Raw genomic sequence first — 144,179 nt, forward strand, 5'->3', positions numbered from 1 at the left:
TTGCAGAGTTGTCTATTAAGGATCGAAGATACCAGCTCCACCGTGATTGACTTAAAAACATGGTTCAACTGTAAATAGCAACAGAAAGCGAAGAAAATTTTCAAAGTTCATTAATTAAATACTTAACGATAAGACCTGTAAGTCACTAATAACTTCTGTCGATATCAGCTTGTGTCAATATTTTCTACAAATTACAATTGTTAACGATTTACTGTGAGTAAGGTAGAAATGGAATGAAACACATAATTTCGTATTGAATTTCCCGGAATCCAGGTGATTATGACAAAGTGTCATTTGCTAGCTTCTAGCGATCTTCTGAATCGCTGCATAATGTTTTTCTGCCTTGTTCTACAGTCTACTATTAATTTCCTAAAAGTTTACCTTATTCGTTATGGTTGACCGTCCATACTAATATTATAAATGCGGAAGTAACTCTGTCTGTCTGTTACTTAATCACGCCTAAACTACTGAACCAATTTTCATTAAATTTGGTATGGAGATATGTTGACATAGGCTACTTTTTATCCCGGGAAAATGACGCAATCCCGGCAATCCCACGGGAACGGGAACTATGCGGGTTTTTATTTTACTGCGCGGGCGAAGCCGCGGGCGGAAACCTAGTTCTCGATAACTGGCCCTCTTTTTACCCCCTGAAATCTCAGATCATCATTATCATCATCTAGTTTATTTCCACTAAAAGATATACGATAAGTTTTTATGTTTTTGATTGATGTTCCGACTATTTATTAATTTTATAGAAGCGATACCTACTACTTAGTTAGGTGGTTTCAAAGCTAACTTCTAAAAACCAAAAGCCTGTATATTATCGGTTTAGTTGCTTATTCCTATTTCCCATACCTTTGATTTATACGTAAATCGCATGTCCATGTAATAAAAGATCAGTTTGTTAACAAAGGTGTGTTTTGTTTACTAACGTGAGGGTGTGACGTCATAAGGGGAGAATAATTTCAGCTGTTATATAAATGGCCTGTGATTTGTATAATTTGGTGATATTTTGTTGTGCCTTTGTGATATTATAATGTTGGAGTTACGCGCGAATTCGTCATTTGTAGGGTAGCGTAATTCAATTGTTATTATGTATTTGTATTTATTCAATTGTTATTACGTATTTATATTTTTTTATTTATTTATTCCGTTGTGATTTTACTTAGACATCCTTTCATTCTTCGTAAGGTCAGGTTATATATCTGATCGTCCCATTTTCATACAGATCCAATTAGTTGATTCGTCGCGAAAGCGAAACATCCATTCATCCACAAAATCTTACAAGTTTTCAAGTTTAAAAGACCCGTAGGATCGTAGGATTTATCCTAAAGTATCAACAATTTATGTGTTAACCTAATGTTGTGCATCCTTTAAAAAGTACTTCCGTAAATCATAAAATCAACATCACCATCGTCATACATGATCATCATTCCCCACTCGTCCCGATTTATTTGCCACGCACTGTACCAATTAGTCGTTAAGTGCACAAACTGCACCATTATTTCGCCATGAAGTGTAAACTACAGCTTTTAACGAATAGTTTATACGTAAACTTGAAAGTTCAAGTATTGTAATAAGTTCCGTACTTATTATAATGTAATTTGGAGCACTTTAAAGTTTATGAATGACGACGTGTTGACAAAATTGTTTTGGTGCGAGATTATTTAGTATTGTGCGATTTATATGTACTTTGGTTTTAATTGTTTTTGGGAAGATGTCTTTGGTTGATTAGAACGACATGTGTACACTACTGTAAGTTTGAGATATAGAATTAGTTCATATTATTAAGTTTGAGTTATAATTTCAGAACAATTTTTTTATTTATAAGCTTTATTGCACACAGACAGAAAATACAAATTTTACTTAATAGGACATAATTAGTCAAAAGGCGGCTTTCCGCTTTATTGCTACAAGCAATTTCTTCCAAGCAACCCATTCGATCAGTGACATAGTTAAAAGTACTAGGGATGATTATGTACACAATAAAATAGAAAAAAAAATGATATCACATAAAATATTACGTAAAAACATAATTCTAAAAAAAAATAAAATAAAAAGAAACTAACCAAAAACAAACCGAAAAAAAAGAAGTTGAACAATGAACATTTGAATGTATCCATTTATTTCACAGCTATAATAACAATTAGACTGCATTTGTATTTTTATAACATTTATATATATTATGTATTATGTATTTACATATAGACGATGTGTCTTAGTGTCTAAATATTATCAATAATACTATAACAGTAAACTAAAAGATAACAAACATTGTGCACTTCTCGCTTCGTGAAATTGCATTTTCCAAACTCCCTAATTGTTAACAATAATGAAAACAAAGCTCAACCCGTTAGTGCACTATATAATATGCAATTCCTAGAAAGTGCTTTTAACTGTGAAAACGTCAAAAGTTAGCAATTGTTCTGTATGCGGCGGTAATGGGAGTTTCTTATAGACGTTACAAGTTAAAGCTTACTTTTGCTTTTACGGTAATGGGCATGAAAATTTGTAGGGTAGGTACCGGTAGGAGTGGGATGAATGTTGGTATGGGAAATACTTACGATTTTGATTTTAAAGATTTTTTGTTTTGAGGATGTTACTGAATGTGAATGTTATGTTAAAAAAACATAGTATAAAGCAAAGTCACTTTCCAAGTCTGTTTGTATATACCTATTTACTTTTTTTTTTTTTTTTTTTTTGTAAGGTGTTTCTCAATGTTAGCCAGAAGGGCTTCTACATTTTAACGCGGACGCGGGGGTGAACTGAAGGTTCACCCTGGTAGCGACATGCACAAGGGCGTCCCCCCTTGACGGGGACCACGAACCTCGGCTTGAGCTGTCGCTTGAGTGGAGGAGGCCAGAAGGGCCCTAATCGGACGGGATACCTATTTACGATTAAATCTTTATAACTACACAACGGATCTTGATAAGTTTTTTTTAATAGATAGAGTGATTAAAGAGGAAGGTTTTAGTATATAATTTATTAGATTTTAGACATAGCGGGCGAATCTGCGAGCGGATCGCTAGTAAATTGTAAAAAAAGACCATGTACCTGTCTCTCTATGTATATTAAGAGTAATTAATATACACTTCATGTAAATGGCTGCCCTCTGACCAAGTATATTTTTATTGTTTATTGATTTATTGTCATAGATATCTTTATATAATATATACCTATCCAACAAAAGATATATTTATGTATTTTATACCTACAAAAGAGACTGAACTATCAAATAGATGAAAACTGTGTGTAATCTCGCCATAAATGTCTTAATCAGACTACGATATTCAAGTTAAAATATATCATTCTCCATCGCACCTAGCGATTATTCAAATATATGCAAATAGTCTCAAACTGTACATTATTTTTAAAACAAATATATATTGAATATATTTGCATATTTCGATTTAAAATACGTTCAAAAAATACAGCGTGCGCGTGTCGCGACTGGAAATAATTCTGCAATTTGTCGTTTACATTTTTTGCTAGTTTTAATTAAAATTGTACGGCGATTTTCTCGAATCTTCTAGAGGTTTTTAAGTTTTATTTTGAAACTAGCTGTGGCCCGCGATTTCACCCGCATTGCTCTGTCCTGCTCTGTCCTGTCCTTAGGGTGATGATATATATAGCATCGAAAGAATGTTTCAAATCGGACCAGTAGTTCGTGAGATTAGCGAGTTCAAACAAACAAACAAACTCTTCAGCTTTATAATATTAATAATTATTTTAAATATGGACTTATTGATATTCACGGCGTATTTACGTAAATATTTATATTGACATCGCGTGACCGGAATAATTTCCGTAATTGTGTTTAATGAAACATGCTTTATTGGTATTTATTATTGCAATATTATACGACAATTTTATGTATAAATTTTTATCCAATTTCATCAGAAGAAGGGTTATGTTTTTGGAATTATTATTACCGAAGTATGTTTTTTTAGCAATGTGTTGGACGAATATTTTTTATTTTTTAGGGCTTGATTAAGTTTTTTGTTTGGTTGTGTTTTTATGTTAAACAGTTAAGTTATGTCTTTATAAATATCGAACAATCAGTTGTTGGTTTTTAGCCAGCAGAAGTTGTTAAAATCTATACTAATATTATAAAGCTGAAGAGTTTGTTTGTTTGTTGAACACGCTTATTTCAGGAACTACTGGTCCGATTTGAAAAATTGGACCAGTAGTTCCTGAAATTTAGATTTCATCAATCGGACCGGAGTGTTAACAATCATGGAGCATTGAGAGAAATCTCTAAGCTCCTAAACCAATGCCTTTGTTACCAACAATGGACTTCCACTTGAAGTGGGGTTATACTTGTACAATAGTGCAATTAATTTCGAGTTTCATATTCGATTTGTCGTTGGATAATTAAATAGTTCCTGGAATGGTATCGTGTTGTGTATGTGAGATGAGTCAACGAAAAATTATAAATTTTGAATTGAGAAACGACTTACTTATAATATTTAGTTATTTACCTATTACTAACTGTGCTCCGCTCCTGTTGGTCTTAGCGTGATGATATTATTTATTATAGTCTATAGCCTTCCTTGATAAATGGGCTATCTAACACCGAAATAATTTTTCAAATCAGACCAGTAATTCCTGAGATTAGCGCGTTCAAACGAACAAACAAACTCTTCAACTTTATGATATTTTCTACCTATTGTCACGATTTATATTTTTTTGTGATTGATAACACATCTAGATATGAATAAAAAATACAAACTCAAACCTATAATATTGGCATAGTTTCTAAGTAAAGTGTACCATAAAAATGCATTTGTTATGACATAAGTAGTATAAACTATAAAGGGAAAAATATCTGATTTTAAACCTTCATATTTTTAAGCGTCCGTTCCCTTGTAAAAATATAATATTATATAGGATATAAAAGCTGTCGATAATCTAGACCGTGCAAGTGAAGTTTATTATGTACTATATTGCAATTTTGCACTTTTCGATACTTTTCGATAATAAATATCACGTCTACGCCAATGTAGACACGACATAAAAACTTGATATTTCAGTTAAAAATTGTACATAAAAATGCATATGCCATCAAACGTGGAGGCTATAATATAATGTTGTAGGGAATCACTTAAATTTACAGTAAAAATATCTCTATATTTTACTGTAAATATCTCTATATTTTTTTCACTGTAAATACTCAAAATAATCCTTTTGCAGGACAATATAAAAATACAGTACATACATTTAAAAGTAAGCTACAAAACAAGAAGCTGTCTACGAATCTTGTTATTATCACGCATGATCATAGTAGATAGGGAGGCGAAGAGGGGAATTTTCTGCAATACTCGAGCGTGGCAGTTTAAGATATGAGAGATACCTTAGACCTAATAGAACAACCTTGATAACTATTTAGCTCTTTAAGTAGTGACGCGCGCCCAGGATAGACGATCAGATTAGTAAAAAAAAATCGATAGTCTGAAATACTCGAGCGCGTCAGATTAAGATATTGGGGGTTGATTTTAGTGTTTTAAGACTAAATTTAACTAATCTGACGATAAGTCCTTGACGCCGCCAAGTTATAGGGTCGCGAACTTGTAAAAAAAAAACGTTAATCCGGCATTCTCGAGCGCGATTGTTTTTATTTTTATTTTGAAGAATATAATCTAAAACTTACAAAAAATACAAAATCTGCCGGTTTCCGCGTGACCGGAAGTCTGGAGGAGCCATTTCGTCTTCCGAAAAACGCGTTGCAGTATATATGTCGCGAACGATACATTTTACAAAAAAAAAAGTTTGAATAAACAAAAAAGGTAATTTTATTTTACACAAAAAAGGTCTCTTTACATTTTTGTCCAAAGTTAAAACTTTTTGACTTGAAGCATCATAAAAACTCAAACTCCCGGTTTTTTGAGTATATCTCGAAAACTGAGGGTGTTAAGAAAAATTGATATGAAATAACGATGATTAAAAAAAAAGAAACTCTCAAACCTTTTTCGGTCAGATTAAGAGAACCCACCAACATTTTTGTCAGATTAAGAAAATATGCTTTCAGGAGACCGAGATAAACCTCCCCTATGAAAATCTGACGCGCTCGAGTATTTCAAAAGGACTTTTTTTTTCTGCATTTTCAAAAATTCATCGTAACTTATCGTCACGCCGAAATCGTCAGTTTTTTTAAGGGGAGCTTCCTTGGGGCCTACTTAACACCCCTTCCGAAAATCTGACGCGCTGGAGTAAATTTTTTTTTTGTGCATTTTTGACGAATTAATATGCCTAGCCCCACCACGCAAACCGGCAGATTAGTATACCGTTGTTATCAGAGGCACTTGGGGCATACGTAGTATGAATATCTGACGCGCTCGAGAATGCCCAAGTAACTATTTTTTTTTACATTTTTGAAAATCCGTACACGCCAAACCCACCGCTAAAATGGTTTTTACCATAGAAGCTTTTCTTTTCGAAATTATTTTATCTATCGATTTTGATAAGTCTCAACGGCGCCGTTTAATTACGCCATTTAGCTACCTCGCCTCCCTATCTATAGCACAACTTTATTCGTTTTAATACCGCCTGTTGTCAATCAAAGTCGACATAAACATCGCAATATCACAGTCTATAAAGCCTGCATACAACCAATATGCAAGTGTAATATTTCTCAGAGTAAGGCTGCGTTTACACCAGAGATGTGCTATGCTACTTTGCTGTGGACGCGTTTGATATTCACCAATGATGCACATAGCTTAGCATAGGTGGAAACGGATTTAACTAAGATAGGTTTTTTATAAGAATGCGCGCTGTAGATATGTGCTATAGCCCATAGATATGTGCTATGGATGCGTGCTATGAATTAAAATTATGGTTGGTCGCTAGCTGTGTAGCCTACTATCGATACATAACATAGCTCGAGCTGCGCATCTTCCTCGCACAGCTACTTTGCGGCGACCGGCGCATTTTCATAGCTTGCACCGCTACAAAGCTTAGTATTAGCATATAGCTGTCCACACATCTGCTGTTCCACATCTCTGGTGGAAACGCAGCCTAATACAGCGATGTTAAGTTTCTTTACGAGCCAATAAGGCGACATTGTGCGACTGCTGTTTTATAGTACAGGCGTTTGAGTTATGGGGAATAATAGAATAAATATATGGGGTTGTATAGATTTATATACTACTGCGTTTACAATTTGAAAATATATTTGTTTACTGTATTTTAAAGGTGTTAGTTATTCCTATGTGTGTAACTGTTTTGTGTGTATTGAAGTGTTGACTAAATTCTGTTTGCTATTTATTAACCAAATTTTTTAATTTTTAGAGGTGATTACACTGAATAAAATAAAAATTAAAGAGTTAAATTTAGACAGTTGTTAACGCAAACGTCAGTTTAGTCATTTTGTCTTTTCAGTGAGTATTAATTAAAATTATAATATATTCAAACAAGTTCTATTATTACTACCTTCCCTCCTCCAATAAACTTATACATTATTATATAGATACTATTTCCCTTTTTAATTTTGCGTAAACCGTTTCCCCTAATCATTCACAGCTCAGCATAAAGTTACTATGTCTTTCTTCGGCCGAATTTAATTAATCCGTAGCTTGCCTTGGTCTCTTTAGATCTAATTTATTGAATTCATGTTTGTCATAATTACTTTTAACTGGAGCTTCTGAAGTGAGGATTGTGGCTGCGTCAATTCATAAATGCTGTTGATTTGCTAGCGAACTATTTTTGAAGGATAGGCTCAATGGGATAATATATTAATTATTTGTCTTTAAAAATGTAATATTAAATTATTGTGATTTGATGATTTAAGGAAGATTCCATTTTTGTTCGATGGCACGTTCAGAATCAAGAGCCAATAACATAATATTTGAAATGTGTTTTAAAAATTAATATGTAGATTTTCTATGAATTTCTATTTGAAAAGTATTTTTTTATTAATTGAATGAATGGAAGATCGTGATAACTGCCTGAATGCATTTTAGCTAGGCTTTGATAAAACATAGGATATTTGATTCTAACCGATAAAAAATAATTTTAAGAATTCAATCCGATATTAATTATGTTTTATTTATTACATACAAAATAAATCTTTGTAAACTTTATCTATACATATAATAAATCAGTAGAAGGGTCAATTCTGTACATTGAAAATATTAAAAAAATAAATACCAGGGGGTGTTACTGGATCGATACCAAACCCAAATATGTGATTAAATCAATTTTTGTGTGTCTGTCTGTCTGTCTGTCTGTATGTGAAGGCATCACGTAAAAACTAACGGTTCGATTTCGATGAAACTTGGTATAATTATACCTTATTATCCTGGGCATAAAATAGGATACTTTTTATCCCGGAAAAATACGTAGAAGAAAAATCTTAACTTTTCCGCGCGGACGGATCGCGGGCGGAAGCTAGTAAATAATATTTCGAGAAGATCCTATCTGTCTTGAACATCTAAATCCACAATCTATATTCATAAATTACATGACTTTCAAAAAACAGAAAACAAGGCCTAAGCGCTTTGAGTGGCCAGTTCCTATAATATAAATTTTATAATTTAAATTATAATATTCGCTAATTAATTCAATTTTCAATGCAGATACTGAATTATTAAAGCGGAGAAAGAACACTGAAAGTATAAAGTTATTCATAAAGTTTATTATTTCCATTAGAATCTGAATGTCGTATTGAATAACCATTTCCTTTGACCAAGCTTGTATTTTTATTGTATTGTTCAGTTATTTCAATTAGTGTCCGTTCAATGTACTTTAAAATGGTACTATAATAGTGCGATATCAAATTTGTAAAACTTTCTTGTATTTTTATCGCTAATTTGGAGTGAAACTTCTTTAGGCGCGTTGAGAGTAAAATTTCAAGGTCGCGTCATGCCAATACATTCACGTCATCGATTTAGGCGACGATTTTGGTATCTTTGAATCTTGCCCAGAAGTTTCAATTCTGACACGTGTGCTCGGCACACACGCTCTTTTATGTTCCTATGCGATATCCCTGAAATGAGTAAATTCGTAGTGAGTGTTTTTTTTTTCAACAAAATAATTTTCCAGTAGAAACATTGACATCAACAACTCAAAATATCTAGTATGCTTAATATTTAAAATTCTTGTCTTGTCTTGAATTTCCACAAACCATTTCTATCCCATACGTCTCCTGTTCAAGACCATTAACTAGTGTGTACAAAATCTCTGTACAGAGGTCGACTAACCTCTGGGTACAATGTAAATCCAATTACGTTGGCAGTTAGTGCAAATTGTGGTTAGCACCCTGGTCAGCGTCTCGGCTTACTGGCACATCGATCGTTCTACAATTATTGGAGACTTGATGTTTTATGGTGCCTTTTAAGGAAGGTTAAAAAGAAGCAGTAAAAAGAGGTAGGAAACATTGTAAGAAAAAATAGTGTAGTACTAATAGTATACTTCTAGTTCTTTAAAAAGTGAATAGGCACTTATTAGGTCAGCATGCTCGCTTATCGCTTTCCATCAGGCGAAGCGATGGTCAAATGCCTGCCTAATCCCGAATTAAAAAAAAAAATAGTTCTTAAGATACATTTTATGTGATGTGTAAAATAAGAAATTAAAAGATTATTTATTTATCTAGCGAGGCCTATCGACTACAAAATTATATTCATATTATTTAATAAACTGTGTTATGTATCTGATAATTTAAAGTTTGTATGTGTTTATTGTGACTAACAAATAATTAACTTTGTAAATGGTACAACATGGTAAATTCACCTCAAATCATGAACATTACTTCTGTCTTTAAATTGTTAACAAAGCTACATAAATTTGCTTGCCAAAATACGTAACAAGTAATTAGGTACATATTTTACACTTTAAAAGTTGAAAAAATGTCGAAATAACACGTTAAAGCACCTACAGGTGTGCGAACCGTGGCGTGCGGTCAACGAATTATTCACTGAACCCGTACCCTCAAACATGGATTTAATTTACTAGATATGAGTAAAAATTAAAATAATGTCCTAATTATATTTTTTTATTACCCACAACGAAGACTAGACCGACGTTTCCACTTTACAGCTAGCGTGGCAATGGGCAAGATCTCACCGTTGAACTTATTTCTCATAAACCTAATGAAAGCAATATAATATATATAATAAGAATATATGAATAAATCATATTTTAAACACCTGTATGAAGGCTGTAATTTCTATTTACATTTAGAAATACACTGATGAACCAATTGTGTACCACATTTGGATGGTCACACATAAAATCAAAATATAGAAAAAAAACTTGGTAATGTGACGTATCCATACAGCAAAGAAAATAGGAATGATTATAATAAAAAATCCTATCCAGCTCTCTACATCTTCGTGCCTGGTTAAAACACGGCGTAAGCGTGAATAGTCCATATTCAATTAAAAAAAATGAGGAGGGTGTTCTGACAGAATATTTCAAGCCATGGAGAATATAATACTTCGTTATAATTTGTGTGAAGTTAGCTGATTTGATTGTTACCATGAAATGTTTTGAAGTTCAATTTTCCAGATTTTTATACGTAATTTGTTCCAGATATCTAAAACTTCGGTAATCAGAGAATGGAAGTGGCCTACATAGATTTAATTGAGTTGATGACTATCATTATGGGGTCTACCTTCAAAGAAGGTTTAGAGCGTAATCCACGTAATAATATGGCATCGAACTTTTTGATTCTACGGCATGCAGGCGTCTACATGATGTTGTCCTCATCGATTCGGTCTGTAGTAATATAGCTACATAGATTGAAAATTATATTTCCTAACTTCAGCTAGCCTCGAATCCTGAAATTTTATATTGTCAGCACTGCGACATTATTAAAACGAGGACAAATTATATTATCTCACGACTAAGATTTTGCTTAGACTGGGTGTTAAAATCAGAACCGAGTCTTGATTTTTGATCGATTATAAATAGTGAATAATTCACAGTCGATTTAAATAATTATTTAGGCAAATGGTGGTTAAAATATTAATGTATGAATGATATTAAATTTTGTTATAAAAGCAATAGCTAAAATTTTATTTAAATTATAAGTAGGATCTTAATGCAACTGTTCTAAAAAAAATTGGGTGACGCTAAATAATTAATCACTCATTTATAAACATTGATCATTTTTCCCTTTATTCTTCAGTAGTAATTTGCAGAAAATTAACATAATGAGAAAATTGTTGATCAAAGATACAAAAAATGTTAATTTAGCTGCCGAAAACTTGAGCAATTATTTTAGAATTTGTAATGAGTTTTTAAATTTTCCACAAACATCACTGGACCGAAGTTTGGAAGTTTTTATAGAAATGTAACGAAAAAATATGAAAGGGGTGCTGGCGTTAAGGACGCTTGCTTATTTTGTTAGAACTGCCGAAAAACTCGAAGGGAGTAAATTATTACTATTGTGCGTTTTTACAAGAAATCAACAATAACTGATTCAATTTGGATGTTGGAAAGTTTTGTAATATAATCTTAACGATTAAAAAATAGCCTGATTATTATAGTTTTTTTTAATCATCAGTCCATATACGCTTCCACTGCTGGGACACGGGCATCCTATTAATAAGGGTTTATTTTTAATAGAGTAAGTATTTCGGCCAATCTATTTCTTGTCGGTAGAAAATCTCTTATAGGATATGTTTAATTAATTAATAGAACTAGTAACTTTATTCTCAAAGTTGACTAAGAGAATAATATATTAGTTAATCTTTATTCCTCATTTTTAAGTTAAAAACGGAGTTACAATAAATATCATACAGGAAACATAAATCGCATAAAGTTATTTATGAGCCATAATTAACAGCTCACTAAGCACTAAATAATAGCGGTCTTAATAAGCTTTCAGGTCATAATTTACAATCTAGGTATTGATGAAGAGCTAAACGTACCGGGATGACTTGTTTATAGAGCACAGGTGGGTTTAAATTGGGTAATACGAGTTATGTGCGGATTTGATCATGCTGGGTATTTTCTGTTAATTCTTACTTATCTTACTAATTCATATTAAATCACTACATAGTATAAAACAAAGTCGCTTTCTCTGTCCCTATGTCCCTTTGTATGCTTAAATCTTTAAAACTACGCAACGGATTTTGATGCGGTTTTTTTAATAGATAGAGTGAGTCAAGAGGAAGGTTTTAGTATATAATTTATTAGGTTTTAGACAAAGCGGGTGAAGCCGCGGGTGTTAAGCTAGTACTACTATGTACTAAAGCGTGTTTTTTGTGTCGTCCTAATTTCACGTAGCAGATTTGATTCTGATTGTTATAGATAACTTTTTATATACACTTAAACATATCATTCTCATAGGAATTTTATAAAGTACCATAAGGACTTTATAAAATTAGTATAATAAGTTCAGGCCATGAGGCCTGAACTTTCATACGAGGAGGTCAGTTTCTTTGCAAGGGGAACAAATGTAGATTATACTGTGTTTTTGCTGATAATGACTTTTATGCTGCTGCTGCTGATGATGATGATAGTGATTATAATGCTCTAGTAGTTGATGATGATATTGGTGCAGATATTACTGCTGCTTAAGATAGGGATAATGATTTTGCTGCTGCTGGCAGTGCCGTTTTTGCTGCTGCAGGTGGTGCTATTTTTGCTGCTGCTGCTCATAGTGCTAGTGTTAATGCTGCTCAATATAGTATATAATAATGATTTTTTTGCGATTGCTGATGATGATATATGGATGATAATTATATAGTACTATAATCTATACTTAATATTATGTATAAAGCTAAAGGAGTTTGTTTGTATGTTTGAACGTGCTAACCTCAGGAACTACTGGTCCGATTTGAAAAATTATTTTGGTGTTAGATAGGCCATTTATCGAGGAAGGCTATAGGCTATATATCATTACGCTTTGACCAATCTGATATATTTTGTTTCAATATTTAAAGTGCAGATCATTACAGTAATTTTAAATGATAAAGAATTAACATACTCTCACATGTTTGCATTATAAATAGAGATCGTTAAACATAACTGTAGGTAAATTGCTAATTACATAAAGCAATGTTTAAATGAAACATTTAAAATGGGTTTTAAAACGGGATTAATTCATTGTTTATCTCGACGTTTCGAATATTTTACAGCAGGCTTTGGCTGGTAGAAGCCGAGTAATCAGGGTTAATAAATTATATATGATCACAATGTTTGCCTATAACTACATAGTGTAAGTACATTGATAGTTCAAAACCTCGGTTTCTTTTATTATACTGTTACATAGATTCCAGTGTATTAAAGATAAAAATGTGTAAGTGACAATGGATATACAAATATCCCCTATATAACTTCACTAGCTGTTGCCCGCAGCTTCGCTTGCGTGGAAAAGATAAATTTTCATGGTATAAGTTTTCATCCCCTATTTTACCCCTTTAGGGGATGAATTTTTTAAAATCCTTTCTTAGGGGACGCCTACGTTATGACATCTACCTGCATGCCAAATTTCAGCCCGATACGTCCAGTGGTTTGGGCTGTGCGTTGATAGATCACTATATCAGTCACCTTTGAGTTTTATATATATAGATTTTGGATTCAGATTGTTAGAAAAACCTAAGTTGTTTATGACCGTGGATTATCAAGTATTTCCATGAAAAATTATATAACGATTTGTTAAGCGGTTTAATCAAAGCCAACCAAAAACAGAAAAAGGAACGTAATATCAACATAATAAATTGATAGTATCTTATAAATTTATAAAGAATAGAAAAAATTCGATCACGAGGCGGGACTTGAACCCGCATCCTTCGCGCCATTCCGGGGCGGATGCCTAACCAACTCAGCCACTCGTGATAGTGATAGTATCTTCTTTTTCTCGAGAACAACATCTTTTCTTTTTTCGTATAAGTTATTTGTTTAATGGAGTAAAGAATATACGCACTCAGTCGTCAACGTCTCCATACGTTTTACTTAGTTGCAAATAAAAAACATAGTCCATAGGTCCAACACGCACCTGCCATTTAGAGATTTTTAACGTGTTATGGGATAGCCCGACCCTGTACGTGCTTGTACTATAAACTTTGTTTTAAACTGCTATTGGTGTAAGTGTATTGCAAAAAACATATGTAACACGATGTTAAAGAATAACTAAATTACTAGCTGCGCTTCGCGGTTTCACCCGCGTGGCTCCGCTCCTGTTGGTCTTAGCGTGATGATACATAGCCTTCCTCGATAAATGGACTATCAAACACCGAAACAATTTTTCAAATCGGACATGTAGTTCTTGAAATTAGCGCTTTCAAACAAACAAACTCTTCAGCTTTATAATCTTATCTTTCTTAATATATAAATCTCGTGTCACAATGTTTGTCCTCAATGGACTCCTAAACCACTTAACCGATTATAATAAAATTCGCACACCATGTGCAGTTCAATCCAACTTGAGAGATAGGATAGTTTAAATCTCAAATCGTTTTAGAGAAAGCAGGCGAAGCCGCGGGCGGTAAGCTAGTATTATATAGTATAGATAAAACATTTCAGAATTAATATTCTATTCTCTATTCGGAAACCGACAGCCTCCTTGGAAAAAAGGTGCATTATGCGGCTGGACACAGAAGGCTGATCACTCAATTGTCCCTAAAAGAAAATCGATCAGTGAAACAGATGTATGAATTATGCATCTGCCCCATACCTAACTAGGGGACACGGCAATTTTTATTCGGAGACTAGAATCATATTCAAGTTTCAAGTAAAGCATGACAAACAACTTGATCCAATTTAATCTATACTAATATTATAAAACTGAAGAGTTTGTTTGTTTGAACGCGCTAATCTCGGGAAATCCTCATCTAATCTCTAATCTCGGTCCGATTTGAAAAATTCTTTCGGTGTTAGATAGCCCATTTATCGAGGAAGATTATACATATCATCATGCTACGACCAACAGGAGTGGAGCCACGAGGGGTGAAACCGCGCGGAGCAGCTAGTTGACAAATAAAACGAATTATTGTCGAAGGGGCGTTCAACACGATATATTTAGGGAAAATAATATAATAGACACGCGAATTAAACGCTCGTAAACAAAAACATATTTCACAGAGCCCCTTTTCCTCGTCTTTTTGTTATTAGGGAGATATATTTTCGTTTTATTTTCGGAATGTTTGAAAGGAAGTAAGGTTATAATATGAATAAACAGAATAAGTTGTTTTGAAGTGAAACTTACCTTACTTAACTTACGCCTAACGAGGCGCGTTGAGAGTAAAATTTCAAGGTTGCGTCATGGCAATACCGCCACGTCAAGGAGTAAGGCGACGACGTATATTTGAATCTTGCCAAAGAAGTTTCACTTTTGACACGTGTGCTCGGCACAAACGCTCTATTATTTATTGGTTAATAAGAAATTAGAGACAGAATTCATTCAATTTATTGTAACGATGTTTCAAAGATTTTATAGCGAGTGATAACGGACAGACACGACATCTTTATTATGAAACTTGGCTTAAATTAGATAAAATATTGATAAACTTAGAACGTAATTTTATAAATTTAATGTTCAAAGATTGGTTTAATATTAATCATACATCAGCGCCAACCAAGATAATATAATGTAAAATCTCAAAGTTAACAAATAGGTAATTAAAATATATTGTTGGTTCATTGATTGATTAGATGCCTAATCCTTGTACAGAAAATATTAATTTGAAATATGGAACAAATTGGGATTATAAAGTTATTGTAATTAACATTCATAATATATGAAATAGGTAATTGCTATAACAATATTGATAAACTTATGTTTATATGTATGTGTATGTGTATTATTACGAAGACAGGTGTATACTTACGATTGCCTAAAAAATATTACTGTAAACATTCATAGATTAGATCATTAGCTACGTGTATAAGAATGCAAATAAAACTACTAACTACTCAGAATTTTATTCAGAATAATATTATTATTTTAAATTAGATAAATTTCATTTTCATAAGAAGCATTCAACGAACAAAATAATGAATCCGTTTTAGAACTATAATGCTTCAAACAAACACATAAAAATTTATAACACTCCCCTATAAGGGGCCGTCCATTAATCACGTGATGTTTTTTTTTGGCATTTTTTGACCCCCCTCCCCCTTGGTGATACGTGGTGAGGTTTAAGACTACCCCTCCCCCCTCCCCCCTATATCACGTGTATTTTTTCGTACCTGCAAAGAATCTATTTTTTTATTTATAAAAAAAATACTGGTATAAGTATCATCTAATTTTATTATAGAAAATTAAAGGCTACTTATAATAAACGTTCAGAGGTAGACAGAAAGATTGCAGTTTGTTTTTGAATGACATAAAAATAATGAAAGAAATGCGAAAAAGTTGTACGCGTTTGACTAAAAATAATTACATGTAACGCCGCTTTTCGGTTGAGTATCGCGCGCTTGCCGAAAAAATAAATACACGTGATATATTACTTTACCCCCCCTCCCCCTGGTGATACTTCGTGATTTTTTGATGGACCCCCTCCCCCCCTTTTGAGCCTCACGTGATTAATGGACAGCCCCTAAGAAGTGTATAAGTTAGATAAAATAAGAACTAATTATTATTTATTAAACCTATCCATGACCTAGTTAGTTACAAAATATGAACTAATTATTATTTAACTAATCTATATCCATGACTTAGTTTCATTAAAGATTCCAGTAACTGCAAAGATATCCTATAATCTATACTGGATATATTTCAAGTGTACTTGCTCAGGATTTCACGCCAGGGAAAGCTGTCAAGTCAAGCCATTTGCACGATATATAAGCCACTCTTACGAAGTGTCTTGGCTTTGAAGTTAGTATCGGCTTGATCGCTGTATACTGTATAGTATTTAGAATACTGAATATTTAATAGAGGAGAATTCTATAAGAAATGTCGTGTGGAGATATTTTTGCACTTGTTTATTAAAAATAAAGGAAATTTATCGTATGTGGTGTGTAGATAGTTTATTTGAAATAAGATAGAGACGAGTTTTTGTACTTTCCATAATAAGGCAGCGAATTATATTATGTTATAGAGTTTATACAAACGTAATAATTCTTGAAGATTACATACAGACTACTCAATCTTTTTACTGATTATTCAATTTATATCGTTTAGTTTGTAATCCACAAGTTTTTATGCAGTAAATTATGAAGAATAATATATATACAATATTATTCATTGACGAATAATATTGTAATGAATAATATTGTATTCATTATATTAGATAATATATCCTCCCCGCAAATTCACTCTATGATTTACAATCAAAATTTGAAATAAAAACGAATTGCAACCATCGGCTAATGGAAGGCAACAAATGCTGGTATAGAAATTTTGTGTCGTTACAAAGATATTAAAGTTTGTACGTTAAACTAGAACACTCATAAAGTGGAGATTTGTCTCACAGGATGTATAAAACTGTAGAAGCGAAGCCAAGTGATATCTAGCGGGACGTGTTTCACAGCTTATAGTTTCGAGTCGAATCTAGTTTTGGAGATGGTGACTACCAATCAATGCTTTAATGAAATCATTATGTGCTATGCTCATACATCTATACTAATATTATAAACCTGAAGAGTTTGTTTGTTTGTTTGAACGCACTAATCTCAGGAACTGCTGGTCCGATTCGAAAATTATTTCGGTGTTAGATAGCCCATTTATCGAGGAAGGCTATAGGTTATATATCATCGCTCTAAGACCAACAGGAGCGGATCCACGCGGGTGAAACCGCGGGGCGCAGCTAGTCAACTTACATACTTATATTAAAATCGTTTAGTACTGTTTTGTTTACGCCTCAAAAACTCAGAAAGTTCTACATAGTCAATTTTGACACTATATACCTTCAATGATATGCCACAGCGGGCTATCTCGTGTCACAATGTTTGTCCTCAATGGACTCCTAAACCACTCAACCGATTATAATAAAATTCGCACACCATGTGCAGTTCGATCCAACTTGAGAGATAGGATAGGTTTTATCCCGGAAATCCCACGGGAAAGGGAACTATGCGGGGTTTTCTCTGAAAACGCGGGCGAAGCCGCGGGCGGAAAGCTAGTTTCTTTATATATTCACTGGCTTAGTATTCCGCTCTTAATTACTGTACCAAAGGTTAAGGTTAAGTAAAGTATAAATATCAAGTATATCTATCTTTTCTCCCTATTAAATTTCTTTATATCTGGCTTTTTGAAATCACAATCAATCAACACACTTTGGAAGTTGTGTTTTGTATGATGCCTTTAAACGTTTTTCTATGAATTAATGCAATTGAGGATTCATTCAATACCGTTACTAGTGTTGTTGGAATAAGTTTCGGATTAATTATATCGAATGCTTAATAAGAACATTTTCATTATGCCACTGAATTGAAGCATTTACTATAATTACGACTACATTGGAAACCATTCTGGCGATTTTAAAATGGCTGCGAAAGTAAGTACTTTATTGATACATAAACAGTTTATTTGAATGGATATCTCCCTGATATTGAAAGAGAACGTTTAATAATTTTAATAGTTTTGATTGTATATAAACAAATATAATTATTAAAAAACAAAGAGCGTGTGTGTCGAGCACATGTGTCGCAAGATTCAAAGATGCCAAAATAGTCGCCTTACTCTATGACGTGATGATATTGCCATGACGCAACCTTGAAATGTTACTCTCAACGCGCCTAAAGAAGAAATTTACTTTAACATAATTTAACACTTTAACAAATGTATAAAAAAACATGTTTTTTCAGTGTTTACTAACGGTATTGAACGTGGTCCACCTGCTTTGCTTTCTCTGTCATAATAATTTAAGATATTATACGACAATGTGTGTGTAAGTATGTATGTACCGATAACCGACCTCAACATCTATATTTTATAATTAATATGGCTGAACAAATATCGATAAAAATGTTAACGTAAATTATTATAATCCAGCTTTTATTTGAAAAATGAAACGTTCTAGTTGAAGGAATTTATTGAAGAAATATAAGCTGGTATAAAGTTTAAAATTTATGTTTTAATAGTTTTATATCAAAGAACAGAGCAAATTGCTTCTTTCGACGGAATGCTTTAAAGAATTTCTTGATTTTTTTAAAACTAGCTTTCCACTCGCGGCTTCGCCCGCGTTTTGAAAGAAAAACCCGCATAGTTCCCGTTCCCGTGGGGTTTCCGGGATTGCGTCATTTTCCCGGGATAAAAAGTAGCCTTTGTCCTTTCTTGGGTATCAAAATGTCTCCATACCAAATTTCATGAAAATTGGTTCAGTAGTTTAGGCGTGATTGAGTAACAGATAGACAGAGTTACTTTCGCATTTTCTTTATAATAACAAAATTTTCCTTTATATTGTTGGTGTCACAAATCTTTGATTTCTTATTAACAAGTATATAAATAGAAAATTCTTATGAAAATACTTACCTGAATTCTGATAAAGAGAGTAAAAGTTAATTGTTCTTAGAAAATTACTTTTTCGTAGCACTGTCTACGGCGTAGACGCCTCTATAATAATAGTGTATTTCATATCACATTTCGCATTTATTTTTGGCTTATTGTTTTTAAATTACTTATTTGAATTATTTTTGTTCGCAATATTATAATGCTAGATAATATTGCGTCTAAAATTATTTGAAATTTCTTAAATTATTTGCGTCGATAAATTCCTAGAATATTTTTCATAAAAATCCTAACTAAATTTATACTAAACCATGTCAAAACTACACAAAAGCTAAAAATCAATAAACACAACGTTTACCAAATCGTATCGTACAACGTCACGATAATCGGACAATATCGTGTCGTATGACGATTTTCGGCACCGCTATTTCATAATATTAATATATCCAATAAATCGCTAAACGTACTGCACGGGGGTATAATGTCCATATTTGCATATTGGCTTCAATATGACGTCATTCTCGTATCGTGAACGCTGTCATAATTTATTGACTTTCTCACTGGAAACTTTATTTTATCGTGATGTGATGCGATTATAAATTTTGCATTTTGAGCAGTTTGCGGATATTCAGTGTATGCTTTATGTGTTAAATATAATCCTCTTGATAATATTTCGACCAGAAATTTGCTTAACGATATTAATTTTTGAGTGAATTTTTTAGTGCTATTTAAACATTTAACAGATGCAATTGTACAGTCGTTAACGTAAATACGTTACAATTATGGGTTCCATATTCAGTAAAAAAATAAAACCGGCCAAGTGGGAGTCGCACTCGCGCACCGAGAGCTCCGAACAAACCCATTTTTTGACCCTCATCATCATCATCATCATCATCAGCCCATATACGTTCCCACTGCTGGGACACGGGCCTCCTATGAGGGTACAGGCCATAATCCACCACGCTGGCCAAGTGCGGGTTGGCGGATGACACATGTCGTCGAACTTTTTAATTCTTCGACATGTCGGTTTCCTCACGATGTTTTCCTTCACCGTTCGAGCAGTGGTGATGTTACAACATGCGCAGATAAATTGAAAAATCAATTTATTTCCTGCGCGCTCGCCTGGTCTCGAACCACGGACTTATCGATTCGACATCCGAGGTCTCACCATTGAGCCACCACTGCTCTAACCCTTTAACTTTAACAGCTCTGTTAATGAAAGCAATAGAACATTTAAATAATATAATCAATAATCCAAATACATTACGATATTTCTACACGCTATTTCGACATAAAAATTCGAAAAATTCGAAAAGAAACCTCTTCAGCTCTTCAAACTTATGAAAAATTATAAATAATTACTCTTTTAAACTTTGAATGTAAAGTTACAAAGTAATTATATTTTTCTTCTTTTGTAAGAATTTTTTATCATTTAAAATGTACCTGTATATAATTTCGATCGTTTATTGGTTATAAAATATTCTGAAAAAAAAAAATGTTATTATTTTTTGCTTTAATAAAAAAAAACTACATTGAAATAGTCCTAATCTTTTTGGTACCCTGACGTACGTAATCTCTCTTTGAATGTGTGCTTGTTTGAAAACTACTGCAACGATTCGAAAACTTCACCAGCAGAGCCAGGACGCGATGCTAGTACATTTATAAGACATAATTATGGGTATATGTCGAAAATTAATCTAAATATTCAAAATTAAAGAATAACTAAGCAGTTTTATAAAAAACATTCTAGTTCTAACCGAAAACGATCAAAACCTACTTTTATATTTTGTATTATATAAAACAATAGACTGTCTTCATATTTTATGAATTCTATTCTCGTATTGAAGTAAATGTCTTATACAGAAGATTTTAAAATGGAGAAAAATAAGAACAGAATTTGTACTGAAAAAGTATTTTCTGAGCGAGAAAATGCAAAAGAAGGAAAATTCTTTACGACGTATTCCTGTTATAATAAAGTATTATTATTAAGTCTTTCATCTATCTGTTTGTGATAAACAATACTACTGATTTGATTTTAATGTAGTTTTCATACATATATTAAATAGGGGTGCATTCTAATATTGTTAAAGTTTTGTATTAATAATTACTGAAGGAATTATGTTATTGTTACAGATATTGCAAAATTGAAGCCTTCGTATTCAGTGTTGTTCAGTATTAGAACATTGCATAGAATCTTTCAAACGCAGTATGAACAACGAAAGAATTGTCCACGCTTGTTTACACTAAAATAATTTGCCATAGTGGGCTTAGCGTGAGCATTCGCTCGTTTGATGTAAATGCACCGTTAAAGTATTGTTAAATAGTGGACACTGGCAACTATAAAATTACTTATGTAAATTTTTATGCACTCTTTTATAGTGTCACTTTCGAAATGTAAATTGCAGCTGAGTTCTTTAATTATTGAAGTAGTAGGAGAAATGTTAATGTGGAATAAAATTAACATCTGTAAGGAAAGTTTATACCAAACGAAAGGTGAAGGAATTATTTTCAGTAATCTTCTAAAGTTTCAAAGTTGCGTAGCCTAAATATTGTATTAGCTAAAGAATGAGTTCTTGATGAATTATTGAAGGTAGAAATGCGATGTTCACTTTTTTGGAAGTTTTATCCTTGTGTATTATGAAAGTTGATGTAAATGCTTTATCATAATATACGCATTATAAAATATTCAATGTGCCCGTTTGTGTAATGTGTGTTTATGTATGATGATATATGAAATAAGTTTCTAAAAAATAAAGGTATCATCAATTTTGTCTGTATTATTTTATTTTCATATTTTTCTCGGCACAAACCTTTTCTTCAAATTTCTATTTCCTGTGTGAATATCTAATAATGAACACATAACTAACCCTAACTACTCAATAAATTGTGTGTATTTGATGCTAATGGTTTACTATCCCTTTAAAATACAGAAATAATCAAACATAAAACATGTATTGGTACAATTATTGTATTGACGTCTAATTGACGCACAGTTTTATTTCTAACTAGCTTTCCACCCGCAGCTTCGCCCGCGCAGTCAATAGTTCCCGTTCCCTAGGGATTTCCGGGATAAAACCTATCCTTTTTCCCGGGGTGAAAAGTAGCCTATGTCCTTTCTCGGGTATCAAAATATCTCTATACCAAATTTCATGCAAATTGGTTCAGTAGTTTAGGCGTGATTGAGTAACAGACAGACAGACAGAGTTACTTTCGCATTTATAACATTAGTATTGATTAAAATCGATAATAAACTAGCTGATGCTTTATATTATTGGTAATCAGAAATAAATTGAGATATTTTAACGAAACATTAATAGCCTTGATAACTCTCTTTCATCTTTATTTCTAAAGATTCTTTAAAAGTTTTCTATTCATTTTATCACAAATTCAGATCAGACGAATTCGCACCTGCGTTCCTTTATCCCCTTAAGTACTAAAAAATTACAAGTAAAATATCTTGGAAGAATTTATTCAAATGCGATTTCAATATGAGCGGCATACAGGAATGCAATAAAAGTCGGTTGCGTGATATAATTTGAATATTTATTTCGTAATGTCACTGGAACAACGTAAGGGTCACACGCCACCGATGCGGCGACAGCGGCTGACAAACAAAATAAACGACTGTATCAGAAAATCAAGGTATTTTCGCGTCATTTCCTCTGCCCAGCATTGGTGGACGGCGGCCCTTAGAGCGAGCGGCGATGTCGCTTTGGACTCGGAACGACACCGTCGCGGCTAGCATAAACTATAAAAACAATTCTCAACATTCTATATCGTATTATGTATATCTTTATTTACAATTATCTAACTTATATTTACACTAACTACAAACGGGTATGTATAACATACAAGCCGAAATATACAATGATGATGATAAATAGTCCTCTCTATAAATACATAGCGATATATTTTAGTATTTCTTATTGCGACCGCGGCGATGCGTGCCGAAGAGAATGCGCGCGAACGCTTGGCGGAAATCTGGGCTGAATATCGTGTAAATCACAGGGTTGAGAGTAGAATTGAAATAACCGAGCCATAAGAAGAAGCTCGCTAGATAGTCGCTTATCACACACGTTTGGCATATTGGCATCACTAGCGCCATTATAAAAAAAGGCAACCAGCAGAACACGAACGCTCCAGTAATAATAGCAAGAGTTTTTGCTGCTTTTCTTTCACGTTTTGCTTCTAAAGATTCTTTCTTTTCTTTTTGCGAGGGACCCGGAACGATCGATCGTTCAGGTTTAGAACCGTTTGTAACGGTTGAGGAAGACTTTTCTGGAGACACAGCAGCTGGTAATTTCTCGTTTATCGTGAACGCAGTGGTACGAGGTTCTTCGTCTAGCGTGTCCACTGTTGATGTGCTCTGACCTTCAGTTAGTAACAACGCAGCGGCAATCGTCTCTGCTCTTGTGCGCTGGTTGCATTTCTTGAGATTTAGGAATCGTTTCTTTACGAACCTTCGGTCTCTTGCTGATTGTACTGGCCTCCCTGAAGGCGGAGCTCCGTCAGCTGATGTAGGGCGAGCGGGTGGCGGCTCTCGACGTCTTCTTATTCGTCTCCGAGCTGTTTGGAATATCTTCCAGTATAAGATAAGGATTACAGTGAGGGGGACATAGAACGTTGAACACGTTGCAAAGATTTGATACGCGAGATCTTGACTAACGAGGCACTTTTGTTGTTGTGTTATCCTTGCGAGGTAATCGGGGTCTTTCCAGCCTAACTGGGGTGCGAGAGAGACGACTAGCGCTGCTCCCCACACGAGAAAGATCATTGTGAAGATCCGTTTCTCATTTCTTATGTGGATATAGTCGACGTTTGTGACAGCCCAGTACCTAGAAAAAAAAAAACAAACCATAAGCGTCGAATAAATCAGGAATATTTGAAGGAAAATACGTATTATGCTATAATTATGTATTATTGTACTATTTCTTTATTTATTTTAATTATTGTATGGTCATTTGTCGCATATCATCACGTTAAGTTAGATATTAACGTTAAACAATATCTAATGCGACATAGTTTCAATAACAAATGACCATCGCGTTAACGCTCGAGGACAGTAGCTAGGATAAATGCCAATACACATTATCTGCGTCACTTATTCGCGTCTGTGGCTACTTTATGATGCGAATGGAATGCGGAATGCAAGGATTGGCGTCGAAGCATTCTGTGGAAACTGGGGATATAACTAAATAGTGTTACAATGCGCTCGGATTCTTAGGATTGTTAGATAATAATTGACGAGATTAAAATGTATTAGATTTTTATGTGGTTGGTATTAAACTTTTTTTATTGAAATCATCTTTGGAAATTGGATTGGTTACTTCAGGTGGACTATAAAAAATACATTTCAACTATCGTCTAATTAATTACTTGTATATTACAACTAAACAATATAAGACTTAGTTATGTGTATATTGGTATCTTAAAGTAATACATCTTAAAGTTATTTTCGTTAGTACCTAGTACTTACAAATACATCAGTTCTGTAGGGATATAAAAGCAGTTTCAACCCACGCACCCACAGTTTCAATCTAAACTTTATATCGGGTGCATCCTCCGATCGATATTCTCATACTAGCATACACGACTACGTACAGTTCATGAATAGGTAGGTCCACGCAGAGCGAGCAGCCTAGCAAAGCAAATGCTGCAAGATGCAGCACTATATATGTGGAAATGGTACGGCTGAAGAAAACATTGGAACACGCAATTTCCTCGACCAAGCCTACATACCTACACCGTTGCTCGCTCCGTGTGGGGCCGCCTATTCATATTTTTCTTTTTAATATGATTATATTAGCATAAGCTGTATCACGCTGTATGTTTATAACTGACTGCCTTAAACATGCTTTTGACACTCTATATTTCAAACTTTGAACACTTCTCAAGGACCAGTTACCATAATGTAATCCTATTAAAGCCTGTTTCTTGTTTTTACTGTATTTATTGCTATTACCTGTCAGTGGCGATGGCAACTAGATGAAGTATGGATGCCGAGCTGCAAAGCACGTCGCTGGACGTCCACATGTCACAGAGTTCGGGTCCCAATATCCAGCCTTGGCTGACCTGTGAGTGATATTGATTGAGTTTTTGCACTATTGCGGTTTCAAGGGATGACGGATGCTTTTGTGTTGTCGCTTTTATAGATTGAATTGAAACGTTCGACTTGTTGTAATTTATGTTTGGGACTAAATTGTTTCACTAGTTTGATTTAATGTTATTCGTTATACAACGCGATATCAGTGAAAAGACTGATGTAAATGTAACAATACAATTATGTTTTGAAAAAAATAATGTATTATTCAATTTAAATTGCATTGTATTTAAGGAGTACCGCAAGGAAGGAGACATGGGCCAGCCTTATTTATAATATACGTTAATGACTTATTCAAATTGCGTTCAACATTTTTAAGTAAAATAGACTTGATAAATTAAATGATACAGATATTTTAGTTAAATACATTACCTCATACACAGCTCCTAATGGCATGACTAGACACGCCACCATCAAGTCAGCCACCGCCAGCGACGCAACGAGGTAGTTCGCGACATTCTGAAGATTCCTCTCTATTATTATTGCAGCTATAACGAACACGTTACCTGGGAACAAAATAATCGATTAATGACCTATTTGTTATAAGTTTTATTTTAACAGTGTGATCATTTTAAGTGAAACGGAGTTTTTAAAATCGGAAGATAAAGACAAAGAATATATGTATGTATTTTAAAAAAAAAGTTAATTTGAAGTGTTTTGATTGACACTATTGTCCCTATTTTTTTGTACCCTTTGTTAATTTACACTCACATAACATTCTCCATACTATGAATAGGCTATACAAACCCTCAGAACTACCTCTCTCCTGCTCGTTATCGATACCGTAAAAAAGAAATATTCTGCCAACATCGAAATTCAGTAACAACTATGTATCATAGAGCCTTCCATTAGACTTAGCACCCCATATCAACACTAGTGAAAGAGAATTTCATTCAGTACAGACAGCTATATAACAAAATCCCGTACCTTTCAGATAGCGCCCTCCTAAATGACCTTAAGGGTGTTATACAGTGACTGAGAGTTTTTGGTACTTGATCGAGTGTTGGTAATTTTTGATGAAAATTATGGTTGGTCGTGTATTTTTTTCGGTTGTATACACTGGATTATTTTAACTTATGTAAATTCGTTGTCAAGTTTAATTAAATGATTATTTATGTGACCCAAAATTGTTTTTATTAAGTATAAAAGAAAAATACATATTTCAGATAAATTAACATACCAAAAACCACAGAGATTTTTCCGGCAGAATGATGCATTTGTTGTTTATACATAGTTAATTGTTGACTTATTGATAGCCTTAAAAAATATAATAGAAATATGTACATTGTACATATTATGTCATCATCACCTGCCTTATTTTCCTACATTTATAGTTCAACATAGAAAACAAAAAAGTTTTAACAAAATCGCTTCCATAGTTTATGAGGGCAGTAAGTGTACTTATATTAAAATGTACATTTATAAGCCTGTTTACATTCATCTACCTTTTATACTTTATTAAAGTTATGACTACGACCATTTTAAATATTCGCAGCTAAACTAGTTTGCGCAAATACTACGCACTTTATGTCCACACCCTTACCCGACCTCCATACAAAATTCAAACTGACTGCAAACTTTTTCCAACTCGCGACCCTTGACCCATGGGAGAATAATATATAGAGAATATTTACACAGTATAAAGAGAGAAGTAAGTTATCTTCGAACAAAGGTACATCGCGCCGTTTGTATGTACAAGTAGCGCTTGGCCCGCCCGCTTCGTGTACGTACGCAAGCTTGACGCACGCACACAACGCCGCTCGGTTCCTTCTCATGAACCGGTCTCGTGAGGGCCGTGCCATTGCTGTGAGCGGTCGGTATTTGTTTATACAATTATTAAAAGTATCAATGTGACAAGTGACAACCCTGCGCCTCGCGAGTTTAGGTATCGTGCGCTCATAAACGCCGGGAGTCGGCCTACTTTTATCTTTATACTATGATATTTACTTGTATACTGCTATGTCGCTTCCAATAACAACTATTTCGTTATCTTCATTGTCGAAGTCTGTTCTAGATGAGGAGACACTTCCTTTGTTTTACTGAATGAATATTGTGTTAAGTTCCAAGATAATATGAGACGTCTTTAGTGTTAATAGTAAAGGTCATTTTGCTTTTGTATTACTTTTCTATAGATTGATGTCGGTAATTCTTGGAATTTATTATAAAAATGCTTTGAGATAGGAGGTACTTACTACCTTTGTCGTAATTTAGAAAATTTGGAAAGCTAAAATGTAATATAAACTGTACTAAACCCACTAGCGTGTCAAATTATAAAGTTTAAACATTTTTATCCTTAGTTTTTATCTATTCAATTTTCAGTACAAACTTGTTATTGAATTCGCAATTCGAATAATAATAGTTAAAAAACATAAAATTTATAATTTCCAGATGGATGGAATCAATCTAAGAACAAACCAAACACAGCTATCAACATATAAATTATCCATTTACAGTACGAAGAACGAAATAATGTACTCAAGACACACAACTCCAGCACAGTCGGTTAAAACAAACAGTTTATCCATTTAACAATGCACTCGAAGCCTTTGAAACGTTTTTACAAGAGTATCGTTGAAAAGTATAGCTACTACGTGCTTAATAGCCCAACCGAATCTCTTGACCTAGCACTCTGCCACTGATTCCGTTCTGATGAGTCCCAGTTGTTTTTATTGCTGTCTACTAAGCGGTATAGTTGTAAAGCGCTTTATTTCGCTGTGTTTGTATGAAATGACACTAATGTTAATAATGAGATGGTCTTATGAAAAACGAACTCATTTTATTGAAAGCTTGTAATCCATACTAATATTATAAATGCGAAAGTAACTCTGTCTGTCTGTCTGTTACTCAGTCACGCCTTAACTATTTAACCAATTTACATGAAATTTGGTATAGAGATATTTAGATCCCTGAGAAAGGACATAGGCTACTTTTTACCCCGGGACATAGGATAGGTTTTATCTCGGAAATCCCACAGGAACGGGAACTATGCGGGTTTTTCTTTGACTGCGCGGGCGAAGCCGCGGGTGGAAAGCTAGTTTAATATACGAATGGATTGTTCATGGTCGTAAAGGTAGACTTTTATCCTTGATCGAGTGTGGGTGTTGCTTGTATTTTCTCATCTTCCCGATTAAAAAATCTGGGATAAAATAATTTTATTGTAATATACTTATTTTTTGAACAGCGGTTTCATAATCTTATCAAAAATGTAGCTACAAAAGAAAGAATAATGTTAGTGAATGTTGATTTATAAAGGTCGAATTATATACGATTTAGGTGATAATTCGTTTCTTTGAAGATCCTTAAATCAAAGCTCATGTCGTGTTCCAGTGGTATAAAAAGCCTTCAGAAAGAAGATAAAAAAAATATTGGTATTCTCTTACTATAATACTATTTTTGTTTAAGAAAATATCGTCAAAATCCTTTTCATTTTCTCTAACATCGACTTAATAAAGTATCAATTTTATAGTTATATATATATGCTAGAGGGGTGAATACTTTCAAAATATTATTAAACATACTTTCAAAATATTATTAAATAGTTTTGAAACAGTTATAAATGTTATTTTAAGAGAAAGGGGTCGTCTAGACAATACATACAGATAATCTAGCCCGCATGACGTCAGAGCCAGTACACGAACAAATGAGTGAAATACAATTAACCAAAATTAATAATCTGTTAATGACAAAATTGGCGTTTACCATAATAAGCAATTTAGTAATCTGTGCAATTTAGCAAAACATGTGAATTCCGCTCGCACAAAATTGCGTCGGCGAAATTAAAAAAGTCCCGTCGCTTATCATAAAATGTGCCAGAGAGATTAACGTTTGTTGTTTTCAATTTTCTTTTTAATAGATTTCTTTAAGAGCAAAGCCAAGGCGTGTCGGGATTTTAATTAGGTCCCGTGGAACAATTTTTCATTTGGCGTTATTTAATTTTTGGCGCCGAATCGCCTTTGATGTCACGTCAACGTCTTGTCAGTGTGACGTTTGATTTCTTTTGCGCAAATGAAAAAGTTATTTTTTTTAATTAAAGTACGCAAGGCTTACTATGGCAGGATATTGAAATCGATTGCGCTATAATTAAATATAATTAATATTAACAGTGTTTGTTTTGATTGCGGTGGCTATTTTAAATCTGTGATACATACTCATTTTAAAATAAATATTTCTCTTGACCGAATTTTTACAGTGGCGATTTTTTTATGACTATAGCTTACTGCGCAATAAAAGATATATCACAGAGCACAAGTATAAGCGCAAACCCAGTTTCTTTTATTACTAAATTTTGAGTTTCAATTTGATCACATTGATAGATGTAATACAAATCACTTGAACACATGAACATGAACAAGTATTGATTGATTTTTCATGTATGCAAATGCTATTTATCCATATTAACAAAAATAATAGCGCAATTCTAGCGCAATAGCTTCATCAGTTAGTAAACCACTAAATTGTGGCAACATCATCATAATAAAACTAAATATAAAATTAATAAGGACCAATGATCATCATAACAATCATCTCACTTCTAATTCCATGAAATCCATCGTATATACTAGCATAGCAAATAACCACTATGAACGAAATACGCTTATCATATGTATAAATGATTTCATTACATCAAGATTGGGCTCATAACTTCCCGAACCAAATCTGTAATCATTATAGTTTGGAATATCATTTAGGCACTTTCCCCCGTTAATATAACCGAGTTGGAACAGTTCCAACAAAGTCTGCCAAGTCCGTCCATGGCTGTGATTACAAAGAAATTGTGGATTATGTACTATTATTGTCATTGGCAATAATTAATAAGCGGAAAACATTTCGTTATTATGTTACTATGTAACCGGTGCACGGAATGATGAAATCATAGTACCTATAAAACAAAGTCGCTTTCTCTGTCCCTATGTCCCTTTGTATGCTTAAATCTTTTAAACTACGCAACGGAATTTGATGCGGTTTTTTTAATAGATAGAGTGATTTAAGAGGAAGGTTTTAGTATATAATTTATTAGGTTTAAGACAAAGCGGGCGAAGCCGCGGGCGGTAAGCTAGTTATTGATATAAATGAACATGAAAATGACTGTTATGTACTGTGGATAAATCGATTAGGGCTGTTCGAATATGTACCAAATAAAATAGGTAGAAAAATAACTATTGCAACTGTTATTGTTAAGTTTTTCAATACCTACTAAACAACAATTAGGTAATGATGAAATTTCACAAGTTAAAAAGTTCATATTCAAACTCAAACATTTATTTATTCAATTAGGCTTCTTATAAAATCACTTTGCATTTACACATACCCCGCCCCGCCATTATCAAGAACAACGTCAAAGGAGTGGAAAATGCATTTATTGAAGCCATTTGTCTGTAGCTAGCAAACTATTTATGATCTCTATAATGTCACGATCTCAGAAGACGGGATCTTGTTGGAAATGTCAGCAAAACTGAACTGGTTATAGTAAGTCTGAACATAGGCTCTATGTGTAACTTGGAACAAAACAGTTCTTATTTGTTTGGTTCAAGTAAAGGAGGTTTGTTGTAATGTGTAACAAAATACGTGTAACGGTTCTAGTTATTACTATGGGTCTAAATTCTAATACTTTATGAAGTTTGTAGTAGTAAAAATGGTTTCTGCGCTATTGTTTTTAACTAACGAACTCGCGAAGTAATACAATAAACTAAATATAGTAATAATAATAAGGTAGGTTAGGTGAGTCTATAATACGTATTACCTAATAAGTTTTATAGACGATATTTTATACATCATATTTTGTAAAATTCTTATACTAAGTCTTTGTTCACATAGGTACGTACACATATTATTTCACTACCTATTGGTGTACCTTTTAATTGGCGTAGCTTAGAATTTATTAATCTCAAAAATTGTATCACTAGCTGTAAGGTATCTTATTATAAATAAATAAATAAATATTTAAGGTATATACTATATATGTGAAGTAAGTCATAGGTATTTTAAACGATCTATAAGGAAGGTTTTAATTGGTATTTGCTGGGTCCTTGGACGAAATGCTGTCATTATAATAATGCTCACCTAAGTTCTACTGCATGTATGTATTGTTATGAAGAATACATTAGAAATTCGGTATTGTAGTACTAAGATAATAGTATATGTTACAGAGGAATGCGTTGAGGAAGCAATTTGAAATACGTAGGAGACAATCATCCGTTGCGTATTTACATAATATTATAATGTAGTTATTTATGATACTGTATTACTGGCTGATAAACAGTGATTAACAAGTTTATGAATTCCTTTTTGTGCATAATTGGATTTGTAGGTGATCTCACTGATTTTTTTATGGTTATTATGGTATTAACACAAGTAAATTTCACTACAAGCTAACGTCATCTAATTTACAATTTTTTGGCAAATATTTCCATTCTTTATTAATTAATTGTAATTTTAATGAAAAAAAATAGCTTAACATAATTATAAGTACAACCAACTATAGATACGTTTTATTTCGTTACTTTTAAAAATATATTTTGAGAAAATCTCGACGATTTCGGAAGCAATTAAGGTTATTTTTAAAATTTTCGTCACAACACCCTTTCGCGATGATAAGAGGCGTTTCAAACGGTTATAAGTGCGTTCAAGGGAGATGAAATGATCCAAATTCAGTGGAAAACACGCTAAAAGCTTTTTAACTCTTTCTATGGAGGTTTTTCAAATTTTATTTATATGAGGAAGTTAAAATCGCTAAATCATTGTTATTAGCTTATTTATTGAAAATGTTTGGTAATTTTATTTCAATAGGTATGGAGAAATTATTCATAATTATTAACTAATAACTTAGATAGTAATATTATAATATGATGATCAGCTTTTCTCGTTTATCGAACACGATTATTATCATGAACAATGGTGAGGATAAGTCCATGAGGACGACTGTTGCTAAAATATTTTCGACTCCAGTGAATGGACATAAGGACTCATCAATAACAGTAGCGACAATGATTAGAGCGAGGATGACGGACGTGACCGCCATGAGGACGAGCGACGTAACGTTAGTGCTGGTCACATTTTTGACAATTTTATAGACTCTAGTGTTAGTGGTTACACTACTTATTGTAGACTCTAGTGGGTAGACATAAGGACTCACCAATAATAGTAGCGAGGATGATAAGAGCGAGGATGACGGACGTGACCGCCATGAGGACGAGCGACGTGACGTCAGTGCTGGTCGCGTTGCCGGTGACGTTGAGTGTGACGTTGCAGCCCCACGACACCGCGTCCACCCATGAACAGTTGGGATCGTACCACTCGGTTGTCGAGTCATCTAGAACAAATAGGTTAAATGTTAACTGTATAATTACTTAATCACTTACCGCCTTATTACAAAACATGTTTTAGCGTTAAACTTCACAGAATAATTTATAAGGACAAGTTTAAACCTCTGTATTAAACTTAAAGCATGTGAAACCAGTCTGCGTTTAGACCAGGTCTATTTAAGATTTTGTAAAAAGACGGTTTGTAGCAAGCGTGGTAACAACTAGACTTAAACGTTACAATATAATATACAAGCTGCGCTGCGGGGTTTAACCCGCATGTCTCCGCTCCTGTTGGTCTATATAGCCTTTCTCGATAAATGGGCTATCTAACACCGAAAGAATTTTGCAAATCGGACCAATAGTTCCTGAGATCGCGTCCAAACAAACAAACAAACTCTTCAGCTTTATAATATTAGTATTTCTATACTATTCTACAGTATAGATTTATGTGAGTATTATATTTTATAAGCAGGATTGGAATGCTTCTAATAATATGGAAGATGTTAGAGAGCTTCAAACCATTTCAAAGTCGAATTAACTCTACGAAACATTACTATTTAGAAGGGAAAGAAAATATTTACCAATACCTCTTCTATAAAGAAAATGGACCAGTGAATAAGGGAACTATGGATGACATACATCTGCCATACGTTCATAGAAGGAATCAGGATGACACTTTGTACATAAAGTACATACAGATTGAGATCTCCTATTCTCCCTTAGTTATAGTACAAGGGGCTTAATTTACAACAGTATTATTTATGTTTAGATTAATATATTGTGTAGCGGTAAATATGTCTTGACTGAGGGTAGATATTTCGAGTCAAAAACCAAAATATGTCATGACGATTCAAAAGTGCTTCTAGAAAAAGAGTGATTGAATAAATTAATGTTTGAATTTGTGTTTGAGGAATGAAATGTCTTGATAATTTTAGGCTATAAGACCATTTTAATATATGTTTATTTTATAGTTAATTAAACTGAAACTTCCTAGTACTTAAACTGAGCAACTATTCTCTAAGTCCATTAGATGCAATTAATTTATAGCTTAAATAAAACAACTTTATTCTACAAAACAAAGCTTTTAAATTAGTTTAAAACATCTATTTAATAATGAAAAAAAATCATGTTTTAATAATAAATAACTAACTTTCGAATTACGGAATCGCTTGCTTTTGTTAATTCATCTATAGTAATCTTATGCTTGACCCAATATTTATCAAAACAAGGTTTATATGAACATATGAATAGAACTTTGATTTGCAGAGTATACTGAATTCTCTACCATTTATAGACAATTGCCAACATGTATTGATGGTCCACAATGGTCTACTGGCCTTTGACATAAGCAATACGGTAATTGTTTCGTTGAAGTTTAGTCAACTGTAGGGTATCTTCATGGTTGCGTTCATGTGCAATATACTACAAATATTATATACTCAATGTAAGGAACTGTTAGTGAAAATGTAGTTGTTTGTATGGAATTTATTGGCATAGAAACGGAATGTCCTTAGTTAAAATAGAATAATTGTTAGAATTTTTAAAGAAATATCATTAAAACGTCAGGAAAATGTAATTATTGAGCTGCTTACAGACATGAAAACTTTCATTAAAAGTTCTCATATACAGCTACGTGTAAAAGTACTCGAGACTGGTCTGCTAGATAATTTAATTAGTAAACAATCGCTTAGATATAGAGTACAGGGAAAACAGATAACTAAAGTTTTACTCAGTATCAAATATAGCTCTTATTATCTAGACAATAAAACTCAATAATCCCTGAGCTCTTGCACTGTCAATTTGTCTTATTAACAATTAAGATACCAGTGATACTAAAATTAATTAATCTTTTAATGTACCGTAAACTTCATTTATAAAAGCTACCTAATTTATATTTATCCGAAATCCGGCTAAATTATAATGGCTGTAATCGCAGTTTACAGCTAATTAAGTTCGCACAAACGCTTTAACTCGGCTTCGTTAATGGAATGTCTACAATAAGCGGGTCTACATAGAGCGAGCAGCCTCGCGAAGCTACACGACGCTATGATCAGTGTGGACGTAGCCTCGAGGAAAGTGACGTCACACGCGCTTTCAAAGCGGGCACATAGGTACACACAGATCTTAGCATCGCACAGCAATTGCTTCGCGAGTATGCTCGCTCTGTGTGGATCAGGCCGCCCTGGAAAGTGACGTCACACGTGCTTTTCTTGTCCGAGCTGCCTACATATTATAGATAAAGTTGCTTCGCGCAGCAATACTTCGCCAGGCTGCTCGCTCTGTGTGAACCAATTTAATGAAAAATTAAAGTACTATCTTTATCTGCGCTTAAGATGTTGTTATGTTAGATAAAATTTAGGAACACGCGCTTTCCTCGGCTGAGTTACGTCCACATTATTCGAGGTTCGCGTAGCAATTGCTTCACGAGGCTGCTCGCTCTGTAGGGATATTCCTAATGACAAATGAAAGGACTATCTTCTTTTGTTCTAAAGATGGCATTATGTTAGTCAAAAAGGAACACGCGCCATCGACCGAGCCACGTTCACAATGATCGAGCTTTACGCAGGAATTGCTTCGCGAGGCTGCTCGCTCTATAGTTACCAGTCTAATGACAAATGAAGGACTATTTTCTTCCGGGCTTAAGATGGCGTTATGTTAGTCAAATCCGTATTTATTCAGGCTTCATTGCGAATTGGTTCACGCTCATATTGGCTAGATTAATGTATGCGTGGTAGCGTGTTTATACAAATAAATTGAAGGATGTTTGGTATGTTGAAATAACAGCTATCTATTTATTTTGATGAAACTTAGCGGTGTTGATTCTTACGTACAAGAATAATATACCAGCTTCCCGTACTTTTATCTGCGTGGTACTTGTACATAATAATATCAAAATTAAATAGTTTAGAACTTTCCTAATCACACAAACAATTATAACAATTAAATGAATCCCCTAATGATATATGCGACGTCATTCTAATTAAATCTACTCACTAAAATGACTGAGCCTCCTACAGTTAAATTATGTTTTTTGTCATACATTTTAAATAATAATGTAAGTGGAATAATAGTAAATAAGTGGTATCATTTGTGGAAAAGTTTACATAACTAGCTTGGTTAGGTACTTGTTCCATTGTGAAGCATTGTTAACTCAAAAGTATAACAAATAACGATCGTCAAGTTGTAAACTCAAATTCAAATTGTGTGTATAGCGTAGAATGTAGTTGTTATTCGTTATTGTAGTAAAAAAAAGCAATCTAACATTGAGAATATTATATACTAGCTGCTCCGCGCGGTTTCACCCCCGTGGCTCCACTCCTGTTGGTCATAGCATAATATAGCCTATAACCTTCCTCGATAAATGGGCTACCTAACAACGAAAGAATTTTTCAAATAGGACCAGTAGTTTCCGAGATAAGCGCGTACAAACAAACAAACTCTTCAGCTTTATAATATTAGTATAGATTTAATATTATATGTATTGGCAATGGAAAAAATTATTTTCAAAAAAGTGGTTCTATCGAATAAGTTACAAAAACGGTAGAAATAAAATTAAACCATTTATATAGATTATAGACTCTCTGTTTGGCAATATCTTACTTTTAATGACTCGTATAACCAAATTTGATTGAATATTTCTGGTAAAATGCAAACAATAATAGAAATACGCAAATGCAGCTGTCGATCTAAAATGCTTATTGAGTATCTTATTTTAACGTTTTTTTTTTGATCGTGTTATTTCTTAATGAGTGGGAAAACATTTTCTAACAATACAAATCGGTCCATTAAAGTAATAAGTCAGCTGAGAAGAATACCGTATCATTGTTAGATCTTTATTTGTTTTTACTGTGAATAAAATATAGTAGCTGTTAGGGCAATTTCTTTTTCACTAGAAATTTAAATTATCTCGTTTGTAATTTATCAGCTATGACTTTGGAGTTTTGGCATGAAAAGTTAATGTGTGAATAATAAATAAATATATTTCAGGACAATTTTCACACACGGCACGATCTGATCCCATACTAAGCTTTCGCTTGTGTTATGGAAACCAGGTGGCTGATAAACATACATATATAATTTTAAATAAATACTTATATAGATAACTAGCGGTCCGCCCCCTAGTAGGACATATTATATAATGATTATATTGAATTTTGAATTAGAAATTCATAGTTGCTTGGAAGAGCTACACGGACTAAAACTGAAGCAGAAAAGGTTTAATAAATGTTTCAAATTCGTAGCTATAATGGAAACTTGTTTAAGGAATCTAAATTTATAGGTAGATTTATTATTTAGATATTAGAAGATTTCGCTCACGTCTAGATCTTAATGTATTTTCATTAGCAATAAGCTATGATACCTAAATTTAATATATTGCTACAGTAAATCTTTTAAATATAGAAAGTTGAATAAATACAAAATTCATGCTCGTTGTCTTTTTTTTCCGCGCAACTAACGAACAACAACAAATGAATTACTTCATCTGTTCACGCGTGATGCCGTGACCAAGGGAAAAAGGTATTCATTTTTATATTCGATATAAATAGATTATACTCACAATTGGTAACATTGAGCCCACGTGGTTGTATTCGTGATAAGTTCATGGTCGGCCGCTCGTCCTCCTGCGAACAAACATACAATTTTTTTATACATAATATTTTTTTTTATCGCTTAAGCAATCCTTCCTACGAGGAAGTAGAGGAGTGGAGGGCCGAGGCTGTGGAGCGGCGGTTCCGGGAGTGGGAACGCCGGCTCGAGGAGCCCAGCGCGGGTGAGAGGACGGTTGCGGCCATACGTCCAGTCCTCCAAGAGTGGTGCGACAGGCGGCACGGGGCCATAACCTTCCGCCTTACACAGATACTGTCCGGGCACGGCTGCTTCGGGCGGTACCTGTGTAAAGTCGCGAGGAGGGAACCCAGCATGGTCTGCCACTGGTGTGCCTGCCCGGAGGACACGGCAGATCACACCCTTGCCGTGTGCCCCGCGTGGGCCGAGCCCCGTGCTCGCTTAGTCGCGATAATCGGGCCGGATCTCTCTCTACCCTCCGTTGTTCGCGCAATGGTGGATGGCGACAGATCCTGGCGTGCGGTGATCGCATTCTCGGAGAGTGTGATCTCGCAGAAAGAGGAGGCAGAGCGGGTGCGCGAGAGGGATCCTCACGCGGACCCGATCCGGCGCAGACGTCTTATTGGGCGTCGTCGCCGTGTTGCGGCCGGTTTACACGGTCGCAACGTGCCTCCTTGACGAAGGGCGCCGGGCGGTGGAACGGGGAATGTAATCCATCGTCCGGTGCGGTGAGGCGACTTGAGACGTGTCCCGCTCATGCCGCCAACGGGAGGGAAGAGCAGGCAAATCACCTTTCCTGTTCTTGGCTTGCGCCTGGCCTGGAGATGGGCTGCCGCCGAGGGGGTTGCGGAAGAATTCTAACAAATACCCGCGGCCCCCTCATTAAAGCGGCTCGACGGAACACAGTGGGGTTTTAGTCGGTAAGAATCCGACATAACCCACGGCTCCTTCCCCGGGGGCCGTGGGTATCTTTGGAAGATTTCCCCACTATAAAAAAAAAAAAAAAAAAAAAAAAAGGCACATGAGCTGGCGGGTCACCTGATGGAAAGTGATACCCGCCGCCCATAAGCATTCGCGATGTTGTTGTCGGCCTTTGAGCTATAAATATGCCCTTTTCTTGAAGGTCTCTACGTCCAATCTGTTTGGGAATACTGAGGATAGTAAATCGTTCCACAAGGTCAGAAAGTGTCGAGAAAAGCGGACTGTGGTAGACCGCCATACATCCAGGTGGTGGGGGTGGAACTTTAATTTGTGGCGATAAGTGCGATTATGAAACTCAGCAGCTGGAATGAGTTCAAAAAGTTCCTCAGAACAATCCCCGGTATAAATCCGGTAGAACACGCATAGAGATGCAACATTTCCCCGCATTTATAATGTTTTCTTCTGCATAGTATAAAACAAATTCGCTTTCTGTTGTGTGTGTGTTTATATGCTTATATCTTAAAAACTACGTGTTCTTGCCGTACGAATTAGTTTACCAACGAAATCTCAGGCGGAAAGCTATTATAAATTCAAATATGTATAGAGACCAATTGAGTATATTTCTACCAAATTCAATAACCACTGTTTTATAACAACTTCAACACAAATTATATAAACAAACAGCCCGAGGGTTCGTTTGATAAACGCACACACCTAAATACTTCTATAAGTAAGAGTTAGCATTTGAAAAGGCAAGGAAAATTATGAGCATAAACCTGATTTACTCGCATTTTATGCGCTCCATTTTTAACGTTAGCTGCAATATTCAAATGAAGTTTAAACTTCTCATATAAAATGTTTGAATGCAAATACTTTTTAAATAAACATTATAGCGAATATAAAAGGGTGTTTGTTGGCAGTGAATAAAGAAGTTTCGAACTTCAGAGTTCATTTGAGTCGTTGGATTTTTATAAAGTTTGCTCGTTCGGTTTTGTACGCCTCTATAGTACGTCGTACAAGTTTTAAATTTCAATTTAAAATCGCATATAACGTGCAGCTTGAATAGTTTCGTTAAAACAGTGTTTCTAAACAAGAACTGAGTTTGAACGAGAGTAAAAGTGAACCGCAGCTTGCGGGGTGTGCGGTCGATGTATTTGACATCTATTTCATTGGTTTTCTTTTATTTTATGTCTATAATAAAATAGTATTTGATTATCTCTTTACTTTTAATCTGGGACTTTAGTAAAGTGTCAGAGACGCCAAGGAATACACACTGCAATCGCTAATTAATTATTGAGCGTTTTCATCGATTGCATGAACATTTTGTCCGTGGTCGTCGTCGTTGGTAAGGTGACCGAATCCTTAGTAAAACGTCATAAGCTTATGTAAATTTGTATCGATAGCGGGTTCTATTCCTTAGCATTATTCTATTCCTCTGCCATTTGCCTCGGCCTGCTAGAGTTATCATGACGTCAAGCAAATCTAATTGCAATGTTGGACACAGACAGAGCAATATACGTCGTCTAGCACCATCACCAAGCTACACTGAAATTAATACTGCTGTAAGACGTCACGGTAACCTCCTTGCCCATTGACTGACTTCTACAATAGTTAGTACATGAACGTTTGAAAAAAAAAATTCATCAAAGTACTTCTCTACACGATAGGAGATATCTTTCGGTAGCATGTGCGTATTCGTATTCGTACTTATTACCGTAATGATTTACAATAAGTAATAACGTATTTTGTGAATACGGTACTTTACGTAATGGCATTTTGGCGTGCGTATTTAACTGATATATCGTAAGTACAAATGTATTGTCAAGTTGATGACAAAATTCAAGCACGTTTTTGTGTGAAGCTCTTTCTTTGTCTATTTTAATAAAAATCAATGAGTAGAACAAGATATTTTAAATCGTTCTTTAGTGCTTATGTGATAAATACTTTATCTATAATGTAGTGTGTAAGCATATTCTAATTGTTTCATCATTACTAATGTACACGTGTAACCCAATTATATCGATATATAATCAATAATTAATACAAATAAAGATGCAGTCTTAATCATGATCTCGTTGTTTGAATTCGTCTCCTAATACACGCCGTACATGGCGACCCTGCCAATAGTCGACCACCCGCGCGACTCGGTTATTTGACACCGCGTTACCTTATATTATAGACTGGAACTTTTATTGGACTTGTGCATCATAGTGAAAGAAATAATCAAAGTTATTATGAAGGAATAAGAATAAATAAATAAATGGATCAGTTAAGTACGTGGTGATTCGAGAGATTCGAGTGTTCTATATATCTTCTAATAAAACATGGGTAACCAAAAATCCACCACCTCCTGTTGTTATCGTATCTCCGTACATATTCGCAAAATGTGAAAAAATTATGACATGATGTTGTGTGATGGAAAAAATCTGCCAGAAATCTCCGTGTGTCATGAGGTCCTCGCAATGGGAGCGAAGTTCAGCTACAGTCTCCGAAAAATCCAGGTGTTGTGTAAAATCGGCCTAAAGTGCGTGCATCATGATAAGTGCTCGTTTTAAATAATAAAAAGTGCGTGTGTGACGGAACGAAATTAAATGAACTATTTAGTGGACTCTAGTAAATTTATATAATGCAATAATAAGTATATTATAATTATATTATGTCGTATATATAGTACATTCATACATTAATTAATAATGAGTAATCAATGTAGTAAGTTATGGCAACCTATTTACAGTCTTTATATAATGAACTAAAAGAAGTACGATCATATTTAATAAAAATAGGCCCTAAAAGAAGGCAAGGTAGTATTTTAGTCACTAAATTAATTGAAGCCAATAAAATATATGGGCGATACAAAGACTGGCTTAACGATTATAATTTAAGATTAAGCAAGTTTAATGAGGATCCTACACCAGTGCATAATTTTTGTAAACAGTTTTTAGCTTTATATAACGAGATAACTGATTTATGTCAAAGTGATACATCCAGCTCTGAAACTATTTTAACAATGAATACTTTTGATTTGAAAACTGCGTTGCAATTATTGCCCTGTATGACAGATACAGTGGCCAACACCAAGCAATTAATCGATAATATTGAATATTATAACTCTTTATTGGAGAATGAAACGTGTAAACAAAATTTAATTAATTTTATTTTAAAGAGTAGATTGTCTCAAGGTGCAAAGTTGCGATTAAATACTAGTTATACAAATGTGAATGATTTGATTTTGGATATGAAAAGAGAACTTTTACCTCATAAGGCGGCAACTGCAATTTCGTGTAAATTAGAGAACATCAAACAAAATAATTTATCTATTTCAGATTATGGTCAGGAAATATCTGAATTGTTTGTGGACCTTACGATATCGCAAGCGAATGGAAATTCTGAAAATTATAAAATATTAAAACCATTAAATGAAAATATAGCCATTAAAAAATTTGCTGACGGCTTGCGAAATCGTAGGCTGAGTACGATTATAGCCGCTAGGAATTTTACCACTCTAAAGGACGCAATTCAAGGGGCTCTGGACGAAGAAGGTACCAGTACATCAGCGTCTGGCGAAATTTTGGGTATGAATAAAACTAATTATTTTAATTCTAATTATAGAGGTACCAGGCATCATTTTAGAGGTCAGCGAGGAAGATACAACAACTATTCTCCTTTCTATAGGGGGCAAGGCCGAGGTTTTCGTGGCAACCAACGAGGACATAATCATCAGTTCGCCATCAGAGGTACTTCAATGCGTGGCCACCAGTTTCGAGGCCAGCAGAATGCAGGTATGTCTAGACCTAGAGGAAACCAAAGGATAAGCCAACAACCAAATGTTCACATTATGACAAAAAATCAGCCTGTAAATTCAGTAAATACAGAAACATTTTTTCGTGACTAATAAAATTGACCATACAATTTTATCTTGCCATAGTGACTTTTATATAAATTTTTCAGTCAATGGTACAACATTTTCATTTTTATTAGATACAGGCGCATCCTTGTGTGCAATTAAATATAAAAATGTCTTAGATTTGAATCTTACGGTATATAATGAAGACATAATTATCAATGGTCTCGGGGGCAAAGTCCAAGCAATAGGATACGTGTTTATGCAATTGAGTTGCGATGATTTAATTATTAATCACAAGTTTTATGTATTTGATACATTGCCAATTAGGTGCAGTGGTATAATAGGTCGAGACTTTTTAAGAAGGTTCAATTCTGTTTTAGATTTCGATAAAAATATTTTGACAATGCGTGATAGTTCTAATATACCAATTAATTTACCGATTAGAAATACATTTAATAATCAGTTAGAAGTATCGGCTAGATGCGAATCTATTCACTATGTTCAGACAGACTGCCAAGAAGATTGTGTAATTTTTTCAACAGAGATACAAGAGGGTATTTATTTGGCTAGTTCAATTGCTACTCCCATAAATGGCGTTGTACCTATTAAAATACTAAATACTACGGAAAATAGTGTTATTTTATCAAAATTAAATTTTAATATACATAAATTAAGTGATTATAATATTTGTTCTTTTAATAAAGTAGAAAATAAAGCAGATAGAGTAAAACAATTATTTTCTTATATGAATTTTTCTCATATGAATACTGAGGAAAAGACTTCTATCGAAAATTTATGCGCTAAGTACGCTGATATTTTTTATTTACCGGGAGATACATTAAAAACAACTAATATTTATACACACACTATAGCTTTGAAACCAGAGACCACTCCGATATTTTCTAAGCAGTATAGATTACCTCAAGCCCAAAAACATGAAATTCAACAACAGATAGATAAAATGGTTGAAGAAGGCATAGCAGAACCAAGTCAAAGCGATTGGTCGAGTCCTGTGTTATTAGTACCGAAGAAAATAGACTCAACAGGTGCTAAAAAATGGCGTTTGGTTATTGACTATCGAAAGTTAAATAACTGTATAGTAGATGACAAATATCCTTTACCGGATATCACTGAGATATTAGAGTCTTTGTCTGGAAGTGTTTATTTCAGTCATTTAGATTTACACCAAGGGTACTATAATGTAAACTTAGATGAAAATAGTCGAAAACTAACTGCATTTGGTTCTGGTCAATATCAAATGACTAGAATGCCAATGGGTTTAAAAACAAGCCCTAGTTCTTTCTCTCGCATGATGAATATTGCCTTAGCGGGTCTTAATTACGAAAAATGCTTAATTTATTTAGACGATCTTGTCTGTTTTGGACGGTCTTTATATATTCATAATAAAAATCTACAGGATATTTTTGAAAGGTTGCGTAAAGTTAATTTAAAATTAAACCCTTCAAAATGTGATTTCCTAAAGAAAGAAATTTTGTACTTGGGTCATGTAATATCTAATAAAGGCATACAACCTGATCCGGCAAAAATTAATACAGTTAAAAATTATCCATGTCCAAAAAATTGTGACGAAGTTAAGAGATTTGTAGCTTTTGTGAATTATTACCGAAAGTTTATACGAAATTTTGCGGAAATCGCACAACCTTTAAATTCACTTTGTAGAAAAAATGTATCATTTCATTGGGATCAAAAGTGTCAGCATGCATTTGAAACTCTTAGAGAGAAAATAATTTCTCCTCCCGTTTTACAATATCCCGATTTTTCGGAACAAAATGAATTTATTCTCGGGACTGACGCGTCTAATTATGCCATAGGATCCGTTTTAGCGAATAAAGATGGGCGTCCTGTTGCTTTTGCAAGTAGAACGCTAAACAAAGCCGAAAAGAACTACCCTGTAATTGAGAAAGAATTATTGGCAATAGTGTGGGCGGTTAAATATTTTCGTCCATATTTGTATGGCAGACATTTTAAAATTCGTACAGATCATAGACCCTTAATTTATCTTTTTAATATGAAAGATCCTTCAAGTCGACTAATGAAATTCAGACTTGCTCTAGAAGAATACAATTTTACTATAGAATATGTAAAAGGTTGTAATAATAGTGTAGCAGACGCCTTGTCACGAATCTCGTTGAAAGAACTAAAAGAAATGTATGAGCATAACGTTAATGTTTTGACTCGTAGACAAGCCAAAAAACTTCAAGATTCTTCGGTTGATGATATAGCATCCTCAGATAATTGGCCTGATCAACCAAATGTCGTAGGGACTCATATTAAACCGAAAGAATCAGTTGAATTAGTATTTATCGATTTGAGAACTTATAAAAGAATTAAGAAAGAAGGTATTATAAATTATGAAACTGAATTATTTTGTTACGTTAATAGTAAACGAACAATTTTTATTAAATATTTAGAATCTCAATCGCGAAGTACACGAGGTGAATTCGTGAGAGAACTAGATAAGTTATGTAAAGATATAAACGTTGAGGAAGTTTGTATAGTAAAAAATAAGGATAATACAGAATTTATTCGTAAATTGTTAGAAGAAATAAAGAAAATGAAAGATAGGTCCGGACCACGATTATGTGTTATAAAAGATATATATAGATATAACGAATAAATGATAAAGATGATAGACGCGTAATTTTGAATGACTTTCATCTCTTACCTAGTAGTGGCCATGCTGGTATGAGAAGAATGTCAAATAATATTAAAAAATATTATTATTGGCCTGGAATTGATAAAGATGTAAAGGATTTTGTAAAACGTTGTGATAAGTGCCAACGACAAAAACATTCAACTCCACATAAAGAGCCAATGAGTACAACAACAACATCCAATTCAGCATTTGAAAAAGTATTTTTAGATCTAGTTGGACCCTTAGGAACTGATAATGATAACTTTTCATATATACTTACTTTACATTGTGAGCTCAGTAAATATGTTGAAGCTTACCCTTTAGTTTCTAAAAGGACTGATGAGGTTGCAAGATTGCTTGTCAATAATTTTATCCTTAGATATGGAGTTCCCAAGGAGATAGCTTCTGACAGAGGTAAGGAATTTATATCATCTACATTCCAAGAAGTTTGTAAATTATTGCAAATTAAACAATTAAATTCTACTGCCTATCATCATCAAAGCATAGGAGCTTTAGAAGTATCTCATAAACACTTAAACTCTTTTCTTAGAATTCATACAGATAAGCACCCAGAGACTTGGAGCCACTGGCTTCCATTTTGGTGTTTTGCATACAACACTTCAGTACATTCCGAAACGAAGTTTACACCCTATGAATTAGTATTTGGTAAGAGATGTATACTACCAAGTAACTTGTGTAAAGGCTTAGTGGAACCTATATATAATTACGAAAGTTATCCAAGTGAATTAAGATATCGTATACAGCTATCACAGAAAGAAGCAAGAGATAACCTACTTAAAAGTAAATTCAACAGAAAAATAGATTATGATAAATAAATCAATCCTGTTACATATAAGGAAAATGATTTAGTATTAGTGAAAAATGAAGTAGGTTTAGGTAACAAACTAGAGGATTTATATTCAGGTCCTTATAAAGTTATTAGGGATATATCACCAAACGTAGAAATTATGAAGAATAATAAGTTAGACATAATTCATAAAAATAGGACTAAGTTATATATTTCTTAATAAATATTAGTTATAATACTTTTATATTCGCATTTGCTTAGAATTGTATAACTGTAAACGCAATTGTAATCTTTTTATATGTTTAAAAAAAAAAAAAAAAAACAAATGTACTTAATTATGTTTTTTTTTTCTATTAGAAGGGAGGTGTAGTGTGTAAGCATATTCTAATTGTTTCATCATTACTAATGTACACGTGTAACCCAATTATATCGATATATAATCAATAATTAATACAAATAAAGATGCAGTCTTAATCATGATCTCGTTGTTTGAATTCGTCTCCTAATACACGCCGTACAATAAGAAGGTGATTTTTAAAAAGATTTAATTGTAAAAAAGACTTGAACAATGTTTCTCAAAACTATTTTTATCTCAATAGCCATGAACTTAATGATTAAAGAGTTTCAGAAATAGAAAAAGGTTTGCAGTGCATTTTAAAGTATTGAAAATCTTTATTATCTATCTATTTTAAGTTTAATTAGTTTTTTTTGTACCTATAATCACTACATAGTATAAAACAAAGTCGCCTTCTCTGTCCCTATGTCCCTTTGTATGCTTAATTCTTTAAAACTACGCAACGGATTTTGATGCGTTTTTTTTAATAGATAGATTGATTCAAGAGGAAGGTTTTAGTATATAATTTATTAGGTTTTAGACAAAGCGGGCGAAGCCGCGTAAGCTAGAATTTATCTATAACCAATTAGCGTAAAATCCTTAATTATAATCATTATAATAAACATATCTATGTAGGTCTTTACCCTTTCTTTAAATGTTTTCTTTTAATGGTTATTATTACATGAAATGTTTTGAAACGAAAACTCTTTGATAAAAACTTTGGGGTTACATCATAAAAACAATGTTCCTCATCTAAATAAGGGGACAATATACATCTATACGGTTGTAATATTACATCCTACTAATATTATGAAATATGAAAAATTGTGAGGACGGATGAATGTATGTACCTATGATTGTTACTCTTTCACCAAAACTGCTGATCGGATTTGTATGAAACTTTATAGAAATATAACTTTTACGAACAATACATAAGCTGTACAAATACTTGACTTTGCCCTTTAAAACTTTACAGGAATATCTATATTTATACTAATAATATAAAGAGGAAAGGTTTGTAATTATGTATGTATGTATGGTTTTCACGCATAAACTACTGGACCGATTTCAAAAATTATTTCAGCATTGGAAAGCTGCATCTTCACTGAGCATCATAGGATAGGTTTTATCCCGGAAATCCCACGGGAACAGGAACTATGCAGGTTTTTCTTTGAAATCGCGGGCGATGCCGCAGGCGGAAAGCTAGTACATAAATCAGAATAACAACGCGGAATAGCTGGTAAAAAGAACTATGTAATAAGCAAAAAGATTTTGCCTTCCGTTTAAAATTATCTTCCAATGGCGTGAAACTTATAACAAGTTGGTAGGCAACTAATGACTTTGCATTCTAGTGTAAGAGCGAAGTCAGTCTATAAGTTCTAATAATTAGTCTTACTATTCAGTAGTTAATGGTAGTTAAAATAAGTTTTAAACTTATGATAATTATAACTACTTGGAGTTAACAAATGAACATTTTTTTACAGTAAGATAGTGTTATAGTACCTATATAATATTTTATTTTCCAACTGGATACAAAATACGACTTTAATGCTATAATACAGAAAGTAATTCATCTGTGTTTTAAATTTCATAGTGATGAGATTGACATAAGCTGTAGATAAATGTATCGACAGATTACGTCAATCTCATACATTCATAATCTATTCTATCAAACGTTACGCTAATAGAAAGCCACTTGTCTAGAGGGGCTGTGCAGCCGTTAATAATAATAAACATTTATGCATTTATTTTCATAAACCTTCACTCTGATAAATGGAGATACTCGTTTTACTTCCTATATTTTCCTGCATTATTTGTATGTATTTCTTTGTTATTTTTTCGATGATTATTATATTAAGTAATATAGATGATAGAGAGATATGTTTCATGTCAATTTAATCTACTAGAAGACAAAGTGATGCATTATTCATACATCTGTTTCCCTGATCGATTTTTTTTAGGGACAAGTAGGTTATCAGCCTTCTGTGTCCGAGAATTTTTTTTCTTCGTCTCCACCAGGAATCGAGTCCAGGACCTATGGATAGAAACTGTGCGGTCATTGGATAAGACTTAGGCCATGTTAAAAAGCGTAAACAATCTGACCATTACCAAGTGACACAGCGACAGAGAGCGATTGTGATCCGTCAATATTTCATAAACAACATCTATGTCGAAGTTGTCAGCAGTTTGACACCGCCTATCGTTGTGTTTTATGCAAGGTTTTATGGTACAGGAAAGGCAGAAGTTAGGAACATTAATTGGTGCCGCTGTCAATTTCGCAACAACTTCATTCGTGTTTGCGTTCAAAGTGAAAAGATTCTTTACTTTGTTCGTTTGGAGTATTATAATTAAGATATAAGGTATATTATAATGTAACATATATTGTTAGTTAATTCTATAAATTCATGATTTTACTGTTTTACTGATTTTCAATAAAAATTGTGTTATTTTCTTCAAATAACAATGCTAGATTCTTCATCTCGTTTCGTTCGTCTTACGTAGACCTATCCAAGAGTCCTTAATAGTAGGAAATATAATTCTACAGCATCACAGGCGTACAGATGTAGTTAGACCCTCACAAACAAAAGTCGACGTTTATTATTCCTCAAACTCGCAAACGACCCGACCATCCGTTTCTCGGAACGAATTCGCAAATGAATTCTGGGATTCGTTTGTTTATATTCAACAAACTTACATATTTTATAGACTTACTTACTCTTAGAGCACCGGCCTGCGCAGTTATTATTTTATACGCAAGTAAGGTTGACTGGGCAACGCTTTTTGCGTGAAAATTTGAAGTGAAATATTGTATTTTTTAGGAGTAAACATTAGGTATGTTATTTGTGGATTGAGTTCCTTGTTTTTTTTATTTGGATATAATCGCGGGATCAAGTGATTGAAGTAGTGTTTTGGAGATGTAATTCAGATGATTTACAAACGGCATTAATTAATTAGTTTCACACAACGAAATCAAACAAACAATGGAAAAGAGATTGTATTGCTGTCGCTAATTAAAAATACGATTCAGTGTTGACTCTTCGATTCTAACGACGGGATTTTTTTTAAAAGTTAAGTTTGAATACATTTTAACAACAATACATGTTCAAGTATCAAAACCAGAAGGACCATTTAAATTAATTTAAAAATAAACATAGAATCATAATTTTAACACATGACTACAAGATAAACAGCAGGGTGTTTTATTAAAATAATCTTATTCCTCTTAAGCCGGAGACTTGATTAAATTTTTCTCATTTTCCTGCGAACCGCGACACGGTAGTTGTTATTATGTTTGACACACGATTACGTGGTTCTTGTAATAAGGTTTTGGTATAAATATGTTTGGTGACGGTGATGGAATATAATTTGTCACGCGTCTGTCTTGACTCGAGTTAGATGTCTATGGGGTGATATTCATGTGGTTTTGACAGGCTCGTGTGATATTATATGAAGCTTTTACGAACATGCTTGCCATGATGTCTTATAGCAGTATTATTTCCAGGATGGGAAGTAATGGCACTGGAAAAAAGAATGTATATAATTCAATATAGTATAGATACAAGGTAAAGATACACTGTATCTGGTATCACAAGGTTCTGCCCCCGTACTACGGGGGCAGAACCTTGTACCTATACTAATAAACTACTTTATAAAAAGCTGAAGAGTTTGTTTGACTGTTTGAACGCGCTAATCTCAGAAACTACTGGTCCGATTTGAAAATTATTTCGGTGCTAGATAGCCCATTTATCGAGGAAGGCTATCCATACTAATATTATAAATGCGAAAGTAACTCTGTCTGTCTGTCTGTCTGTCTGTTACTCAATCACGCCTTAACTACTGAACCAATTTGCATGAAATTTGGTATAGAGATATTTTGATACCCGAGAAAAGACATAGGAGTGGAGCACTGCGGGTAATACCGCAGGGCACAGCTAGTGTATGTTGTGTGTATGAAGCTAGTTATGCGAGTAATAATGCATTCTGGGTATTTTAATAATTATAGGTTGTTCTAAGTTTGTATTCGTTTGTCCTTTTAACAATCTGTTAAATGACTTATATATTTTTTTTATAAATACTACCGCGAATCGAATCAATAACCTCTCAGGTTAGCGTTAACTGTGCGCTTTTACATGAAACACAATACCTTTTCTGTTTGCGATGTCGGTAAAATGCTGAATAATAATATTTACCCAACATTATTCCTCTTATGCCGAGACTTACAAATATTTGTTCTTTATTTTGGCGTCTTTGTCTTTGAGAAATCGCTTTGTTCTAACTCCGTCATTACTGCGATTTCGAATACGATTTCATCACTTTCATTTGGATATTTTGGTGGATTAGTTGACACTAAATTAATTGCATCAAGCAATGTTTCTTCTAATAAACAATACAAAATAAAATAAGTAAACTTGCTCCTTTAATATTATTTCTCCGTTAAATAATTTTCACATACATACACTTTAGCTAAATTTTGTGTTATGGCAATAAAACATCGAGACAAGGTGTTATAAAGTCTAATTTATTATAATTACAATATTAACTTCACTATCACTACATAGTATAAAACAAAGTCGCTTTCTCTGTCCCTATATGTCCCTTTGTATGCTTAAATCTATAAAACTACGCAACGGATTTTGATGCGGTTTTTTAATAGATAGAAGGTTTTAGTATATAATTTATTAGTTTTTAGACAAAGCGGGCGAAGCCGCGGGCGGTAAGCCTATATACCTACAGCTGATATGTGCAGAAATGCAGATAAACATTCATTTACTAGTGGACAAAAAATAAACTGTGAATATAATATTAATGTAAAATAATGTAATTTAACGTGGTTCATAAACTGAGAGAAAATATTATCTTCAATAACAGACACCGCTTAATATAACAGCGGAAATAATTTTTAATAAACACTAATTAAAAAATACTTCCCGCTAAAAGAATTTAACAAAAATGTTTACCAGAAAATCTTCAGACGTTAAATTCACCGTTTGTTTAAAAATGGTATTCCGATTAAATTTGCGTCAATGATCTGAAAAATTACTTCAATTAGGACCACCGCTGTCCTTTACAATCGTTCCCGTTCGGAAAATTTCGGGTTTATCCGCTGAATATTAAATTGAGTTAACTTTGAAATTTTGAGACTGAAGTATACAGAGACAATAAGAGCGTCTGTTTTGTTAATGTACTAGCTTACTGCCCGCGGCTTCGCCCGCTTTGTCTAAAACCTAATAAATTATATACTAAAACCTTCCTCTTGAATCACTATATCTATTAAAAAAACCGCATCAAAATCCCTTGCGTAGTTTTAAAGATTTAAGCATACAAAGGGACACAGGGACAGAAAAAGCGACTTTGTTTTATACTATGTAGTGATTTTGTATTTATAAAGAATACCTAAATAGTTTTTGTTGACAAAAAATGTCGCGCCTGCATTTCGCCTAACAATTAAGATCAGTACGTGTCGGTACCTACTGCACTTGAAAAAAACTTACATGTTCGGAATCGGAATGTTATTAGAACTCAAACGAAAACTATGCAACTAGGTAGTTTGTTGTTGTACTACTTTTCAATTGTCATAATATTATAACAATATCATTACGCATTGCTATTTTGAAGAGAAATTTCTACAGAGTGGAGTTTCTAGAAACTTTTATTGTTCCTCCTTTACAAATAAAATAAACAATGTAGGTAATACAAGTTACATCTATAAAATTCTTAGTGAGAAGACAATACCTTTAATCTCGCTAAGACTGATCTATTTTTATAATCCTTCCCGAAACAAAGCTCCAATTACTAAATGAACGTTGAATCACACCTATAGTGATGTGCACAAATTACTCGATAGATTCACACCGGCATCGATAAACCGTGTAATAAGTTACGTCACTAGTTCTATTGAGCTGAACGGAGAAGTAATGGCGGGCTATTAATCTGCCATGAGTTTACTCGCGTTTACTCAGTTCTATACCTTGTATTTGAGGTATTGGAAGTGCAATTCCTCAATGTTAAATGGTATGTTTTATAGACTGATACTTTTAAATGGGTCACCTATTTCTATAGAACGTTTAAGCAAGAAATATCGATAAATGAAGCTAGTGAAACAAAAGCGTGTTGTTCTGAATTCTATATGAAATGTCATGTATTGGAAGATCTTCTAGAAAGCTGATGTAAAGATGTCATGTGATGTTAGTCGTTAGCGCTTATAATTGTAAGCGCGATAGTTTGTGAATGTATAGATGTATGTTTGTTTCTTCTTCACGCAAAAACAGTTGATCGCATCTGTATTAAATTTGGTATATACATAGATTATAAAGTCTGGATCAACATATAGGCTACTTTTTAAGTACTACGCGAGTGAAGTAGAAATATCAAGTTAAAACAGTTAAAAGTATTTTAACTTAAAGTCCAGAAGAAAACTTTTCTAGAGCTCATTTATATTAGCTTAATAATACAGAAACATTTAAAAAGGCCTTAATATTCTCTCATTAATCAGAAACATTATACAATTATTAATATGGTTGATGACGTCATAACTTTAAAATAACGTAACCGCAGTTACAAGAATAAATTACAGGACCTTAAATTTAATTTCAGGTGGGCGTATATTATCAACATTATGTTCGTTGTTAATGATCCTCATTAAGTTCTGGCGTAAAAGTATTGTTTTTCACATGAATTTTCATATGAATGCACAATGTAGGCAATTGTAAAACATTTAATAAATATACAGTTAAGTTTTGTGAATTCATAGTATTATGTTCAATAGTAGTCCTACTAATATTATAAATGCGAAAGTTACAATTAAAATTGGCACACATAGAGGGTTACTTGGCTTAACACATAGGACTTTAACGTAAATCCAACAGGAACGGGAACAATGCGGGTTTTATTTGAAAACACAGGCGAAGCCGCGGATGTAAGCTAATATGTATTATGTACTTAATAATATAAAGCGTGATGGTTTGGTTTTTGAGGCTAATAACGACTAAAAGGCCGTGGGTTCGATTATTAATTAATATTAGTCAGATACTAATAAAAATTACCTAAATTGATTTTCCTAATTACGCAATTCTTTCAGGATACCGATTGCCATGTTCAAAATATTGCATCAAGCGAACGCCATAATATATTGTAAAAAGCCTTTGTCAGTTAGTTACTTTGACTGTCCACATACAAGAGAAAATCATCCTATAAACTATTTTCAACATAACAGTTTTTCTTCAATCTAAAGTAAAGACTTTTGAATAAAATATGTGAAAATATCAAGGAAAATAAATATCCATCAATTATTATTTGCCATTTTAAAAATAACCTCTCAGTTGAGTGAAAAATGCATCAACGTCAAGTAATTCAATCGCTTAATCCAATTACAAAGAGTTCAAATTAGCTTGCATGTATGCATTTTTTTCGTCAGCTTGTCCACAAAAAGTTTGCGTTCTCATTCAAATAAAAAATTAAAAAGTTTCAGTCATTTCTCTATTCATATAAATCAGAATAATATATAACTTTTGATAGAACTATAAATCTAAATGGACATACATTTTATATCAAAGAGACTGAAATTTCAAAATTTAAGTTAGTTTAAATGTAATAACTGCAAATATGATAGGAATTTTTCACCATTCATATAATATGGTTTATCAAAATATAACCACACTTTTAAATATGTACGAATGCGATTTTAATGAAAAATTTAGTTCTTCCATTTTAATTTATTTAAATGTCTCGGTTAGATGTAAAATATATATATTAGATAAGTCAAGTGAAATTATACTCATTTTATTATTTTTATATCATAGTTTTAAATACCTATTGTCGAATTTGAATATAAATTCTACTCTTGTCATCCGCAAGTATACTGAAATCTAATGACTATTAAAACATTAAATTAAATTAAAAAAAACCATGAATATCAGAAAAGGAAGGAACAGGAAGGTTATGTAGTGTTATTATAGGCTATATATCATCACGCTACAAACAACAGGAGTGGAGCTACGGGGGTGAAACCGCGCGGAGCAGCTAGTCTATTCTAAAATCTGAACAAATTCATTAAAACGGATATCAAATGCATCAGTTATTTACCAAAACTCCTTTAAAATCTATAGAAACAAACCAAGCGAACAAAAGACGGCATTAAGTCCTTCTTAAACAAAATTCAGTAAATATAGACAGAACGTAAGGCTTAAACTCAAGGGGTATTTGAAGTTTGAAAGTCATTTCTTGAACATCTTAAGGATCTGAGAACGAAACGAATGTTACTAGAAAAGATGTTTGTTATTTATAGAATAAGACGTAAAGAATTGATGTAAAGATTTTATTTCTGGAAAAATTTAGTACAACGTTACCTTTTATTTTAACGTTTATTGTTAAAAATTCAAGTTGAATCGATTGCTCCTTGGCGACGTGAATTAAAGACAAACAAAACAACTCATATTCTTATTTATTACATTATTAAGAATAAGGATTAAGTAATTTTAATTAAACGATGTTCTTTTTTACAAACTCATCTTAAATAAAATGTATTTAGCTAATGAGCCCTTCAAGCACTTTATATTGGTAAAGTGGTAAGGTGAGTAAGTACTCAGTACCAGTAGTCACTTGTCTTGACTGACTGTAGTTTTAATTTCACATTTTTCTACATTTACTCACGAATTCCATTTTCTTTTCATGTAGAGTAGGTACGTATAACTATATTATGAATAGTTATGAATTATCTTAAAAAATAACGTTCATTAAGTAAAATAAAAAATATATTGTGAAAGACACAAACAATGGGTCTTCGTACATTAAATTGTTCAACATTTGTAAGCAAAAACTCAACAAACCGGCACAAATGTAATTTCCTGTCCCTCTCATTTGTATGTCATTAGAGCGAAATGAAATGCTAAATTAACGACCGTATTCATAAATGTCACTGTCATTTCATAGAACATAGACAATTCAGTCTCATACATTATGAAGTCACGAAGCACGTTCCACTTATTGACAATTCTTTTTTTATCACTCATCTCAGTTGCAATGACCATAAACCAATATGCTCTTGTAAAAAAAAAACAGTCTAGTCGACTCGATGGTTCTACGAGGTTATCCTTGAAGCAGAGAAATTAAGACAGATTGTGTATTTAAGTGATATTATCATTATTTATTTTTATTTATTTATGACAACAATTTGATGACAGAGATACATTATCGTTATAGTATTAAGTGGCTTCATGGGCGTAGCTAGCCATGGGCTGAAGGTGGGTCAACAATAAAAAATAATATGTAACTAGCAACTGTATGTACCAAGTATGTACCCAAAGTTATATCCAGGTCTTCAAATGCCGGCGACCGTACCGCCGGCATTCGCGAAGGCATTCGCGAAGGCATTCGCGATGGCATTCGCGAAGGCATTTGCGATGGCATTTGCGAAGGCATTCGCGATGGCATTCGCGATGGCATTCGCGAAGGCATTCGCGATGGCACTCGCGAAGGCATTCGCGAAGGCATTCGCGAAGGCATTTGCGAAGGCATTTGCGAAGGCATTTGCGATGGCGAATAAGTGTAAAATAAAAAGTATCAGTGAGTTGTAGAACATGTAAAACAGCAAAAGTGAAATTGGATAAGTTAGTGGGGTAACTAATTGGGGTACTATACTCATTTTTCTTACAGTTCATGTAACATAGAAACCTCAGCTATTTTCTTCTTTCGTGTGTAATTCGTTATTCGAATTATTCTTATTCAAAACACCTTATTGTTCACCTACCACACCACGAAATAGATCCAAAAATCTTCAGCCGTTTGGTCGCTGGGCGTATGACACTTGTTAGGTGTTAGTCAGTCAAAAGAGTTAGTAGGTACTTACTTCAATTTTTAGATTTGGTTAGGTATCTACCTACCTTCCAGGTTAAAGCTAGAGTGGGGCAAGTGCCCCACCCTGCCCCACCGTGGCTACGCCCATGAGTGGCTTTTTACATAATAAAAAAGTATTTATTAAAGCTAATACGTATCACAGATAAACAAGCCCAATAATTTCACAAATTCAATAGCAAAATTAAATTAATTTCACAAAAAAACCTCATTTACGTATCCGACAAAAGGGCTTCTAGAATTCTCTAATTTTTGCATCTTCCGAATTCTCGAGTGTCCCGAGATTTCCCCAATTTGTGGACAATTACAGTAAGTGCTCTCGACCTGACAAATGGATAAACCAGCTCCTCCCGGGATGCCGATACCGTGGAAACAATTATTCGGAGTGCCTAGCTTCGGAAACAAACAATAAATAATGTATTTTTGATTAGCTAACGCTAATGTTTTAAAAATTGTGCACGGTTCTTTTAGATTTAGGTATCTTTGGTTTGTAATAAATGTACTTAAAGGTTAGGTATTGTTTTTATAGGGTGGAGAAGCAGATAATTAAGCTATGAGCAATATAAGAATCATGATAATTATTATTTACTAGCTGCTCCGCGCGGTTTCACCCCCGTGGCTCCACTCCTGTTGCCCGTAGCGTAATGAAATATAGCCTATAACCTTCCTAAATGGGCTATCTAACACCGAAAGAATTTTTCAAATCGGACCAGTAGTTCCCGAGATTAGTGCGTGCAAACAAACAAACAAACAAACTCTTCAGCTTTATAATATTAGTATAGATAACTACAGTCTACCGTATTTCATAAATTATACCATATAAATATTGACACTTTCACATTGCCCCTTCTTATTCAACGACAACGGTAGACCAAAGATTCTAAATTAAAAAAAAAAAACCGTGTTGTCTATCGCATGCAAATCACCAACAAATCTGACAGATAACATATTAAAAGTGGTCAGTTTTAAAAGATAACTGACATTGCAACTGCATTGCCACTCAAGGTCGATTGTTCCAGAAACATCTAGAACAAAAATAGAAATGTATTTCATTCGGACCTTGATACAAGGGTAGACAATGTTGACGTGCTTTTTATTATACTATTCTAATCTAAGATTCTAATATACTAACAATGTTTTATGAGTTTTATAATATGTATGTTTAGGAATTTTGTGGAACTTGAAAAACGTTTATTAAAATTGAGATTGATAGAATAAAGTTATAATTTCAAAAGCTTTTGGACATTCATTGAATTTTATTGAAAAAAGACCAAAAGTTTTTATGTATTTATAAATTGCTATTGAAGAAAAAATTTTATAATACTGAATACTGCATTATTTATGATGAATCTTTTGTGATTCATAGCCATTAAATTTGACAAACGCTTTACTTGGCTAGAATGGGTAATTTTTTTTTATAATTTATAAGTGCAATAGAGAACTGTTTTAAAGAACAAATATTATTTTCACATCCATATTTTGTAATCTAAGTCCATAGTTATAAAAATACAAATATTAGAATTTATATTGGTAAATACATTTTTGCTAGCATATGCCAATACTTGCCATGAAGACAATAATATATTTATCACGGCAATAGTACGAATATTTTTTCACGTAAAACTACATTTTGAGAAGAAAACACCATTTGTTACGGCAGTTCACTGACCTGTAAGATTGACATGGTTGGTACGGTCCGCAAAGAAAGGTTGACATTATCAACCGATACAAACATGGACGCTTTACTGTAGAAAATTAAAAGGAAAGGAAATTACTGTTGAAATAAAAAAAATCTGTTCTATTTAATGAAATATATAAAATCGCGTTTTGAAATAATGCGTTTTGTTATAGGTAGGTAATTAATTTAAACCAATACCGTAAAAAGTACTTATAGAAATAGTTTCGGCAAAGTTTAAAACATATGATAAATTCAGGCATGAGGCGTTATTCTTTATAATAAATGTATTTTCTTTCTTTTTTGTATGAACCTGCGCCTTTCGTCGACCTTCTGGCTCTTTATTGTGTTAACTTTATGTGGCTTTAATCAAAGATTGCAATTTATAAAATAAAAAAACTATTTTTTCGTTGCTGACCCTACCTTTCACTGTTGTTGTTTGTTTGTTTATGTTTTAACACATTCTATTTACAGCGTGGAGGTACTAAACCACCATGTTTATTGAGAATTAGTTGAATAAACTGTGAGTTGAGTAAAGTTTGAGGTGCCATACCCTGAGTTTAAAACAGAGTACTGTATAACTACTATTTCCATGTATGTATAAATAAAGGTATACAATTTATAATTATGTACTTAAGGGTTAAACGTTCAGATGTTAATAAGTCAATTTAAAAAATAAATGTTTGATATTCTTACTTAAACCCGTAACAGATACGGTAAAATTTAGTAAAAATGTTTTAGTTCATGCTTTTTAGTTACTTATACTTTATTTACTTATAGATTTATTTAATACTAGCTTTCCGCCTGCGGCTTCGCCCGCGTTTTCATAGAAAAACCCGCATAGTTCCCGTTCCCGTGAGATTTCCGGGATAAAACCTAGCCTATGTTACTCGTGGATAATGTAGCTTTCGAATGGTGAAAGAATTTTTAAAATCGGTCCAGTAGTTTATGAGCCTATTCATTACAATCAAGCAAACAAACAAACAAACAAAGTTTTCCTCATTATAATATTAGTGTAGATTTGAACCCCATTTTAGAGAACATAATAGAAGCAAAAGTTTTAATCGCCTAGTAGTTCGCTCATAACTCATTTCCCAATGACCCTTTGCATTGAAAAAATGCCAAATATTTTAAACATTCAAGCCAATACTAAAGCAATAATTTTGGAGCCTTTCAACGCCTTTTTCTGTTTAAATAAAACAATAAAATACGATTTTTATGGGCTTTATGCCTGTCTATTAATTGGGTATGAGTAATGCGTTTTGTATTTGCTTTACCGACTTTTCTTTAGGGTTAAGGCCTTAATTCTAATAAACTAAGCTGGTCAAGTACGAATTAGGAAATTTTAATTTTAATTCTTGGAAACGCCTTTTTTTACCTTCTGCCGTTTTTACCTTCACCGATTGGAAAAGAAATGACGTGAATAATCGTTGGAGCAATGTAAGGGTACATTCACACAGACCGGCTTGGAGAGGAGAGCAGATTCTTATCACGTTGAGATCAGAGTTTGTATTTGTAGTTAGGTATATTTTTACATGTGCACTGCTTGTCATACTTTTACTTGTTGAACGCACTTGGTGTGAAATATTAAGAGGAGACCGTTTCCGGTCCCGTCCTTTTTCTCGTACGCGCAGCCGTTTGGCTCTGATTGCATGCTCTTGCGGCTCCTCCGACCGACTCCAAGCGTATCTGTGTGAAAAGAAAAATGCGCGCTGCTGCTCTCCTAGCCGGTCAGTGTGAACCGACCCTAAGAATAAAAATGTTATAGGAAAATGGAAAAATCTTTTTAGTTTTTGCCGTCTTGTTTAGCGTGGAACGTACTGATTACTCACGCCTTTAATAAAAGTCAGTTCATCAACATAAGCATACAAGCTTAAAAATAAAAGAAAATATCATTAAAACTAATTTAAAGAAAGATATTCGTTCATCTCTTTAATTAAATTTAAACAAATTTCTTGTTTAAATAATTTCTATACTAAAGATACATTATATTCAAAGCTCGATGCTTAGACATAATATTATATTTAATTAATATCTATCTACGTTATTCGTGCACATCTTATTGCATGAAAATGGCTATTAATTATTTTTAATTAATGCAAAGAAAATCTAGAAAGTTTAATTTAATTTGAAGCAAGTAATTAGTGTAAAAGTCTGATGTTTAACGTATTAACTTTATGTGAAGGTTTTAAGAAAATAATATATGAGAAATTTGTTAAGCGAATATATTTTAATATTATATCTGTTAGTGACGTTCGCGTTGTATACAACATTCTAAAGTTTTTTAATATATATGATGTGGGTTTATGTTTTAACTCATTAGGAATTTATTGGTTTTTAATATTAAACAAAAGTGTACCGTGTGTTTACCGATTAAAAGTAAACACGATCAAAATAATTATTAAATATCTTAAAAATAAAAATAATACTACCTATAACTATATGATAATTAACTTGAGCGATTCAAAAATATGAGCGAAAGAAACATATTTAGATTATTATTGCAACTAGACACCACAGAACGGTCACCCATCAATACTTTAACCGCGGCATACGTCGCTTAACCTATACAAAAACCGTACTTATATAATATTATAGTTTTAACACTGGTTTTTGGATAAAAATAATAGTAGAAATAGATGTAGAAAACTAGAAAGTTTATCTTGATATTCCGCAGAGCATTTGGTAGAACAAGTTTGGTTCAACTTCTAGTCCAGTTTGATATAACTTTATATCTTAACCACTTAACCTTTATTAACTTTACGTACTCGGGTTAAATTTATTGTTTCTTTAATGTTAAGTTTCATTGTAATAGACAATAGTAAAGATATATCGAATAAAATAAGGGACGATCTATGGAATCCCCATTTTAAATTATTGGAAGATATTATCAAATAATTGGAAGAGATTACTTATTAGTAATATTAAGGCCGCCCTCTGTGTTGTTTGTACTAGTTTAAGTTCTATTGTACCTACTTTTGTTATGTTGGCAGCACAATAAAGTGTTTAAAATAAAATAAATAAATAAAATATAACCAAAATGTGGTTGAAATTATAAAGATTTTTATACGATTACTAGCTTTCCGCCCGCGGCTTCGCCCGCTTTGTCTAAGACCTAATAAATTGTATACTAAACCTTCCTGTTGAACCCCTCTATTTATTAAAAAACCCGCATCAAAATCCGTTGCGTAGTTAAGATTTAAGCATACATAGGGACATAGGGACAGAGAAACCGACTTTGTTTTATACTATCTAGTGACTAGTGATACGACTCAATAACATTAATTAATTACAGTTTTTATATATTCGTAAAACTACCATTATTTTTGTATACTGTATAAATATGTGTGTGTAATGCACTTCGAATAGACTTCGAAATCATTTCTTTATAACTAACAAGTTCAATTTCTTTTGAATATTAATAGTTCGCAGTTCGAGTTCGCAGTCCTAAGGGTCAGGCAGCTCTTCGTTCTCAAGGCTGTGTTAACTACTCACAGAACCTTAAAAATAAGAAAGGACTTTAAAAAACTCACCTCAAGGCGCACATTCTCACTGCCATGTCCTCGTGCATCCTCCCTCTTAGCTAAACGATGTCCAAAATTTTTATTTCCTCGGATATAGGTACAATAGTGTCAACAAACATTGTAACATAACACTACTATCGAACTACACATGCAAGAAAGTCATAAAGAAATGGTTACAAACACTATCTTTTGAAGAAACCGAACAATTACTTAAAGGACCACTGAGCTGACACACATGCCTTCACTCACAAACAATGACACATACTCACACACACACACACTCACACACACACGCAAACACACACACACACTCTATCACGAACACGCGTGCTGCAAACCGCAAAATAATGTACTTTGTGTTTTTCTTTTATTTATTTTTTTATTAATTGTATTAACTTCCATTACATTAGATTATTTACCTACTTGTTAACTCTCTACTGTCCATAACATATGTACTTATATAACGCAAGAAGCGCAACTCAGGGTCCCAAGACACAAGTATTTCACTTAGTTTGGGATCCACTGTCGTACTTAAATTGTAAAACATAAAATGGACAAATAAATTTATTTCATTTCATTTATTTCATTTCATTTCATTTCAATAGATTTTCTCAAGATACAACCGTACCGGAATACCATTGCAACCCATCCAATTAATGGTTGCATTTAAACACTCTTAACCTTGACATCTTATCTGTAGATGAATGCCTATGATTTATAAGGCGTATAACTCTAAACGACTTCCATTAGTAAAGCAATAAAAAGTGACATAAAATACTTATAGTTAGGAGAATAAAATGTACATTAAATCAAACGCAGAAATGAGTTCGTTCTGTAACGGTGCATTTACATCAAACGAATGCTCATTCTAACCCCACTATGTCAAATTATTTAAGTGTAAACACGCGTAGAACATTCCTCGTTGTTCTTAGTGTGTTCGAAATGATTCTATGCAATATTCTAATACTGAACAACATGAATACGAATTTTCCATTACACTAAAAGATCACGAAATAATGCAATGCCCTAGCTCTAGCTCTATGATCGTTTGATGTAAATGCACCGTAAGGAATCGGTATGATGATGGATGCGCGAACAATTTTTCAAGAGGGTTCTCTTCGGTCAAATTCGAAACAAGTTAGAGATTTTGTGACAAAAGCTGATAAATGATATCTACGGACGGTAGTTTGTATTGTGAGATATTGATTTTATAGACATAGGTATACATTATTATTTGCGAGAATAAGGTACAAGTCCGAGACGGGCCGCAGACCGCAAACTGCAACAGCAAACTGCAAGCGACAACACTTGTTTCTATGAACATCTATGAATCGGTGCGCGTCGCGTCTGCAGGCAGCAGTGTCGCCGCGCTTAGAATCAATTTCGTAGATGTTCATAGAAACAAGTGGTGTCGCTTGCAGTTTGCTGTTGCAGTTTGCGGTCTGCAGCCCGTCTCGGACTTGTACCTTTATTGTGCCTATGAACAAAGAGTTGTATTCTTTTGATTGTAGATATTTGATATTTAAGGTACAATCATTTATTTATTATTACAAGCTTGGTATAATACCTAAAGTTCTAATTTCCTTGATTTCTAATATCAATATAACATTGTTCGGTTGCAAATTTAATTATAATATATAGGACAAGTTAATATTGTCATATCTTCAATCCCACATTGGCTTTCAATTAAATATTATTATCAAGTACCCAACTCAATCGATATATTATTTGCGAACCATACATTCTATCTATCAAAGATCCATTAGGCTGCGTTTTCACCAGAGACTTGCGAGGTTGCGTAGCGACGCTCTAGGTTTTTTCGCATACAAAACAAACGAGACATGTGTGCATGGGATTTGTGCGAAGAATGCGTGCGAGGTATGTATATTATTTCTGTAATTTAGAGCAATAGAATACATGTCACAACTTCGCAACACATTCGCACGACACACTTTCCTCGCACAGCAATGGTAAACACACACATATCCACAACACAGCTAGATATCCTCGCACGACACATTCCCTCGCACAGCTATGGTGGAAAAGCACCCTAAGAGAAGTAAAATTTGGCCATTCACAATCGAGTCTGTTTCTAACTATTGTGAATACCCAATTAGCTTCTAACGAAGTTTCAGTTGATTCGGCCCAATTCAGTTCTGCTTTCATACTGCGATGTTTTTGATTGTAAATAGAGAATTTTCGGTACAAATGATTGACCAAATAGGGTTGATATATTTCAAACAGAATAAATTTTAGACAAATAAGAATTATTGTAATGATACCATATGAAATCACTACATACATATTATGTGTTCCGTTTGACGTCCGTAGTCCATTATGAGAGAGTACATCGCCTTTTTCCCCGTGAAGTCGCTAGATGGTGCTAGTTTTAAGCCCGTCACGTGGTACCGCCGCCAGCGCCGCGAGTGGTGGGGACAAAACTCACCACAGTTCCGGCAAGCCACCAGAAATATCCTCATTGTTGCGTCGTTTTTCAAACCGTACGCAAGTCGTTAGATTATATGTTATTTTATTTAAAATACTGTATTTTAAAATACATATATTCACAGAATATATTCATAATTTAAATTTAAGTTACAATTTTAAACGAACTTTCGAGATTGAAGTAGAAAGTTCAGTTTTTTTATTTTTAAATAGTTTTATAGTTTTATAAAAAGTCCGTTACGTTTCATAGTGAAATGAATATTCAAGTGTTACCTGCGTTATCGTTATTTCAAACGAAGAACGAAAATCGGATTTATATGAAGTATAAATCTGCAACCACGAGCGTGGCATCGCGACCATAGGTCTATAGCGCAGGCCAAGGGCCTACGGAATCGTGTCGAGCGTCTTAACAGCGCGCTTCCTACGTGTTCCGAGCTGAGTTCTACTTGTTCGGGGTCCAGCGACGACGAGGAATCGCCGCAGCGTGTATGGCGCCGCCAGCGCGCGCTCAGCCGCTCGTGTGCAGGTTTGACATATTGTCTCAACACGGTGAGTCATGTTATTAATACATTATACGTGATTTACGATGATTTCAATACAAATCTTTCAACATGAATGGTTATTACTGGATGTTACACGTTAGATAATCCATTTTCACAAATATCGGTTTTAAAATAGTATTAATTGCCGAAAGCAGATCCGAAACGTGTTTCGATCTTTTGATTTTATTCCTCCTTGAATCGTATTCGCTACGCGGACATTATAAATGTATGTGAATTGTGCCTTCCTTTTCCGACTTGAGGGTAAATATAAAAAAACGAATTCTTAATATCGTTAGATTAGAAAATCCATCCGATACGAGTCGAATCAAGTAGAATGTAGTTGCATATATCTTGTAAGCACGATAGAAATAGGTAAATTATTATTATCAATTTCCTACAAATATATTAATAATAATTTTTGCCTGACGTATTAAATTAGTCCGCGACTCTGTGCCTAATTACTGCTAAATTTAAATGCGATTTCTATTCTCTATACAAATAAACTTAAGAATTAATAGAGATGCTTTGAAGGAGATTATTGATAAGTTTAAATTCATATAAAATTCCTCCCGCTGTGGAATGTATTTTTTAACTTACTAATCAATTAATCATGGCGTATGCAGATAGGCGGATTTGATAAGTTGGTTTAAAACTCGTCACAATCAGTTTTTACCAGTACATTCAATAACCGCTAAGATCGACTTTTTAAGTCGTTTCAAATCATTTCATCAATACAAAAGTTAGAATCAGGGGAAACACCAAAAGAATAAAAAAGGGGGGGGGGGAGAGATTTTCAACAAACAAAGCTCAAATTAATCTCATCACCCTCGAATACCATGTAATTCGAAAACCAGCCATAGTTTTCACTTAGAGGTAATAATATTTATTTATTCTTTAACTCGGACATCATAATATTTTATGTCTTTGGAGATTCAAGCCAATTGAACATCAGGGGTTCGTCAATCGAACACCATGACTCTATTGTTAATCACCCCTTTTTATCATTAAGAAAAGCAAGTTCTGCAAATACAGAGTAATTTTCAATTTCACACCCACTGTTAACTGTGACATGACATACTCGACTTAAAATTATAATTTTTGTATTTGCGAGGCTATCGACTACCCGTACGTATCGACGCCTCCTATATCCTTGTATCACTATTGAATACCATATCGATATTATAAATACATCATAAACGAAGGTCGATTACTTAAGATAACGTTTCAGCCCTTCGGGCTAGCGTCAGATCATAGAATGTTTGCGACAGTCATAAACTGGACTGCTCAAGAACCAAGGGACTGTGGCCTTTACTTGGTGATCTACGTGGGCAATGATTTGCATTCACCAGAACAGCATGTATACCACATTGAAATAAAATGAAATTATTTATTTTGCAAGAAATGTCAAAAATTTACATATGTTATATTGTTTCATTGTTCAGCACAAATCGCCAATTGATTGGCTTGCAGAGACTTTGGAATTGCAATTCAACTCAATTCGAAATAAAGTTCGTCTCTAACCTACTTTGGAATATCAATCCGATAGAATCTATTCTGACACCCGAGCGTTTAAGATTTTCTACGAATGGTTTGGAGCACGGGAGCAAGTTGTAAATTGGCGATGGAAATGGTAAATTGTAAGTGTCAGTGCCTAAAAACAGGCGTAATAGCAGGCAGTTGGTCCCTCAAGCAGGCACACCACCTCTTAGGGTTTCTCAACTTTGCAACCTTCATCACCCTCCGGGGAAGGATGCACTGCCGCATGCTATAGCGCCAAGGGAACGCCTCTCGGGGCTTATTACCTTTGCAACCTTCATCACCCTCCGGGGAAGGATGCACTGGCGCACGCTGCAGCGCTACAGAAACGCCTCACAGGCTTAGCACTTTTGCAACCTCTATCACCCTCCGGGTAAGGATGCACTGGAGCACGCTGCAGCGTTGCACGAACGCCCCACGGGCTTATTATTTTTGCAACCTCCATCATCCTCCGGGGATGGATGCAGTGGCGCACGCTGCAGCGGTACAGGACCGCCTCTCAGGCTTATCATTTTGAAACCTTCATCACCCTCCGGGGTAGGATGCACTTACGCACGCTGTAGCGCCACAGGAACGCCTATCAAGGTTTGTCATCGTTGCAAATTTTATCATCCTCCGGGGAAGGATGTACTGACACACGCCACAGCGCTACAGGAACGCCTCTTAGGGCTAATCAACTTTGAAACCTTTGTCTCCCTCCGGGGAAGAATGAACTGCCGCACTTGTTAAAGATCTAGTTCAATAACATCTTTTAAAAGCAAGTAAGTGTAAAAACAAGTATATCTACCAGACGTATCCAATTCACAGGAAAGTCAAAGCATTGAATGAAAGGACCTTGGACCGAGTGTCAAAAGTTGGTATGGAAATTGAAATGTTTGCAATAATAGCTTTCCTAACCTTGACAGTCGAGGTAGTAAGAAAAAATTTCATTCAAAGGCAGAACGAGATCTCTTTGACAAGAGTTATTAGTTTGAACGTTTGAACACTTCACAAGCTGTACAGCTAGGAAGCCGAATCCTCGCGCAATCGCGCCGGCTCCTAATGCAACGTGCTCGAACAGTCGACACAAACATTTTCATTCAGAGGGGAATTCTACAAATAAATTTTAATCACAGCTCAATCAGCTTACGTCATCTCAAGTAAGACAGACTTAAACTTAAACAACCGGCTCTATTGCCTCGAGTTCATTATAATATTACCCAAGTGGAAGAACCAGTCTTTGCACCCAGACCTCAAGAGCCGTGCTACTATCAGGATAAGTCTTCTCAATCGTTCACTGACAAACACGCACAGGTTCAGCACCAACTCAAATACAGAACCTACAGCTGAAAGTCTGGCTCATTTTGGATAGGTCAATCTGTTGTACACCTTGATGGACAGCTTAAAAAAAATAGAAACATACATAGACTGCTGGTGACCACTGACCAGGCTATAAAAGGATGCTAAATGCTTAGCTAAATTATGTATAACTGACGGTTTAGTACACTATTCTTATACATAAAATCAGTCAGTTTGTATTAAAATAAAATTATATTAAAATTTCATCTGATCATTTAAGCAAACATTACCTCAGGGTATTTCCTTAGCTAGAACAAATCTTTCAAAATTACAAATCCGGAAGGCAAGGAAGGTTATTCAAAAACTCTTATCGAAATATTTTTAAAATAAATCAGCATAATAAAAATAATTATTTATCTATGTGATTAATAAAATAAACAAAAAATTGTTTGCATTTATTAACGCGCAGCTATGTGATTACTGTTATTAGCTTTTGGACGTGTTCTCTATTTATTCCTGTTTACATTACAATTCAAAACAATGGGTCGATAGTGAAGACGCGTTTTAACCTCGCATTCCGCATTGGGCTCCAAAACATATTCTTCCACATACTAGCAATTATTATGTAAATATAAATCCAGTTTCAAGGCACATAAGAACGTTTCTTTGCATTTCCAATCCATAAGAGGTTCTCTGACTAATTTGTTTATTACTACACAGCATCCGGTGAGACCAGCTACAGCGGCTATCATAGGTGGCAGGGTAAAGCGAGCTGTTTTCGAGTCGAGGTCGAAATCTGGGTGATGTTACATAGTTATAGTAGCATCATCAATCTATTTGGAAAAATATCTAGTTAATGACATTTTTGCAAAAGTAAACTAGAGAGATGTTTATAAACATTATTATTTAGTATTTACATACAAATTTTTTAAAGAATATAATAAATTCGATCACAAGGTGGGATTCGAACCCCCGTGTTTCCGCCACATGGTGGAATTATTATTATATTATTGTCGTAGTGTATATGTCGTGGTCATATCGTAGATTTGATCATTTCATGATATGAGTGGCCATTTCACGAAATGGTCGCATATCGTGAAATGGCCAACATAGTTTGATCAGATCGTTAAATCGTCAACGTTTCACGATTTGGTCATCCACATTTGGCCAGATCGTATAAAATATAAAGAGTCCATAAAATATTAAAAAAATTCAGAATAACTATATTCTAAAAACTTGTTTAATGTCATTTAAGTTAGTGCCGCGGCAGCGGCCGGCGAATGCCAGAAGCGAATCGTTTTTGCAATAGAAAACAATTAGGTTAGGTTAGGTTACACTTTGATAAACAACGCACGAGCCGAGCGAGCAAAGCGAGCGTGCCGCGGCAGCGGCCGGCAAGTGCCAGAAGCGGATCGCTTTTTAAAAAACAAACAATTATTATAATATAGTAGTAGTTTCTTAAATAATTTTATTTAAGTCGCATTTTTTCTTAAATACATATAAGATATCCACATTTTCCATAGTACTCGTACCTCTTCATCGTAAATTCTTTGCTATGACTTTCTTCATAATATTGTTATTAAACGAATTATGAAGTTTTTAACTGCGAATAATTTAATTTTCGCCAGCGGCCGCCATCTTATCACATAAACACAGAGCTTGCAGCGCCTCTACCAACGATTAATGTAACTATTTTACGATATGATCAAATAATTTTGGTCATTTCATGAAAAAACTGTGCGTTAATTGGCCATATCGTGAAACGATTTCTTATCATTGATCTGCCCAAACCACATCATGATGTGGCCAAACTAAATTGGCCATTTCACGATATGCGACCATTTCGTGAAATGGCCACTCATATCATGAAATGATCAAATCTACGATATGACCACGACATATATAATGCTAATCAAAATAGAAGTCATTAGTATTCACAATCGAGATTTTTCAGCCTACTCAGGTTGAAAGGCATATACTGATTAAAATGTTGACAAAATATACTTGTAGTATATTTATGGATGTATTATGTACCATGTATAAGGTATTGAGACAAATTTTCAATAATTATCAAAGTCATGATTTTATACATTATATACTTTGTTTATAGGATATATATAACCCTTTTGGGGCATTACTCTATCACATTGTTGCGTTTTATTTATCAAGCCACCAGGAGATAACAAACAACTCTCTCATAATGGACTACGGACGTCAAACGGAACACATAATATAGAAATTTTACCTGAAAATAAAATTTGTATTATGTTTCCTAAGACGTCCGTAGTCCAGATAAGGTCTTCCTGGTGTTATTTTTGCACCAGTGCTACCGTATCATTTATGAGACGAACAATGAGGATATTTCTGGTGGCTTGCCGGAACTGTGGTGAGTTTTGTCCCCACCACTCGCGGCGCTGGCGGCGGTACCACGTGACGGGCTTAAAACTAGCACCATCTAGCGACTTCACGGGGAAAAAGGCGATGTACTCTCTCATAATGGACTACGGACGTTTTAGGAAACATAATACAAATTTTATTTTCAGGTAAAATTTCTATATTATTAAACAAAGTCGCTTTCTCTGTTCCTATGTCCCTTTGTATGCTAAAATCTTTAAAACTACGCAATGGATTTTGATGCGGTTTTTAATAGATAGAGTGATTGAAGAGGAAAGTTTTAATATATAATTTATTAGGTTTTAGACAAAGTGGACGAAGCCGCGGGCGGTAAGCTTTTGATTAGCTTTTGAAGCTTTTGAAGCGTGATTTTGTAATTTAAGTGATTACCTTTTATCATGCATGCCTCAAATAACCAAATGAAGAAGGTAATAAATTATAGGAAGATGATAAACATGTATTAGATAATTTCCAAAAGGTATCCAAGTTACTAATTATGGTGTCACAAATGTTAGAAAAAATTTCAAAATTTATGGAGTGAAATACACACAAGGAACTGTAACTTGTTATAGATATAACAAAAAATGTCTCGGAGACATGAATTTAAAAGTATTGTACTTAGATAATACATATAAAATAATAGTATCTTAGATAATACATATAATAATAGTATCTATACTTAATATTATAAAGCTGAAGAGTTTGTTTGTTTGAACGCGCTAATCACGGGAACTACTGGGCGGATTTGAAAACATATTTCGGTGTTAGATAGCCCATTTATCGAGGAAGGTTATAGGCTATATATCATCTCGCTAAGATCAACAGGAGCGGAGCACTGCGCGTAAAACCACGGAGCACCACTAGTAAAATATAAAAGGCAACTTAAACACCATCATCCTTTAATAAGAACGATATTTCTGAATTAAAAACGTTAAGAAAATAGCAAGATTCGCCAAGATTAAAATTTCAGCTTGTATACAAAAAATCTTAAGCTTATCCAGCATGGGTTTATGGTTAGGGAGCCAGGTGCAATTTTGGTTAATTATTTCCTCTCAAGAGATAATTCGTCAGACGCATCAGAGTATAGTATTATAAAGCCTCGTGAACGTCAGCTGGCGCTCGGTTGGGGGGATGAGCGGTTGTAGCCTCCCACGCACGTAGGAAAAAAAAAATATTCATTCATTTCCTCTCAGCTAAAAATTTGTCAAATTGTAGCTAACCCAATATCTCAACGAAAAAAAATAATCAGCTGGTTACAACATGGTGTATTATACGTCAGCTGGTGTCTCGAACATGAAAAAAATAAAATTATTTTCCGTGATTTCCTCTCAAACAAAAATTTACCTGATGATAGCTTATAAGTAACTGTGGATATATATATAGGTCAGCTGGCTGTATCTTGGTGGAAAAACCGTCAGCTGATACTTTGAAAGTTATTACATAGGAGTTAGACAGAAGCATCTATTGCCAATTTATATGCATCAACTGACTAGGTTTTCCTCGAATTATTGCTAGCTGATTTTTTTTATTTATCGCATCAGTATATTAACAATCAGCTCACAAATTTTCATCTGAGATGAAATGACGTATCTTTAATTATTATCGTTATTTTTAAAAATTCAAGCAACACACGCTAGCATAATATAGACAGTAATAAGGTACGCATGAGGTGGTTAGTTGTGCGCATGATCGGGGTACTACGTACATTCAGCCACATCGGTAAACATGTTTTTACAAATATTCTATACTGCATTTAAAAATAACTATCATATCATCAAATTCACATAATTACCTAAAAGTGTAACAAATATGAAATAACCCACCAAAAACATTAGTTAACTATAATTATTCAAAAAATAATAGTTAATATATAATTAATAAAGTTATTACTTATCTTTTACGGGGACTAATGTTGATGGAATTCCACGTACCTCGATGATTTTGTTAATGTCTCATTATATTCGAGACACCAGCTGACGTATAATACACCATGCTGTAACCAGCTGATTATTATTTTTCGTTGAGATATTGGGTTAGCTACAATTTGACAAATTTTTAGCTGAGAGGAAATGAATGAATATACTTTTTTTTCATACGTGCGTGGGAGGCTACAACCGCTCACCCCCCCAACCGAGCTCCAGCTGACGTTCACGAGGCTTCATAATACTATACTTTGATGCATTTGACTAATTACCGCTTGAGAGGAACTTGGTCCTAAAATCTGCTTCTGGCTCCCGGACCATTAGTTTCAACAAGAATAAATCAATCTTGCCGACACATTTTAAAACAATGTCAGTAAAAACGCAATAAAACCGAGTTTCTTTGTTGAGATTTTCTTTGATCTTTAATAAAGTTTTAGCGGTGCATTCTAAAGAATTGTTAAAAGGAATAATAAGATATGAGTGTTTTGTTTCGGCTAACCGTCTACGTTCGTTTGAAACGAGAAAGCACTTGCAAAATCCCGGTTTGGTAATTTTCTTAAAGTAGCCAAACAACACTAACTGTACAAGTCGTCCTACAAACTTAATCTTTATTCGTTAAAACAATGTTTTTGAAGATGGAGCTTTCATTATATATTGTCGTAAGAATAATATTCTATATAATTTACTCCAAGTAATTACTAATTAATGCAGTTCGAAAATTATAATCATTCCGAGAATTTTCTTTTCACCCTTTATAAATGTTGTCTTGTATTTTTAATAAAAACTTTTTCGCGAAGTTTCCAAGCCAAACGAAAGAAAGAGGCCAAACTTGCTACAACAACATACAAGATTACTTCTGCTTTTTCTAAAGAAAACCAACTTAATCGATCCAAATAGCGTTGATAGTATGGGAAACTAGAATTCCACCCGCGGCTTCACCCTTCACTTTGCTTTTACAAAGAAAAACCCGCATAGTTCCCGCTCCCGTGGGATTTCCGGGTGAAATCTATCCTATGTGTTAATCCAAGTTACCTTCTATATGTGTGCTAAATTTCATTGTTATCGGTTTAGTAGTATTTGCGTGAAAGAGTAACAAACATACATCCATCCTCACAAACTTTCGCATTTATAATATTAGTAGGGAGGATAGGATAGGATATATTAGGTAGCAGAAAAAGTATAAAAGTAGGATTCATACAGAAATCACTGTATTGATGTCGTTAATAACCATTTGAAATAGTGTCTTTTAAAAGGATTGAAAAACTCAGAAGCATCAACATTTCGTTCCCGCTATGTGATGACACTCAAATGGTTTACGAAAGAATCCAATTTTCATTGGATGTATTTTTTATTCCAGTCCAAAATCGAGTTACAAATGGTTCCGACATATTGCCAATTAAGGTACATTTGAAAATAACAGTGTTGGGAATCAATAAAGGTATATTTTATGTAAGTATTGTTTTTAATACGTCAAGCTGTATGACGTCATCAATATAATATTATGGCAATAATAAGCCTATGACGTCAGCAGAATTATATTATTACGAAATTTTTATAAGCTACTTAAATTTAAAAATTAAAACATGTACAATATTCCTTTGTTTTTATTTATATTGAAATTGTTTCATGTTATAATTTAATGCTTAAGTAATTTTTAAAGTTTCAGTCGTTAATTATTGCCTACAATTACAGTTTTAATTTTAAAATACCTACATGAATATATACATAATCCTATCTATGGGTTTTGATTGTGACACAGTCTGTTCCAAATGGAACATTTCTCGTTGACCTAGAATTAGGTTTTTTGGCAAGAAGCAATTGCAGGGAAAAAGTTAAAGGAAAAAACGAAATGATTCATCCTCAGAGAGCAAATCTTATTGGCACTTATGGTCTTTTAAAACTATGTAAGTAATATTTTTATGGATACATTTATACTATTCTGATCTTTCCGTAAGATACTCTGGGTTTAGCAGTTTTATAATTGATAGATATGAAATGCCAACGTTAATTCTTACTACATCTATGAATACATTGATGGTAATTTTTACGTATGTTTGTTTAGGAGCAGCGAGTATCTAATAATAATACTGTTGATACAAGTATGTAAGCGATATACGCTTATTTCCATCAAAAAAATGTACATAACATTTTTTGGTCTTATAAAGTTTAATAATCATGTTATGCAAATTGCAACTCTCGAGCTCATAATGCAAAAACGTTGCAATCAAAGTCAACATAAACTCGTCATTAAAATAAAGAAAATAAATAATTTTCGGGTTGGAAACATTCGCTGAATAGAGTTAGCAGTTCAGTGAAATAATTCAATAAAATATGAGTCTCGTTACAAAAGTGCTGAAGTTTTTAATTTGACTTTTAATTAACACTCGCTGCGTTGTATAAGTGAGTCGTTAAGTAATACTTTTATAGAATGGAAGCCATAATGATACCAATTATATTGTAAACTAGCTTTTGCCCGCAGCTTCGCGTGGAAAAGATAAATTTTCATGGTACAAACTTTCGTCCCCTATTTTATACCTTGGTGGTAGAATTGATCAAAACCCTTTCTTAGCAAATGCCTCAACATCCTAACATCTACCTGTTTGCCAAATTTCAGCCCAATCTGTCCAGTGGTTTGGGCTGTGCATTAATAGATCACTATGTCAGTCAGTCAGTCACCAGTGAGTTATACTTATATAATTAGAACTAGCTGGTGCGTTGTGCGCGGGCTGCAAGCAGCCCGCGAGCCCCTTTTGCCCCTGGGTTGAAGCAATAGGGCAGTCATTAGAAAATGTGTTGGAATTCCCAGTCCATTTGTAATTTCCTGCTAACAGCGATTCCACAGTCAATCGGAAGTGCTTATAAATTCCCAATTCAAATATTTTCTATTCTGGAATGCTGTCGACCTTTGAGGGTGCGTGGTGCGCGGGCTGCAAGCAGCCCGCGAGCCCCTTTCGCCCGTGGGTTGAAGCAAAAGGGCAGTCATTAGAAAATGTGTTAGAATTCCCAGTCCATTTGTAATTTTCTGCTAACAGCGATCCCACAGTCAGTCGGTATTGCTTATAAATTCCCCATTCAAGTATTTTCCACTCCGGGAGACTGTCCACCTTCGAGAGAGCGTAGTGCGCGGGCTGCAAGCAGCCCGCGAAGCATCCCAGGACAGAAATCTTCAGTCATTTGAAAATGCATTAAAATTCCCCGTCAATTTGCTATTATCTGCAAACAGCGATTCCACAGTCAATCGGAAGTGCTTATAAATTTCAAATTCAAATATTTTCTATTCCGGGGGGCGGTTCACCTTCGAGGGTGCATGGTGCGCGAGCTGCAAGCAGCTCGCGGCTCATCCCAGGGCAGAAAGCTTCAGTCATTTGAAAATGCATTCAAATTTCCTATCCATTTGTTACATCTGCTAACAGCGATTCTACAGTCAGTCGGTAATGCTTATAAATTCCCCATTCAAGTATTTTCCACTCCGGGAGGCTGTCCACCTTCGAGGGAGCGTAGTGCGCGGGCTGCAAGCAGCCCGCGAAGCATCCCAGGGCAGAAATCTTCAGTCATTTGAAAATGCATTCGAATTTCCTATCCATTTGTTACATCTCCTAACAGCGATTCTACAGTCAGTCGGTAATGCTTATAAATTCCCCATTCAAATATTTTCTATTCCGGGGGGCTGTCCACCTTCGAGGTTGCGTGGTGCGCGAGCTGCAAGCAGCTCGCGGCTCATCCCAGGGCAGAAATCTTCAGTCATTTGAAAATGCATTCGAATTTCCTTTCCATTTGTAACATCTGCTAACAGCGATTCTACAGTCAGTCGAAACTGCTTATAAATTACTTATTCAAATGTTGTTAAATTTTTGAAACGTCTTATCGATAGCGGGCAGTGACTTTTCATAATAAACTGTTCAAGAGTTAGGTAACACGCTCGTCGCTTCGCTCCTCGCTACCTATTTGAATATTTAGGCCGGCCGCTGCCGTGACTCGCTCGCTTCGCTCGCATGGCTCGTGTGGTAGTTCAAAAGTTAACCTTACACGCTCGTCGCTTCGCTCCTCGCTACCTAAACTGCTTATAAATTACTTATTCAAATATTGGTAAAATTTTTGAAACGTCTTATCGATAGCGGGCAGTGACTTTTCATAATAAACTGTTCAAGAGTTAACCTAACACGCTCGTCGCTTCGCTCCTCGCTACCTATTTGAATATTTAGGCCGGCCGCTGCCGCAACTCGCTCGCTTCGCTCGCTTGGCTCGTGCGGTAGGTAGTTCATAAGTTAACCTAACACGCTCGTCGCTTCGCTCCTCGCTACCTATTTGAATATTTAGGCCGGCCGTTGACGCGACTCGCTCGCTTCGCTCGCTTGGCTCGTGCGGTAAGTAGTTCAAAAGTTAACCTAACACGCTCGTCGCTTCGCTCCTCGCTACCTATTTGAATATTTACGCTGGCCGCTGCAGTGACTCGCTCGCTTCGCTCGCTTGGCTCGTGCGGTAGTTCAAAAGTTAACCTTACACGCTCGTCGCTTCGCTCCTCGCTACCTAAACTGCTTATAAATTACTTATTCAAATATTGGTAAAATTTTTGAAACGTCTTATCGATAGCGGGCAGTGACTTTTCATAATAAACTGTTCAAGAGTTAACCTAACACGCTCGTCGCTTCGCTCCTCGCTACCTATTTGAATATTTAGGCCGGCCGCTGCCGCAACTCGCTCGCTTCGCTCGCTTGGCTCGTGCGGTAGGTAGTTCATAAGTTAACCTAACACGCTCGTCGCTTCGCTCCTCGCTACCTATTTGAATATTTAGGCCGGCCGTTGACGCGACTCGCTCGCTTCGCTCGCTTGGCTCGTGCGGTAAGTAGTTCAAAAGTTAACCTAACACGCTCGTTGCTTCGCTCCTCGCTACCTATTTGAATATTTACGCTGGCCGCTGCCGTGACTCGCTCGCTTCGCTCGCTTGGCTCGTGCGGTAGTTCAAAAGTTAATAAATATTTTCTACTCCGGGAGGCTGTCAACCCTCGAAGTTGCGCGGTGCGCGGGCAGCAAGCAGCCCGCGGTGCCGTCTTTTGCCGATGCTATTCAATTACCCTTCCTACTATGGAAATTTCCATACAAAATTTTCGAAAAAAAAAATTTCGCTTTTTAGCAAAAATTTTTATGTGCCTGGAAGCGGACCAAGTTTTTAAACATTTTTTACCTTGGTGACCCCAACCTAAGTGCCACCAGTTCAGAGAGCCGTTGAGTTTCGTGATGTATGGAAAATGGAAACCGGGGGTCGGAGAGAAATTCTGAGTATGCAGTTTTGTAAATCTGACCAATTAGAGTACAGAAGTCAATTTTCAGACCGATCGTGACGGAACCGGCGCCACCATCTTGCTTTGAAAAATTGGCCATTTTTTGAAAAAAAATTGCGTCCAATTTAAAATTTCGCGATTGCCCTGGTAGCACCCCATCTTCCTGATCATTTTTTAGTTCTACACCCCCCACCTATCTCGCGCCGTTTCAGAGAGCCGTCGAATTTTGCGTTGTATGAAACTCGGAAACCAGCGATGGAAACTCGATTATGAGTATGCCAACTCAATGTGAGGCTCGATTAAAGCCCTTGCGCCAAGTTTCAGCGTGATCGGCCCAGCGATGGCCGTTTTAGAATTTGTATGGCGGCGGCCATTTTTTCCGCCATTTTGAATTTTTTTCACTATCTGTGGTAATTGCTCGAGGTCTACTCCAAGTTTAGTTCGAGCACCCCAGATGTAGCTGCTACCGTTTGCGCGGGCCGTTGACCGTCTTCGAGAGATGAGGGAAAGTTTAAGATTTCGGATTTTTCTGGATATCCCGGGAGCTGGGCGAGTACGAATGCGTCATTGGTGTATTTCTCCATTGCACCACCTCGTCTAAATTTACGTTTTTATGTTTGCGCCAAAAATGGAAAAATTCCAAAATCGAGCGACCCACTATGGCTCCCTGGTAGCGTCCCAGGGTGGTGATCATTTTTAGTTCCGGCACCCCCCACCCAACTCGCACCGTTTCCGCGGGCCGTTGGATTTTACGTTGTATGAAAGTTGGAAACCGGGGCCCGGAGCCACTCGAACGGGGCACCGATCGATTCGCCGGCTCGAACAGAGCACGTGTGCCAAATTTGAGACGTAAGGATTCATAAACGGCGATTTTGGCAAAGTACGGCGGCCATCTTGTTTTCGCGAAAATTCCCATTTTTCCACCTTCCCTGGTAATCGCCACCAGTTCCGAGCATTTTTTGTTCAGACACCCCCCCTCCAGGTGGCACCGTTTTTGCGCACCTCCAGGGGTCCACTCTCTTGTCCAGGGTGTTGGAGATGTCAATATTTTTCCGGTGGTCACTCGGCGCACCTCTACACGGTCACGTCGAAATCCCCCCAACTTTCCGCGTAGTTTCCGAGAAACCCGATGTCAGTCAGTCAGTGAGTGGTAGTGTAGCTTTATATATTATAATAACTAGCTGGTGCGTTGTGCGCGGGCTGCAAGCAGCCCGCGAGCTCCTTTTGCCCCAGGGTTGAAGCAATAGGGCAGTCATTAGAAAATGTGTTGGAATTCCCAGTCCATTTGTAATTTCCTGCTAACAGCGATTCCACAGTCAATCGGAAGTGCTTATAAATTCCCAATTCAAATATTTTCTATTCTGGAATGCTGTCGACCTTCGAGGGTGTGTGGTGCGCGGGCTGCAAGCAGCCCGCGAGCCCCTTTTGCCCCTGAGTTGAAGCAATAGGGCAGTCATTTGAAAATGCATTCGAATTTCCTGTCCATTTGTTACATCTGCTAACAGCGATTCTACAGTCAGTCGGTAATGCTTATAAATTCCCCATTCAAGTATTTTCCACTCCGGGAGGTTGTCCACCTTCGAGGGAGCGTAGTGCGCGGGCTGCAAGCAGCCCGCGAAGCATCCCAGGGCAGAAATCTTCCGTCATTTGAAAATGCATTCGAATTTCCTATCCATTTGTTACATCTCCTAACAGCGATTCTACAGTCAGTCGGTAATGCTTATAAATTCCCCATTCAAATATTTTATATTCCGGGGGGCTGTCCACCTTCGAGGGTGAGTGGTGCGCGAGCTGCAAGCAGCTCGCGGCTCATCCCAGGGCAGAAATCTTCAGTCATTTGAAAATGCATTCGAATTTCCTTTCCATTTGTAACATCTGCTAACAGCGATTCTACAGTCAGTCGAAACTGCTTATAAATTACTTATTCAAATATTGGTAAAATTTTTGAAACGTCTTATCGATAGCGGGCAGTGACTTTTCATAATAAACTGTTCAAGAGTTAACCTAACACGCTCGTCGCTTCGCTCCTCGCTACCAATTTGAATATTTAGGCCGGCCGCTGCCGCGACTCGCTCGCTTCGCTCGCTTGGCTCGTGCGATAGGTAGTTCAAAAGTTAACCTAACACGCTCGTCGCTTCGCTCCTCGCTACCTATTTGAATATTTAGGCCGGCCGCTGCCGTGACTCGCTCGCTTCGCTCGCATGGCTCGTGTGGTAGTTCAAAAGTTAACCTTACACGCTCGTCGCTTCGCTCCTCGCTACCTAAACTGCTTATAAATTACTTATTCAAATATTGGTAAATTTTTTAAACGTCTTATCGATAGCGGGCAGTGACTTTTCATAATAAACTGTTCAAGGGTTAACCTAACACGCTCGTCGCTTCGCTCCTCGCTACCTATTTGAATATTTAGGCCGGCCGCTGCCGCAACTCGCTCGCTTCGCTCGCTTGGCTCGTGCGGTAGGTAGTTCATAAGTTAACCTAACACGCTCGTCGCTTCGCTCCTCGCTACCCATTTGAATATTTAGGCCGGCCGTTGACGAGACTCGCTCGCTTCGCTCGCTTGGCTCGTGCGGTAAGTAGTTCAAAAGTTAACCTAACACGCTCGTCGCTTCGCTCCTCGCTACCTATTTGAATATTTACGCTGGCCGCTGCCGTGACTCGCTCGCTTCGCTCGCTTGGCTCGTGCGGTAGTTCAAAAGTTAATAAATATTTTCTACTCCGGGAAGCTGTCAACCCTCGAAGTTGCGCGGTGCGCGGGCAGCAAGCAGCCCGCGGCGCCGTCCTTTGCCGTTGCTATTCAATCACCATTCCTACTATGGAAATTTCCATACAAAATTTTCGAAAAAAAAAATTTCGCTTTTTAACAAAAAAAATTATATGCCTGGAAGCGGACCAGGTTTTGAAGTATTTTTTACTTTGGCGACCCCGACCTACCTGCCACCGGTTCAGAGAGCCGTTGAATTACGTGATGTATGGAAAATGGAAACCGGGGGTCGGAGAGAGATTCTGAGTATGCAGTTTTGTAAATCTGGCCGATTAGAGCACAGAAGTCAATTTTCAAACCGATAGTGAAGTAACCGGCGCCACCATCTTGCCTCGAAAAATCGGCCATTTTTGAAAAAAAATATGGCGTCCAATTTGAAATTTCTCGATTGCCCTGGTAGCGCCCCATCTTTCTGATCATTTTTTAGTTCTACACCCCCCACCTATCTTGCGCCGTTTCAGAGAGCTGTCGAATTTCGCGTTGTATGAAACTCGGAAACCAGCAGTGATAATTCAATTATGAGTATGCCAACTTAATGTGCGGCTCGATTAAAGCCCCTGTGCCAAGTTTCAGCCCGATCGGACCAGCGATGGCCATTTTAGCATTTGTATGGCGGCGGCCATTTTTTCCGCCATTTTGAATTTTTTTCACTATCTGTGGTAATTGCTCGAGGTCTACTACAAGTTTAGTTTGAGCACCCCAGATGTAGCTGCTACCGTTTGCGCGGGCCGTTGACCGTCTTCGCGAAATGTGGGAAAGTTTAAGATTTCGGATTTTTCTGGATATCCTGGGAGCTGGGCGAGTACGAATGCGTCATTGGTGTATTTCTCCATTGCACCACCTCGTCTAAATTTACGTTTTTATGTTTGCGCCAAAAATGGAAAAATTCCAAAATCGAGCGTCCCACTATGGCTCCCTGGTAGCGTCCCAGGGTGGTGATCATTTTTAGTTCCGACACCCCCCACCCAACTCGCACCGTTTCCGCGGGCCGTTGGATTTTCCAATGTATGAAAGTCGGAAACGGGGGCCCGGAGCCACTCGAACGGGGCACCGATCGATTCGCCGGCTCGAACAGAGCACGTGTGCCAAATTTGAGACGTAAGGATTCATAAACGGCGATTTTGGCAAAGTACGGCGGCCATCTTGTTTTCGCGAAAATCCCCATTTTCCCACCACCCCTGGTAATCGCCACCAGTTCTGAGCATTTTTTGTTCAGACACCCCCCCTCCAGGTGGCACCGTTTTTGCGCACCTCCAGGGGTCCACTCTCTTGTCCAGGGTGTTGGAGATGTCAATATTTTTCCGGTGGTCACTCGGCGCACCTCTACACGATCACGTCGAAATCCCCCCCACTTTCCACGTAGTTTCCGAGAAACCCGATGTCAGTGAGTCAGTGAGTCAGTGGTAGTGTAGCTTTATATATTATAATAGGTATGCCCGCGGTTTCGTTCGCAGGAATTCAGGGATCAAAAGTAATTTATTTTATTCCTTGTACTTACTGGAGAGTGTCTCTTCTTTTTACAAATGAGTAAAGTATGAAATGAAAACTAAATAGAATCATTATTTTAGGATATGCGACGTAGACACAAATATACATACGTTGAACTTAAAAAACCTCTGTACGTCGGGACTCGGGGCTTAATATTTCTTTCCAGTAGGTATCTAATTTGTGAAATACAGGCACTTATATATTATTTTAACATCAAGTCATGAAGAAATAGTGATTTGACTAGCACCACACAATCCAATCCTAATTTTTCAAGTATTAAACATTCCCAAGTCTACACTGCCTAAAATGACATAAAATATTATACCGCGTCTCTTATATACAAAACCGGACGGTTACGGCTCACAAAAAGTATTATATTAGCTAGATTTGTGATCAAATCCGCAATATTACTGCCCTAAGACTTTGATAAAAGAGTTATTTAGATAACACACCCTTTGACCTTTCGCATAAAAGCCATCATGAGCCTTTGTAAGATAACGGCCTATTTTATTTACCTAGGTTATTTTCGGACGCGTTTAAGATGAATGTTTCTCGGAAATTTTAGGATACGTTTAAAATACATTATTTTAATTACGGATAGATATGAAATAAAAGCCTTGAAAATAGAATTTTAGTTTAATAAATATAGCTTAGAAACAACATAATTTTTGGAGTGAAACTTCTTTATCGGGGTTGGACAAAAATTTAGTGTTTAACATTTTTGCGTTACGCTGTAGGCGTGACATTTTTGCGTTACGCCGTAGGCGTGACATTTTTGCGTTACGCACCAACTTTTTCTTATCCCTAAGTTTCACTTCTTACGTGTGTACTCTAGTACACGCACACATTTTTTATTATTACGCTATGTTATATGTAGGTAATCAAAGTATTCATGTTTCCAGAGCTGAATTCCTGAAAAACTTATTCAGAAAGCGAAGTGTGTGGCCGGGCTTAACGATTAATTTTTTTTTTCATCAATAATGGATATTCTTATCAGCCAGTTGTTTTCAACTCTCTTCAAATCTCTTTGGTCAATTCCATTCCATGTTCCAAATTCAAAATGCGTTTATCTATACTAATATTTGTTTGTTTGTTTAAGCGCGCTAATCTCAGGAACTACTGGTCCGATTTGAAAAATTCTTTCGGTATTAGATAGTCCATTTATTGAGGTAGGCTATATATCACGCTAAGACCAACAGGAGCGGAGCCACGCGGGTGAAACCGCGAAGCGTAGCTAGTTATGAATATAATATTGTTCGTTTGCTAGAATCAAATTACAGTCTTAGAAAATATCAAGTGCTAAGTAATGTAATTTCAACCTTATCGAGTTGTGTCAGTACAGAATACATAATGTGATGAAGCCGTAGACAAATATGGAACATTTTCCTGTGTACACTGTTATTTATTAATAATTTAAAGCTTGACCTTTGGCACGAATGCCATAATTGGTACAAGAACAATATTAAATTCATAAGCTCCGTGAATTGGCACAGTGTAAAAAAGCCTTGTAGTCTATACTTTAGTTGGCAGTTAATTAAAATTGAACAGTTATTTTTCTATTGAATAAATAAAATTATTATGTTGTATTGTGTTTTAAAGTTAGCTTGTGCGATGTTTTTGTACGGGAGTAGTATACTGGAGAAAATAGTTTCGATGGAATTTGTTTGATATAATTGGGTAAAATTATTATAAGGTATGATATAAAATCGATGAAAGCACCAACAACTGTGAAATGCATGAAAACAAGTCCCATCGGTGGTTTCTTTTTTTTTTAATGCTGCGAAAGGGGAGCGCTTGGCCACGATCTCGCCTGATGGTAAGCTGAGATGTGGCCTAAGATGGAGCGTGCTTTCCTAGAATATACCTGTTCACTCTCCTCTTGAAGAGATTTAAATATATATTGCCGAATAATTTCATTAAGCTCTTGCTCTATAAAGTTTTATTTATGTTTAATAAACATAACGTAATATTTAACAGGAACAAAAAATCAACTTCCTTAATAAAGAGCTACAAGTCGTACTTTACTACCTCAAAAAGCTTTTTGACCATTACAACACCGCTTCCGCTTATGACTTGTAACTAAAACATTGTCCAAGGAAGCTATAAAGCGACAAATGGATCTCAACCTAGAGTCCATTGTGGCAAGTTACAGATGTTAGTTAACATTAATTAAACAATACACACCATACTCTATTACCTCAAGAAACTTTTTGGCTGTAAGAACACCGCTCCCGCTTGTCACTTGTAACTAAAGCAATGCCAAGGAAGCGACAAAACGACCAATTGAGATCAACTCACAGTCAAAAATCAACTTTCTTAACTATATAAACTTTTTGATCTATACAATACGCTTTCGCTCATGACTTGTAACTAAGACAACGTCCAAGGAAGCGACAAAGACGACACAAATGGAGCTCAACCCACAGTCCATTGTGGCAAGTTACAGATGTTAGTTAACATTAATTAAACGATGTTCTTTTGCTCTTTATTTTGTGGTGTAATGTCTTCGAATGGCTACGGAACTGATGATCGACTTGCTGAATTAAGGAAATTTACGACTGTAAAATTCTGGATTTGTTTGCGTTTGTTTGTGATCCGGATCAAAATCGGGTAACAGATTTCGATAAATTTATTGTCAAACTAATTTACCGGCTTAGTTGCAGAGTAGAATATGATTACTCTCTTGAGATGAATAGATTAATTTTGATTTGTTTTTTATGCACCTAAGTGCACATGAATCCTGCTTGAAACATGTACAGTTAAAATATTTATTTATTTAAAATCTTTATTGTGCTCCCAAAAATACAAACAAAACTTATTCTAAAAGAAATACAGCACAGAAGGCGGCCTTATTATTAAAGAGTGATCTTTTTTTATAAAAATTGTCCTAATTATTATTTTAATTTTATTTAAATTTTATTTTATTTAAATTTATTATCAACCTTTCAATTGTGGTGACCCAGCAGAGAGCTGATCATTTCGAAAATAAAGATTGCATAATACAAGAATATTCAATTATATTAAAAGCTCTCACTTTCTTGATTATGTTCCTTTTTGCGGAGTCAGCCTACAATGGGTGCCACTTATCATAATGTCTAGTAATCTCGCCTCTAATTAACTGTTTTTGTTGTTTTGTGACTTGATAAGAAAGAAAGAAATTATTCGAATAAAAAAAGAACTTCTTTAAAGTGTCATCGATAGATAATGCATTTTGAATTTGGAATGTTCAAAAAAATTAAAGGAACTAAAAATACTGGTCGATCAGTATCTATAAAGTGGCAATAAAAATATAACAATCTTTTATTCAAAATGAATCGATAATGTGTTGATAAGCGAAAACTCGAGAACGGCTGAACTGAATTCGTTAAATATTTTTTATAATAATCCTTGAAGTACGAGGATGGTTCATATGAAAAGAAAACGTAGACATAATTATACCACGGGCGAAGCCGGGGCGTACCGCTAGTAGATGATGAAAACATCAATTTTTTTATTGGCATTCCAGTATCTTTTCTATCATTAACTACTTAATAATTCAAGTTATAAAGCGACAAATGGAGCTCAACCTAGAGTCCATTGTGGCTAGTTACAGATGTTAGTTAACATTAATTAAACAATACACACCATACTCTATAACCTCAAGAAAATTTTTGGCTGTAAGAACACCGCTCCCGCTTGTCACTTGTAACTAAAGCAATGTCCAAGGAAACGACAAAACGACCAATGAAGATCAACCCACAGTCAAAAATTAACTTTCTAAACTATAGAAACTTTTTGATCAATACAATACGCTTTCGCTCATGACTTGGAACTAAAACAATGTCCAAGGAAGCGACAAAGACGACACAAATGGAGCTCAACCCACAGTCCATTGTGGCCTCAACACACGTGGATACAGAACGGCAAATGATTTTTCGTTATTACGATATGAATTAGTTATGAAAACTTCGAGGTCCACGAAAATTATACGAACTAATCAGCAGGTGCAAACAGTTGTAGATTTTATTGATTCTTTTCTTTAGGGGAGAAACCTTTTAGCTTTGTACTTTATCGATATGCATAGAATAAAAATGTGTGCGTGTACTAGTGTACACAGGTAAGAAGTGAAACTTTTTTTTAAGTGAACTTTTTTTAACTTTACAGAAATACGTCGAATCACGCGTGGTGGGGATAAGAAAAAGATGGCTCGTAACGGAAAAATGTCACGCGTAACGAAAAAATGTTACACTAAATTTTTTTCCAACCCCGATAAAGAAGTTTCACTTCAATAATGAACTATATGCAACTTAACAGAAATACGTCGAATCATGCGTGGCAGGAATAAGAAAAGGATGGCGCGTAACGGAAAAATGTCACGCGTAACGAAAAAATGTTACAATAAATTTTTTTCCAACCCCGATAAAGAAGTTTCACTTCAAAAAAACTTAAGGTAAGTATAACTAAATATACGTACCTTAATAATTCCATGTGAAACAAATATAAAAGGAATATTTTTTTTATTGTTTGATAGGAAAGCGCTTGACCACGATCTCGCCTGATGGTAAGCTGAGATGTGGCCTAAGATGGAGCGCGCTTCCCTAGAAGGTACCGGTTCACTCTTCGCTTGAAGCCCCCCATATTGTAGTCGACGGGGAACACAGACTCAGGAAGCATGTTCCAGTCCCTCGCGGTTCGAATGAAGAATTAAATATTTGTAAACAAGTTATTTTTCAGAAGTTGATTTGTGATTTACCAACATAAAATAAATACAAATATAGATATATTTTATGAATAAAATAGCGAGAAAGCCTGATCAAGTCATATGACATTTATTTAAATTATGTACAAACTAACAAGAATTAAATAGCTGTGTTTTACCTGAAATAAAACACATATTAAATACTTACCTATATTTGAAGCTTACTTATTGGAGAAGGTACCTAGCTTTTTCCGCCTATTTTCCCTCTCTTTCTCGTTGTATATATGCTATCTCTCTCGCACACGGCACACCTCTCACCAGGTGGCGCGGCCGGCGCACGATAATGTGCAGGCGCTAGATCTTCTTCATTGAGTCGAAATACTCAACAGGTGGACGTTAAGTGTAAGCTTCAAATATAGGTAAGTATTTAATATGTGTTTTATTTCAGGTAAAACACAGCTATTAAACACTTGACCGTAATTTGAAGCTTACTTATTGAGACCTGTTTGTTACCCACCTGGTGTACAATATATGGACGCCAATGTGAATTTGAATAGGTACATAAGTAATTACTTATTTCTTTATTTGAAAGAGTAAGGTGTGCAGATAGTATACCAATAAATCACACAAATTTTTAAATTTTTATATTATTTATATTAACAATAAAAAGTTAATCAAATAAGAACCAAAAAGTAAATCATAATGATTAAAAGTATTAGAACTTATGAGATTGGTTCAAGCGTACCTTAGTTAACCTTTTGGGCTTGAAAAGTTAAAGTTACTACAATTTCCACTATCTTTAGCGTAAATCTGCGAAAGAGCAAGTAACGACTTTTAATTACGCAATTAGATGTTACTTACAAAATTAAGCAACAGCTCATCACCGACGAGGCAAGAATACCTCAAACTCAAACCTTTATTTATTCAATTAGACTTCTGTAGAAGCACCATTGAATCCTCATAACATAGATTTACCAGCTGTCTCAACTCACACAGTTCTAACCCAACCTGCTACTAGCGGACAAGTAGAGACCTTGGTCTTTACTTTTAGGGTCAAATAAATTAAAAGGTCATCCCTTGGATAAGGTAATAAAATAAACCAGGTAAGCGGTTTAAATTATAATACAGATAATATGTAACATCCAACCAAAGCGTGCGGTGTCTATTAATGTTTAGAGCCAACGCCACCGATCATAATATAAACATGGCTGGTACTTTCAGTGCAATGCATGAATTATTTATTTAAAACTGATAGGTTTTAAACTCTGTACTGGAAACATATAATGAACTCAAGAAGTTAGAGACTAAAATGATAAGAGCTTATCTGTGTCCCAAACCTGCAATTACTACAGCTAAGTACGTTAAGTTTTAATCAAATTAATTTTAAGGTATAGTTATGGTTTACATCAGAACTTATATACCAAAAGTCTCGGGACTACATAACGTGACTTATTTATAATGAAAGTGTTTGTGCATAACATCTAGGCCATCAACAGCTATATGAACGTCAGATAGGAAATGAGCCAAATTTATCCAGTAAGTAACAAAGGTTTTTAATTATACTTATTCTAATTCAACCAACTTCTACTAGCTACTCCGTATGTCTTTTGGGTAGACGGAGGCAAATAGGATTTTTCTTCCGACTATAACATTTGATATTTGGAAAATGTATACATTTCTGTATACCTTCAGAGTCAGATTCTAGTGGTGCAGCACTAAACACTGTCTATTAGGTGAATGGTGCTGCTGACCGGGCCTTCAGTTCTGCTTTCCAGAATACCTTCGCCCTTCTCGGTGCTACTACTACTGAAATAGCAGTACTCTTACACGTCGTTCAGGCCTCGAACTGACTAGGATTTCTCATATTATCGTTACAACCCTCGCTCGCTCTAACGAGAACAAATTATCGCTAAGGAATTCTGCTGCAGGACAATGGCAACAGATTAATATGCATTATTATGTTCAGGAATATGGTGCGTTCTGAATACTATCGTCGTCTGAAGGTATCTCCTTTCGATTAACTGCATTAAGGGTGCAGATCTGATCCCATTTTTGTTCCGTAGGAATGCTACGACTGCCTAAACGTTAAACTGGACAAAGAAAGTTGCCCTGAATATGGTCGGTTGTTCCAACATCCCTAATATGGCTAGCTTACCTTAGTTACCCCTTGATTGTAACTGCTACCAATGGAGGCACTGCTCGTGGGTTGTCCACAGTTTTTCGAGTGCAAAAATGAAGAACTGAACTCGTGGGGATCTATGTCGAATGAATCTGTTTTAAGATTATGAAAGGACAGTTGGTTGTGGATGCGAAGACAGGACGTTACTTTAGTCATCTGTAACCACCACGAGAGGCAGCCACGGACAGTGATATAGTAAGAACTAAACTAGCAAAGTTTAGTTGGCTTACTAGACTTTGTCATGTTTAAAATGCAGTATATCATCTGTATAGAATTGCATTTATGACCATTGATAAACTTAATTCAACCGCAACCACGAGAAGCAGGCACGGATATCGATATAGCAAGAACTAAACCAGAAAGGTTTAGTTCGCTTATCTGGTATATTTATAATGTTTCAAAAGCCGTATAGTCTGTATTGCATTGCATTTATTGCCCCCCCCCCCCCCCCTTCAAATCAAAGAAATGTGAAGTCATCTGGCAGAGCTTTCTCGTGAAGGGTAGGGGTTCCAAGTAATATCTAATAATACGAGGCTTTTGTTTGGAAGGATTGACCTTCCGTTATTAATTATCCTCTATCCTAAGTAACTCAATAGTCAGAATTCACAGCACTCGTTGAGTCCTTAAACGTTTTACGTTAATAGTTGCATATAAGTTTATTATATAATATAATAATCCTGGTGGGATGACAAGAAACTTGTCTAAGCAAATGATTATCCTAATCCCTCAGCGATTTATTGTTTGAGCCCTGAAGAAAAACTCATGGGTGCCATAATGAGGCCAAACGGGTTGATAAACGAGTCGAATAAATTGCCTACAAGATCGGGCAACTAAAGTAGGCCTATGAGAGGTCAACTATACATAACCAATCGTAATTTGTTACATTCAATCGCTTTGCGATTAAAAAATCTCTTCAGGTGATTTTATGTGAAAATTGGTCGGCTAGTGCCATGGAATTACGATAACAAATATACCATTGACACAAGGCTTGGTGACAATCCTGGAAACCACCGCCACAAATCATCTGCGAGATGATATTTGATCCGACTCGCCTCCCTTTGTTGTGATTCTCTGCATTGTGAGGCTCTGCATTGGTAAATACAATTTGTTCAAGTCGCAATTTCCATAATTGATAAACCAATGGTGGTTTCCTGATTAAATAAGCGTAAGCTAACCTTTTAGGATACAAAGTATTCATTTCATGCGTCCATTATTTAACGTCTCTTACCTATTTTATTGTATTTATTAGGTTATATTACTATACTTATATTGTATAGATGGCCCACTGTGAATTAGATTTCAAAACCTTTTTCTACCTACCTTAGAAGAGTGAAGATCCGTTACTGTCATCTCTAACATTTTCGTGGGTCCTCGTTGACGAAAGCAAATATCTATGATCATTTTAATGATCAATCCTTTGTATATTTGCACCAACCGCAATCAAAGCCCCGCGAGGGCCGATATATATTTGCACCATTTCCCCGTGAGGGACGGTCGTAATCAAAGCCCCGCGAGGGCTGATATATATTTCCACCATTTCTCCTTGAGGGCGGTTGTAATCAAAGCCCCGCGAGGGCTGATATATTTGCACCTATTTCCCTGCGAGCGACAGCTGCGCGAGGGATGTTTGTAATTTGAAATAAGTAGGGCCTTCCCAAAAATACTTAATAGTCACCCTGCGAGGGTGGGTTTAACCTGGCTAACGAACCTAACCTGCGAGGAGTAGCGGTTAAACCTAGCGGCCACATTTATGTAATCTGCTTCGAGCAAGATTTAAGGTGCTAATATAAAATTAGAAGTTAATAATCATTTAAAATAATAATATAGTAACAAGGTACTTTAACTTATTTTCCAATGCTAGCAACAGCTGTCCAGGATGAAATAAGAATTGATTTGACAATGGTAATTAATTGTTATGTATATGTATATAAAAAGAAGGCTTTAACTATTTAATAAAGTCAAAATTCAAATCATTTACACAAAATTTTAAAATGAACTTCGATTCATATTTAATTTAGTTCATACAATCGATGTCACATTCAGTTGCTTTATATCCGTTAACATTCCTTACGAACGCAGCCATACGTGGCCATACCATCGTAGGACGGTTTTATTGCACAAAATAATCTCCGCTCACCCGCAATTTTTTACTTTTTGTCAAGGTGTACAAGTTTATAATATTATTCTAAAACGTTAGAATATGTGAATAGTAAATCCTTTGAAATGTCTCTAAAATTTCTAATTAAGGTATCTCGATAACTATACGATAACGTCTCTTTCCAAACTAGAAAATTTAAATGTAAAATTTTGGCACTTACTCGTTTTAACCAAAAAGTTGCATCATTTGAAACATAGGAAACGTAATATAAATAAAAGTAATTTTCAAACCAAAATTGCTGTGTGTAATACCTATGTCTATTTTCGCTTATATACGGATCAGATTAATACTCATAAAAGGACACGTATAGACTACGGATACTTTTGAATGTGTGGTACGTTCATGGTACCTACTGAACATGTGCATTGTGCGTATTCCATCATTATTCAGATGAGCGGCTAACTCCCGGACGATTTATAACATATCTCGACATGTTCGGACACGTTGTGATTCGTGCAATTACGCTAACATCAATTTGTTCCTGTTATAGGTAATACCTATATAATTTGTTCTTTGAGCTGACTCATCTCGTTCGATAATTTTTAGTTATAAACTATACTCCGAACCGTTCCTAGTGATAACGACAATGTAATAAAGTCGTAGCAATGGATTGCATGCCTGTTAAGCTTTGAGTTGGCTCATAGGATTAGCCTTGGATTTATCCATACATACTATTAATATTCACTTGTAACCTTGTAATAAAAACACATTAAAAATGAAATAAAATAAAAATATCTATATAAAAGAGAGGGTATTTGATATATTTAGTCAATATCAAATAATCACAAAAGTAATATTAACGATACGAGTAAAGCCGAACGGTAAATCCGTTAAAATCTGCTTTACTCACAGTATTAGAAATTCAAATATTCATTAGTATATATTGCATTACTTATAAAATATTTCAAAAGAAAAGTTACTATTTCACGTAAAATGTAACGGTTGTATCGTTAATTTTAAATATCTAACATGCTATTAAGTATTTAAAGCATATTGAAAAATAAACTATTGCTGAAGGATTCACTAAAAGACCTCAGCATTTTAAATAAAGTCCAACGGATATACCGTCGATTTAAAAGATTTTTGCTCATTTTTAAGTAAAATGTCATTACAATAGATGTAAAAATAACTCACTGTACCGATCCGACGGGATACACTTTTTCACACTTTTAGCACTTGCAATATGCAATACTTAATACTTAATAGCACCAAGGTTGTAGTCTTGTAGACAACCTTCTCGCGGCGGAAGCTAGACGCCAATGAAGAAGATCTAGCGCCTGCACATTATCGTGCGCCGGCCGCGCCACCTGGTGAGAGGTGTGCCGTGTGCGAGAGAGATAGCATATATACAACGAGAAAGAGAGGGAAAATAGGCGGAAAAAGCTAGGTACCTTCTCCAATAAGTAAGCTTCAAATTACGGTCAAGTGTTTAATAATATGTTTTAATTGAAACGTGTTATTTAAATTCCTGACCTTTACAGAATTAACTAGCATAAAATCCCGAATTTGTCCAGCAAATTTTCGTTCGTAAACACGAGTCCATTTTGCATATCCGAACCAACCTTTAATCGTCAAACACGACGGCTGACCGACAAAAGAATATTCTAGTAACGAAAATAGGTCTTTCTGAACAAAATAACGAATTAAATTGTGTTTTTGTGATACAAGATTGCTGAACAGGTAGTACATACAAAGGTAAATAATTTCTGGGATAACTTACATTTAATTCATCGAAATAGGATTTATAAATAAAATTATTTTACTTGTTTAAGTTTGAAATTGTCTATTACGTATTTTTAAATTTATATCTAACTAGCTTCCGCCCACGACTTCGTACGTGCATCCTCGTTTTTTCCCGTTCCCGCAAGAATTTCGGGAAATCCTTTCTTAGCGGATGCCTACGTCCTAACATCTACCTGCATGCCAAATTTCAGCCCGATACGTCCAGTGGTTTGGGCTGTGCGTTGATAGTGAGTCACCTTTGAGTTTTATATATATAGATTTAGTATACCTATTCGTTTTATAATATGATGGTAATTTCAATCAGTACCATATTATATTATATTTCGTAAATATGTATCATTTTCTGGGACACAGTAAAGGCAACACAGCAGTACACTGTAAAGATAGAAACAATTGAAAAAATACTTAAGTTTTAATAATAATCTTCCTTTAGCACAAGGAAGTCATTAATACATAGAGCTCTTGATTTTCAAGTGTACCCAAACTGCCTACAGTTAAACTATCTCATATTAACTAAGCGAATCGTAGTCAAAGTTAAATTTAATTAAGATTCAAGTTTTTACATAAATTAACTTTAGTTCGGAACTCTGCTAGTTGTTTGAATGGTCGTAAAGTTTTTATAAGTTTCGTTCTCAATTCGTATGTACGCGAAAGTTATAGATAATAGTTATATTTTTTACCAAATAGTGTATAATAAATCCTACTAATATTATAAACTAGCTTACCGCCCGCGGCTTCGCCCCCTTTGTCTAAAACCTAATAAATTATATACTAAAACCTTCCTCTTGAATCACTCTATCTATTAAAAAAACCGCATCAAAATCCATTGCGTAGTTTTAAAGATTTAAGCATACAAAGGGACATAGGGACAGAGGAGGCGACTTTGTTTTATACTAAGTAGTGATGATGATGTAAAAGTTTTTGAGAATGCATGGATTTGTTATTCTTTCACGCCAATACTACTGAACCAATTACAATGAAATTTGGTATGTAGGGAGCTGAAGATCTAGAATAAGACATCGGCTACTTTTCCCGGAAATCCCACAGGAACGGGAACTATACGGGTTTTTCTTTGAAAACGCATTCGAAGCCACGGGCGGATATCTAGTTACGTAATAATAAAGATAGTAATTATATATTGTTATTTTTTTAAATTATTATCTATTACCTATAATATTACTGGTAATAGATAATATAATCTATATATAAAAGAAAGTCGTGTTAGTTACTCCACTTATAACTCAAGAACGGCTGAACCGATTTAGCTGAAAATTGGCAGGGAGGTAGTTTAGAGCCAGGAGAAAGACATAGGGTACTAAATGTACCACGGGCGAAGCCGGGGCGGACCACTAGTTTGTTATATTTAAGAAACTTCATATAATGGTTTAGATAGTTTAACAAAATGCTTAGGTAATTTCTCTCATTGGTATTTTAATTTTTATCTTTGCTTTTCTATAACATTTGTTGGTAATATAATTAAAGAACGGAGTGATATGCAGAGAAGCTTATAAATTTTGTTTTTATTTCCAGACGAAAGCAGTAGAAGGTACAGTATTTGAGTCGTTGCCAAAATTTCATACTATTTGGGCTTGTTGGCAATTCTTTATTGAGTCGATTTCTGTTTTTTAGAGACAATGCTACGGAAAAACTCATATAAATAAGCATGACCAATTTAAATTATGTTAATTTGCAGTCATTTATTACAGCGTATCTATATTTTTAAGTACAGCTATTAATCTATACTTAATATTATAAAGCTGAAGAATTTGTTTGTTTATTTGAACGCGCTAATCTCAGGAAATACTGGGCCGATTTGAAAAATTCTTTTAGTGTTAGATAGCCCAACTATCGAGGAAGGCTATATCGTCATGCTAAGACCATCAGGAGCGGAGCAATGCGAGTGAATCCGCGGGGAACAGCTTTATATTAGATGTTTAAAAATATCGTCTATAATATATAGTCTTATAATAATGCTACATAGAGTATAAGTTGAATAGATAGATACACCCACACAACAATAAAAAGTACTAAGTTGGTAAGTAAGTTAGTTTTCTTACTTGTTATCTTCGTTTTTTGTATAAAATATCTAAGAATATTCAAACTCAAATTTGAAATTCATCACTTAATAGAATATTTTTTGTTATTTTTATTTCAATTTTATTCCACGAAAGAGCCATAAAATTCTGCAAAAATTACCGTATTATTATAACGTTATCCATATTTACAAGAGCATAGGCTAAAGTGCTAAAAATTCAATTTTCTTTGCCTTTTATATTCCATAGCTTTTGTTCATTTGTTTGCTCTTGGAGTTACTTAACATTTCATACGCAAACGCGCTCGTAAGATTTTTGTGAAACATAAGCGGAATTTTGCTATTGTTTTAAAATGCATTGTGAATGCCATTTTAGTCTGTGAGAGGAATGTAGTATATGATTTTTAGATATTAAGTGGGTTGAGAGCTTTACATCAAAAGCGTACGTAATGTAAAGTTTTTGTGAGTAAATCAAAGCCACTGATAACGTTTGTCTTGAACAGTAAATAATGTTTAAAACCGGTTTTAAAACTAACCCTTTAGCACGTATAAATCCAACTTATTTTCGTGTTTCAGAAGCAAAAATAAAACAGAAACATTACAAAATTCTACCTTAACATGTGCACATCCAAACAATTAAAATATTATGGAAGAGCGAATTCCTTTAAATAATTATTTCCAGAAATTTCTTTTGAACGGGTCCAAGGTCCACAAAGACCTTTTCGGAATGGGTTATTTTATGATATATTGTAGAATATGTTTTATTATAAAGGATATCCTCTTTAACTCATTCTGAATTCTCGGTATATATTTGGTTACGTTTTATTTATTTTTCGTTTTATGTATAAAAACGGTTCGATTGTTTCTTACGCCTCATAGATCTAAACTTAATATTTCTACTATGGAACATACTACTTAGTTTATAAATTAATATTGTTATTATTTTCTTGAAATTGATATCTAATGTATATTTATGCACTAGAAAAGGGTTGAAAGAACCTTCATAATACCAGGGCGTAGTACGCTGATAAAAGATAACCTTTAAATTATCTCTAGTAATAATTTTTCTTTACCTATCTTCTCTATGAAATTGAATTTAAATACCTTCATTCATTTATGCGAGATAAGCATTTCAAAATTTACGATAACAGAATTAGGTATGCCACTCCTTTTTTCTATAAAACTTTAGTTTCAACCTCCAATCTTGTATCAAATAAAAATACCTCAATGAAAAAAAAGTTTGATAGGGCGTGGCAGCCAAAATAAGCCAATTGTCAAGACCTATTCCTATTTATTTCCGAATACCCGTTTACGTAAATAAATCCCTCCAAATCACATTTAGCAGACAGCCTGTCAATTCTATTGTACGAAGATGAACTTGGTCTTGGAAGTTCGATTATAACCTCACTTTATTTTTGGAAAGACGACCGCTAGTAACCTTTGTAACGAGGCCTTGATAGGGCTGTCACGGTATATCAATAAGTACAAGTTTGCAAACACATGCTGTATATAGTGGGTCGATGAATCTATACTAATATTATAAAGCTGAATAGTTTGTTTGTTTGTTTGAACGCGCTAATCTCGGGAACTACTGGTTCGATTTGAAGAATTATTTCTGTGTTAGATAGCCTATTTATCGAGGAAGGCTAATATATCATTACTCTAAGACCAACAAGAGCGGAGCACTGCAGGTAAAACCGCGGAGCTAGTGAATAAATGAAGGAATGAATAAGAAATGTAATTTGTAACGCTTATGAATAGTGACGTAATTGAATGTAGTTTTTCGTTGAGTCTATACAAATGTCAACTGTTATTTTGCTGTACTTTATACATAGATACATTTACACACATAAATACCAAACCATTGTAAAATTTGATTTTGAAAACAGGCACTTAATAATTATCATATAAAACACACAGCCAATTTCCTCATGGTTCTACTGACGATCAGTCATTTTAATTAGTTTACGAATCATATTTTCTATAAAATAACAAAGTATCATATTCTGGTAAAGGCAGTTTGTCAACGATCATCACTTTTTTATAATAGTTGTGTATAACTAGTTATCCTAAAAGGTATCCGGCTGAATTGTAGGTTAGGAAAATAAAAGGAGGAATATATTTTGTGCCATTCTACATAGAAAGCCCTTTAAATGGTGAAATGGTTAATTTTTTAGCATAAAAGATATCCATAAACTCGTCTACTGTTCACTCCTAAGTTTTCACGACTTATTCATGTTTTTTTAAGCTATTGCATAGCTTCTATCGCGGGCCTTGAGCGCGGGGACCGAATCGAGAAATTCCGTAACGAAAAAACCTCACGCTCCCCACTCCGACGGGCGGAGGTGTGGCTTGAAGGCATAGCATGCAATAGCTTTACCGCGGCAGTCCCCGAGTGCCGCACGTCGATTTTTATTATAATTTAATAATCACCTTATTTTACCCTCAAAAGACGTTCCCTGTGACACAATAATACAAACAGAGCATTTAGCACAAGAATTTCTTACTCATATGAATTTGGTATCCTAACAGCTTCCAATTTAAAAGCCTATACGAAATAAACTTTTTTTGCTAACCCTACCTACAAGGTGGTTCTAAAAAGAGATAAAACGTGTATCATATAACATGCGTGTCATCCGTCTCTGTCAGTGACATGACACTCCAATACTGTAGATTACTGCAATAGTTGACAGGGTAAGATGGTGGATCATTCTGGATCATTTGGATCATTGTGGATCATCGGATCAACGTGTAATGTTAATGGGAAACGAGTAAATAATTTGGGAAAATATAGGATGAAAATTTACGACAGGAGAGTTTTCTGTTATGATATTAAAAGAGCAACTACGGAGTTTCTTGCCAGTTCTTCTCTATAGAAACTGCTTTTCGAAGATATTATGGTAAATTATTATGTATCTGTATTTTGACAAAAGCATTTCTAAACGAAGTTTAGTTGAAAAAATAAATGATAAAGTTGGAATCTTTTATAAAATTAAAAAGAAGCAGCTTGACTCAACTTTACTTTCCTGCTGCAAGAAAAAGTTCAAATGAAAATATCACAAAAAAGATATCGAAGTTTCAAAATTAATTTCAAAATAAAAGTTCACAAAGTGATTAGTTTTCTCGAGGTTTCTTTTTCTATATCAAAATAACAAAAACTATATTCGCGTACTTAATAAATAAATATTTTAACTTGAGAACTAATAATCTACTTAATAACTTATCATCTAATTTTTTCTAATATTAAAATTTAATAACATACAATTTGATTCAAAAATATAATTATATAATTCGTCAATGTATTATAACACAGGGCAAACTTAATATAAACCCTTACAATGTCCTCTAATAGACTCAAGGGACAGTAAATATTTATTCGTACTTCAATATTGAGTTTCAAAGGACGGAAGGTTTAAGATTTACTCTCACTTTGAATGCAGAGTTGTCGCCAATTATAATATTTGGATAGGCTTGAAACAAAATTGTAATAAACAATTGACGATAATCTCATAAAACGCTTTTTAGTTAATCTAATACAATATTTTAACACGCTTTCTAATTATAATTGTTCTGCTTAAATTCAGGAAATGCATTTATTCGACAAAATCATGTATTACACATACCATGTGGTATTTTCGAAATAAGTCGGATAGTCTTTATCGAAGTGTTTCTCTTTCTGGTGGTTTTAATACGAACTATATTAAAGGCACCTTTTAGTTCTTCTTAAAACAATTTGGTAAGATATACCAATAAATAGATATTAATAATAAAATTTTGATTTATATAATTCTGGATATGCCCAGTTGTTTTCTTACTAATACATAAATTAATGGAAGCAAAATATTAACTCATATTTTATTGCATTTCCTGTTACAGTCTTCGGAAATTTTATGTCCCAATAAAAGGCCATCTTAGTTGTAATAACAGGCTGATAAATATGTTTTATTGGCGATCGCAACTTATAAGTAGATACAGAGGCATTACAATATGTAATCAGAACTAATGTAATAAATTGGAAATATTTTATTGTTCTATCTCTTGAAAGACATCTTATTTTTTTTTCAAAAAATTTCTTCAAAATTCTCGTGTCATAAATCATAATGTTAGTTACCATACTCTTTCAAAACTGCGGGACCGATTTTCGTTAAATTTTCTGTGCCTATTGGGTAGATCTAAGAACTGACCGACTGCACATAAGAAATGTAAAGACTGCATTAAGTTCAGTTAACCATGAAAACGCTTCGCTGTTAGGTATCAATGTCATGTAATTTCTGTGTTTTATGAGCATTTGTAAGCGCTTCTAAGTAAATCTTATAGTATAAAAATGAATCCCAAAATGTGTTGGTAAGCGCATAATTTGAGAACGGCTTAACCGATTCCGTTAATTCTTTTTTTATAATATTCCTTGAAGTTCGAGAATGGTTCTTATCTAGAGAAAACGTGAATGTACCACGGGCGAAGCCGGGGCGGACCGCTAGTCTAAAATATAGATAGTTAATATAGTCTAGCTGTGCCCCGCGGTTTTACCCGCAGTGCTCCGTTCCTGTTGGTTTTAACGTGATGATATATAGCCTTTAGTCTTCCTCGATAGATGGGCTATCTAACACCGAAAGAATTTTTCAAATCGGACCAGTACTTCCTGAGATTAGCTTGTTCAAACAAACAAACAAACTCTTCAGCTTTATAATATTAGTATAGATTTGATTCATTTATCTCTTCGTCTATGTCTGTTCACTTCTATAATATAGATAAGCCTTGACGAAGACAATATAATCACTGATCGATTCCCAACCAAGGATGCACGCGAGGTATAAATACCAGAGAGGTCAGATCAGTCATCTGTGCTGTGACCTTTTGGACCTGTGGACATTATGCACGATTATAAGATGGAAGGGTCACTTGGCCCTTGGGTCCGTGGTTGAATGAATAATACGTTCAAACTAAGTGAGTAATGTTAATACAGAAACTGGTATTATAAGTAAAGGGAATATGTTTTTATTGCTATTGCTGTAAAAATAATAAAATTAGTTTTGTCAATAAACAATAGGTGTATGCTTGTATTAAAAAAATCTTTATCATTATGTAAAAGGTAGATAACCGTTGTGTGTTAGTGCAAACCGCAAAACCAGCAAAACAACTGAGTAAGTATTTATTACAAGATGTAAATTACCACAAAGAAGCATTTGAAGCAGCATGCATGCATTAGTAACAAATACGTATTGAGGAGTCCAAAAAAAATATAAATACAGTGGTGGACGTTTAATTAGAAACACGTCACGATGAAGTAGTCATCAAATTTATTTACTTTTGTGTATTAGAGATTAAGCATTATTTCATATGTAATAGGACACCCGTTTATCTAGTTTTATACAAAAAATAATGGACAGCGTCGTGAACCACAACTAGTTAACTAAATTATATTATTCAAATCGCTTCTGTAATATATTTTGATAACAACATAGAAAGGTTTAATTTGGAAAGACCCGATGTTATAAAGGCTGACTAAGCCTTTGGGTCTAGAAAATCCATTTAAATAGCTTAAAATATTCGTGTTTTCTTTTAGTTTATTCCAAGTTGGAATAATATGTTTATGAAAATAATTGTACATAATATTTAAATTTTAATATTTATATTTTCTTACAGTATTTTTCTGTAACGGTTTTAAAATATCTACATTTGTTTGTAAATCTTGTCTAAAAGATATTCTGATGTTATTCTCATTAGAAATGTGATTACTTTTTTAATACTTTTTTATAATCACTACATAGTATAACAAAGTCGCCTTTTCTGTCTCTATGTCCCTTTGTATGCTTAAATCTTTAAAACTACGCAACGGATTCTGATGCAGTTTTTTTTAAATAGATAGAGTGATTCAAGAGGAAGGTTTAAGTATATAATTTATTAGGTTTTAGACAAAGCGGGCGAAGCCGCGGGCTGTAAGCTAGTTTTAAATACTTAGTATCCTATAGCAGGAAATTGGATCTTATATTTTTTTATTATTGAAAGTTTTATTCTGCTACCTATTAATTTGTATTGCATTAACATTGCTTTGTTAACTAAGTTTTAGTTCATCAAAGTTTTCAACCATTTTATTTTTTTGAAGTGAAAACTTCTTTAGCGGCGTTGGGTATAAAATCTTAAACTCGCGTCAGGACACGTGGCCCTGATCGAAAAAGCGTAAGACGGATGTTTTTTTTTTTAGCCCTTATATTCCATGCGTAAGACGGATACCATTCCAAAATATCAAACATGCTGAACGTTAATAATCAAGTTTTCACTTCTGCCGGCACTCCCGGAGTGCAACCCGTCTTTTTTTATAAAATAGAGTGTGTGCCAAGCGCACGTGTCAGAAGTGAAACTTCTTTTACAAGTTCAAGTCACCAAAATCGTCGCCTTACTCCATGAAAATATGACGGTTTTGCCATGACGCGACCTTAAAATTTTACTCGGAAAGCGCATAAAGAAGTTTCACATCAAAAAATAATGCTCGTTTTTTCGTCATACAAATGTTCCCACTCCCTTGTGGAACACCTGCATACTTTGTCCTTTTATTTCATATACCTATACGTGTCACGGGTCACGATTCGTCTAATGGAGGTCGGTGCTAAAATGTAATGTGTACTGACTGTGCGTTTAATTGAATTTCTATATTATTTGGATTTGTAATTTCGATTTCGCGTTTAACTTGATTTTGGATAACTTTATAAATTAAAGAAAGTAGAATTAGTTATTGGATTACAAATTTTCCTGAAAATAATGTAGGAGGTATGAATTAGTAAGTAATACTACGTGGATTTCATTTAGAATCGCAGAAAAAATTTAATCATAAAAAATAGAAAGAGCCTCTGCCTTATTGTTTAAAATAACAAGTCAATAACCACATCAGTAATAACCAAAAAATATAAACTATCACGAAATGAATACGATAATGCCTAATTATAGTGATTATTTAAAAAAACGCGTAAAAATATTTTTATCCAAAAATTGTACGTCACTATAAAAATTCAACATTTGAGAGAGTATTAAAAAGCGCATCCAACCATAGTGTACGGGTCTGTTGATAAACAAACACGCTTCATGCAAATGACAACATGATACATTTTAAAATATATTTTATTGTACGTTTGGGTGTGTTTTGATTTATTTTCACGTGAAATAAAAGACAATGTTTATACGCAATTTTTACCTGTTAACCATATACTATACTAGCTTCTGCCCACGACTTTGTACGTGCATCCCCGTTTTTCTCCGTTCCCGCAAGAATTTCGGGAAATCCTTTCTTAGGGAACGCCTACGTTATGACATCTACCTGCATGCTAAATTTCAGCCCGATACGTCCAGTGGTTTGGGCTGTGCGTTGATAGATCACTATATCAGTCACCTTTGAGTTTTATATATATATATATATAGATAGATAGATGTAACATACCTACACATCATAAATATGAACTTATTAAAAGAACAGTTATTACTATATTTTATTTTATCAACAGGCGAATATCATAACAATATAATATAAATATATTGGAATAATCCTACTAATATTATAAATGCGAAAGTTTGTGAGGATGTGTGTGTGTGTTTGTTACTCTTTCACGCAAATACTACTGAACCGATTACAATGAAAATTAGCACACATATAGAGGGTCGTCAACTCGAATTAACACATAGGATAGATTTTATCCCGGAAATCACACGGGAACGGGACCTATGCGGGTTTTTCTTTGAAAACGCGGGCAAAGCCGCGGGCGGAAATCTAGTTTTATATAAATCTATTTAATTTAGTTCACAACGTTTTATGCGCTATTTTTGTATAAAAATAAGTACGAATATTTATATATTTATAATGATATTAAAGTTTGAAAAGGCTCTTTAATGTAAAAACCTTTTTGAATAAGTTGTTCATTCGAGAAATAGTCCAGTCAACAACAACTTTTAAAGAGGAAATTAACGGGAGGGCAGCGCAAACACACTGCGAGCGACGTCGGGAATTAACACTAGATGTTATACAGGGTTACTTGTAAAACACCAGCAACCTCGCAGGACAAGATAGCTAACATCTTATGTAACAACATTTGTTCTACGACTTTTGGCAAAACGCAATTTTTTTTAAAAATGATTTTTCAAGCTTTTATTGTACTCTCCTAACATTTGTAAGTCTATGTTCTATTCACTATCGAAAGGACGACGCGACGCCCCCTTCGTTAAGGAGAGGGTCGTTCGTTTCTTTTTTATGTAATTTTTGGGATGCGCGTAGAGTTTATAATATTCAAACGAAAAATTAAATGAATATTTATTTTTGTATGAAAATAAAATCAAACAAATTTTCAAAAGTCGTAGAACAAAATATGTTGTTACTTATGATGTTAGCTATCTTGTCCTGCGAGGTTGCCGGTGTTTTACAAGTAACCCTGTATACTTAGTAAAAGTATTCAGAACTTTTTATATAAATGGCTTGTTATTTTGAAAGTTTTTAATAGAATCGATTTAGAATATGGTTAAGTAAACAGATCCTACAACATGCTTTGTATGATACTGTCTTTAATTATTAAAAAAATATGAAAACAGTTATGAAGGTCTACACAATTCCCGGCTGCTACGTACAAGAATTTGTGCATGCTACGGTAATTTATATGCACATTTTGAATATTACTACAACATATTCTAGAACACGCTCCAACTTATATTTACGAGTGCATTTTGAATGCTTACAGGCTAAATTTGAGCATGCTACGATTTATACGTGCATGGAAAAGCTCGTATAACGTATGTGTATGCTACGAACTTCTAATCGCTACGTATTGTCTACGAAATTAAAGCATGCTACGACTTTAATAGGTGCATCGAAAAGCTCGTATGGTGTAAGCGTGTATGCGCTACGTACAAGCTACGAACCTAATCGCTACGTAGCGTAGTAGGTAAACGCTCTACGACATGTAAATTTGGGTTCACGATATTTATTTACCGTATAAATTCAGTGACAAGCGTTTAATTCGAGCCGACCTCGGCCGTCGTTTTGAATTAATTAAAATTCGCACTTTTCCTGTTTGCGAGGCGTGTGATATTTCGTATTAGTAAGGGACGCTTGCACAACAAAATGTTATGTTGTGTCTGTTTGTGACAAGGCTTTAATATTTGATATTTGATAATTAATTGATTGGGCGAGGTATCGAGTTAGCTACGCTTAAGTGTTAATTTACTGATGTTACTTTGAGTATTATGGATTGATTTACTGGTATTTACTTGTGTTTTTGTATATTTCGATTAAATGGTTGAACTGAATCCTGGTATCACACTACTTATGATCTGCTAATATTGTTCACTGCATTTTTGGAAAAATTTACCTAAAATAAATTATATTCACTTCGTACAATATAGAAATAATGTATGAAGATTTATGAAGTTTAATTATACATGGAAACTAAAATAAGCAAGCCAAATGGTATCTGGCTCTGGATTTTATTTTTTCCTCGCTTATATCGTTCAATCATTTATGTGAATTGAATATAAGAATATAATAAATTACTTGAACAGTATTTGAAATTCAAGATAAATTATTATTTTATGTTTTAGTGCTTGTATTCTCGAGTGTATATTGAATAAAATTTTATTCAATATTCATATTTTTAATGGTACTTATTATGTGTCTATTGGGAATAGATCTCAGAGAATTTGCAATAATATAAAAACTAGAAGCCACTCTATACAAATTGAGTAAATAAAAGCAGACTTATTGATATAAATGGTGTTATTTTAACTTTGATGACTAAAGTATAAACTCAAACTCAAACTCAAACATTTATTTATTCAATAAGACTTTATAAAGAAGCACTTTTGAAACGTCATTACATATTTTCAACATTTACCACCGATTCGGAAAGCAGTATCTACGGAGAAGAACCGGCAAGAAACTCCATAGTTGCTCTTTTAAAGCATGTCAGTTTTACAATTTAATTTTACAAAATACATATGTAACATCATATTATATTATAATAATAAGCCAAAGAAAGCAAAAGCTTATAAAATAAATTTACCTATTTGAAAAGAAACGGAAGAATTGTTTGAATGTTTTAACGGGCTGTATTAAACGATTCATTTAACAATTAACAGCGAATACATCATTGCAACACAACCTATTTCAATAATTTATATAAGTTGTTTGTTTTTATAAGTCGGGTAATTGCGTAGACAACGATATCACTGCATAGTATAAAACAAAGTCGCTTTCTCTGTCCCTATTTCCCTTTTGTATGCTTAAATCTTTAAAACGACGCAACGGATTCTGATGCGGTTTTTTTTAATGGATAGAGTGATTCAAGAGGAAGGTTTTAGTATATAATTTATTAGGTTTTAGACAAAGCGGGCGAAGCCGCGGGCGGTAAGCTAGTATGGTATAAATACTTGCTTTAAAGACGCATCCACACATACCAAATACAGTTTTCCCAGCTTCTTATAATCTATCCAAATTTAAAGCAAATGTGAATAGGTAAAGATGCTCCATCTTAAACGCGTTTTCACTTACGATCAGGTGAAACAGCGTCCAAATGTTTGCCTATTCATGAATAAAAAAGCGCATCTTGGCCTGCGTCACAATAGTCAGAAGACTATAAAAAAAGACGTGTGGCACTCGGGGACTGCCGCGGTAAGGCTATTGCATGCTATGCCTTCAAGCGACACCTCCGAGCCCGTCGGAGTGGGGAGCGTGAGATTTTTTCGTTACGGAATTTCTCGATTCCCGCGATAGAAGCTATGCAATAGCTTAAAAATAAAAACAATATAAGAAAATAAAAGCTTACCCGAGCGATACCGGGCCGAACATATGTGTTACTTTTCTTGTCTTAGCAACAGAACCGATTAACGTGATTTATTTCATAACATTTAAGGTAATTTATCATTGGGAACATAAATAGATATATATATTCGACGAAAAGCATTCTATTTTATTTACTATTCGAAGAACTAAATAAATATAACGGGTATATATTTTTAGCGATATTCCGTTTATGTTTTCTTTAAACCTAATAACTTGCCCAAGTAAAATATCTCAGATAAGTTTAGTGATGCCTACTTTTAGACGAAGGTTTTATCACTACATAGCTAGTATAAAACAAAGTCGCTTTCTCTGTCTCTATGTATCTATTTATGCTTTAAATCTTTAAAACTACGCAACGGATTTTGATGCGGTTTTCTTTAAAAGATAGAGTAATTCAAGAAGAAGGTTTAAGGATTTAATTTATTATAGAATTTAGACAAAGCGGGCGAAACCGCGGGCGATAAGCTAGTCTTAGATAAATGTATCGGTTTCTTTGGTTTTGTTTTTTCGTTGATTAATTTTGTGGCTGGAGATTTCGCTTTCGGCTTCAATTCGGTAATGTATGAGGATTTTTTTCCAAACATTTGTTTTAGTTTCTCTCCTATTGTACTGATGAATTGCGAACATAAAACCATTTAAAACTCAACAATTTTCTTTTATTTCTCGGCTTGTATTGATTTTACACACACGTGTAAAGAAAATTCAACCCCTACTTATTTTATAGTTGAGGACATGCTTGCTATTCTGTTTTGAAAGGCATATTATTTTTTCAGTATAATTTGAAGTGTTGGGCTGATTTATAGCGAATTATTTATAAAGCATGTGGTAATTTTTAAAGTATATTCCGTTAATTGTATTTTATGCCATTAATCATATATATATCATATATACTATTCGGTTTTATTTTTAACGAGCTTATAGGTATTATGCGGTTTGTGGCGAACGATTCGTACCTATGAGGTAACATTTTCACACATTGCTATTGTTTTGACAAAAAGAAAAGTTTTTTGGATGTTCTTTTTTATTTATATTCATTTCAAGAATATCTTAAAAACCAAAAAAGTATTTTTATGTACTTTGTTGAGCTTTTGCAACTTATTTCTTATACACAAAGTTGTATAAAGGTATTTTATTCCAATTTGATTTTAAATCAAATGAAGTAAAAGCCTTTCTTCAAGGTTCCATATTTTAGAAAAATCAGCTGAAAATTCATATTTATTCGCAATAGATAGATTTCGAATACCTTTCATAAAGTTTCTTTAACGATAAGGTATTTTTAAAGCTATGAACAATTTCTGTTAATAAAAATTCTATTTTAAGATCTACGCAGAATACGTATTCAAGTTTCTATGAATCACATGACAAGCATCCGACGGCATAATGTATCTGACGCTTTTTTCTTGCTAGATTTACTTCATATAAACAATATTTAAAAAAATTACAGACTAGGTAGGTATAATGGTAATTTATGACTTCAAACCAAAAATCCACATTCAAGTTCGAAAAATATCTTTCACATTTCTTATCTTCATTGTAAGTTAAGTTCATTATTTTGGTCCAAAAATATGATTAAACAATTATTTATGATACTAAATTTTCGTTGGTATATCGTCTTGTAAGTACCTACAAAAAATCTAGGTTCGATGATAGTTCTAGGAGTCTGGCAGAGTTGAATATTTCAATCATAAGAATTATATAATATTGTCGATTTCCGTAGTGAAGATAAATTATTCAAGCTACACTTTTTACGCTACAGAGTTTGTCTACCCGCAACTTCTCTACTTAATTATTTTAATGATTTATTATAAAAATAATTATTGTAATCGCTTTAAAAAATTTAACTAGAAACACTTCGTATTTCATCACTATCAAGATAATAATTTACAAGTATATTTTGCGCATATTTTTATTTTACGCACGTACACTTAAAAGCACAGTCGAAAAAAATAATTTCTTTGCCTTTTGAGAGGAAAAACATACCGTAAAAAACATACACTCAGTACACACACACAAGTTGCAAAGGAGTTAATTTCGACAACAATAAATTAAATACTTATTCAATCTCACCTGGCCGCTCCTCTCAAAGCCGTCTCGTAAAAGTTGTCATTATTTCATTATTTGAACATGTTCGTCGTAATTACCCCACTTCGGTGATGTGCCACATCCTACACAAAACACAACAATCCAATGACAAACAGTTCGATAAACTTATAATTTGTTTTTTGAATTATACGTCGATATATGCACGGGAGGAGGCGGCGTGGACATGTGCACTCGGCGCGGAGGTTCGGTTTGGACTGAGCAATGGGTGGCGCTCGTGGACCGTGCGCGCGAAAACACTAGATTTCATTTTTACTCCTCCGGGTTTGCAAAAATTTCGTTCTGCACACGTTTTTGTAGCTAAATTGTTCTTTTAGTTCGCGCGTGTTTGCGTTCAGCGTATAATGCCTAATGGTACATGCGGGGATATATTATCTTCTTTGGGCGAAAATTGCCTGAGCTTACATATTAATGGTTGGCGTGATTTTCTATTCTATAAGTAATATGGTTTTGGCGGCAAAATTGGATGATAGGTACCTATGTTTGAGTGTGTGTTACTTTTTAAATAGGTATGAGAGATATTTTGTTCATGTTTTCATAACTAATTCATTTTACATAATTATGCGAAAGTTTTATTAAAATAAAGTTAGGTACATAATATGATCTAGTATGCATGTCACAGAACTGAGAACTAGCTTTTCGAGGAATACTGTAAGTATATTTTTAGTGAAACTTTTTCTCAGTACTGGTTTGAAATCTGTTTTAAAATTATTAGACATCTCGTTGTAGGGACTTTATTATATTAGACTGTATTTTCCAGATTTTCTCTTTCATATCTAAATTAGTTCTGAAGCTTTGCAAAGACAAAATTGTATTTTCTGTATTCGAAGAAAAATAATATATTTGTTTTTGTAGTAGAAATTCCCAGTACTGAAGAAAGATAATATAAATAAAATAAAAATAAATAAATATTTCGGGACAATTTTCACACACGGCACGATCTGATCCCATAATAAGCTTTCGCTAATTCACACCCAGACACAGAGCAAACATCTATGTTCATCACACAAATATTTGCCCCAGGTGGGGATCGAACCCACGACCTCTGGCTTGGAAGGCAGGGCCACTACCAACCAAGCCAACCGGCCAGTCAAAAGATAGACAAGAAGGTTTGTTTTTCAAACCATTAATATTTAAAAAAAAACATAAAGTAGGTAGGTACTTAAAAAAAAGTTTGTAGGTAGGTAGTTCGTTTTGTTATAAAAAGGAGAGGTAGTAATAAGTTTTCAGTCTACGTTGTCTTTAATTTGTGTGGAACGGAACAGTATTGTCCCGGATTGATTAAATAGCAAACTAAACCGACTTAATTAAGCGCAGCCGGGGCAGATAACTAGTGCAGATCACAACTACATAATACAGGTAGTAATTTGATATTTCATTTTATAGCATTCAAATGCTTTATAAATATTATACTTTTTAAAGAAAGAATAATTAGTTATATAGATAAATTTGAAAATTGTTTTGTTAACAAAGCACAAATTTATAACAGTTGGAACACAGCTATAGTCATATCACAATTCCAGTTATATCACAGGTACAGATTTATCACAGTTACAATATCACTGTTAAGTGTTACAATAATATCACAGAGTTATATATAACAGTTATAGGTTAGCAGGTAATTACAGCTTTTCAGCTTTCTGCAATATTAGGCGATGGATTGAGTGGAAATAGGTTGGAATGTTCGTTAGCCGTTGAAAAGTTGAACATTCTTTGTTTATACAGCGTTCGTGGAGTATGGTGGGAATAAATTGATAACGGTTGGTTGTTGATTACATTTTCAACCGACTCAAAAAAGGAAGATGTGTTCAATTCGACTCTATTTTTGTTTATTTCTTGCTTTCGACTGAGTGAACCGATTGTGATGATTTTTTTTCCATATGAAAACCTTTCGGTTGGTCTCATTTCTCGATATAGTTCTGTGGTCTCATTTAAGTCTTATTCATTTTTGATCATTTGAAAGCGGTTTTTTTTTAATTATGTATGGCAGATAGGTATAGCGAAGTCACGCCATGTCCGATAAGGATATCGGAGCTATTTTTCACACCTGTTTCTGTGATCGATTTTCTTTAACTAGGTATCAACGATTTCACAATAATTATTATACGTTGATTATTGTAAAGTGCAAAGAACAACGAGTCGGTTAATAAATATAGACGTCACGTATTATTTAATAAGCAATATAATAACATCTGTACAATTAACAAAGATAAATAAATATAAATAAATGTACAGTATACTAGCCCAATCAAATGTTTAACTTTCTTTCACTACACGCGAATATTTGTCAAAAACTTGAAAGCGTAGTTGAATGTTTTCCCAACGCTTGTTTACTAAAACGCAACCGTAATCACTCCACTAGACCAATTAGTTGATGGACCAAATAACAGGGTTTTTTATAACAGGCCAGAATGTGAGGCCAGTAGCAGAATAGTTGTTTCACGGTTTGATCCTATTTTTGTTGCGCTACGATTTCGAATTGCCCACGCATTTTATTCTAGTAGAATGTAAAGTATTGGTCATATTTACTTATTTCTAAATTGATTCTAATGTCATTATAGAGATACGCGTATATAAAAATAAATCAAGTCCTATTTTTTATACAGTAGATAGTACAAATCATTTGAATTGGGCATAAAAGAGCTGTTTTGTTTATTATATACAATCGCTTTTCGCCCTTGGCTTCGCATGCGTAGAAAGAAAATATATCGCATATCCGCAACCCTTTTCTCAGGTTCCAGACGCTACCAACTGTACCAAATTTCATCCAAATTGGTTCAGTTGTTTAGGTGTGAAGAAGACATACAGTTACTTTCATATTAATAATATTTGTAGGAATTACATTTGCTTAAACAATACAAGTAATCAACGATCAAACACATAATTCCTAATTTAATATTAGTAGACTAAGATGGGGATAATATCTTACCAGCTAAGCCAAATTAAATAATCAAACCGTGTCACCCTTTGACAAGAACCTTTAACAAGATATCTCCTGTAATTATTTGCCTACCCTCGTTTCAAACATTTACAAACTTAGCTATTTTATTTTGTTGACTGGTACTTAAAGGATCCTTAGCATTTTCTTATATTAAATTTAGCGAATAATGAATTTTATGAGATTTTGTCTCGTCTCGTTAAATCTGTGTGACTAGTATAGATAGTAGCTCGCCCCAGTTCCGCTCGGTTTTATGTTTTCCTATGTTTTTCAAAAAAAGAAGACAAACCCGACGAAAAAATTCATTAAAATTTGTTCTCTTGATATTTGATGACTTTTTTATGTATCAATAGATTATATTCAAATCGGTAGTTTATAATAAAGAAGCATATAATTTAAATATGTACAGTAAATGGTGTATTATCTAAACCATCTGTTCATTTCGTATCTGAATACGGTGATTATTTTAAACATTATTGTATATTTTATTTAAGTGCTGAATAGAGCTTGGTTCTATATAATGGCGGCTGTCTCTACAACTCTACAACTCTACAAAATGGTAGCGCTGTACAATACAAGATAACTCTACCTGACTTTATGTCGCTTGTCAAAAGACACTGCTTACAGTGCTATTTGTTCATAGCTCTGTTGCAAGGCGCTACTATATTGTCTCTATTTATAAGAAAGTCTCCATTTAGTTGGCGTGCTTTGGTAACGAAAGTGGTATTTACTGTCTCTACCATGATGTAAAAGGTATTTATTGTTAATCGTCTCTACTTAATTATTCAGATGTAAAACATTTTGTTTTATTAACAAGTGTGTATCAGTAATATTTAATGTTTATTCAAAACTGTCTATTTACCTATTACTTAGCTCTATGTTGACTTGCCGCAAGGCATTAGTAACGTTAACACTATTTTAAGTTGACTCTACGTAACGACATAACCATAAGCTGAAAATCTATGTACGTAATATGTTTAGAATAAAATCGTATTAGTTAAACCAATAGAACTGCTGAACAGAATTTAATGATTTTTACTTCAGCTTATTTAATTTTTCTCCGCTTGGTAATATAAGAGTTATAAAAAAATGAGCATGTGTGCCGAGCATACGTGTCAGAAGCGAAACTTCTTTGGCAAGATTCAAAGATACCTAAATCGTTGCCTTACTCTATGATGAGACGGTATTACCATGACGCGACCTTGAAATTTTACTCTCAACGTGCCTAGAAGTTCCACTAGAAAAACTTTAAAAGACTACCCAGGTTTGCTGGGGAGAGCAGTAAGCTATTTATAAATAGACTCTATTAGATTTAAGTCGACTCCACTAAGCTCTATGTTTTGCCTCAAGGCATTGGTAACATTGACGATGTCTCGTGTAAGTTGTCTCTACAAATTCAATGTTCGGTGTGTTAAATCGGTGTTAAATCTATGCTATTTGTATTATTGTCTCTATCTTCGTATTATCACAGACTACTAGTATTGAAAGATTTGTCTAATTACATACAGTTTGTTAAATACACTCTTAGTACTTAGTTATATTATTGTCCCTCTATCAAACGTTCTTTTTAAGTGAAGCGCAGTTTTTAAACATTTCTTATTATCTTAATAGTAAGAAATGTTTAAAAACTGAGTCTAAATAAATAAAATAAATACATATTAAATATGTAGGTAATATAATGATATTGTTAAAACAAGAATAAGCAAAATAATACTCAAATGAAATCATTTGAGTTCTATGACACTTTAATTAAAAGATATAAAAATACTTTTCGCATAATATAAAAACACCGGAAAATAAAATATCGAATTTATAATGAGCGTGATAACACGTGATAATTTCGCGCCAATATAATATTTCTCGGTAAAAATAATTTTCCGAGAAACATCGTATAAAATCTAACTTAAAAGTCAACAAACAGGGATTATACGCGAAACGCTTCTAGTGTGAAATTAATTTATAACTTTATACATTGTGTCGAAAATTTCATATCAAACTCTAATATTTATCCGAGCTTTAAAAGTAAATACATAGTATAAAGAGAACAAGTATGTTATTTTTGAACAAAGGTACATCGCGCCGCTTGTATGTACGTGGAGCGCTTGGCCACGCCCCCCGTTCATGTACATACGCAAGCTTGGCGCACGCACACAACGCCGCTCGGTTCCTTCTCATTAACCGGTCTCGTGAGGGCCGCGCCATTTCTGTGAGCGGCCGGTATTTCTTTTATTATTCTTTTTTTATTTATTATTATTTTTTTTTAATTTACATTGATGCAATCATAAACTCATTCGAGTTTTTCTGTTCTTTCTTTTTCTGTTCTTTATACAATTATTTAAATTATCATTGTGACAAGTTACAACCCTGCGTCCCGCGAGTTTTGGTACCGTGCGCTCCTGCGTGCGTACGCCGGGAGTCGTCCTACTTGTCTATTTATACTGTGGTAAATATGAGTACTTAAAGCGAGTATATAATTAACTAATGAAGAAACTTCTATGAAACGTTTGCGAATAAAATGTATGTATTTCGTGAAGTTTGTTTATAGAGTTGTTTTAGAATATTGTTCAAGCTTAATCACAAACATGTAGGTACATATTTATTTACGTACAAGTTATTACGAATGTAACAAACAATAAATGTTGTTTTATTGCGAAAATGTGAATATTGTAGTAACAAAATTTCTTATTTAAGTAAACTAATATTGTATACATAGGTCTGTAGTAAATAACTATCTGATTAAACACATAGTTATCAGTAGGTACATAGTTTCTAAACACTCAATATTGATTCGTATTACAGAAATTATTTTATTACTAGATTTCCGCCCACGGCTTCGCCCGCGTTTTCAAAGAATAACCTGAACCTACATACCAAATTTCATTGTAATCGGATCAGTAGTATTTGCGTGATAGAGTGACAAACATCCATCCTCACAAACCTTCGCATTTATAATATTAGTAGGATACACGCTTAATTGTATTCCAAAAAAAAATCTGTAATATACCTATTAAAAACTCAAAAAAGAAAAAAAAAGACGGGTTGCACTCCGGGAGTGCCGGCAGAAGCGAAAACTTGATTATTAACGTTCAGCATGTTTGATATTTTGGAATGGTATCCGTCTTACGCATAGAATATAAGGGCTAAAGAAAAAAAAAATCCGTCTTACGCTTTTTCGATCAGGCCACGTGTCCTGACGCGAGTTTAAGATTTTATACCCAACGCCGCTAAATAAGTTTTCACTTCAAAAAATGCACGAAATGTCCAAGAAAATTTGTTAAAATTTTAAAAGGAAACGGTACAACAATTCCAAGATTAATGTGTTACATCGAGCCTCCATAAGCAAAGCCGTGTGAAATTGTACATTTCCAAAGCCTAATCCAGATTAAACTTCGTAAAAATAAATGGTTCGAATAAAAAAATAAAAGTAATTTCACCGGGCGCGCGGGCTCTTGTTTCCTACTCATATTATTTGATGCTCCTTAACGGCTCTCCATTTTGTTATTAAGCCATTTCTTTTTTCTAAAGAAATTGCTGGATTGTGTGCAGATCTTTGTTGAATTGACTGAAGTGGTAGTTTAGCATGAGGTCTGGGAATGCTAACGTTTTAGTTAAGTTTTAGTGAAGTGAATTACTTTTGTTATGTTCTTGAATTTATTGAAAACTAGCTAACCGCCCGCGGCTTCGCCCGCTTTGTGTAAAACCTAATAAATTATATACTAAAACCTTCCTCTTGAATCACTCTATCTATTAAAAAAAACCGCATCAAAATCCGTTGCGTAGGACAGAGAAAGTGACTTTGTTTTATACTATGTAGTAATAATATGTCTCTGTTATTATTATAAATGCAAAATGCGTCGTTTTGCGTAGTTTGCGGAGTTTTTTATGGTTTAACTACAACACTGACTAAATTAAACGCGTAAAAAAACAAAAATACTGTTTAAATATTCATTTGTTTATGATTAAGATTAATGAACGTAGATCCATATTACATTTTCTAAGAATGTTTCATTAACTTTATTACCTTATTTTAGAAGAAAACAAACAAATATAAATACAATAGATATTATTACATCAAAGTCCTCTTTACATCTAATCACAATTTCAATGACAAATCCCCTCTTTCCCCACTTTAAGGGGAACGTTGCATAAATCACAAGACCCTACTGGATCTATATATTTGATAACTTCTAACGTATGTTAACATGAGAAAATTATAGCTAAGGACATGAGAAATGCTTTTGGTATCGTTTTTTTGTCATAGAACATTTAACAGGAGTGTATACTTATATAAACTCATGTTAAATCTTCCAAAAACAATGTTTACACTTTAAGAAGGAAAAAAATTACAAAACACACGGAAAATATAACAAATATAAACATTATATAATGTAGGTAATAATACGTAAATAGTCAATCTATGTAAGTATCTCTATGACTAATTTTATCTAGCTATTAATAATCATTTTTGCGTCAACTTTCTTGTTAGTAGGATTTAATATTAGTATTATCTATACATATAATAAATCTGTAGAAGGGTCAATTCTGTACATTGAAAATATTGAAAAAATAAATAGCAGGGGGTGTTACTGGATCGATACCAAGCCCAAATATATGATTAAAAAATTTTTTGTCTGTCTGTCTGTCTGTCTGTCTGTATGTTCAGGCATCACGTGCAAACTAACGGTTCGATTTCGATGAAACTTGGTATAATTATACCTTATTATCCTGGGCATAAAATAGGATACTTTTTATCCCGGAAAAATACGTAGAAAAAAAATAAATCGTAATTTTTCTTAATTTTTCCGCGCGGACGGAGTCGCGGGCGGAAGCTAGTTTATCATAACGATTTTTGCGTCAACTTCCTTGTTAGTAGGATATATTAGTATTAGATAGTATAGGTCTACCAGAATCTGATGGCATATTTATATTTAAGAAATAAAAGATTTTCATGTGGCAATTTATTTGACAACTATCAAATTGGTTGTCAAATTATTTGTCTTTTTTGCAGTTGATGAATAATTTTTAGGATTTTGTCTAAAAAATCTTCGAAAATGTCGAAAAAGCCGCTGCGATCACAAGCAATAGGTGTTGTTTATAATATGTATAGAAAAACATTCGATGAAGAAGGGTCAAACACATCACAATTTTCAAATTTGAAGATTTTATTGGTACATTGGACTTACCCGTTTTGATACTTTAAATTAAAATAATATTATATGTAGGTAACTATAATATTGTTTGTTGATTAGAATATAATTTTATGAAAACTTATTACAGGAGTTTCCAATACGGCTAATAGTCAAGTCCAAGCTGTCCAAGTCAATTTTATAATGTGTGTATCTGTTAATACTTACGAAAATAAACATAGTTTTATTTTATTTTTTATTTTATTTTATAAAAAATTATGAGCAGTTTTGATCTACATTATGATTATATCGATATTTTCACATGGCATACTGGTACTGAATAATATACAAATATAGGTATGTGTTAATAATAATATGTATTACCTGTATAAAAGTAATATGTATAATTGTACATTATACATGTAAGTATGTGCCTACATAATATTAAGTGGATATCTCATTATTAAGTAAAGTATTGTCCATTTATGTAATGTGACTAATGATATTGAGGACAAAATAAAAAATAAGCAAAATCAAGATCGTTCAGTCCATTTTCCCTAGGGTTGCACACTCCAAATTTTGATTTCCCTAATTGCCATCAGATTCTGGTTTACCTATAATAATATGATACTGATTTATCTATCAAATAAATTACGTATAGGTTTATTAAAAAAATTAAAATAAACCATGTTTTCATTTTTTATTCGTATATAGATAATATTTAGCTGGTATTCGTATCGTAACTTCTGTGTGCCGAATTTGGGTGTCTTGAGTATCGTTAGAATTGTTTCATTTGAAATGGAAGTTTGGCATTTGTCGTCGAGCAGTTGTGGCTTTGGTTTTTGAATAATTTTGAATATTTTTACAAAGTTGTAGCTTTGTAAGCCATTGAAGGAAGAAAAACAAAGTTGAGGATGATGTAAAGTTTAACTGTATTTAGGTTACATTTATATTTGAAGCAGCAAAGTATTTTAAATCTATTAATAATATTCTGTAAACTAGCTTCCGCCCGCGACTCCGTCCGCGCGGATGTCGGTCTTCGCGCGGATGTCGGTCTTCGCGTGGATGGTTTATTAACGTAGGTACGAAGGGACTTACATAAAAATAATATTTACTTTAAGTAATGCTAACCAGTTTTAATTAAATAAATAAATATTTCAGGACAATTTTCACACACGGCACGATCTGATCCCATACTAAGCTTTCGCTTGTGTTATGGAAACCAGATGGCTGATAAACATACATATATAATTTTAAATATATACTTATATAGATAAATAACACCCAGACACAGAGCAAACATCTATGTTCATCACACAAATATTTGCCCCGGGTGGGAATCGAACCCACGACCTCTGGCTTGGAAGGCAGGGCCACTACCAACCAAGCCAACCGGTCAGTCAAGTCAATTATTTTTATCGATAATGTATGATATCCTCATTTTTATTTTGATCAAAGTTTCAACTGCAAATTTTCACATTAAGTTTTATAAAAAAAACTTTCTTAAATTTATTTAGATAAGGTATAAAGAAGACTTAAAATTGTTAGCATATTTATGAGAATTTTAAATGAACTAGACAATAGAATTTTTAATATTATTAAGATACAAGTTCTTTTAAATATTTAAAGGAAAGCTTAGGGCGTTGTACAGAATACAGTTATTTTATATTAATAAAAGATTGCTAATAATAACTATAGAGCAGGTAGTCCTGATATTGCCCAGGTTGAAACACCGAATTATAAAAGTAAGTAATAGTAATATTTTTATTTTTGTGTCAGAAATTCTTTCAAAACTTCTAGAATTGTTGTACAGTGCCACAAACTTAACTGACCCGGTGGCAAAAACTGGAAACTACGTGCCGCCATTTTGAAATGTCACATTTTCACAGACTTTTCATACGAAATATTTAGTTTAAATAAAAAGAAAGCGACATCAGTGACACCGTCACCGGGTCAGATAAGTTTGTGGCACTCAAGAAGCTTATATCTAATACATAAGCTTCTTGGTGGCACTATACTTCAATTTATTTAAACTTTAAACAAGCATTCGATCTACACCAAAATTATTACATTTTCAGCACAGATAATATTATAATACTATACTAGTATTTTGCAGTAAATAATATACTAAACAATAGACATAAATACATACAAAATGCAAACATTACCGTCCAACAGGAACTAATTTAATGATTATACATATTTGGTGCGTACATCTAAATGAACATTAGGTTTATTATAACACGGTCCATGAATTCGTGTTTAACAATTAAAATCTAGAACCTTTGTTCATTGTCCAGTGAAAAAGCGACCTCCGTGAGCAGATGTCATTTACATATCACATATTTTTGACTAGCTTCAGCATGCGACTTCGTTGTTAACTGATGTAGAAGGGGACGTTCTCTAATCAACGAACATTTTTATTGAATAGACGACTTTTTAACAAACATAATATTAAAAATAAAAATAAAATAAAATTTATTAGCAACTTCAAATATAATCATTACAATATTGCTCTGCCTTCTGAACTAGGTAATATTATATATATATTATAATAATATGTATGCCTTTTTTTATTTCATTGTCATCTTTGGAGGCATAAAAACAAAAACCTTTCTAAGGGCGGCCGTACACGGACTGCTCGAGCGGTCGGTCGCTGTACGGCTGTGAATGAATGTCTTATAGTTCACCGCGCGGTCGAGGCTTCAAGCCGTCGCGTCGGTCTCATACTTGCACGAAACATTATTACAGGTTCAAATTCGAATTTTTTAAGGTTGTGAGTTGACAAGTCGATCTCTAAGTAAGTTTCTTTGTAATGGGATCTTTATAAATTTTTTGTAAAGGTTCAATAGAGGAATTGGGCTTAATGGGCCGTCTCCGGTTCTTCCACTTTTACTTGTATTTTTTATCGGGTGTGACGCCTTGGTATTTTAATTATTGATTTTTTTATGCTTGGTTTTACATAACTTGAAATGTTATTTTACACAATATTTCGAGTCGTAGCTACAGAGTCACTTTTTCTTTATAATTTTAGAAGGTATAACGTTATCATTTTTTTAAGCTATTGCGTAGCTTCTATCGCGGGCCTTGAGCGCGGGGAATCCAGAAATTGCGTAACGAAAAACCTTACGCTCCCCACTCCGACGGGCACGGAGGTGTGGCTTGAAGGCATGCTATGCAATAGCATTACCGCGGCAGTCCCCGAGTGCCACACGTCTTTTTTACACAAACATACAGGACAAACATACAGACTGACTTTCATGTACGTTTGACATTGTAGACTTTCTGCAGCAACTCTTCGGTAATTTCATTCGGACAAGTTAATTCACGGTTCCATATGTATGTATCTTATCATACATTAGCATGATACATCCAAGTAAATATACGTTCCTCTTAATCTCACAGACAGTGTAATTTACATCGAACACGGCTTTGAATAGCGATTAATTCTAAGTGCTTAACCTCAATACGGAATTACAGCTTCTCGGTAAAGGGCAAATCAAAGGCGTATTTATTGTGTTTTATACGACAGTTTGTGTTGTTTTCTTTGCTGGAGGGAGATTGGGTTTATGGACAATATGATGAAGTCATAGGTGAGGTAAAGGTGAAATAAGTTGTATATTGTTAAGTGTATCAGTTCATAGATTAATTAATTACTAACAAAAAAAGGTGCGGCTTATTTACAAAAAATGTATGTTATTTTGTAATTTATATATAACTAGGACGCAGTCAAAGAAAAACCCGCATAAAAAGTAGCCTATGTCCTTTCTCGGGTACTAAAATATCTACATTCCAAATTTCATGAAAATTGGTTCAGTAGTTTAAGCGTGATTGAGTAACAGACAGACAGACAGAGATACTTTCGCATTTATAATATTAGTATTATAAACACCATTTCTAGAATCTAGATATTAGTTTTTCCTTTATCTAAACTGTACTAATGCAACAACTTAGGACTATTATAGTTTGAACTGTGACAACGAAAACTCATTTAACTTACCGTAGTGTGGAAAAGTAATTTTATATAGCTCTAGCGTACGTAATCGCTAACATTTATTTAATTTTGTATTTTAACGTGTTTTATATTGTGGTTAAAATAATGTTTGCTGAAAGATTTAGGCTTTTTTTATTTAGGATTTGTTAGAGCTTGTTTGCGGTCACAATTCTAATAAATAATATTTTGATTTTAAACTCTTATGCGTCTATCGATCAGTTTATAAATATCTACATGGTATTCATATCAACGCTGCTCCAAGAAATCGCGGGATTTACCTGAACCAAAACATTCATGTGAGGTTGTTGCGGTAGGTAGTATATCTATACTAATATTATATAGCTGAAGAGTTTGTTTGTTTGAACGCGCTAATCTCACGAACTACTGATCCGATTTGAAAAATTCTTTCAATGTTAGATAGCCCATTTATCGAGGAAGGCTTATAGGCTATATACTGATTAAGCTTACACCAACAGGAGCGGAGTACTGCGGGTAAAACCGCAGGTCATAGCTAGTCTATTCATAAGTATGAGCAGTCTTATAGCAACATAGAGATTATAAAATATAATCCCGTTTTTATTGCATGTTCACGAAATAGAATTAGTTAGTGTGCTCATAGATTGCATTATTTTACGGTAACTGTGTTATAGAGTATACATAGGTACTCTGCCCTAATTTTATCAACATGATGTACTTAAAACAAATTCTTCCCTGTCACCTAACAAAATAATAAAAACATAGTGTAACATTAAACTAAATTCAATCAAGTCGACCCGTTTCACATGTTTTCCTCATTTTTAACCCACACGGCACACGACACAATCCCCAAACAATAAGGAAACTCGACTAGATAATCGCGTCCATTCTTCGAATTTAAACAATTGACTCCACAAAGCTCCGACAGTAATTATATCTGGTTATTGCTGGCTGGTTGTATTGTTACTGTGAATTCACAATGGGACTTGTACGGGCGACGTAAATGTGTTTTGTGATCTAAGTGTGCAGGTGACAGCGGATTTTTATCCTTGTAAAGAGGTATCATGCCCTCGATCAGAGAAGTTGTGACGAAAATTGTTTGTGAAAACGCATGACTTTAAAATGTACGTTATAAAAAACAAAAGCTTTTCCACATGTGAAAAAAACTGCAGCTGACCGAATCAACTTGAAACCTAAAGTAAAACGTTAATACTAAACGTTTAAACACTATTGAATAATGTTCATAATCCTGTTTATATTATGCTTTTCCCTCAAAATATAATATCATTGTCATATTATTATGATTAACAATTTGGAATCATGATTTTAGTCTGTAGTATGGAAATATACATACGTTTTTATTACAGTTAAGGGTTTCTGTAGAAGCTATGCTAAGTTTATATAAAAATCGCAAAATTCATTGCCATAGACCACAGAATAATTGCATAGCATGCACGATTAGGACATATTCAAAACGGCCAACAATTCAGCTAGTAAATTGAATTTTTACAACGCTATTCGAGGGTTATACAATTTTTATTTTTACATTAATGTAAAATGTATTTTCTCTTTGGTGAAGAATATTAAAAAATAATGTACCTGCAAGGACATTGTGAGACTTATTTTATTTGAGAAATTTGGAATCATCGATGTTTTTTCTTAAGATAATATATTTTAGGTCAAATTATAATATGAAAGAGGCTAAAACGAGAGTGGATAAAAACAAAAAGATGCTTATTGGTTTTAGAATTGATATTTCTACATTCTTCAATAAAAAAGTTGAGAAAAAAGTAGACGAATAATTTATTTAAATTAACGTCAACAATTTTTAATTCAGAAATTATCCAGCATCTTATTATTTATTTCAAATTAGCCGTAATTAACTGTTAATATTTTCGAGGAAAATGTTAAAACAAAAGGCGACTGACAGATAAATTGGTGACGTTTATTAAAAGAGATCGGGGCATGGAAATTGGGAGTGCGATAATTAGCCTGTTGTTAATCCTTTTTTAACTGTAATAAAAAGAATTGTAGCATGAATTATATTTAATTGTGTGTGTGTTTGTTTGTGGTGTTTTTACGATTTAAATAATAAACGCAAACAACTTTAAACATGACCGATAAAACAAATTCAATAGGTAAGCTACTTTTTTACCCAGGAACATAGTTTTTAACCCAGGTGAAAATCGCACTCAAATCGGTTTATCCGTTTCCTTTCCACATCTCAACAATTTTAAACACAAAAACCTACTCAGTAACAATTTTGTTTAATAAACACGCCTCGTTTGCGCACGTTCTTAAATAAAAGAACTCTTTCAATAAAAATGGATCTAGAACAAAGACAAATTACGTACATAAAACGATATTCGTCAAATATTATGTACACACATTAAAAAGGACGTTTGCTCGCGTAATACATTATTTAAAAGCCTTTTTACAAACACAGGATCATCCGAACTTCGGTACATTAGGGAATGTGGATTTAAACTCGGTGAAATGAATACGTGATTTATTCCAGGATTTTCTTATTGTTTCTTACATACTAGCTTAACAAATTATATTCTAAAACCTTTCTCGAGGTCAATTCTATTAAAAATAACTGCATCAAAGTCCATTGCGAAGGCTAAGCAGAGATAGAGGTTTTGTACCATACTAGCTGTGGCCCGCGATTTCACCCGCATTGCTCAGCTCCTGTTGGTCTTAGCGTGATGATATATAGCCTATAGCCTTCCTCGATAAATGGCCTATCTAACACCGAAATAATTTTTCAAATCGGACCAGTAGTTCCTGAGATTAGTGCGTTCAAACAAACTCTTCAGTTTAAAATATTAGTATTAGTATGTGTATTTTGAAAAACGAAGCATGATTACTATATAAGTAGGTAGGTAGGTAAATACATTTTCTATATACAAGCATGTAATGAAAGACTCAATAATCCCTTGCCAATATTAGGGGATGTGATTCAGCAGCTGTCACCGATTTATCTTATGGGAAAAATGTAGAACCCTACTCTGTGTGTTATATGCTTTATACGTATGTTATAATGCTTTTTATGCTTTTAAAATGAATTGAAAGGAGTGTACATTTTAGTTAAAGTTACGAATAAGTTTCATATTTCCTGTAAGGTATTTTCATTATGATTAAAAATAAAATAATAGACAAAAATCCATACTAATATTATAAATGCGAAAGTAACTCTGTCTGTCTGTCTGTCTGTTACTCAATCACGCCTAAACTACTGAACCAATTTGCATGAAATTTGGTATGGAGATATTTTGATACCCGAGAAAGGACATAGGCTACTTTTTATTGCAAAATATGTACCACGGGCGAAGCCGGGGCGGATCGCTAGTATTACATAAAAAGTGTTTTGTTTATGTACCTACTAAACAAATCATTTATATATACGGATTCATAATTTTTGGATCCCATACCAGAAAATCTGTAATCTGTCATTCCTTTGCAATTTTCAAATAAATAAAAATAAAACTGAGAAATAAACTAGAAGTCATACAATATTTTAATACATTCAGTTCACGCAAATAATTTTTTCAACACACAAATTCATGAGAACAAAACGAACGCGGTCAAATGTAAAAGATATTACACATAATCGTGTCACAAAGGGCCACAATAAAAAGGCCGTTATTCCAATGATAATACACACACCTTGGATTATTAAATTATTCGTATCGCTGGCTTGTGCTCCGTTTACATTTAAAAGTAACGCCTATTTTTTATACACAAACTAGCTAACCGCCCGCGGCTTACCCGCTTTGTCTAAAACCTAATAAATTATATACTAAAACCTTCCTCTTGAATTAAAATTCTATCTATTAAAAAAACTGCATCAAAATCCGTTGCGTAGTTTTCAAGATTTAAGCATACAATGGGACATAGGGACAAAGAAAGCGACTTTGTTTTATACTTTGTAAATAGGTATGGGTAAAACATTTTTTATTGAAATGTATTAAGATAAAAAGGTTTAGAATATGTAAAGAATAACAAGTATCTTTGTAAATAATTAATCAATGAATATTTGTATATTTTCTACGAAGTATTTATTTAAAGGAATTACAATGAAATTTTCATACAATATTTAATTCGCCATTTCAGTCCCTTTAAAGTTTCTTCATTATAAAAATATTAGTTTACATCCATTCGCCTACAAATCATCTATATATAGATTTATAATAGATTTATTCAAATCCTTAAAGCTTCCGATTTATCGCATCTATTAAATAGACAGAGATACTTTTGCATTTATAACATAAGAATGAAACATAATTTTTAGCTATCGAATAGCAATAATTTTTACAACTTCTTTACGGTTTTGGACGTCTTACTATAGCGTTATTAGATTTCTAAATTGAATTGTATAAAGTCGCCTCAGCTCGCCTCAGCTTCGTCGGATTGAAACTGTTCGTCCAGTTTCTATGAATCAGGTTATACTCAACTTTAACTATTTGTGGGAAAGAATCCAAATATAATTCCTTTTACGTTATATTTTATTCGTATTAAAAAAAATCCTTAATATTACTGATACCAAATGAAACGCAAGAAAATGCAACTAGCATTTTTTCATTCACGTTTGTTATCAGACATTACTAACTTAAGTTACGTTATAAGGCCGCCAAGTGGTTATTTTTCTCATATAGAAGAGAACAAAATATATTTAAAACTTCATTTTTCTTTTTATAGTGTTCAATTTAACGTAGCAGGACAATAATAACACTGTAATAAAATAAAATACTGGCGCTAGTAATAAGCCCAGTTCAAAGCAACTGTAATAACATGCGTGCGTAGTAGGTATATTTCGTATAATGAGGGTAAATTTGCAAGTAATACGGTATCTTTAATACTTTTTTGAAAGAAATTCACTTTTTGGTTTTCCTCAACATTTTGTCTACAGTACCTAATTTAATATCGTGATTAAGATATTTTGACGTAAAGTACTTTGGGTATTGTATTTTTTCCGTATTTGGACTAAATCTAGATAATATATTCATTTCAATACGAATAAGGCAAATGGTACATAGAATAGAAATATTACTCTGCTGTAACTTCAAAATGCTACATCTATACATATAATAAATCTGTAGAAGGGTCAATTCTGTACATTGAAAATATTGAAAAAATAAATAGCAGGGGGTGTTACTGGATCGATACCAAACCCAAATATGTGATTAAAAAAAATTTAGTCTGTCTGTCTGTCTGTCTTTCTGTCTGTCTGTCTGTCTGTCTGTATGTGAAGGCATCACGTAAAAACTAACGGTTCGATTTCGATGAAACTTGGTATAATTATACCTTATTATCCTGGGCATAAAATAGGATACTTTTTATCCCGGAAAAATCCGTAGAAAAAAAATAAAACTTAATTTTTCTTAATATTTCCGCGCGGACGGAGTCGCGGGCGGAAGCTAGTAAGGTATATATTTATACGAACATTTCTCAAAGTTCTCACTGTCTAGCCAAACTCTTATTGTATATTTTGTATTTGAATAATTAGCCATTTAGTAATAACAATGATGAAAACTGGAGGGAGAGTATTTTCGATGTTCATATACCCTCATTGCTAGGTACTTTAAATCGCGTTTCATTTATTTTAGAGCGGCCCAAGTAATTAATGGCCCCGAAAATAAGAGGGAACTCTGAGGCTATTATTTAAAAATTGCTTTCCTGACCTTCGTGCCGATAATTACGGTAACTGTTGGGTAACTGCTATCATTCCTGTTGCCATGGCAACGTTTATTCTCAGCAAGTTAATTCGTTGAAGTTTGGAATGATCATTTTGTAATCCAGTTATATGAAAGTTTCGAAATTTTTAATTTAAGGAATATTTTTTTTTCGTTTTGTCGTCTTTTTATTAGATTACACCAGAAATAAAGGTGCATTGAGAATTCATGTTAAAATGTAACTATAGATAATGCAATACCATGATTAAATTGGAATATTGTTTTTTTTTTTTGTTAAGCTATTGCATAGCTTCCATCGCGGGCCTTGAGCGCGGGGACCGAATCGAGAAATTCCGTAACGAAAAAACCTCACGCTCCCCGTTCCGACGGGCGGAGGTGTGGCTTGAAGGCATAGCATGCAATAGCTTTACCGCGGCAGTCCCCGAGTGCCACACGTCGTTTTTAATTAAACTCCTTCGCTAATTTTACCTTCATAGGACATTTCTTTTTCTACCGTCATTATTCTTTGGTTCTATAAATATATCTCCATCATTACTATAATATATTCAATAATCACACACCGTGAATATATTCATAACCTTGTCAAACTCCGTGATAGGTGATAATGTATGAAAATCTACGTATTTTATGTATTATTCATCGAATTGTATTGCATATATATCAAAAGGTTATTGCCCATTTATATGTATATAACGTAGTCAAATATAACTTGCTGATTAGAAACGAATCTTTATTCTAAGACCGTCACCGTCACCGAACGAATGTCAGGTAGGTACCTATTATAAAATTTTTACCAATAATATTACCTATGTGATGAAAACAAAATTAAATAATATATTACTTTTGATGACCGCCTCCTTGGTACAGAGGTTGACGGGTGAGCGTAGCACCGAGGGGTCCAGGGTCCGATTCCCGGTGGAGACGAAGAAAAAAAATGTCTCAGTCTGGTAGGACACAGAAGGCTGATCACGCGTAAGTATATGTTCACAGTGAAAACACTATAAGTAAGTAGGCATTTTCATGTATCTTTAGTTAATAAGATTTTTTTTGTTAAATATATCGCTCTTTGTATCTGTATGTTTTCCAATAAAGAAAAATAAGAATAAAATTATTTCCTTAACTATACAAATATATAAAAAAGCTTCAAAAAATACTATCTAACACTGAGATTCCGTCAATTTCCCCAACTTTGAACGTCATCAAGATGTCTGTTATGAAACTTCGGTTATAACAAGCGAAATTATTTTTACAAAAGTATTTTTCGTGACGCCGAAGTTTGTGATTCAGTTATGGAAATGATTTAAGTTAAATGAGGAGCGATGTGGACCGAATGACAGCTCTTTGTGTATGGAAATTGTATCAGATTTTGTGTAGTTGTTTATAGATATTGTTATATATATATATTGGATACGCAGATACACATGGATGTACGTTATGTAAGTATATGTATATTGTATAATATTATGTTGAACTTTAAGAAAACCTAATAAGTAAAAAAAGTTAAAAATTGCATTGAGCAATGTTATAGTTAAAGAAACGAAACATACATAAGATAGCGAAATACAGAAATATATATTTTTTTAAATTCTCACTTTATATTGTAGGTATCAAGCCATTTTTTAACTATTTTGGAATATGTAACAAATAATAAACAGTGGATAAAAATTATCATATACTTGCGGTAGTGATGAATAGATATTTTTTTTAATAGATTTACTCTGAAACTGAATCCATAAAACACGTACTTTTTCACAAGTTTTATTTACAAAAAGCATAACTTTAATATAATTAACTAGCGGTCCGCCCCGGCTTCGCCCGTGGTACATATTAACGTTTTCTCTACATAAGAACCATCCTCGTACTTCAAGGAATATAATAAAAAAAGAATTATCGAAATCGGTTCAGCCGTTCTCGAGTTATGGAATTACAACGAAAAGTGGCATTGATTTTTATATATTAGATACGACGCAAGGCAAACCGCGAGGATATAGCTAGTTAGCACATAATGTCTCACACAAGTCAGTCATTCAGATCTATCTCGAGACGAGAAGCTCAGTGAGTTAAATAAAAAAGCACCTTACCGGAGATGGAACACGGTTGTAATTCCCTTTTTGCGTTTTCATCGACAGAAAGCGGATATTAAGCTTTAAATCTTGAACAGCTGCTGAAATATTAGTTGCATGAAACAGCTTTATTAAATAACGGAATACTAAAAACTAAAAACTAATTAAATCAAGAATAACGGGAAATTATATCTTCTTGTAGTGTATATTTATGAATTGTAAGAGAAATTAATTGGTCATTGCATGAACTTTTGTCTCGATTTACGATTTGTTTTAAATTTGATCCCTAAAATTATGAAGACTATTTACTAAAAATGCTTCACCGATAACTTCCACTTTTAGGTTCGAAAATAAGACGGCAATAAAATTTGAACTTTTGTATTTTAGATACGCGGTAGGTAATGTAGTCAAAATCCAGTCATATTTCTTTTCATTGCAAAGACATAAGCACTAGGAGTAGGAACCGTGGCAATGTGTAGATAAATTAAAAAATCTATTTATTTGTCTTAGCCGTGGTCTTATCCCAAACTCCTGACGTTGTATTGTAATCGATGGCATTTTGACCTCTTCTCAAGCTCTATTACCGTAGAATGAATAAAATAAAAGATATTTCACCCGTCTAGTTATCTCACTTTTGAGGATCGTATGCAGATCGTTAATCAAACAAATGAGAACATAATATCAATGGCTGTTCATTCGATGGCCGATATATGAGCACTCTTGATATATATTCAAGAATACTTGGATAAGTGCAATAATTTCGGCAGAAATTGAATTGAGATTTGTGGGTATTTTATCGTAAGAATTGACCCCTTTTTAGGTAAAGCTGCAGTATAAAGGAAGCTTTTTGTGTCGAGTTGAAAATTATAATCGAAAACAGATGTGTGAGATTTTTCTTCTAGTTCCATTCTGTTATATATACTTTTATGAATACCACTATGTACATAATACCTATTTTTTCAGAAAATAACTATAAAATCTGTAACTATCTTCACAGCATTCACACAAAATTGAACTCTATTACCATAGCATTCAGATTGTACACAATTTGAATTTGTTCTAGATTGTTCCAACATATCTATAACAATTTGGTAGGACAATAAAATGATTCTTTCTCATCTCAGGCCGTGTAAGTACACTTACGTCTAATTTTATATGTACGTACTCATTTAGCTCCATTAGGGACCTCTTGGGTGAAATTTAATCACGCTCTTACGAAACATTCTCTTTGTTTCCAATCTATTTAGGTTTAGGCAAAGAGATGGTAAACATTTTTTGATACTGTTTTGATTACGATTTCGTCGGGTGTGTTATGAAAAGTGTCTTAAAATATTATGTCTGATTGAATAAATGCTAATTTAATGAGGAATAATTCATCATCTTTTTTGTTTCAGATTGGAGGGTCGCAGTCCATTAACGGTGTATTTTAGCATTGCTCACCATGCTATTCATGTTAGAGAAAGAAAAGGTTACAAGACGATGGAATTGAAAATACGAAATACATGACGATGAATAGAAAACCATATAACATATTTTGTTCATAACTTAACATAATATCTGTTTTTATTCGGAAGCCTCTATCTTTGTGGATGACGTAATAATGAATAAAAGCTTCTTGAACTCTATAAGAAAATATATTCCTGCTCAAAACCAATAAGAATATGATATTAAAGTCTAAAATATATAGATTTAGAGTAAGTTAAAAGCAATAATCTCGATGATTAAAAATAGATAGTTTATGTTTAATACACAATTATAAAATATTTCAGCAGCTCTTACACTATTCTATCCGCGCACTCTCTTTGGATATACAATACGTGTATTATATAATTAGCGAACAAGTGCTAGAGTCATTGATATACAAAATTCTCTGAAATATAATTATAAGAATTCATAAATAAGACCTTTTAAAGAAAACATCTGACTTTCTGAAGTAGAAGACAAACATAATTATTACACCTGCATAAAAATTTCACATCAGCTTTAAAACTATTTAGTAACAGAGGCTTTTATTAGTAACTAGCGGTCCGCCCCGGCTTCGCCCGTGGTACATACATATTTCGCAATAAAAGATAGCCTATGTTCTTTCGCAGGGTCTAAATATTGTCTGTGTCAAATTTCATCAAAATCGGTCCAGTAGTTTATGCGTGAAAACCATACATACATACATACATAATTACAAACCTTTCCTCTTTATAATATTAGTATAGATTAAAATTAAATTAATCAAATATTTTCGTTGCATTTCTAATTCGATCAATAAGCATTTCAAATCACTTTTTTCGAAAGCTCGATTAATATCAGTACAAAAACAATCTGTCCAAATTTTCATTAATAATAACGATCTCATTATTATTTATCTTGATATGACATCCTCATATACGATTAGTTAAAAATAGGAAACAGCTAAACAAATATTATTAAAACTCTACTTTGCTATAAATTTAAAAATTATTTGCGTCATTGGATGTTTGTTGGACAATATAAACAGACAGTTCAATTTTATTTATGTGTATTCAATTTTGAACTAGAATAAAATTGGAATAGTTATAAATACAATGAATGCTTACCTACATCGGAATTGCATTGAATACAAAACGTTTGAATGGAAAAAGATTAAATCAAAGAGCTCTCTTTATTTTCATTTATTTACAAAACAAAGGCGAGACAAATGTATTGTCAGTATTGTATGCATTTATTGTGCTGCCCTTTTTCGTATATTTACTACTAGCGGTCCACCCCGGCTTCGCCCGTGGTACATATTTCGCAAAGCCATTATTAGGTAGCCTATGTTCTTTCTCAGGGTCTAAAGATTGTCTGTGCCAAATTTCATAGAAATCGGTTGAGAGGTTTAAGCGGGAAAGCGTAACAGACAGACAGACAGAGTTACTTTCGCATTTATAATATTAGTAGGGATTTTTGTTTCTAGTTGCAAAAATGAAATACTTAAAAAGCAATTAAAACTAAACTTCGTTTAAAATAAAATAACGTTAAAAATGTAATTTTGACGTTAGTGGTTCATGAAATAAAATGAAAATACATTTTTTTATGAACACGATTATTTTGTAGATTCCTTTGTGTGTAAAAAATCACGTGAAATGCTTTCTGATTCTAAGCCTTGGCGTTTATACTAGAATAATAAAAATATAATATTCTTATTTCTATTAGCAGAAAAGCTTCAAGTTGTTTAGAAAGTCGTACATTTTTAAGCACGTGAATTATTTCAATCTTCGTAATTTTTCCTTTTTTAGTGAGCCATAAATAAAAAGATAATGCCTCTCTTTCAAATATAACATCATTTATATTAGAAGAATCTGGAACAGATTAGATAATTAATATAGTTTTTGTCAATCAAACTTCATAATTCAGGGACTAGTCTAATAATTACAATATAAACTACACGCAAATTTCACCCCTAAATTCTCAAGAATAAAGCTCATTTTCCGCTGTATCCGAGAAATCAGATGGTCAACTATAATTACGGCTAAGAACAGTCAAGTGTGTTCTTGAAGCTCTCAAGATCTTCAAACTTATGGGAAATGTCAGTTGTATTATTCCTCTGGTTTTAAGAGATTTGTTCGTAGTTTATTTGTAGAATGTTTTTTGTTTTAGATAAGGAATAAAGTTAGTAAATACCTCTATTTTTTAAGCTATTGCATAGCTTCTATCGCGGGCCTTGAGCGCGGGGACCGAATCCAGAAATTCCGTAACGAAAAAAAAAACCTCACGCTACCTTACTTATTCTAAAACTAACTGCTGTTTGTCTGTTCGTCCCATGTTTGATTAGATCTTTAAAACTGTGCGTCGGATTTTGATGTGGTATTTTTTATAGCTAAAGTAGATTTCGATAACCGTTTTAGTTTAGCGAAAATGGAGGATCTTGCATTATAATAATAGATAATAATTAAATATTCTATTTGGGTACAATTTTTTTTGTAAATCGTAAAAGGAACCAAACTTATTTTTATTTATTAACACTCAAATGAGGCAAGTATTCAAAATACTATATTATAATCTGTAATTACTTCTTCATTAGTAGGCTGTTATTCACGGCAGATGGTAATTAATTATTGGAAGATGAGTTTCAAGTGTTCTTTAAGAACGATTTCCTTTATTTTAATGTAAAGGAATTATACGTTTCCTTATATTAGTGCAATGGCCGTACCCAACATTTTTTTTTAATAAAAAAAAATTATTTATGAGCGCAAGGAAAAAAATGTACTTCATACTACGTACTTTTGACTGTTTACCGATAATAGGTTATCGGTTAATGATTATTTAGAAAACACGAGGATCAAAAATATTACAATATTAGGTAGTAGGTATAGGAAACAAAAAAAAAAAAAAAAATTGGTTGCCTGTAAAGTCGGTATACGGGCGAAAGTTTTACGTGACAACGACTTTTTATGTCTGTCTCTCTCGCTCTTAGGCGGGCTAACCATGCCCGCGTGCCTCTTTCGGTGACTCATCGTAACGTTACCGAGCGTTACACTTTTTCATAAGTGACTCCCAGCCGCAACCTAATTTAAGACGTTGTCACGTCAAAAATAACAGTCAAAAGTAGTAGGAAATATATTTTTTGGCAACCTACCGTAGAACAAACGTATCTACCTAAATATTAATTCGGCAGCCAGTATAACCGAAACATCAAACTCTAAACGGATTTAATTAAAATCCATCTAAGCAAAAACCGACACCTTTGTTAAGCTCTTATGAAAGTTGTACAATTTGCATGTAAACGCTTGCACCTGCGCGAAACGTTGGAAATCTAAAGTTTTTAATGAACTTCCAAGAAATATGTTCACCATATTACATTCCTGTGTAGAATAATATTCAATTTCTCGTGAAGGCAGTGTGGCCAAAGTTTTACAACTAGTATGGTTTGATTAAGAAATAGTTTAGTATTATTCGCATAACAATTGTTTTAAAATACGTATATTATATTCAATTTCCAAGAATGTGTTTTGTAATTATAAAACTGGCTGAAAGTCCTCCGAATGAAATGAATCCAGCAATGTATGTAATTCCAAAAAGGTGGATTATTACAGGATAATGTGGTACGTGTGCAGTGTTACGGTTAAATACCAAAATCACCTATTGAGTAAAAAATAAGCTTGAGTCGTGGTCACAGTAAAAGATCCACAACCCAAATACGTGTTATTTATTTGTTTTATTAATTTTATTTAGCATAAAAAATTCGGATAACGCAGATCAATTTGTTAGTAAACATAAAAAAAACCTAAGTATTAATGTTAGTAATTACATCTAAAAACTAAAAACTAAGATCTAAGTCCACCATAGGACACTCTACGCGTAGACAAGTCGCTTAATGGCTCCACTTGGGCTCCACCAACACCGTCCACGACGCGTTGTAACAACCATAGAAACCACATAAGTAGCTAAATTCGTGTCGTGGTCGACATGCTATTCGACCACGAACGACAATATTATTTATTTATAATCAGTCCACAGTTATTTACACCAATACAAATAAAAAAACACACACACACATACACAATATCTATAGGTACTTAATATTATAAAGCTGATGAGTTTGTTTGTTCGTTTTTTTGAACGCGCTAATCTCGGGAACTAGTGGTCCGATTTGAAAAATTTTTTCGTTGTCACTTGGCCCATTTATCGAGGAAGGCTATAATTTATATATCATCACGCTAAGACTAATAAGAGCGGAGCAATGCGGGTAAAACCGCGGTGCACAGCTAGTAACTTATATCAATGCATTATACAAGTCAATCATAATATTTTTTCATGTGTATTCGCCATTGTAAGTGAATATGTCTGAACACTTTGCGTGACAAAGTACCATTCTGTACAAGTTTAATAAACTGTCATCTCATATATCATTGAAGATATTGAAAGTGACAGGCTTTAAGTAGGGGAAGAGGGGCCTTTATGTACTCAGGTTACATTGTTGTCAATCCAGTGATGTTTCTCATTAATATTTTATTAATGTTTTCACTAATTACAATCTTTTACAGTATTGTATTTTGTAACTGATAACGCCTTAGGCCGGTTGCAGAGCTTCACCGACCGTCAGTGCGTACCATCGGTCCTGACGATACGCATCAACAATGTGTGTGACTAAACAATATGACGCTTAGGCTGGTTGCAGAGCTTGACCGACCGTTAGTGCGTACCGTCGGTCCTGACGATACGCATCAACAATTGTATGACTATGACACTAATGCGCATGATAATACGCGTGCGTATGGTCGGTCTAGCTATGAACGGTTTTATGAATTTCCATACATATGACAAGCGCGACTGACGTACGCACTGATGGTCGGTCAAGCTCTGCAACCAGCCTTATTCATAATTTTTTCTATGAATATTGTGTCCATCATAAGGTTCATCATTAATTGTTGTGCATATTAAGTATAAAACTTACTGTAATTATAATTACAGTTGATAGACCTTTGTAAATAAATATATCTGCAATGCTATTCAAAGACGCAATTGAAACTGAATTTAATATAGATAGTATAAAAATAAACAAAGAAGGGTTGTTACAGAAACAGTTCGTACGAAAGTTCCCTCGCTACGTACACACGTATTTCCAAAAGACAATAGAAGACATTTGTATCAAAACAGTAATGGGTTTGTAAACATACTTATAATGGGCCATCTTCACTATGGGCAGCATTGGGCGAGTAGAGGCAATCACTAAAGTGTAGAGTGACTATAGAAGGCTACAATCGGTAGTCATTGAAGATGTTTATTCATAATGCCGTAATGGCCGCCAACATTGACAATCATTTGTTGGGCCAACGCTGTCCATTGTGAAGAGGGCCCATAAAAGAGTACTATGACGTAGGTTCGTGTCGCACATTCGCAAAATATGGAGCGAAACTTCAGTATGGATAAATGAATATATTATATTACTGTCAGCTGTCAATAAAGGCTGTCAGTTCAACTGTATCTTCTAGTTTGATGTTCGCAGGTGAATACTAAAATCGCCTTTATCTTATTACATAATAAAATGCGTTTCTTGTTTGTATAAATGTAGCCTTATAACGCCGAATACATATTTCTGGTAGATCCAATATGTTGCTATTTCTACGAGTCAATTAAAACTTTGAAATAACTAGTATATCTTTTATAATTTGGCTTAATTTGACTAGTTTAAAAGCGCATTTGAATAAAATTATGCAGTAATTAACCACTAGCAGTTCAAAAGATAACTTCTGTAGCAAAGAACCGATAAGAAACTTTAGTAATTGCTCCTTTATTATCCTTATAACTTTCATATGAACAGTAAGCTTTTACGTTGCATAAAGCCTGCTACTCACGTACCTGCCGGAGGGGCAATATGCGCCCACCCGGGTGAGCGCCCGTCCGATTAGGGCCCTTCTGGCCTCCTCCACTCAAGCGACAGCCCAAGCCAAGGTTCGAGATCCCCGTCAAGGGGGGACGCCCTTGTGCATGTCGCTACCAGGGTGAACCTTCAGTTCACCCCCGCGTCCGCGGTAAAATGTAGAGGCCCTTCTGGCTAACATTGAGAGACACCACACAAAAAAAAAGAAAAGAGGGGCAATATTGGAGCAATTTCGGTTGCACGTCCGCGGCGGTTGGAGGAATTTCAGCTGTTCTCTAAGTTGCCTCTGCTTGCCTATACACATCACAATAAACGAGTCATTTAAGGGTGCAATTCCAATATTGCCTCTGCTGCAGGTACGTGAGTAGCCGGCTTTATTACAAGAATTTCTGAAACACGAAAACTACTGCACAAATAAGTCTATAAATCACCAGAAAAATATTTATATTTCTCGTCGAAATGAAATATTTATACAGCGAGAAGAAAATATTTCGGAAAGCCATATATTCCCAAAACACGGATCCGCACTTCGTGAAAGATAGAAAATTGTAATTCCAACTTTACGTGCATACGGCTCTAAATTGCTTTGTTCGAATACATGGAGATTGAAAAATTTAAAGTTTAAAACTGCCACATTTAACGTGTTTACAAGATTCATTTGAATTACGACGGTGCTGCGACCGGCTATGCATTGCATTGTTTATTAATTCGGCAAACGTATCTGGACGAGATTCAATATTATTTAATGGGTAATCGGATTATATCCAAACGTAGTATTGCGTGACGTATTTTGTGTTTCATTTTGTTATTTTAGGTTATTAATCACGCTATTATTCTTTTAGGAATACAATATATTCATATGTATCTACTTTCTGATAAATAAGAACATTAAAAATGAAATGTATACCTAAACTTTTAAAGAATAAAAAAATTCGATCACGAATGGGATTCGTTCGTCTTTCAATTCTTTAAAATTTCTCATTTATACATATAAGCATTTGAATGTTATAAAATATCACATTAAATGTATGAAAGAATTAATCGCATTAGTTTATAAGCCTATAACTTCAATTCTTATATTAAAAACTTATCCATTTTGTCTATTTGTTCAATAAGTAAAGTTATAAGTGTTCTTCAACTAGTAATTACCTAGTTCGTAAAGAAAAAATATGATAAATTGTATCTCTTTCACATTAAAGACCTTTTTCTGATTTATTATAATGATTCATAACTTTTAAAAATAATAATAAAAAAAAGCGTATGAAGTGTAAATGTTTTGAAACTTATTCAATATATTTTTAAAAGCCCTATAAGCTTTTTAAACTACTTTCTGCCCTGGTTGCCTGGAAGAGATCACTACTAAGTGATAAGGCCGTCAAATGCACTATTACTGTTTCTTGCTTTTTAGTAACTTACCAACACATTTAACACACGCACATAAAACTCAGTATCACTTTACAAACGATTTCTATTCACTGATCGACTCGCTTTTATCAGTCTGTTAGTTACAGACAACTAACCTCTCCTCTGATATTAAACGATATCGATCTATGGTTATCTAAAGCTTCTTGCAAAGACATACAACATAAGTTTCATTCAAAGATATGTTAAAGTCAAAAGTATGACAAAGGAGCAAATGTCGAACAGACATACTACCGAATTTTACCTCGTCACAATCTTGTCATTTATTCGCCACGCCATTCGCTTCGCTATTCGCAAGAATGTATAAATGCGGTATCAAAGTTATAACTACTACTAGTTTACCGCGGCTTCGCCTGCTTTGTCTCAATTCTAATAAATTATATACCTTCCTATTAAATCACTCTATCTATTAAAAAAACCGCATCAAAATCCGTTGTGTAGTTTTAAAGATTTAAGCATACAAGGGACATAGGGACAGAGAAAACGACTTTGTTTTATAACATGTAGTGATTTTTAAATCAAATATCATTTCAATTTCAACAAATCATCAATCAAGATACGCGGCTAGCTCTAATTAAACGAGCTGTTTGCTCAACAAAATAATTTGATTTGAACGTAATTATCTCGTGACCACAACACGGCCAAATGATTATGCTGTTTCGCTGGGCTTTCATAATTTTCTCTTAAGGTAAACGCAGCTATCAACGACCCATCGAAAATCTGAAGGTATTACCGACCTATAAAAGTAATTCGAAATTTAAACGTTTCCAGAACTATTCTAGCTATAGGTAGGCAAAGTTATACACGAATGTATTAATTGAGCATCGTATACTTTAACGTTAGAGTGAGTAACTGAGCAAAAAAGAGTTAAAATGCGTAAGTTGCTGCGGGGTAGCGTGGAAGCAGGACGTGTCGTACTGTTCCGTTGTTCCTTCGGGTAAGTACTGTGAGTATCTTTTTAAGACATTTACAAACAAATGACATCTATACTTTAATTTATATTACTAAATGTCAATGCATTTAAGTGTCAACTTTTCATTTCTTACAACATTTTATTAATAAAACGTAATTTGAAACGATAAAACTTAAAATTAAAATGGGACGGTGTTAGCTTCACCAGTTTAAGTCGTGGCAGGTATCAACGACCCGTAAGTCGGCAATGGCAGCAACGTAACTTTTTGTTTTATTTTCTTTTATGTTATTATATCACACTAACACAAGTGGTCTTATGGACCAGTTTAAATCTAAGCTATGAGTCTTCATAAAAATCTATTAGCGACTAAACTTTTTTGTCTAGTGTTGTGTCTTTTAGCGTTGTCAATTTATACAAAGTTATGATATTTTCGAGGATCCCTATCGAATAGTTACAGTAGTAAATCATTGTTTTTTTTTGTTTAAACAATATGCATTTGTTCATATTTTGTATGACATTAATCAATTATAATCTATTTTATAGTCTGATGGTCAAATGAATTAAAATAACCATTTTTTTATGGGTCGGTAATACAATTTAGGTTTATACTTACATACTTTAATACCGACCCATGTGGGTCGGCAATAGCAACTATAGGAAGCTATTACCGATCGAATATAGATTGTTTAGTTTCTCATCTACAAATTCAAATTCAAATTGCTTTATTTGCAGAATGTAGAATAAAGATGTTTGTATATACAGATAATATTGATCCTTAAACATTCCGCTCGTAATTGAGCGTGCAAATATATTTTTATTACTTTTATGACATAATAGGTGCCTATTAAAAATTATATTTTTTTTAGGTTCAATTAACATAAAACATATAATTAGGTATATTTTTTCCAGAAATATGGAGCCACGAAAGCGGCGAAAAGTATTCAGTAAAACACAACTCGCCGAAGCAATCAATCAAATAGCATAACGAAATATCCTAGAGTTTGAAATCCTAACATATATTAATAGTATTATGTTGATTAATTTAAAAGTTTGTAATTATTTAGTTCATTACTAAAAAGTACTCATTTGTTTTATTAAAAATAACTACAATAAAAAAATACGAATATATTTGCATTTTTATTTCATTTTATTAAGATCGGTAATCATCATCATCACTAGCTTCTATACATTCCATTGCTGGAAAAAGGCTTCCTCTCACATACGATCGGGAATAGCTGCATAAAAATCGTTAATAGCTTCACAGCCGTTTTTATGGGTCGGTAATAGCAACAATCGACTAAGTCACATTGTAAATTATTTTTTACAAGATAATCCTTTATTAGAATGTATTTGCTTCAATAAATACATTTTTTATACATAACACTAGCATATAAAATGAAATTATAAATCTTTAGAAGAACCAGTATACTTAAAAAATATGGTTGATTTTGAAATTGCCTTAGAGGGGTCGTTAATACCTGCGTTTACCCTATTTACTTTTCCGTGGATAATATTATTGGTCTGTCTGTTTTTATTTATTTCTAGATATTATATGATTTGTGTAGTACACGTTCGAAAAGCGCTTAAAGAAATCTTTAAAGCTAGTAGAGCTTTCCGCCCGCGGCTTCGCCAGCATAGTCCGCATAATTCGATTAGTACATTATAGTGCGATTTCCGAGTTTTCCTATGTACTTTCTCCGATCAACAACTAACTCTGTACCAAATTTCATCCAAATCGATTCAGTAGTTGAGTGAAGAAGAAATAGAGAGACAGAGTTACTTTATCATTTGCAATATTAGTTAACAAGGTAAGATTTTGTATAATGACACGATTGAACCCAAGAAATACGTAATCACAAATATGTAAGGGCTAAATTAACGCTTAATACGCTTCTCCAAATTATGAAATGAAACCACTTTTAACATCATTAAGGTCGAAATTTCTTAAATATTTTTCATCACGTAAACTATGAACAATGGGAAATAATAGAAGATTCATCGCTTTCACCGATAAACGGAATATAGATGCGGACTTTGAGACAAGTTGAGCGAGATCCAATTAAGCATTGCTTATGGAGTCTGGAGGTACACTAAGAGCAGCATAAACTTATAATCTTGGTATAATAATAATAAATTCTTTCTTTATATACATGTATATGCAATTATGGGATAACTCACATATATGTAAAAATAAACCGTAGGTACAATTAATTGCGATAATTGAACAATGTCTCCTATACTAGAAACTCGGTTTAATAAAGTACTGTTACTATAAGTGGTTTGTAAGACGTTAGGGTCTCCTGAATCCTGTAGTGGGTATGGAGCAAATGTATTTCATATATTCTAATCCAGCGTTTTTCCTTACTGTAATTGCTAGTTGCTGGTGTATATTAATTGGCTAGTAGTCGCTACCTTACGGATATAGCAAAAGGTTTGTTTTAGATAGAACAACTAACGTTCCTATTGATGGGTTTTGGGCAGGAAAAAGCAAAGATTGTTAAATAAACTTAAGATTCTTTATTAGACGATGCGCGTAGTACGAAGGGTAAAGACGGAAGAGAAAAATTATAAGATGACACATAGGTATTTGACATACACATTTGTTTATACAAACTCTTTTCACCAACACTGGCCCTTAAACAAATGTGTAGGTACATAATTATTGTACAACATTAAACAAGTTTAGTTTTTACAATTTAAGAATTTAACAAGTTTATTGTAAACCTAAACACGTTACAAACTTATAATGCTTTTCTTTAGTAAGTGGTTTTGTTAAAATATCGGCAGTCATTTCAGAAGTACACAAATAATTCAAATTAACAATATTATCTTTTACAACTTCTCTTATAAAATGATGCCGCACATCTATATGTTTCGTACGAGCATGATACATAGGATTCTTACACAATTTTTGTGCTGATTGGTTATCATTAAAAATCGTAACAGAACAATGCCTACCTAACAATTCATACAACAGAGCTCTTATGAATAACGCTTCTTTACAAGAATCTGATAGAACCATATATTCTGCTTCTGTGCTAGAAAGAGCGACTGTTCGCTGTTTTCTACTTTCCCACGATACAGAACAGTTCCCAATTTGAAACACAAACCCAGTGTACGACCTACGATCGACCTCACACGAAGCCCAGTCAGCATCAATTTACCCATTGATGTCTAGACCACTTCTACTAAAAACAAGTTTGTAGTTTACAGTACCCTTTAAATACCGTAGCACGCGTTTCGCGGCCTTCCAATGACGCTGATCATAACAATCATTATACTGGCTCAGCATGCTTACCGCGTGCGCGATGTCTGGCCTGGAGCTAACTGAAATATAATTTAAACAACCAATTAAATTTCTATATTCCAAATTCTCCTCCTTTTTATCAGCCTTTACAAGTTTCAATCCCGATTCCATTGGAGTTTGAGCTGGCTTACAGTCAGTCATATGAAAACGGTCTAAAACATTCTTTATGTAACTAGACTGATCAAGATAGATATTATCTTGGTTTCTTGTGATGCGCATACCAAGTATATGGCTGGCTGGCCCTAAATCCTTCATTTCGAATTCTTGCATGAGTTTCTTCTTTATTTCAACTTTCATTTGTGAATTTCTGGTTGAAAATAATAATATATCGTCCACATACAACCCAATGATGACTAATTCTTCACCATTTGATTTAAAATACACGCAGGGCTCTGAGGACAGTCTTCTGAAACAAAGTTTTGTAACCAACACATGGTTTATCTTTTCATACCAAGACTTCGAAGCTTGCTTTAGGCCATAAATTGCTTTATGCAATTTATATACTTTATGCTCACAGCCTTTTACTTTATAACCTTCCGGTTGTTCCATGAAAACTTTTTCTTGCAAATCTCCATTTAGAAAAGCAGTTCTTACATCCAAATGATCGATATCCATCTGCTTTTCAGCTGCTAAAGCCAATAATATGCGAATAGTGGAATATCGAACCACTGGAGAAAAAGTTTCCTCGTAATCAAATCCATAGCGCTGTGTAAAACCTTTAGCTACCAATCTGGCTTTATACTGCTTTAGATTTCCATCAAGATCTTTCTTTTTCTTAAAAACCCACTTGCACTTAATCGGTTTTTGATCTTTAGGTGGATCAGTTAATGTCCAACATTTATTTTTAATAAATGATTGATACTCATCAGCCATTGCTTTCTTCCAGTGAACAGCTTCAGCCCCTCCTAGAGCTTCTTGAACTGTCTCTGGTTCATCTCCAATGCAGGTCAGCATTGCAGTACACGCACTGTCATATTCCGATGTATCCATCGCATCTTCAAGTGTCGATTCACCTGGAATGTAAGTGACATCGGAAGGATCAACAGAACTACTGCTGTCAGAGTCATCTAACTCAAAAATACACTGTCTTCTGGGATTAGTTACAATCTCATTTTCTTCCCCTTTTTCTGGTGATAGTGAATTTTCAGACTGTGCCACTTCAACATGAGAATCATTTGAGTTTAAATTCTCAGTCTGTAAATTATTTATCATCATGAAAAAATCACCATTTTCACATTTTTCAGTGTTTTTTGTATAGAATTTGTTTTCAAAGAAAGCAACATCCCTTGATTTAATAATTTTGCTGAGATTCTCTGGATCAATCAATCTATAACCCTTACTATTTTCACAATATCCTAAAAATGTAAGGTTTACATTTTGAATCTAATTTCTTACGATTCTGTGTCAAGGCATAAACCACACAACCAAATATACGTAAATGGCTAAGATTCACCTTCTCATTAGTCCATTTTTCCTCTGGCGTGCTACCATAGACTGCTTTTGTAGGGGACCGGTTCTTCAAATAAACAGCGGTATTGACCGCTTCTGCCCAGAACTGCCCATCTAAGCCTGCGTCTCGTAACATGCTACGAGCCTTCTCGACGATTGTCCTGTTGGCCCGCTCAGCAACCCCGTTCTGCTGAGGCGAGTGCGGTATGGTAGTCTGGTGAATGATGCCGTTATCCTTCAAATATTCCTGGAATATAGAATTGACATATTCGCCTCCATTGTCCGTCCTCAACAATTTTATTTTTCTATTGGTTTGGTTCTCCACCATTGCCTTGAAATGTTTGAAGTTGTCGAAAACTTCACTCTTATTTTTCAGAAAATAAATCCATGTTTTCCTACTACAATCATCAATAAACGTGAGGAAGTAACTAGCACCACCGAAAGATTTCACTGGCATAGGCCCGCATAAATCACTGTGTACAACACCTAACAGTTCATTTGACCTACTTTGTGCCTTCTTAGGAAAAGGTAATTTGCTAAGCTTCCCCTTAACACAAGCTTCACATTGACTGAACTGTGATTTATCATAAGTAATACCACTAGCCATACCTTTCATTAACAAATGCATACTCCTCATATTGAGATGTCCTAGTCTCCTGTGCCATGTCTCCTGCGTAACAGAGTTAGCAGCCGCCTGGAAACTCAGCTCAGTTTCTTTCTTACAGCTCTCAGATGCTTTCTTCTGCACTAAATCTTGAGCTTCTGTATTTACCTTGGTAGTCGCAGATTCTACACTATTCCCTGAAAACATAGAACAGCCACCACATCCTACCACACACAGATCACGCTCTCTAACAGATTCTGCAGTTTCTAATTGATAAACACCATTTTTATGTACAGCTGTAGCTGCTAGCTTTTTACCATAGAATATATTACAACATTTTTCATTAAAAATAACTCTAAAACCCTTCCTAGTTAACGCACTGACTGACAACAAGTTTGTAGCTAAATTCGGTACATGATAAACTTCACTGATTGTTTTGATGCCTAATTTCAAATTTACTTTTACATCTGTTGTAATAGGCAAATATTATAATCTGTATTTTGGTTATTGTATAGTCTGTATGGTATCACTGTAAACTGCAATTGTCTTTGCCCTCCTCTCTGTCTCTGTGGTTCGTGGTGCAATGTCGTGTGCGCACAATGTAGTTAGTAAAAAAGTATTATAAAAATAAAGATAATTTATCAGCATCCACAAGTTGTGTTTCAATATACAATTATTTCAACATGGTAGCAGAGCGTGGTTGATAAATTATGAAAAAATATCAACATCACGAGAAGATTAAGAAGATACGTAAAAGTACAAGTTACACAAGTAAATTGAATATAAAAGGGAAGGTTGAAAATTGATCAAGATTATTAGAAATATTGAAACAATGGCTAAGCAAGCCCGGATTGAAGATATTACGATACCTATTTTTGATGGTGCAAACTATTCAGGCTGGAAGTTGAGGTTGATGACCTTGTTGGAGTACAAGGGTTGTCACGAGCCCGCCACGACACATGTTCCGGTAAAAGATGAAAATATCATGAAGAAAAAAGATTTAAAGGCAAGAACTATCATAATGAGCACAATTTCAGATCGTCAAATAGAATATATTAGTGAATGCAAAACAGCTTATGAAATTATTAGAAAATTTGACAGGATGTACCTAACCCAGTCTACTGCTATGCAAATATTATGCAGAGCAAACATAGAAGAAGTAAAGTTGAATAATTATAGTACAGTTGAAGATTTTTTTGTTGCGTTTGAAAAAACAATAAACACATTTAAGGACGCCGGAGGAAAAATTGATGAAACAGAAAAGTTGAGATATCTTCTCAAAGCGCTCCCACCAAGTTATAGTTATATTGGAGATTTCCTTGATGTAATACCAGAAGAACAAAGGACTGTTGATTATGTGAGGACTAAAATTAAAGAAAAAAATATTACTTCATGCAATTCAGATGGTAGAAATAATGTGAGTACATTTAATATTAAAACAAAACTTCAATGTTTTATTTGTGGAAAGACTGGCCATTTCAAGAAGGATTGTTGGCAGAGAAAGAATATAAATGAACAAAATAAGGAACCAGGCAGATATCAAACGCATTACAATCATCGAGGACATTTTAGAGCAACCTACAGAGGTCAAAGCCGAGGCAGAGGTCGAGGTCATGCCAGAGATAACACTTCAAACAATTTTTCACCGCAGTCATGGACAACTCAAGTATTTAACTCGGAAGTAAAACAGGTATATTTTGATAACAATAAGAATAAAGAATGTATGTATAATAATGAAATAAATTTTCTTTTAGATAGTGGATGTACGGATCACATAGTAAATAACGATACTTATTTTTATAAATGTGAAGATTTAATAATTCCAGTCAATGTAAAATTACCAGACGGCAAAATATTAAGTGCGACCAAGGTAGGTGATATTAAAATTTGTTTTGAAAACTATTATAGTGAACAGTATGTAGATTTAAAGAATGTTTATTTTGTAAAAGGCATTAATCAAAATTTGTTGAGTTTTGCTAAAATAACTAAGTCTTCCACAATAGTAGCTACAGGTGATAATGCAAAAATATATAATCAGTATCATGAATTAATAACTGTTGCTCATAAAATTAACAATTTATATTATATGAAAGGTTTTGCATTTAACAACTTGAAAAATGATGTGTATACTCATTCTGTAAAATTGACTAATAAAGAGAAATGGCATAGGGCACTTGGACATGTAAATTTTCAATATTTAAATAAAATAGTTAATGATAAATTAGTTGATGGTTTGCCGGATAGGATTGAAAGTGTAGACATGAAATGTTCAAATTGTATACAAAGTAAAATGGCTAATGTTCCTTTTGAAAATAATAGAACTAAAACTAAAGAGATTTTAGAATTGATTCATACTGATTTAAACGGTCCACATAATACAACTGGTTATGGTGGAGAAAAGTATTTCTTGACATTTATTGATGATTATAGCAAATGTACTAGAATATTTTGTATTAAAAGTAAAGCTGAAACTGCTAATTGTTTTATAGAATTTGTAAACTTAGTAGAAAATAAATTTAACAAAAGAATTAAGAAATTACAGTGTGATAACGGGAAAGAATATTTAAATAAGGATATTATTAATTTTATTAAACAGAAAGGTATAGAGTTATTACCATGTCCACCATATGTTCATGAATTAAACGGAGTAGCTGAAAGATATAATAGATCCGCTATGGATATAGGTAGGTGTTTATTGAGGGAAGCTAATATTCACAGAAGATATTGGCCGGAAGTTATTAAAACGGCAGCTTATTTAAAAAATCGAACTATTGCTAATACTTTAGAAAATAAAACTCCTTATGAGATATTTTTTGGAATAAAACCAGATGTAGAACATTTAAAAATTTATGGAAGTAGAGTTTTTGTAAGAGTTCCTGAAGTTTTAAGAAAAAGTAAATGGGATGATAAAGCTAAATTAGGAATATTAGTGGGGTATAATGAAAATAGCTACAGAGTTCTTTTGAATAATAGGATAGTAAATGCTAGGCATGTTCAGGTAGTCGAAGAAAATACTAAATTAATTTGCTTAGAAAAACAACATGATCAAATAGTTAAAGATAATGATTTAGAATCTGATACAACATT

General features: G+C 34.0%; 1 protein-coding gene across 1 annotated transcript; it reads right to left on the bottom strand.

Moving 5' to 3' along the window:
- Positions 1-22,863: 22,863 nt before the first annotated feature.
- Positions 22,864-106,452, bottom strand: LOC123696538 (5-hydroxytryptamine receptor). Its single transcript, XM_045642810.1, has 6 exons — positions 106,236-106,452; positions 37,299-37,362; positions 32,572-32,748; positions 25,812-25,945; positions 25,302-25,411; positions 22,864-24,174 (listed from the first exon to the last, which is right to left on the bottom strand). The coding sequence occupies exons 2-6, from the start codon at positions 37,342-37,344 to the stop codon at positions 23,253-23,255; spliced, it is 1,389 nt and encodes a 462-aa protein (XP_045498766.1). The 5' UTR covers positions 37,345-37,362; positions 106,236-106,452; the 3' UTR covers positions 22,864-23,252.
- Between the last annotated feature and the right edge of the window lie 37,727 nt (positions 106,453-144,179).

The sequence above is a fragment of the Colias croceus genome, chromosome 12, assembly GCF_905220415.1.
Source record: "Colias croceus chromosome 12, ilColCroc2.1".
NCBI classification, from domain to species: domain Eukaryota; kingdom Metazoa; phylum Arthropoda; class Insecta; order Lepidoptera; family Pieridae; genus Colias; species Colias croceus.

What these genes read in the sequence shown, in the direction of transcription:
- LOC123696538 (XM_045642810.1), bottom strand. Translation starts at nt 37,344, where the DNA reads ATGAACTTATCACGAATACAACCACGTGGGCTCAATGTTACCAATT. An exon ending in TGGGCTCAATGTTACCAATT is followed by an intron (nt 32,749 to 37,298) that starts GTGAGTATAATC and finishes TATTTGTTCTAG; the next exon opens with ATGACTCGACAACCGAGTGG. An exon ending in GTTGCCATCGCCACTGACAG is followed by an intron (nt 24,175 to 25,301) that starts GTAATAGCAATA and finishes TTTTTTTTCTAG; the next exon opens with GTACTGGGCTGTCACAAACG.